Here is a 144,179-nt window from a genome sequence, read left to right as displayed (position 1 = left end):
GTCATAGTAATATTTTGAAGAGATTCGGTAGGGACTGGAGAGATAGCACAGCGGGTAGGGCATTTGCCTTGCACAGGGCTGCCCGAGTTGATTCTTCCGTCTCTCTTGGAGAGCCTGGCAACCTACTGAGAGTATCCCGCCCTCTCGGCAGAGCCTGGCAAGCTACCCGTGGTGTATTCAATATACCAAAAATAGTAACAACAAGTCTCACAATGGAGATGTTACTGGTGTTCACTTGAGCAAATCAATGAACAACGGGACAGATGACAGTGCTACAGTGATATGGTATTGAGTTCTTAAAACACATGAAGGTCTTGTAAACTAATAATATACCAATGAAAAAATTTGACAGTACATAGGTCTAAAATGGTGTTATCAATCGTTTCTGTCTCATGCCACTGGTGAAGAAAAAAAATCAATAACATATAAATAAATCACATATATTATTTCAGAATATGATACATGCTTTGGAAACAATGCATATGAGTGCAGGTAAACACAACAGAGAGAGAAGAGTATGAGTGGTAATTTGAATTATGAAGTAGATTAGCCAAGGTTGGTCATTGTGCAGGTGAACATAAACAGATTGAAGAACAAAGAAAGGCAAGCAATCTAGTAGCGGAAAGAGTACCACAGAAGAGAAAAGATAGAGACAATGGCCTATGCCTACACATTCTATGAACCGGCAAAGGTCACTGTGGCTGGGTAAGTAAGCAAGAAACACAGAGTAAGAAGTAGGATGGAGAGGCAAATGACAGGATTAGTGTTTATACAAGTATCACAAAGACTCCCACATTGCTCTGATAGAAATTCAACACTCTACAAGATTTAAGTAGATTGTAGGCAGATTTAAGTGATCATCGGTACTACTTCAGTTTTATGACTTTGTACCCTAAACTAGAAAGTAAATATGATGGAAGCTAAGGTTGGAGAATGATTTTTGTTGGGACTGAGGGAACTCTAAGTCTCTCTATACATCTCCACATTCGATTCTTTGGATCAAGAAAGTTTTATCTAGCCTATTTCCCAGAAATATAACTGCTCATTTCTTAGAAAACTCTGGGAAGAACTCTGTATTTTCATGGGAATATACTTTTACTGTAAGAAGATAAAAATGTTTTCTCCTTATCTTTATATGGCAAACTCAAATGTAAGAAGAGGTTGCATTATGATTTATTACCTCTCAGTCTGAGTAATCACAGGCCTACATTTTTAAAACATACACAGATATCTTTGCAAAATATATTCAGTAGCAAATTCCAGCATTCATAGTCTTCATATATGCAGATCACTTTATTTAATTTGCGGTTACTGGTGATAGTAAGAAATCAGAATTCATATTCCTGAGAAATTTCTTCCCTAAAGGCCAATTGATTTATAATGAAAACCACATTCTAAGTAGTAAAAGAGTCCAGCTGGCTATATTGTCAAGGCATTTTTATCTTTCAGAACTCATTTCATTTTCAGAAATATTGCATATTCATAACATGGAATGCTTTCTGAATTAAAGATTCATGAAACACATGAATTCAGAGATATGCAAACATCCTCTATTCTTCTGATGTTGAAGAAGTTGCTATCAAGAAGACTCTTCTACTTTTAAGAGAATTGATTAGATGCACTACGCAGATTTAACATTTCTCTGATCAACAGAAACCAATTAGGTAAAATAAAAATTCTAAAACTAATGACTTGGAAGAACTTAGGCAGGAAAATAGTGTTACAGGATTGAAGAATTGGTTCCCTCTGGCTCCTATGTTGAATTCAACCAGAAACTAGAAGGCAATGAAGACTTCATGTTTTTTTTTCTCTTTTTTTGAGGAGGGGGGCAGGATGGTTATTTATTTTGTTTAGTCATTTTTTGGATTATGCCCAGCACTGTTCAAAGACAATTCCTGTCTCTGAACTCAGGGACCACTCCTGGCAGTGCTCAGGGGTTTGGGGATTGAACCTGAGTAGGCCACAAGTAAGGCCAGGGCTGAACCTGCTGCACTATCTCAACATGCAAAGGAGACTTCTGACGCATTCTTCATAGCTTAGGTGCAAAGAACAGAGAAAAATGAAGAGGAAAGATGTGGCTCTCAAGAGGTTAACTGGCCAATTAAAGCATAGACTCCAAGTTGAGTTCATGATTCACTTGGATCATTGGCAATAGATTGAAGGTTAGCTTCATAGTCTGCCAAAGGTTAGCTGAAGGGGTTCTTGCTGAGATTTGTGTAGTAGCTAAATCTACTTAGGTTTCTTCATAAGGGCCTCTTGAGAGGCTTATGTAAGAATCATGGCATGTGTAATCAATTTCTTTAGTCTGCCTTGCCAAGATATCTGTGATTATCATGCTGTCAATGAAATCTTTTTAAGTGACTAATTGATGTCTATCCATAATTCAGTGGAACTATTAGAAACTGAGATTCACAGAGAGTCTCTTGCCTGCATGCCTGGCTATCTTCCCCGGGGCCCCTCAGAGGGGATAGGCTCTAGCTTCCCTCCCCACCCCGAGCAGAGCTTCCAGCGGCCGAAGACCACAGGAACCTAGCTATAGCCATGCCCGAGGCCCCTCTCCACACATTCAGACAGGCCTCACACATGAAGGTACCGGCAGAGGAACCCAGGTATGTGTAATTCTATCAATGGCCAATATCCAGAGACTTAAAGACTTAAAAGCAAGCTCCCAGAAGTGATATCTTGTAGCCTACTTCTCCCTCTGAGAGAAACTGGCAAGCTTCTGAGAGTTTCCTGCCCACATGGGACAGCCTTGCAAGCTTCCCATGGTGTATTCATATGCTAAATCCAGTAACAAGCTGGGTCTCATTTCCCTAACCCTGAAAGAGTCTCCAGTGCATCTTCATTGGGAGGGCCAAGTCGAGAGAGACTTCTAAGATCTCAGGGAAAGGACGAATGGAGAGGTTACTGAGCCCGCTCGAGAAATCGACGATTAACAGGGATTTCGTGATTCATGATTAGAAACTGAGACAAGTTCAACACAAGAATTTAAGGGAAAGCAATAAAAATAATGAAGTTTTAGGTAATTGCACTTCAGCTCAAACTTCATTATACTCAACGAAGAATAGATTTTAGAATGATTCTAGAACCAGAGAGATAGTACAGGGCTTGGGTTGCTTGCATTGCATGCCTTTGACCACAGGTTGATCCATGGCACGAGGTGACCCACACCACACATCAGCTATGGTCCAAAATCAAAAACAAATAAAGAAATTTTCAAATAACTTTGGGGTGCTTTTAAAAATTCTCTTTGCTAAAAATTCCTCAATTCATGCTTCCCAGAAATGAAATAGTCCAAGGATATCTTGAAGATCAGGTGGTTCTGTAGGTTATTAAAGAGGAGTCAATCTCCACATGGAAATTTAGTCAAGTGCCATTTGATTTGAACCAGTTAAGATTCTAGGAACAGGTAAAATCCTAGGCCCTCAGTCAGAGAGAGAGAGAGAGAGAGAGAGAGAGAGAGAGAGAGAGAGAGAGAGAGAGAGAGAGAGAGAGAGAGAGAGAGGCACTTGCTTTGAGGTTGAACAACTCCAGTTCAATCCTTGGCACCATATGTGGTCTCTCAAGTACCATGAGGAGTGATCCCTAAGTGATGAGTCAAGAGTAAGCCTGAGCACACCTGGGTGTTGCCTCTATTCTCCTCCACTTCATACCTAATCCCCAATGTCTTTCCAAGACAACCAATGTTCTCAAAATATAAAGTATAAAAATCTTATCCGGAAATTGCAAACATCTGATTTACTATGCAATTTACTATTTTCTACAGCTGATGTCATCTCTGAACAAGCAAGTTTAATCCTTTCTTTACAATCTGTATAAATGTTAATTAATTGCCTTTCATGCCTTATAGCGTTAGCTAGATTGTCACCACATATATAAAAAAGAAGTCTTCAATTTCTCATTCATATGAAGAAATAAAACATTTTTATTTGATCACTAGGCATTATGATGCTTGCAAGATTGTTCTATTTTGTTTTTTATGAAGTTGAGTATTTATTTATAACTTTAATGAATATTTAAAACACAGATGTTGGATAGTTTTTTGCTTTTATTAAGATGATTACACTGATTGACTTGATTTGTTTTGTTTGGAGGCCATACCTACTAGTAGTCAAAGGAAATTCCCAGCTTCGGCTGAGGGTCACTTACATGGGTGCTTAAGTGTCATGCTGTGCTAGACACTTATTGTGCTAGAGATTAAATCTTGACCTCCTACATCCAAAGGGTAGAAGTATAGAGCTAGATCTCTGGTAACATCTCCATAATATTGTAAGCGAATGTAAAATCAATAAAAATTAAAATTCAAAGTTTTATTTAATGAAATACTACTAAATAAATTACTAAATTATGATTAGCTATTTCACAAATTTATTCCAATAGAAATGTAACTTGCAGTTGATGTTTAGAACTATTCAAGGTATTTCTTAACACATTCACACATGCTGATTAGCAAGGCACAGTTGTTTCCAATCTAACTTAACGCGGATCAATTCACTTGCAGTAATCATATGAATCACAAATTTTGCTTCTTGATCTCAATGAGTCATGCCATTTATTATAAAGCAGTTCATGACTATTCTGCTAACCTGGGCCAAAGGCCCTTCAGATTAAAGCAAGTTTCTCTATCAAGTAAATAAATTTCATAAGAATGCCATGATCTGATATTAAGAGAGAGGGAGCTTCCAACAAAAACAATCTATTCAACTGTGTGAAAGAAAGGTACAGAAATATCTGTTGTGATGGATCATTCAAGTGAGATAAATGCTACACAATAGTGGACATGGAAAAGGAACTTGGCATAAAAAATTATCTTGCATTATAAGTTCTGTTTCTTCTAGGCGGGAATAGTGTGCCCTGATAGTCATTAATGTTTACCAGCTTGTTGCTATTTTGCATGGTTACTAACAATTCAGGCATTAGCAGTAATCACAAATTTCTATTCAGTATTCCGGCTGTTGTGCATTTATTTTTATTTTTTTGGCCTATGACAAACTTATCCATGCCTACACTTACATTCTTATATAAGATTATTTTCTATTCCAACAAATCTCCTCAATATGTGACACCGTAATTCATGTGATTAGCGTCTTTGAAATTGTGCCCCTGTTTATCTTCAGAAGTGCATTTGACATCACCGCAGTAAAAGCAAAAATCATGGCATGCAGATCCTATTCTTCTGGTAAGTCAGAGCAGCATGAAGGATGGCATATGTGGGGCAGCAGGGCAAGCGCCATCTGTTTGATGCACAATGAGTGGCCAAAATCGGGGTCACATGGTTTGAGCCCCTGTACCTTTGTCTTTCCTTCCTTTAATTAGTTAAGCCACTAGGAGTTAGCTGCATATATTTTCCTCTGATAAAGTGCGTGCTTTGAAGCACAGAAAATCAGGAAATAAAAATTCAGTATATGTCATTTCTTCCAGGCTAGAATGTAGCTGATAAAATTCTTGGTCAAAGCACTTGTCTTGAAAGTGGCTTTGGGAGTCTTAAATAGTTTAGTTTTAATCCCCGTATTTCCAACTAATCTCTGTTCTTATTTTTATTATGTACCTGTAGCACTGTAGCACTGTCATCCCCTTGTTCATTGATTGCTTGAGCGGGCCCCAGTAATGTCCCCATTGTGAGACTTGTTATTACTGTTTTTGGACTGTCGAATATACCACAGGTAGCTTGCCGGGCTCTCTGAGATGGACGGAGGAATCGAACCCGGGTCTGCCATGTTCAAGGCAAAGGTCCTACCTGCTGTGCTATTGCTCCAGACTACGTACCTATTATGTACCTATGTAATTTATTTAATTCTTTAAGCATAGCAGTGCCTAAAGTATCAGAAGTGATTTTGTATTTTTATTTCATTTGTTTGGGGGCCACACCTAGCTCTGGCTCTGCATTCAGGAATCATTCCTGGTTGTGATCAAGGTACTATACAGGATGCTGAGGATCAGATCTGCATGCAAAGCAAACACTTACCTGCTGAACAATCGCTTCAGCCCCAGGGATTTCAGAGATCTTAACATATAGTACATTGCTGACGAGCGTATTGGTACATACATTATACACACAGTCTTTACTTTGGGACTATGTATAATATTATGTTAAATATTTCTAGAAATTAGTATTTTTTCAATTTTTATTTTAAGATTTCATTCAGTGTATTAATAGGCTTATTTTTAAATCAGACAGAGTCCTCTAATCTGTTATATGAAAGAGTTCAGCAGTAATATCTATCACAAATCACTCTAAGTAACTCATCAAACTCAAATGAAACTCATCACATTTTTGACAACTATATGAATACCACATGTGCTTTAAGTAAGCATGATTTATGGCAGGAATGGGACCATGTCGAGAGAGAGTATTGACGTGCTGATATGAAGAACTATGGAAGGATTTCATAATCTTTAAGACTGAATTTAGTAGGTAGAGGCTTGTAAAATATTTCCTTACATGTATTAAAGAAAGATAATTCTTAGATATACAAAGAGTTATTGAGGAAAAGTAATTTCAAAAAGACTTGCAGGGATTCAGATATCAATGTAAGAGAGTAAGGATTGTAACACAAATCTTTTTGCCAAGAACTTATACATTTTTCTAAATCATATTTAAGTAATTAGGAAATGTTTTTATTATCAAGTTATAATTATATCTAATAGTATCCTCAATGGAAATATGAAACAGTATTATTACCTCTCTACTCTCACAATGCCCATAATTTATGATAAGATAAATACCGGTCTTGTCATAAATTTAATTAAAAGATACAAATGGAAGTTGGATTTGAAATTTCAATAGCTGAAGTTAATATGGCTGTTCTTTAAAAAATAAAAATAAAGTAATAATATCATATATTTGCCTCTACATACAAACCTTATATTGTTATATAATATGCATTAATATTCAGTGTAATGGTAAAATTCTATTACAGTTTAAGCTCAGACTTATTTTGATGTTTATTTGTAATTTATTTCTAACTTTTATGTAAGAATCTTTCACCCAACGGATCAGCAAAGAAAAAAACCTGTCTAAAATATATTTCTAAATATATTTAAGTAAGTTTCTTTAGATAAAACACTAGGTGAACTCAGAAGGTGCACTTTTGAAAAAATAGTTTACCAGTGGATCATGACATTGGAATATCTAGAGACATTGATGATGAACTTGCCTCCAGAATTTTTTATTTTGAGCCACACTGAACTATGTTTTAAGCTTATTCCTGGCTCTGCACTAAGTGATCATTCCTGGTGTTGCTCAGGGGATCATAAGCGTGTCAGGAATCAAACTTGGGTTAGTTCTATGCAAGACAATCACCTTATCCCTGCATTATCTCTCCAGCCTCAACACAGAAATTTTTCACAAGAAGCGTCCTCTTAGAATAAGCAAGAAATCATAATATTGTCACAAAGTCAGGAATGGATGACATCTAGATCAAAGAACTCCTTTCAGACCAACATACTGAAAGTCGTAGATTTTAATATAACTGGATGAATCAGCGTGACTGTGGTTTGTGTCAGAGTCACTGAGACCAGCGACTGACATGCCACTACTTCGTTATAAAATAACAGAGCTAAAGAAGCTATGTTTTGATTGCTGGTGGAAGAAAAAGAACCCAGGGAGGCCACTGTGCCTTAGGAGAATGGGAGCAGAGACTCTGCTTCTCCTAGGATGGTTTGGCTCTAGGAATTCCAGCATCAGAACCAAATTACCGTCGATTAATGTTCCCAAGCCATTGTAGCAAGAGGAACGGGAGAAGCTGCACCCCACAGAAGCACTAAAAACTATAGATAATGTAAAAGGATCCCAAAGAATAAAAAGAGTATGGAAAACATATAACAGCATCCATTTTGAAGTTTTACGGACACTCAAATGCAAGGGATATTATAGCAATCTCTCAATTTCAGGATGGCAGAATAATGAAAAGTCCAGAGGAATAAAAATGTTAATAAGCCACAAAATGTATTCTTATTCCATATACTTATATTTCACAAATATATTTACAGATACTATATGTCATGATCACATATTTGTCAGCTAAGTGGGGGCTAAATGGGAATAGCTGGCTTGGATTCTAGCTTTCCTTTTATTCTGTTCTTATGAGTCTTTTATTTGGGGAGATGGGGAGTGATTTCATTGGCAATGCTCAGAGGCTGCTTTTAGGTCCATGCTCTGGGGTGGCCGCTGCTGGTGCTGGGGGAACAACTGATACTAGTGCTTGAACCCAGGCCTCCTGCATCAAAGCATGTGATCTAACTATTGAATAATACCTTTGTTTCCTTTGTGTTTCTTTAATTGGCTGAATTCTAAGTTTAGGTCAGGCTTAGAGTAAGCAGAGATGTGGATTGAAGGATTTTTGAGTGATGAAAAAAGAGAGCTGAGAAGACAGGGATATCCAGGTCTCATAACCATGCAAGGCAGAAGGATTTAGACTGGACAGAAGGGAACAAGTCTAAAAATATCTTGGTCTCACTGATCGGGATGGAAGAGTAGGGGGAAATGTCTCTAACTACAGTTCTGAGGAGTTTACAATGTGTCAGTGACTATGTCTTGCTCATCACTTCATACCCTGTAAAGTGTACTCAGAACTTTCTACTTAATCCTCACATTGTCTAAGAAATGGAAAATTCATATTTAGAAGACCTAAGTTGGATATGTAAAATTCTACATTTCATAATTATAGATCTGGTACTCCTATTTTCTTGAATCTGAATCACATGATTCTCTGTACTCAGTTCTGTCCCTCAAGGACAAAACAAAGATGGGTATGAGAATTTTCAATCTTCATGCCAATTCCAACATGGTCTTAATAAGCTGCTATTAGAGTAAGAAAATCAGAAGGGAAGAAAGAAACTAAAGCTGGGGGGAAGGAAGGGACAATAATATGTGGGGGAAATAATTTAGAAGGGAAGAGGAAAATTTAGAGCAGCTACAATTCAAGGCAGAGCAATAAGACCTAATAAAGTTCTGCTAGGATTCTCACAATGAGAATATCCTTTCTTAACTTGGCAGATATTTATTATTGTGTGGGTACTTCATTGTAAATTAGCCATTGTTAAATGGTCAAATTTTCTTTAGCAATTGTTGATTGGAATACTGTAAGAAAATCCCTATCTTCTACTAATACTATGTCCCTATTCTGAAAAATTTATTTGAAATGCTCTGCAAACATTGTGGTCTCTTGTTTTGTTCAGTGAGCAGCAGGGCAAGTGTCACTTCAAGGCACCTGGCAACTGCCCACCCAGCAACCCTAGAAATTCATGGGTCTGACTCTAGAACGTTTCTGTCTTCAGAGGACAAACCAGAGAGTCGTAGGCATTTTTTTTCTAAATACATCTTAAGCTTTGTGACATTGCCAGATACACCGAATCCTTGGTTCAAATTCAGATCTGTAATTATGCATTAGGTAAAGGTTTGCAGAAGAGAGAGGTAAACAGAGATTTTAGTATTTTGTGTGACAATGAGCACCTTCAGGCTCAAAAAATACGCTTATGCCAAAGGATTCCATCACTTTGTTGATTTAGGAGAACTCCCCACCTAGCTAATTTTATTTTTCTCTCTTCCTCAGTCTAACCTTGAGAGCCACAAATTGCAACTAGTAATCAGATGTGATTGCTGAACCCTATGGGAGTCAACAATGTTCCAGGAATAGGAATCGAAATAGTAGAAAATAGCGACTGGCTGAAGAGTTCTTTCTGATGCATCAAGCAGCATGCTTGCTTGCTTGATTGTTGTCCTTAATCAGTGTTTCCACTTGGGGCAAAAGTAAATCAGTGTCGGAAACAGGCTTCTGAATTATTTGCCCAGGGTTGCTTGATTTCCAGCAGAATCAGTGTGCCCGTTGAAATTTCTCTTCCAGAAAACATGTCTCATGGAAATTTCTTTTTGCCAATTGAACTATTGCTGGGTGTGTAGTTGATAGCTTTTCTACTGAATAAGACAACATCCATGAACCATCTTAATTCTGAAACAGTTGTAAGTCAATCAGTCTTAGCCATCAGCCTTAAAGTATATAAAATTGGGTGCTGAAAGTGAACTACACTGATAAGGGTGATTACTTCACATTATATACATATCTCAAATGATTATGAGGTACGCACAAAAGTAATCCAATGTTGTATATCGATTTTATCTGAATTTAACTGAGAAAGTGCTTAATGAAACTTAAAAAGTTTCATTGAAATGATTTTTTGGGGTAAGGGGCATATGGAATAAGATTAAGCCGTGTTCAAGGTCTACTCTTGGCTCTGTGCTCAGAGACCACTCCTGGTACTCCCAGGCCCACATGCAGTGCCAGGAATTAAACCAAAAATTGACTACATGCAAGGCTAGTGCTTTACCAGCTGCATTATCTCTTGCCCTGGAATATCTACTCTTATACTTATATAAGCACACCCACTATGATTGTTTTGCCTTTTATGCTGTTTACGTGAAAATGTCATTACAATAAATGTATATATGCAATAAATTATATGTACTTATATACGTATATATACATTTATACATATAAATGTCTTCTTTCAACATGGGCCAAGCTTACATATACTTTCATCTTCCATGACATAAAGCCACTGCTTCAATATGTCAAAATAATGGCTAAACTCTATGAGTGTGGTATATTGTTTTTAAAGTTTTAGAACAGATTTTTATAAGATGTATGATATCCTGAGATTGTTTAGTCTTTATTTTTATCTATTCATTATTGATTTCAATAGATTATTATAGTTTATATTTCCATTACAGTTATCTTGTAGTTACAGGGCTACTACAACATTCTCTGTACTAATATTTCAAGATCTCTGTACTATTCCCCAAACCCGCCCCACAGCCTCAATTACTATTTCTATAGTTCATGTGCCAGAATTTACTTTCCTAAAAAAATGCACTTTATTTTCATTTTAGAAAAAAATTATAGTTCATTGCTAACTGTAAAATGACACATATTTGTTGAGAAATAGAAGTTACCATGAGCAATTTACAGTTAAATTTGGATGAAAGGGTTGGCTGTGTGAATCAGCTTTTATTTTCACTAACAATGAACTAGATTTAAAATATTCCATTATCATCATTTCACAAATTTTTCCAAACTGAATGTTATGCTGCCAGCAGTACCCTGTGGGTATTATTCAACATTTTTCCATTTGAGTGCACCCCTGTGATTCTTCAGTAAGCTTGAGATAAAACTCGCATTCCAGGGTCCATTCATTTCCAGTAGCTTCTTACAGAGAAAACTTCCAAATAAAAGAAAAATAAATCTGCCAAACACAGTGGTAGGTTTTGACATGCTAGTAATCAGCCAGTAGGGCGGTAGGGCGTTTGCCTTGCATACTGCTGATCCGGTTCGATTCTGCCGTCCCTCTCAGGAGAGCCTGACAAGCTACCCATGGCATATTTGATGTGCCAAAAACAGTAACAAGTTTCACAATGGAGACTTGTGCTGCTGGAACAAATCGATGAACAACAGGAAGACAGTGCCACAATGCAGTGTTACAGTAATAACTAGTTCCTGATTTTAGGGACACTCCAGTTTGGAGATGTGTATCTATTCAAATAAACTCCAGTTAAATTAGCATCCTCACTTTTATTAGGAACTGGGAGAGTTCCTGCAGTAAGAGGAGGAATACATGCGAGGCCTCATTAACTTTGCCTCTTGTGGTTTTTAGTTTCAGGACTTACTTTTATTGGGGATTGTCCAATACTTTAATCCCTTTCTTTCTGTTTTTTTCTTTTCTATGTTTTTTGGGGGGCACACCTGGTAATACTCAGGGGTTACTCTGAGGAATTACTCTTCTAGTTGTTCTGGAAACCATATGGGATGCCAGGGATTGAAACCAGGTGGCCATTTGCAAGGCAAGCACCTTACCCAATGAACTATCATTATTGTTCCTGGCCCAAAATACCTTTCTTTCTTCCTTTTATTACACATTTGTATGAAATTATTTGGTATTCGTCTTTTGACTTTAAAATGAGTCACCTCACCTAACACCTAACATGAACTCCTTCAATTCCATCCAATTTGCAACAAACTACAAAATTGCATTTTTTCTTATAGCTGAATAGTATTCCACTGTATATATAGACCACGTTTTTTTTTTTTTCCATCCACTCATCTGTTGTTTAGACACTTGGATTGTCTCCAGATCCTGACTAATGTAAATAGTGCCGCAATAAATATGTGCATATATCTTGGAGCTGATCCCAAGAGCATATTTATTCTAGCTGGGAGCATCTGTGTTTATTTGATCACCGAAGCAGTAAGAGAGTTCCAACCATGGGGATGGGGTGGAGGCAACTAGATTTGGGGGTCTTAGTACCGCATTTTTAAAAATGCTTTAAAAACTAATTCATTAAAGAGCCACATATTCTTCTGCTTTTCTTTTGGAATTCTATCACAATAAAAAAAAAATTATACATAAGATTCTTCAAAATTACTAATTTTCTCTCCAAACTTCTTATAACTTGTTTGCTTAAGCTTTGCATGCTAATGATTCAATGTGGATTTTTTCCCCTAAATTCATGTATATCAACTTTTCTCTCTTTTTTTTTTTTTAGCTTTTGGTAACCCTGCAGTGCTCAGGGTTTATTCCTGCCTCTGCCCTCAGGAGCCACTTCTGTCCTGGAAGGGCTCAAGGACCATATAGGGTGCTGGAAATGAACTCAGGTTGGCGATCGGCAGGACAAGTGCCCTGCCCACTGTACTATCTCTGGCCCCAGAACACTCATCATATTTCTTGATCTTTTATTCTGCTTCTCAGAAGCTTCTGAATCCCTTGGTCACATGGCCTTTTCTTAAATGGTGATGGTCAGTAAGCCATCACCATTGTGTCAAGTCTAAACAAACTTCCCAAAACTGTATTATCTAAATTCTGGTTTTAAACACAGATCCAGCATGATAGACCTTAACATAGATTAAAATCTAAATCAATCAACATTAAATAAAAATATTAAATTCAGTTCCTCAGTCACATTCCCACTGTCCACAAATCAGGTTGCAAATAGCTTCAATATTAAACGGTGCTTTTCCACAGTGATGGTGTATTCTGACTATTGTTATCCCTTCCCACTTAGGCTGGTTGGTTGCAGAAAGTAAATTTGCTATTCTGGAATGTGTTTGCTTGCTCTTGGAGCCACAGAATTCTTATTTCTTTTTGTTTTTCTTCAGTCTTGCCTAAGCATCTAGAAATAGCAGAACCCTTGTACTGCAAAAGATAATTGCTTGCCAATGACCCATGTGGGATTTGCAGATGAGTATATTACCACGCTTCAGGCATAACTTCTGCCATGTATTGTGTTGGAGCACCAGATGTCTTCATCTCAGCTTTGAATAACATTACTGAATACTATTCACCTTAGCAATACCACACCCATTCACAGTGAAAAGAAAACTCCATGACTTTGCACTACAGAGCAGTTTGAATTTGAATTGCCTTGGGCTATCAAAGTTAATAAATCCAGGTCTTCTTGTTTGGGATATAAAGAAACAAATCAAGGGGTCAGACAGAACCATTCCCAAACTCATCTTTGCATTAGGAAGACAGAAGTAAGGGAGAAGGTGGGGGAATACAAAGAGTAGAGGGTATTGAATAGACATCAGTGCAGGAATTTGGATACTTTAATGATGAATGTGTTGCAATAATTCCATTTTTAAATAATTTTTTTCTGAAAAGCAACCCTGAAACATACAGAGTGGTAAAAAACCCAGTTTAAAAACAAAACAAGCCAGAAATCTAGTGCTCTGCAGCAGAGATAAGTATGAGGCGGGATCATCAATTTATAATAAGTAACTCAGGCCATTATAATAGACTTGGTCTTCTGTAATAAGGGAAGAACGCCTACCTCTCACCATTGGGTAGTAGAAAAAAAATAACTAAACTGATTTAAATAATAGCAAGTCTATAACATAGGGAATAACATAATCCCTGAATCAGTAAAGAATCATGCTCCATCACTAATGATAGACAAATAGAATACAGGAGGCATAGAAACCAAGGATTCACTTTCTTGTGTATTAAGACCAATGGTAAGCAACCCAGGATGGGTTCAACTCCTCTATGAAAACCTCAGAGATGCACAATTGCTGTTCTCTGTACCTAACTCCACTCTTTAAGACCATAAGAAAGTTGAGGAACTAGTACCCATCACACATACTATCCCAGACAGAGATAAAGGTAAACCACTGTCTCTGTGTTCTGCTCTTCATGACCTGTGAAATCTCACCCCTTGAATATGACAGGAATTTTTCCCTAGGCAACAAAATGTGGTGAAGGAATGTCACTCTCATGATCATATTGCATGATACACTGCTCCAGCTGCATAGTGGATTGGAACCAGTATCATACACCCTCCGCTGCCTGAAAGAATCAAGAACCTTTGAAACTATATTAGCAGCAAATGTTAGAAGCCTGCACAAAAAGAAAATTAGAGTATCTTCTAGGATTTGAAGGTAGATTCCGACAGGGAACCAAAGCCACTGGACCTGTCATTACAAGTATGTGTGGAACTCTGTTGTCGAACACTTCATAAATCATGGTTTCTAAATAAAAATATATTTTAAAATTTTAAATTTAAAGAAAGGTTAGAAATGAAAGAAGAAAATTCTCCTCAGATTTCAGGTGAATGTCTAGACCCATAATCTTCAGGATTTCAAACCAAGAAACTCTGAAGATAAAAACCCTTCCAAGCTCCTCCTGACAGCTGACCCACAAAAGTTACAAAATGAAAGTACACATGTTGCTTTAAGTGCATCGTTTGGGATAATTAATTATTCACCATAAAAATAATGTTTGGGAAGAAAGTGAGCTAAAATATCAAATACCAGGAATTTCTGGAAGTTTTAAAGAGTTAGTCGTATTTATTGGATGTACTACTAGCACTTTTGCAGAGGTCTAATTAGCCATAATATGTTATATTATGTAACTCCTCTCCACCCCCTCTCTCACTCTTTATATATATACACACACATATATGCATATAAAATATCAATAGATATATCTAAAGAGCGAGAAAGAGGAGAGGAGTTATGTAATCTTACTAAGATGAAACCTTACTAAGATGCAATGCCTCAGTGAATAAATTCAGTACAATAAGAGAGTGAAAAAGTAATTTGGGACAACAAAGAAAGAAATGTCTTCACAAATATTTTTTTCCTTAGCTCCTAATTATGTTTTTTTCTTTATAATACTTGATCACCTTCTCCAAAATCTCCACACAGATATTTAAAGTGAAGGTATCTCTATCTGTGAAAACGATAATCGCTTTCATCATGACTTCTTGACCCCAAGAGGCAGGAAAATAATCATCATTATCAAATTGGTTTCACCCTCCTTCTGTTTCTACCTAGATTTCTCAACACACATTGTTGATAATAATAACTACCAGTAAATATATAAAACAAGTTAAGTTTTAAAACTAGTTTTAAAATATATAAAATTTTTTAAATATATAAAACTAGTAAGTTTATTAATTAATCTCCCAAAGAGTCTTTGTGACAGCAAACTAATCTGACATTATATTTACTACTTTATATTATTAATAGATTATTGTCAAATTGCAATATTAAGTATAATACTGATGTTTTATAATATTTTCAGATATTAAGAATAATTAAAAATGGCCATGTATATTTCTGAAGTCTATCTGAATTTTTCTTAGTTCTATGCAAAATTAAGAACTGAAATCAAAATCAGAAAACACTAATAGTTCACAGCATTTTATTAAGTATTTTTTGCTTAAAGTTTCCTTATTTGTAAAGTGAATTATAACAATGAATCTATAATGGGATATAGGTATTATGTGCTTGTGATAATTTTGATCTTATGAAAAACTTATCAGACCCTGTACTTTATTTCTGAGCTAGGATGATTACCACAAATGAAATGTAAGGTGTCAATTTTCTGTGGTAAGTTCTCAAAATGAACAGAAAAGACAAAGGAGAAAAAGATGAAACCCTACCAGTTAGAAATCAAATATTTTGGAAATAAAGTGTCTTTAGTTTTATATCTCTGCTTCTATAAATATATGGAAGAATGAGTGATAAAGTTACAAATAAAATCCATGTAGTGGGAGATATTGCTTGGTAACACAAATGAATACTTAGCAAAGCAGCTAAATACAATTTAAAGGAAAATAATTTTGAGAATATTTATGAATTTGGATTCATATCACATAGTTTGTGAAATACAAACAATAATCATTTAAGTACAAACTATTAATGGGCCCCATTCAACTCCTTTTAGGTGGGCTTATCTGCATTGTCTTGCCAAAGATTGATCATTATCCCAAAACTGTTTCAACAGCTGCTATAAGAAAAAAGAAATCAGCTTGCTTTTTCTTTTCTTTTTAAATATGCATTTCTTTTTCTCTTGTTTGTGATCAGTCCTGGTTTGATCCTTGGCACCACATTTGGTTCTACAAGCACTGCTAGGAGTGACCTCTTAAGCACAAAGCCAAGAGTAATATCTGAATATTGATCTGAGTACTGGGGCTGGAGCGATAGTACAGTGGATAGGGCATTTGCCTTGCATGAAGCCAACCCAGGTTCAATTCCTAGCATCCCATGTGATTGGTTCCCCAAGCACCGTCAGGAGTGATTTCTGAATGCAGAGCCACTATAACCCCTGTGCATCGCCAGGTGTGACCCAAAAAGCAAACAAACAAACAAATTTTAAAAATCTGAATACTGTCAAAATAGCCCTAAGCAAACATGAATATGTAGGTACATTTTGTTTCTGTTTCCTCAAACTTTCTTTAAAGTTATTATTTTTGAAAAGTCCGTGAGATGACTATAAGTATTTCTTTTTATTTATAATAATAATTCATACACACAGTTCTTGCTGATGTTTGTCAATGAAGTCAAACTGAAATTGAATATTATTTCTTTTTCCATTGCCAAAGTTCTGGGTTATAGATATGTGGTAACTGTTATGTTTTTGTGTGGGTTTTATTTTTTTTAATCACTGTGAAATACACAGTTACAAAGCTGTTCATGGTTGGGTTTCAGTCATAAATGCTCCAACATCCATCCCTCCACCAGTGTTCATTTCCCATGACCAATGTCCCCAGTTTCTCTCCCTCCACCACCATCCTCCCTGCCCCAGCCTCTCTTTATGGCAGGCACTTTTCTTCTTTCTATCTCCTTCTCTGTCCCGTTTGACTCCTTTTCATTGTTATCTTTAAAATTTTTTGAATTTACCTCAAGGAGAGCTGTAAAAAACTAAAGAGCGCCGAGGGGCGCGTGCACTCGCGGGCTCTCTAGGCGGCTCTGTCTCACCGCCCGCGTCCGGTGCCCCAGAACCGTTGTGTGTGCCGTCGGTCGAGGGCAGGTGACGGAAGGAAGAAGGAAGAAGGCCAAACTGGTTGCTCGATCCGTTTATTTCATTCTCTCCCTCCGCTTCTCTCCCGCTCTCCTGGGTCTCTCCCTGTGGATCTGCCCCGTGGATCTGGCTCGTGGATCTGGCTCGTGGATCTGGCCCATGGATCTGGCCCCCCAACCCACTCTCACAGCCTAGTTAAATCTCCACAGCATGAGGGGGTTGGGGCGTACACATAGGTGTGGTCACCATCAATAGGGTAAGGTCCTTTCCCTTAGGGGATGCTTCTCCTAGGACTTAATTCTCTTTCAGCAGGAGGATCCACCCAAGGGTGGAGTCCCATGAACGTGTTTCTCTTCTCCTCAGCCAGCAAACATATAAGAATTCATAATATTAATTATTTTGTATGGACACAATAAGAGATGCATTAAAGCTTATAGAATTGCTCTCCTGGGGCCATCTCAATCTCAGACTACAGTGCTCAGGCCAGATCAGTCTTTCCTATCCCTGCAGGGTCCCAGTCTCATAATTACTATTGGATCATGACAGCATTTGTCTATGATCAAGCTCTTAACTTATAGTTAAGAATTAGGCACTTTGGCCAGGCCCATCTCGATGCCAGGGTAGCACATAACTCACCGCTTGCCCTGGATCCTTCCTGTCCCACGTCGGGGACCCTACTTTGGGGTGCTAGGAACTGAGGGCAACTGAGGCTCAAGTGGAGAAAGCAGAGGCCCGGGAGGGAATATTTGAGGCCAATTAATTCCTAAGTTATAAAAACATAATATTGTCTTTTTGTGTCTATACAAAACAGTCATAGCTTTAAAGTAAATAATTCAAAAGGCACAAGAAGAGGAGAAAGGCAATATTAACTTATATAATATAAATTCAGTATCCTAGGAAGGTCTGACCTTGCAAATTAGCAGTCAGATTAAGGGAAAGCCTCGGATTAACTGTTTTGGGGAAGAGAACATGGAGAAGTGATTATAGCTATACAAAGGGATGGGAGAGATTCGGGAACATCTTGATGGGTGAGACTGGGGTAAGCCTAAACTCTGGGTAAAACCGGGACAAGCTACTTGTGGCAAGGAGGGAAAGGACAAAGTAATGTCATCCTACAGAGAGCCATATATAGCAGCTGAAAGGCATTTTCAGGAAGGTGCACAGATTCAGGAAATTATTAATTCCCCTCTGTGGATTAAAATTGACAAAGAATGGGTAGCAGGGAGACTCTTCATTTGAGGAAAAGGCTATGTTTTTCTTTCAACAGATAACCTCCCCAAGAAACTTTGGGTCCCATTTTGCATTTTGTCAGGAGTCGAATTCATCTGCCTGCTTTAATTTTCAGAACTTTGCAGTTTTACAACCCTCCAAATTCCAGCCCTAAGACACTGTCAAACTGACTTCAGCTGGAAGCCACAAGGAAACCAGAGGAGCTTGCATCAAAGGGCCTGCAGCAAAGGTCTCCAGCTCCTCTAACATATCATGAGGTCACATTAAGAGCATTCCTTATACCCTTCTTCTACAGGCTGTGGAATGGAAAATGACAGACCCCATATTTTGGATTAACAATTCCTTCCTTTTACCCTTTCCTTGGAATTCACAGATTCCTCAGTTTCCGAAGAAGGAAGTAATAACTTTTAATAGGAAAACCTTTTAATTTCTCTCTAGGATAACTGTTCATGTCAGAGTTCTCCATCTCTTTCTCTATCCCTAGGCATGGAGATCTCTGATAACTTTAAAAAAGTGTTTTTTCCAAACATAAGCTAGGTTGCACAGATATGACTGCCAGTGAGCCTGACCAGAGAATGGCTGCATTCCCCTGCTGAAGGACTCCTGACAAAAGTTGTGATGCTCCTGCTCCAGTGCTCCCTGCCTGATCCAGTGCTTCACGAAGTTCTTCAGACTTCTATAGCTGCTCCCTTGGGACTCATTGCTGTGACCACTACTGCTGCTGTTGCGGAAACAACTCTTCAATTTTGATCCAGGCACTTCATTTCTTCAGAATGGGACTAAATGATTCTCATCATTGGTGACTCTCATCACCCCTGGACAGTGCAGGACAACTGGACACTTTACTACAAGCACTGCTCTAGCCAAGGATCAGACTGAAATTTTACTACAACTTCTAAGACTGTATTGTGTTTGGAATTGTTCCTCTATTTCAAATTTTTGTGATTTTGTAAACAGAAAACGGGGAGATGTAGGATATCATTGGTTTGTCCTTTCTCCCTTGCCACAAAGAGTTTAGGCATATCTGGTAATAATCTCTAAACATTCTTAGACAACATTGGTATGTCCTGTTTCCTTGCCACAAGGAGCTTAGGTATATAGGGTCACACCCATAAAGGTGCTCCAAATCACTCCCATTCCTTTGTCTATCCATAACCACTTCTATGCTCCCTTCCCCAACCAGTTAATCAGCTTTTTCCCTAATCAGACTCTTAATTTGTAAGGTCAGACCTTGCTAGGAGAGTGAACTTGTATTGTAAGTTAATATTGCCTTGCTCATCTCCTCATGTCTTTTGAATTGTTTACTTTAAAACAATGTCCTTTTTGTATGGACAAAGAAAGACAGTCGTTAATATGTTTTGGTAACATGGGATTTAATTGGCTTCAAGTATTATTCACTCTCGGGCATCTGCTTTCTCGACTTAAGCCTCAGCTGCCCTTACTTCCTAGCACCTCCAAAAGCAGGGTCCCGACAAGGGACGGGATGGATCCAGGGTAAGCGGTGAGTTATGTGCTACCCTGGCATCGAGATGGGCTGGCCAAGGTGCCTAATGCTTAACTATATGTTAAGGGCTTGGTCATGGACATGTCATGTCATGATCCAAAAGCAACGATGAGACTAGGACCCTGCTAGGGATAGGAAAGACTAATCTGGCCTGAGCACTGTAGTCTGAGATCGAGATGACCCCAGGAGAGCAATTCTATAAGCTTAATGCATTTCTTGCTCTATCCATACAAAATGATTATCATTATGAATACTTACATGTTAGTTGAACAAGGAGAGGAGAAACACACCCATGGGATTCCACCCTTGGGTGGGTCATCCTATTGAAAGAGAATCTGTCCTGGAAGCAGCATGCCCTGAGGGAAAGAACTTTACCCCTGTTGATTGTGACCACACCTATGTGTAAGCCCCCACCCCTCATTCTTGGGGATTTAACTAGGCTGAAAGAGTGGGCTGGGGTGGTGTCCCAGTGTCAGATCTGGGGAAGCTAGATCCACATCCAGATCCAGAGGAAAAGGAGAATGAAGTAGCATGGGGGAGGAAGAAGCAGGAGGAGAAGTAGAGGAGAATGAAGATAGGAATGGAATAAACTACAACTGAGACCAACCAGGGGAAACAACTGGAGACCACCAAACGTGGGTGCGGGAGAGAGAGAGCGCCGCTGCCCTGTGCCCGGTGCGGTGTCCTCCTCTCCCCGCTTTTTCTTTTTTGTGTGTTTACACACTTCTCTCTCCTTTTGGCACTATGGTTTGCAATACAGATACTGAGACATTATTATTCTTGTTCCTTTACTTATTTTCATTATGCACTTCCTATCCAGAGTGAGGATTTCCAACTATTTCTGTCCCTTCTCTATCCCAACTTTGGCTAAGACTCTTTAAGATAAAGTCCTTCATACAAGATAGAGCTAAGTACCCAAACCACAAAGTAAGCAACACTGAAATCACAAGGCCTAAACTTTAATAACTAAACCTAAAAGGTGTCTATCAAGATGACAGTCTGGGGCTAGGAGGTGGGATCAGGAGACATCCTAGGAGTACTGGAGGAAAGTTGACACTGGTGGTGGGTTCACTGATGGAATACTGTATATCAAAAACCCAGCTATGAATAACTTTGTAATTTACAGTCCTTTAATAAAATAAAATTTGGAAAAATTAAATTAATTAGAACAATGTCATCCCATTGTTAATCGATTTTCTCGAGCAGGCACCAGTAACATCTCCATTGTAAGACTTGTTGTTACTGTTTTTGGCATATCAAATATGCCACGCATAGCTTGCCAGGCCAGGCTCTTTTGTGTGGGCGTGATACTCTCATAGCTTGCTAGGCTCTCAGAGAGGGATGGAGGAATTGAACCCAGGCCAGCTGTGTGCAAGGCAAACACCCTAGTTGCTGTGCTGTCACTCCAGTCCAAATTAATTAAATACAAAAAAAAAAGGAATGAAGACAACTTTCTGGTGATGATTTGGGATAAAATTTAAATGTTTTCCTACCTTTAGAAAGCCCACTTATTAACATTTCAATGCATATCAAGTGATACGTTATTGTTGAAACTCTGAGGATTATTAAACACGTTTGTTGCAAATCCTTTAAAAACAACTCTTATTACCCAAAGCCATCAGCAAAAGTTAATCGCTTTGGCTATTCATTTGCATTCTTTCCTTTCTCTACTTTATGAGAATACACCTTATGTGTAAGAAAGCAGAACCCAGGGGCTGGAGCAATAGCACAGCGGGTAGGCATTTGCCTTGCACGCAGCCGACCCTGGTTCGATTCCCAGCATCCCCTATGGTCCCCTGAGCACCGCTAGGAGTAATTCTGAGTGCAAAGCCAGGAGGTAACCCCTGTGCATCACCAGGTGTGACCAAAAAAGCAAAAACAAAAAAAAAACAAAAAAGAAAGCAGATCCCAATTCCCAAATCTCAACTCACAGCTCTCCTCGAGTCAGAACAAGTTTTCTTTCTGAGCAAAGGTTCTAACAGAACCATCATCTGTCAGTTGTACTGCTCAGCAGCACTGTATGTGAGTGTCCAGACCACAGTGCCCTGGGCAGACCCTCCTGGGATGCCTGTCCAGTCACAGACACCCATAGAGTTGATGCACTGGATGGATTCCCAACCTTCCTTCCTGCTAAGTCACTAAAGCAGCACCATCACCAATACGAAGAAAGCACAGTTTTTATTTCCCATGATAACTTCAGAAAGAAACATTCACATTCTCCCTCTTATAACCCCTTCTTATTTTCTTCACCCATTTTTTTTCTCCTTTCATGTTCTGCGTAATTTCTTCTTTCTTTGTTCTTGCTTTGATTTTACTAAAAATTACCCCTTTCCTTTTCTCCTTTTTTCTCACCATACATTTTCATTTTTCTTTTTCCACTCTTTGTCTTTTCTTTTTTTCCTTTTGTCTTTGTCTTTCCTTTTTTCTAAAAGCTCCTTGTATTAAAATTAGTCTTTCTTATTATTTCATTCCAGTTATTGTAGAATCTTAAGTATTAGCCAAGTATTCAGAAAATAAAGGGTTCTCTACACTTCTCTCATAAGAAACTCTATTTTGGGCTGGAGAGATAGTCGGGGAGTAGTAGCCCTTGTGCAACTGAACTGAACTGACCCAGTTCAATCCCCAGTGCCACATGTGGTGCCCTAGACACCCCTGCTGAAGAGGATGAAAATTACCAACAACTAAAACAATAAAACAATAGGAAAGCTATCTATTTCACCAAGAAGTAAAATTTTAAATGATATAAACTGTTTTCTTTTTATAGTCTACATACATTTTGTCTTCTGAGGTTTTCATTCCTAAATTGACTGAAGATTTTTATTATTGCAAAATTAAAAGCCTGGAGTTGATTAGCTTCTTAAAACGATTTCCAAAGGGGCTTTCCCAAGAGTGCTTAGGGTTACGGGTTCATGGTTCAGGCTGATGGTCTTGATGCTTGGTGGCATGGCTTGGTGTGAGGGAGGCACATATGGGACCTGGGAATAAAACTCAAGGGTATTGCACATGCTTGACAAGTGTCTCACCGCTTGGGGTTATCCTCCCAACTTTCTGTTAGCTCTTAAATTCTACATATGAAGTATTTAAAATGAATCATATAAAATAAATCACTGTATCACTGTCATCCCATTGTACATCAGTTTGCTCAGTCGGGCACCAGTAACATCTCCATTCATCCCAGCCCTGAGATTTTAGCAGCCTCTCCTTACTTGTCTTTCCCAAATGATTGGAGGCTCTTTCAGGGTCAAGGGAATGAGACCTGTTATTGTTACTGTACTTGACATATCGAATACACAACAGGGAGCTTTCCAGGCTCTTCCGTGCAGGCAGGATACTCTCGGTAGCTTGCCGGGCTCTCCAAGAGGGGTGGAGATGTATATCAGAGAATACAAACAAGTATGTTAAAACCAAACACATGTGTGCTGCTTTAGGCACATCAGTGGGCTAGACTTTATAAGAGGTCACCCACTGGTTCTCAGGAGACAATGCAGTGTTGAGGGTCAAACTCGGATGCACCAAATGTGATGAACATGCACTTAGCCCACTGAACTGTCACCGTGTCTCAACTAAAATTTAACTTTCTCCTGTTTCTCATAATTGATGTGATTTATTTTATCTTAAAGTTTTTTCTTACACATTCTTCAATGTTGAAATTTTATTATTCCAGCAAAGCTAACGCGTGTTAGAAAAGATTAGATCTTTATTCATCTTTTCCAGAACAATGGTGAATAAAGTATAAGAATTATATCAAAAGAATTTTTTTTAGTAAGAAACTATGTCTGAACTATTTGTTCTCATTAAACTGCTGGGTTAGGATCTGATCTGAATTCTCCACTTGCTATGTTTCCGTTTGCTGACTGCCAGATGACAAATAATAGCAGTCCTTATTCAGCAAGGAAATATAAAACATTGCCAATTATTTTCATACACTCATACACTGTCCCCAAATTTGTTAAGTAAGGTGAAAAATCTATGGGAGAAAATTATTAGCTCTGGGGTCTGCGTGACAGTATAGTGGGTGGGGCATTTGCCTTGCACGAGGCTGGCCCAGGTTCAGTCCTCAGTATCCTATAGGAGGTTTATGCACCACCAGGAATGATCCCTGAGCTCAGAGCCGGGAGTAAACCCTAGGCATAGGCAACTTTGGCTCCCCAAAAGGAAAGGAGAGGATTGTAGATGAGAGGGGGAGGGTAGGATTGGAGAGGACAGGATTGGAGAGAGGTGGAGGGGAGGGGAGGGGAGGATAGGAAAGGAGAGGAAAGGAGGGAAGAGGAGGGGAGGGAAGGAAAGGAGACTTATAAACTCTCGGTCCAAGGAAAATCCAAAACTTATTTTTAAAAGGGCATCCATAAGACACTGGGTTAAGAAAAGAAAAGGGAATATCTTGCTTTGTGTTTTAAGAGAATTTTGGAGATTCCTTTTGAGTCTAAAATCTACCACTAAAGGAACACAGAGCTTAACTAAAAATAATAGAACTATATGAGTCCTGGAAAAGAATCGAGACTTTTTTTCTTAAATAAGCAGAACATATGAGAGATCTACTATAGCAGCAACCCTATCTTATTTATTTTGCTATTGCAATATAAAAGATAATATAAACTGGATTAAAGTTCTTCTCAAATAAGGCAACATAGCACTTTGTTGACCACAGAAGAGTTTGACAGTGTAAACTTTCATTGATTTTAATACAAATATATTATCATCAAGCTAACATAATTTAAGAAGGAAGTATTCTTCCCACAGTTCAGGAGCTATAATTTAAATAACTAAGTAATCTCTTTTTGAGTTCAATTTCTTAATGCATACAAATGTCAAATTAATGCTTTTTCATATTTCCAACTAAGTAAAATATATAATTTTATATAAAAGTCCACTAAAAACCTAAAAAATCAATAAAATCATCATACTATATAAAACACATATAAAATGCATTGTGTTTAGTTTGTATAATGAACATACCACATTTCATATGCAAAATGTTATAAAACTGTGCTTACTCATATGCAGAAATATATTTACTCCATATTTACTTTTTAAATATATAAGCCATATTCAAGGAAACATAAGCTTCTTTAAAATTTGATAACTATATCAAAATCTTCAAATTAATGGAACAAAATAAGAAAAAGTATTTGAAACCATAAGTTATATTTAGGAATTTGTCAAGTCGCCAAATTCCAGGGTTTGGAATATCTGACCCTTTGGCATCTTCCCACATAATCAACCCTTTAACCCAGACTTGGAGTAAAGGGAATAACAGTATTTTTTCCCTTCTCTATTTAACTTGGCTTGACTTCCTGTAGAAACTCCTCTTTCCCACAGCCTAATTCCAAACAAATTGTAATGTTAACAATACCCTTACCATGTTTAATTCAATCACTTTGCCAGTTAACCTGATGAAAGACCAACATTAAATATGATTTCCTTTTTAGGTGAGAAAGCAATTAGGAATTTCAGCCTGAAATTGACTTGTATTATTCTTAGCGAAATGTCTTTGTCCCCTGTTTCTATTTGAACAAAACTTTCCAATAATGGATAAATTCTAACAAAATCATATCCAACAAGCTAGAAGAAAATCATCTTATATTTTCAGAATAATCATAAGTGTATAGATTATTTTTAAAAATCATAAACAAATTATTGAAATGCCAATTGTTTCAGTGAATTTGGAAGACTCAGGTCTTAACTAGTTTTGTGGTAGCCTCAGAAAAAATAATCATAAGAATTTATAAAATAATTACTTTTAATTATTCATAATTGTCAAGTTCATTATTATATAAATTAGCATGTAGAAGTTTAATTGTAACAAGTGATCATGGTCTATGCTGACTGGTGGAAAGATAAAGAAAAATAATTAATTTTTTCTGTATCCACAGCAGCTCATTATTATATAAATTAGCATGTAGAAGTTTAATTTTAACTATGCTGACTGGTGAGAAAATAAAGAAAAATAATTCATTTTTTTCTGTATCCAGAGCAGCTATTAGACGATCATGCTGAAGTTTGAGTAGTCAATGAGATGCTATTTAAAGACATTTCTTTCCCACAGAATATTAATTTTCTCAGTTTAGATGAGATCATCATAATGAAGCTTGACCCTACAGTTGTGAAAATACTTAAATGCAATTGATATGACTGACAATTTTGTTTCATAGCATTGTCACTGCACTGTTGTCCCATTGTTCATCGATTTTGCTCGAGTGGAAACCAGTAACATCTCCATTGTTGTATAAAAATAAAAAGAAAAGGCGCGGGCGAGGGAAGGGACGCCTCACCGCACCAAGCCAGGCACAGGGCCTAGGGCAGCAGCTGTCTCTCCCGCCACCTGAGTTCGGTAGCCTCCGGCCACTTCCCCCACCCCGGGGAGGTTGATGGCGAAGATGTGGCAGGCGAAGGAAGGAACGGAGCCAAGATGGTTGGTCTCACTTGCAGTTTATTCCAGTCTTCCCTCTATACACTCTCCATCCTCTATACACTTTCCGCCCTCTATACTTTCCACCTCTATACACTTTCCCGCCTCTATACACTTTCCACACCTATACACTTTCCCCCCCTCACCTTCTCTCCGAACCCCTTTTATTGATCATGGCCCTTCCAAAGTGCGCAATACATTGACGTCACCAAAGGCACCAAAAGATCTTACAGGAAGAACATTGAGGCAACATAATTCTCTTGTATCTGCAGGCCATTAATCTAGGCCCCCCGGAAAGAAGATACAAAACCAAAACGGAAGCCTTCTTTGGGCTGAAAGCACTCGGATTTACATCCCAAAGACCAGGCTGGGCTGCAGCCTGGAATCTACAATGTCAAATCAAGCCTGGCTAGCACCTTAGATCTGCGGGTCAAAGATCAGCTAGGTTTCTGTGACAAAAGGTTTCTGTGACAAAACTCCAGAAGGCAGCTGGAAAAGGGGAAATATTCCAACACATTGTTAGACTTGTTACTGTTTTTGGCATATCAAATACCCCACAGGTACCTTGCCAGGCTCTGCCATGTGGGTGGGATACTCTTGGTAGCTTGCCCGGCTCTCTGAGAGGGGCGGAGAAATCGAATCCGGGTCAGCCGTGTGCAAAGCAAATGCCTTACCCACTGTACTATCCATCAGCAATGAGGCATCTCACAGCAGAGAGATGTATGCCCATAAAAAAAATGTAGAAATAATCAATATTGGCGGGCTGTTGGAGAAAGGACCCTCATCCTCTGTTGGCAGGAAAGTCGTCTGATTCGGCTTCTCTGCAAAACAGTTCAGAGAGTTTTCAACAATCAAGACTTTGGCTTCCAAAAGATCCAGCATTTCCACTCCTTGGCATGTCCTTCCAAATTCCAAAAGCATTCCTTTTAAATATATTTGCACTCCTGTGTTCAGTGCAGTGCATACTGTTCATAATAGCCAATATCTGGAAACAACCCAAGCGCCAAGAACAGATGACTGGATAAAGAAACTGTGGTCTATATGCATAATGGGATACCATTCATCTCTAAGAAAAGGTGAGATTTGGCAGTTTGCTGCTATCTAAGTGGAATGGTGGGTTATTACGCTGAGTGCAAAGTCAGAAGCTGAGGGTCAAATGCAGACCTATCTCTCTCATGGTGGAGTTTAAAGAATCATAGTAAGGAGCTGAAATTCAACTAATAATAACAGATTCAGAGTCAGCTTATGGAACTGAGTCTGAAAAGAAGGGGATAGAGGTTCTGAGAGGGACTCATAGACAGAAGTAGAGGGATTCTGACGCTGGTAGGATGTCACTGTGTGCTGAAACTGTTATTGTTAACAGTATTGTAAATCATGGTGTCTGAATTTTTAAAAAATATCTGTCCATGGTTTAATGTATGACCCATGACCAGAATGACCACCAACTGGGAGCTCTTTGGCACTATTGCAGCAACATGGGAAGATGCCGTCCTTGTCAACATTGATGAGAAATACCATTGACTGGTTCAGCACCTCCATGACTGTGCGAAGAATGCTGAGAGTGAGAAAGCCACAAACAGACGCCTTTCTTCGGAAACTCTTGAGCTCATTCTTCAACGTGGTTGGGTGCGAGCCTCAGGCAACCACAAGCTAGTGTCCGAGCTCACAAAGCTGTGCAGAGATGCAATAAAGGAAGACCTTGAAGAGAGAAGAGCAGCAGTGTTGGCCAGTGCAGCAGAAGCTGAGAAAAGAATTCGCAATGCTCGCCTGTCCTTCGCCAACTACAGGACCAGGATGACTGCCCTCCAACATCCTGATGGATCTATCACATCTTCCAGAAAGGCAATGGAAAGGATTATTCACGACTTCTACTTGGATCTCTTTGACAGCCATGTCCACCTGCCCACATACCAAATTCCGCAGGATGGATATGTCGTTCCCAACATCTTCCCTTCTGAAACCCAACACGCCATTTTGTTTGTTTTTCTTTTTTTTTTTTTTGCTTTTTGGGTCACACCCAGCGATGCTCAGGGGTTACTCCTGGCTCTGCACTCAGGAACTACTCCTGGCGGTGCTTGGGGGACCATATGGGATGCCAGGGATCGAACCCGGGTCGCCGCGTGCAAGGCAAACGCCCTACCCGCTGTGCTATCGCTCCGGCCCCCAACACGCCATTTTGTTGGTAAAGACAAGAACAGCACCTGGTCTGGACAAGGTCAGACCCGAACACCTGAAGAATCTGCCACCAGTACTCATCAATACACTGGCTCGACTCTTCACACGCTATCTGTCTGAATGCAAGGTTTCGTCCCAGTGGAAAACCAGTAGGACCGTTCTGTTATACAAGAAGGGAGACATCCATGACATTGGCAAGTATCACCCAATCTGTCTGCTGTCTGTCTTCTACAAGTTGTTCACTCATGTCATCCTGAATAGAATAGGCAGAACACCAGAGGAAGGACAACCATGCGAGCAAGCTGGGTTCAAACTCAGTATATCAAAATCCTCCGAGAGCTGTATTGTGGATTCACCACCGGATCTCACCATTCTACAAGGAAGTGATCACTGATATAAAGAGAGAGGTGCGGCATGGTGATACCATTTCACCGAAACTCTTCAGTGCCACCTTCGAGAACATCATGCAATGACTGGAATGGGAAGGAATGGAAGTGAAGATAGACGGTCGGCAATTGCACCACCTCCGCTTCACTGATGACATCGTTCTCATAACACCAAACATTAACCAAGTGGCACAAATGCTGGCCGACTTCGACCACGAGTGTGGAAAGGTCAGATTGCAGCTAAATCTCAACAAGGCGATGCTCATGAAAAAAGCTCATGAAAAATGAACTAGTCCCTGAAGCTCCATTTGCTCTCAATGGAACAAACATCTCCAAATGCAGCAGCTATGTGTACCTAGGTCGAGAAATCAACATGAGGAACGACTTGGTGAGAGAACTGCGCAGGAGGAAGAGAGCAGCAGTGGAATGCCTTCAAGAGTGTCAAAGAAGTGGTTAAGAGAACGAAGAATATTCGACTCTGGGCACATCTTTTTGATTCCACTGTTCTTCCTGCACTAACATATGTCTCAGAGACCTGGGCCCTACTCGAACAGGATGAGAATGCTATTAGGGTATCCCAAAGAGGAATCGAAAGAGCTATGCTGGGAATATCATGTCTCACTCAAGTGAGAGAAGGAATCCGGAGTTCTGACCTCCTTTGATGGTCAAGAATCAGGGATGCTGTCTCTTTTGCCAAAGCATCAAAAATCAGATGGGCCGGTCATGTAATGCGATTCAGAGATGACCACTGGACTAGAGCTGTTATCAACTGGATTCCACGGGACATCAGGAGACCTGGTGGCCGCCCACCAACTAGATGGTCAGATTTCTTTGTCAAATCCCTGAATGAACAATTTGAGGCTCTTCCTGTTCCTGGAGCAAGCAAATATCATTGGGCTGCACTAGCACGCAACAGGGACAAATGGAGACGTTACTGGCTCCCTCTCGAGCAAATCGAAGATCAAGGGGATGACAAGTGATACAATTGAAGTGATCTGTTCATGAAAACTGGATATTCTGCTTATATTTTATGATAAAAAATATATGTTTAAGAGGGCAGATTTAGAAAAATATTAAAGTATGAGGAAATGTGTAACCCCTGAAACCTTTTGTAAGACACCTCTAGTTTTAGAAGTGAAGTATTTTTCTACCTTATCCTCCAGTTTTCAAAAGGCTTGTAAAATACTACAAGTTGTAAGATGTTAGTATGTCATTTAAATTTTTAAAAGTTTATACCAGAAAACTCACAATGTGACTGGGAAGCTGATAATTTTGATACTTATAATAAAAATAGCCACTTCTTATTGATGTCAGGGGAAACAAAAAAACACAAATTTTAAAAGTGTCTCTTTAACTTAATATCATGACTGTTTGTAGTACTCATTTAATGGTGCTGTCCAATTCCTCTCAAAATTAATAGTATCTTCATTCACGGGTCAAAGAGCAGGCTAAACACACGGGAATATTATTTGCAAACCCAGTTAAATTCCCAGCTTGGAGGGACCTCTGAGCATACGTGTATAAGCAACCTATGTACACTGTCAAGTCCCCAGATAAAAACAGACAATAAAAAACTCTTTGTTCTCATTACTCTCAGATATAGTAAGCCATAATGTTTAAATAAAGAAAAAGAAGAGAGGAAGAAAGAGAGAGAACAAAATATTCCTGTCTCATTAAAAAGAACTTCTAAAAGAAGTGAATGATTCACTCAGCTTTAAATCTTTCAATTATTACTATAATTATATTTACAATTAAATAACTGTGAAGTATGAAAATAATTGGCCATTATAAAAAAAAACTGTCCATTTCTAAGCTATACCCCCAAATGACTAGTTTTGTTAATTTTTGAAGGATCTAAAAGATAAATAATATTTGTTAAAATGAAGCACAGTTGCACTGTTGTTCATCAATTTTTCTTGAGCATGCACCAGTAACGTCTCCATTGTGAGACTTGTTGTTACTGTTTTTGGCATATCGAATATGCCACGGATAGTTTGCCTGGCTCTGCTTATGCGGGCACGATACTCTTGATAGCTTGCCAGGCTCTCTGAGAGGGCAGAGGAATCGAACCCAAGTCGGCCGCATACAAGGCAAACACCCTACCCACTGTGCTATCGCTCCAGTCTGTTAGAAGGAAATAAATTTAAAATTAATAAATGTTAAATTTCAAATTTCAAAATTTTGCAGATATACATAGATTAATAGTAATTTTATCTTTAAAATTTTTTGCAGTAAATGTAAATGTAATATTTTATATATATATATATATATATATATATAAGTCAGGTCATCCAGACTATTTAGACAGATCTGTCACTGTCACTATTACTGTCATCCTGTTGCTCAAGTGGGAACCAGTAACATCTCCATTGTGAGACTTGTTACTGTTTTTGGCATATTGAATACGTCACGGGTAGTTTGCCAGGCTCTGCTGTGCGGGGAGAGATACTCTCGGTACCTTGCTGGGCTCTCCGAGAAGGGTGGAGGACAGATAGTATTAATATTTTCATTCATTTTTATTCATTAACTTCCTAGTATTCATTAGTAATGTTGTCTAGTATGTTCCAGGCATCATGGCAGCTGCTTGGATTGGAATGACAACCTCATCAGACACACGAGTTGCTCTGTGAAGACAAAGCACCCACTCTGTCTATGTCCATAAATGTTGGTATTTTCTATCATGAAACTGAGTGAATATTTTCTTTTCATGCTTTCTTTTGTTTCCCTAATTTGATAACACCATTTTTCCCCTTGAACTTTACATTCTAGTTCTTAAGTAAAAAATACATTTGAAACATAAAAGCCAAAGTCTTTAGAAGTCTAAACTTAATATGTTTATATAATTGCTGAAAACAATGCTTTGTGAATTTGTTGACAACCTTTTAACTTGCTGAACATGCTATCCACTTAGTATAGTTGAGTTATATATAATAGCAAGCTAATTAAAACTATTATGGTCATTATGATATCATTCCAAAGCCTTCTGAATCCAAAGCACTATTTCTAGTGGAAAAATAAATAAAATCTGCTGAAACATGTCTAGTAAACGAAGTACATAATAATAATTTTCACACACTTGATGGGATGTTTTCCAAGTTCTAGGTCAAGAGTTTTTATATGTTCAAAAAGTGTTTCACAATTCAGGTATCTGGATGAACTGGAAAATTGTTCTCTTATACACTAAGCACGGGTTCACTGAATTCAATGTTTGGGTTTATATCAACAAAACAATTATCAAATAGTTTACTGGTAGAAGTGTGTTGAATAGTTTTGTTTGTTGTAATGTGATATCAAAATTCTGTTAATAGTTAAAAGGAGTGGGAAAGTCATAGTGAAATCTCATCTAATATTTGCAAGCCATTATGTTCTCTTCAGTGACATCACAGCTTTCTTTATCTACCCTCACCCTACTCATTCACACTCTTTGTTGCATATTTAGCTGATTCATTCCAATTCTGGTACATTCTATTGTTTCGTATTTAACATCATGCTAGTTGAGACCTCTCGTATGTGCATATCCTAGTCATAACCAAATGTAAAGATCCATATTACTTTTTGTTTGTTTTTATTTTAGGGTGACAGCTAGCGATGCTCAGGCCTTACTCCTGACTCTGCACTCAGGAATCACTCCTGGTGGTTCTTAGGGTACAATTTGGGTGGCAGAGATTGAACCCATGTCATCCAATGTGCAAGGCAAGCATCTTACCTGATGTATTCTCCCTGGCCTTAGATCTATAATACTTTTAAATTTCTCAAGCCTATAGCTCCTTTTACTAACAAGTTTCCAAATCTCTGACCCTCTAGAATATGAAGCCTAACCTTGCATAAGCTATTTTACTTGACTCTAAGGTTATGTGTGGAAAATATTCTCCTAACAAAAATCCCAAGGCAGGACAGTCCTCTGGGTAAGACAAGTTGACGTAGATGTAAGAAGGCTGCAGACTTAGAAGATAAGCTGGAAACAAACTAGAGCAGAACAGGAGAATATTGTAATATTCTTACCAAAAAATTCCATGCTAACTTCTTGTCATCCTATGGACACAGATCTGTAAATATTATAGCTATTGTCCTTAAAGCATATGTTAACTCAACGTGATGGGAGCCAAGAGGAAGGTGACACCATGCTAAACACAGTGTCCAGACATCCCGTTGGTAGGGGCAGCTGTTTAGGTGCCCCTACTGCTTGGACAGTCACTTTTTCACTTAGCCTCTAAGATTAACACAGCTGGACAGAGTTGAATGAATCAGTTCAATTGGTTTTATGACTGGGTCTTGCAGTTACTGATGACCTCTGCATTCTAAAAGGTGTTGTGAGGCCACCACCAAATGGAGCCCTAGTGACCTCCCAACACAACTACGTATTGTCCTTTTTTAGAGAATAAAACACCTTCCCTGTTTCTGTGAATCATCAGTTCCAAAGGGTCAAATCAATGACTCTATAGGTTCCCAGAAATAATATTAAGTTCAACAAGTGCTTTGCAGCAAGCTAACCCCCCACCCCAAAAAGTGATGTTAATATTAAATAAGAAAGAAACTTTAATAGAATGGAAGATACCTTCCTGGTCAATGGCATGCTGAGGGTCTGGTCAGAGAAATGAGTAAAAAGAAAGAGTTCGTAGAGGCTGAGATATGGTTCAGTGGGAAGCACACGCTTCACATGTGGATTCAATCTTGGTCACTGCAAAAAATTTTAAAAAGTTGGGAAGGGCGGGTTCTTCAGAGCAGTATCCTCATGATGCCAAATTTTTATAATTAAGAGCAGTCCGATGTTACCGTGCAGACAACTTGTTTATTTCAACCTCAAAGCTTCTTTTTTCCTAGGAGTCAGTCTTCCTTCTTTGATTCAAAATCTTAGAGTGCCTTTACAGATGATATCACGGCTCATGTTCTCTCCACCTGCGGTCCCGGCTGTTCCATAGACATTTTCCATTCCTGGCTTCCAGAAAACATATATCACCGTTATTTGAAGCACTTTCTGGCCTGTATCCTCTCTGATCCCTTGCTCTACAAATGTTCGTTGTGGGCTTGTTTCCTCTCTCTTGCCATTTCTCTTCAGAGTCACACTGAATACTTAAAGAAAGCTTCTCCCAGTGTCCATCATTCATCAAAGCTGACTTCCTGACTTTTGTTCTTTCTTTTTAAAATATCTCCACTAACTGCTGTATATTTCCACTTAGGGGAATTACTGGAATTACTGTCATTCTACATTCAGTGTATTTAAGCTTAAACGTACACTTTTCCTTTTCAATCCTTCTAATAACCTTAATGCAAAATTATCTCAAGTACATCCAAGCTGTCAACATTCTCTCTGGTGGAAAATCTTGAGATATATTTAACTCTCAATGTGCCAATTCTTTAGTTTCTATGTTCTCTTCCAACTAATTTATCTAGGATATTTAATTTATTTTTCATTAGTGTCCTTATTTTCAGAAGGCCTCGGCCACAAACAGACTTCATTTCAAATATCAATTATAAGTCCATTGAAGTTCATAAAATGCTTGAAAATGGGTACTGTTGAAAGAGGAAAGAATGGAAATAATGAAAGAAGGAAGGTAGGGAGGAAAGAAACACAAATTACTTGATTTTATCATTTCTTATAGAATTTTTTTTATTATATATATCTACCATAGTTTCTTTATCTAGTCATCTGTTCTTGGACATGTGGGTTGTTCTTAGATTTTGGCTATGGTGAATGGTGCTCTAATGGACATAGATGTGCAAATGTCTTTTCTGAATTGAGTTCTTGGGCCTTTGGGGTAAATGCCAAAATGTGGAATTGCTGAATCATATGGGAGATAGATTCCTAATTTTTTTGAGAAGTGCGTATATTGTTTTCCAAAAACAATATATGGACCAGCTGACATTTTCTCCAGCAGTGGATTTCTTTTTTCACCACATTTCCACCAACACTGTTTCTTTTTAAAATTGTTGTAGTGTGTGCCATTTCCACTGGTGTTAGGTGATTCTCATTGTTGTTTGATCTTCATTTCCCTGATAATGAGTGGCAGAGAATATTTTTTTTCAATACCCTTTCAGGAAGTTTCTGTCTATCTCTCTTCCCCCCACTCATTTTGATTGGGTTGCTTATTGTTGTTGTTGTTGTTATTGTTGTTTTCCCCTATAAAGTTCTATCACAGCCTTATATATCTTGGATGCAAAAACCCTTTGTCAGATGACTGGTGAGCAAATATTTTACCCCAATATCTGGTGTGACTCTTTGCTCTATTCATTGTTGATTTTGTAGTGAAGAAACTCTTAGTCTAATGTTATCCTGTTTGTTTATCTTCTCTTTTCTTGTTCAATGACATTGAATCACTCAAGTTGCTTCTACATCATGAAAGTTTCTATCTATGTTTCTATGAATGTAATTTATGGATTGTGGTCGAATGTGCTGGGAAAACAGGTTGGTCACATGCAAAAAAAAAAGAAAGAGAGAAAGAGAAAAGAAAAGAAAGGAAAGAAAAGGAAAAAGAAAAGAAGGGAAAAATAAACTCAGACTCTTTTCTAATACCATACATTAAAGTCCAATTGCATTTCAATTTAAAGTAACAGGATAAGGAGAAATTAGATTAGTGATATCAAATTGGAGTTATCATAAAGTGAGAAATGCCTGATATCATCCTTGGAAATAGTGTGAGAGGGAAAAAGGAAAAAGGATAAGAGGATAATGTAGGCTAGAGTGCTAGTTCAGGTGTTAAAGCGCTTCCCTTTCCCTGGTATACATCCCGCCCAGTCTGATGTCCAGCATCAGCAGGAGTGATCCCCGAGCAAAGAACCTTCAGTAAATCCTGAGAAGCATTGGACGTGGCCAACTGCCTCTCCCATGAAAATGCAGCACAACAGCATTTTTTCCTGTGGTCTTCTTAAAAGCCTGTCTCCCTATGACACTATTATCCTGTTCCTTACAATAATAGGCTGCTCTTACTCAGGATCTCTCTAGTCACTCAACACCAAGCGCTCAGAAGAACATTTAAGTAGTGAGTCAGATAATTCAGGATTCAGTTCCCAGCTTTTCTCAGAGTAACCATGTGTCCTTGGAAAATCCCTTCATAGGGCATTGGTTAATTTTCTCATTTATAAACAGGGTTGTTAACACCTCTGCTCTGTTGGAAGGGTGTTGTCCGGACTGGCAAAGCGTCATCGCAGAAGTGAAAATCTTTTGGAAACCAAAAACTATCATTTAAGTAAAGGTTAGCGTTACGATGTTTACTCTAAGAGGGGGAATTCCTAAATCTATTTTGAGGTCTCATAAAATATGAAGAAAATAGAAAACCCTTTGCCAAATGTTACCAAATGGATGTTTCTGGCATGACTCACTCTTCCTTTGAAAGCCAGTTATCAGAAAAGGGTCTACTCCTTTTAATCAAAACTTGACTGAGATAAAAAATTTTAAAGAGCTTTACAAAATAGGCCATCATTTTAAATGTTACTTGTTTTGAAGGTGTCCATAATGTATAATTTTCATACTTACCAATTTCCATCAATCATTTGAATGGAATTTACATTTGAATTGAATTTTCCAATTAGGTCAGCAAATCCTCAGTGATCTTCCTTGAGGAGTTTTCAGCATTAACCCAAAACACGGAGCATACTTAAGCTTAAAAATAAATTAGTTCCAGATATCTTTTCCAAAGACAAGACAATGGGAGTTAGAGTATTTACACTGTAATGACTAAGAAAATGTATCCTATAACATTATTAAACAATAATTATAATCTCCTCTTCAACAAGTTTTATTTTATTTAGCTTTTGGTCAATCTTCACTGCCTTGTTTAGTCCTTAGAATTTCAAAAAACTGTAACACCCACTATTGAAGCAGTTTAAAAGAAATGTAGGATTCTTGGTTACATGTCAAGGTAGTTTAAATATCCTGTTGAGAGTAGGATCTATGCCTTCAGTTTATTATAATATCCTTTTATTTTTCACAAAGAGTAAATGTCCCAAACATATAAAACATAATGAAAGTCACCACAGGCCACAGAAATATAATTGAAAAATAAAAACCTTAGTAGGCACTTAATTAATTTTTTAAAAATATTTCAGACTAAAATAGTACAGACAGTAAAATTGGTCTTGTTTGTTCAACAGTCCATTAAGTATTTGAGTTGTCATTTACCAAGACTGCATCAAACATCACTCTCCTAGATTAGGCAGCTATGTTTGTTCCCCTAAGAGTTGGCAAAGAAGATAAAACCAACTTGTCATTCTGAGGCCAATATTGTAGGTGATAAATAGCAATAATCAGTTGAATTTAATCTTACTTTAACTAAAATGAATTACTTTAACTTTGTGCAACCAGCACAAAATATACAGGCAACAGATACTTTACAGTATTAATACTATTTATTAACAAATGCATTATTACTGTTCCAGCAGTATTTTGTCATCTTTCACTATAATCTGAAAAAACAAGGAAATGTTTCCTGCTAATTGCTAAATCCTCATTTAGTAGTTATCACTGCACTCATTTCAAATAAACTTAATTTTAGGAGGGGAGGAGTATGTTGATTTTAAATCTTATACAAATATTATTTGAGCACTTCCTTGCTTATGGTCTAGTATATATATATGTATATATACATGTATTTCAGCTAATCTCTTCATTATAATTTTTGAAACAATAGTAAAATGGATATTTATTACACTAATGAAGAAAGTTGTAATTATTTTTATGAAACGTATCTTTTAGATTCTTACTGAAAGTTATTTTCCTTCTTTTTTTTTAAATCTTCTGGACTACACCAAATGAATTCCACTAATTGCATTATAAAATCACACCATGCCTTTGAGATCAAGCAGATGTGTGTTGACAAAATAGCTATTTCACATTTTGTACATGGCCTTGAAAATGTGTTTTAATGAGCAGGAAAGGAGATTTGTTAAAGAAAACCAGTTGATGGTAAGCAGCTGTTTCTGTTTTAAACATTCCATCTGTTGGGCCAGATTTTATATTTGGCCTTTTTCAAGTCAAATTTCTAGCAAATTTATCCTTGTCATTATTTATTTAATAGTAAATCCTGGTAAGTTAAGTTTTGATATTTGTAATAAACTTGTTGGTGGTGAGAATTATGTTTTATACCATGGGAAAGGATCTTGGCAACTTTATTGGAGTGCACATATCTCTATTGACTGCTCGCATAGATTTTTAACAACTGTGGAAAAGTGCAATATTATCTCATTTATATTTTATGCATTTTGTATGTGAGATCTTTAAAATGCAGTTTTTATAAAAATAGATTGAAAATATGAGTTTAGGAAATATTTTTATACCAGTAGTACATAATATCTCTTTGTGAAATACACACTTAAAAACTTACTTTGAACCAATTTTCTATGCCTTTCCTCTGATAACATTATATAACAACTTTTGAAGGGATCCTTATAATTTATAATATAGAAGTATCCATAATTAATAAGAATTGCTATTATTTTATCATGCATAGATTATAATTTGATATCAGAATAAAGTAGCACTGTCATCCCGTTGTTCATCAATTTGCTCGAGCGGGCACCAGTAATGTCTCCATTGTGAAACTTGTTATTACTGTTTTTAGCATATCCAATACGCCACGGGTAGCTTGCCAGGCTCTGCCATGTGGGCAGGATACTCTCTGTAGCTTGTCAGGCTCTCCGAGAGGCGTGGAGGAATTAAACTTGGGTCGGCCACATTCAAGGCAAATGCCCTGCCCTTTGTGCTATTGCTCCAGTCCATCAGAATAAAGTAGACTTATTAAATAAATAACTACTTTAAAATCTTGAATACTACTCTATACATTAATTTACTCATAACTGAATTCTATTACGATATATTCTTGTAAATAGAGATACTTTTTCTCACATATACCTAACATTTCGGTCACTTAACACATTTTTTCACCTGATTTGTAGATATAAATGCAGTGAGACAATTTCTGCTTGCATGGAATATCCATCATTCTGTGGAATATAGAGTTTAATTATAGGTCTGTGAAATTTTTTACTCTTGCTTAAATTCATTCATCTTTTTAATTTTGGGGAAAAGTAATAAAATGAGTCATCCTAATGCAGAGGAACTAAGCAGAGAAAACCTTATAGATTTTGGAAACTATTCTGCCAACCCAAACAGTCTCACAATTCATTTGGGGCCATGGCGTTTTCAAATACTCTTGACTAACCAAGTATCTTAAGTGAAAATTAAAATAATTTGTGCTTTGGGTGATGCGAAGGAACATCAGAGAAATTATTTCATGGCTGAAGCATATCACTCAGGAAATAGTATGATTTTCCTTTTAAATTAGAAATCAATGATCTGATTCTTCTATGTAAGGACATGATTTGTTAATAAGATTTTGTTTAATAATCATAGACTTGGCAAAATATCATTACATATCAATCATGTAAATGATAGCTATTAAAAGATTAAACTAAAAGTTTTAATATATTCAAGATATAGGAGTCTACCAGATTTGACGTTTTGATTTATTCTTAATGACAAAGTGAATGCAGTTTTTATAAAAGTGTTTAGAACTCTCTGGAGTTCTATATTGATAAGCCACACAAAGTAGAGATTAGATATAGCTATGATTTAAAATATAATTGAAAGATACATAAGATTGATATTTTTAGGACTTGGGTAGAAGTCAACATATTCAGTAACATACATAAAAATATCAAAGACTAATTATTTGATATAGAAATAGGATATTTGCTATATTAAGATTCTTACATTGATGTTGAACTCACCAAAAATTAAAATGTCTTTAAGTTTGATAGAAGAAAATATCATGTCTCATGCGTTAAATGATATGGCCCTTCTAAATTGCGATTTGTCAAGAAGATTGTAATAATGTGCTCAGAATTTTATCAATTTTGGTGAAACACTTATATTTGTGCCATGTTCCTTTGAGAATTTTAGTTTGTTTTCCCTCTAACGTAATTGTTTTTATTTGCATTTAAAAATATCTTCTTGAACAGAAAGGGAGAAGTGGCATCCTAGGACTATTTAGGACTCCACTGAAACCACACCCACTTTTGGGGTTTTTTTTTGGGGGGGATGCTTTTTTTTAGTTTAATTAATTAATTTATTTGTTTATCAGTGGAACAGATAGAACCTTAACTTTATTTCTAGACATGTTTTTCTTATTTGTTTCCTTGTTTGTTTATTTTTAATGCCCTCTTTAATCTAAACTACAGTTGAGATGGATCCTTGGGACTTGTGACGTAGTTGTGCATTATTTTCTGTGCTGGAACAATTAAAGGAATAGGACCTCTACTCTGAAGACTAGATATGACTCTCAACTGAAAATTAGTCAAGGGAGTTCAGTTTTGTTTTGAAATGCAGAATGGACCAAAACATAAGGCCCATAATCCATCCAGGACAACAGGTTTGTACTGGTAGTTATTTCTGGCCTGCCCCGTAACCCTTATAGTTACCTTTCCATGATTATCCCAAGGAGTGATGGCATATGTTGACTGGGCATTCACTTCACTGATAGCCTACAGGTCATAAATTTAACATCAAAACTATTACTTGATTTTTGTGGTTGTGGAGTAATCTGGAGCTGTGCAATGCCATAGAAATTGCCCAGGATCTCACAGTAGGAGGTACATTCTCTACCAATTTTAGTCACATCTTCATCTTTAAAGTGACTTCTTAAGCTTAAGTTTACTAACCCACTCAACAAATATTTATTTATTTCTAGTAACTAAGCAAGCCCTTATCATCAAGGAGCTCACATTTGGTTGATATAGAAGATAACATTAAAAAGTATTGAAATGAAGTGTTCTGAATCTTACATAGGTTTGTTCAACTTATGTTCAGGCTTTTGACATAGACAGGGGAGAACTCATAGTGAGAAAAGATAAAGCAGAGATAAAACAGAGATAGTAATATTTGGGGAGTGCCAATACCATGCTTGGTCTTTTAGTTTCCAAAGAACAAATCTTCACGGAAGGGGCTGCAAGGGACTGGAGCTGGAAATTTTTCACGCAAGGGCCAACTTAATCTAAAAGCTACTGGTGGGGATGCTTTCCAGGAAAAGCACATACATGCAAAGGTAGAGTCGACACCTACAGCCAGGGTCGAGAGTGAATAAGACCGATTCCTCCCTAGACCTCTGTGGGGTTTTGGGGTTTTGCTTTATAGGCCCCGACCAGCAGCACTGTATGTGGGCTTACTCCTGGTGCAGTGGTGCACAGGACTCACTTCTGTCTCTACTCAGGTAGTATTCTTGGCTGGACAAGAAGAACTGGTTGGGGTTCTGGGGGATCGAATCTGGGTCATCTGTGTGCAAGACAAGAGCTTTGCCCACTCTTCTATCCCCCTCTAGTGTGTTCATAGACTCTGATTAAGTTTCTTTTATTCTTCCCTCCAAACTTGCTAAATGAAACTCCTTTTATTTTCTAACATGTCTTTTTTTTTTTTTTTGCTGTCCTTGGAGTTTTCACACTTACTATTCTTCCTTCTTCCAGGAACACTCTTCCCAACATGCCACTCCATTGTCAAGCATTCTTCACATCTGTTTTATTCCTTCCGGAAGGTTCCCTTAACATATATTCAACTACCACATGCAAAGATGAAATTTCCCCTTATAAAATCTCATACTTCTTTGTAATTTCATTTCTTATGTGTTTGGTTTAATTAAATATAAATAGTGATTATATATTTTATATATAGCACTGTAACACTGTAGCGCTGTTGTCCCATTGTTCATCGATTTGCTTGACCAGGCACCAGTAACAACTCCATTGTGAGACTTATTGTTACTGTTTTTGACATATCAAATACATCATGGGTAGTCTGCCAGGCTCTGCCTGCGGGCGGGATACTTTTGGTAACTTGCCAGGCTCTCTGAGAGGGACAGAGGAATTGAACGTGGGTCGGCCAAGTGCAGGGTAAACGCCCTACCTGCTGTGCTATCGCTCCAGTCCATTTTGTATATATATATAATATATACAATATGTATTATTTCTTCTCCTTGTTTTAGTGAGAAATATTAAACTTCTTTGATATTACATAATTAGCTAATCTATATTTCATTTATACTCAGTAAAGTAAAATATAGTACTCAATAAATTTGAAACATTTTCTTTACTATACTCTATCCTTGTGCCTACTTTAGTGATGTCCTTTATTTCTAAACTGCTGCATGAAACACTCCAAACAGATGTTTTACTTCTTTTTCACTGAACTTTATTTTCTATAATCTCAAGTACCCAAAGGAAAGTAATCTTTGCTTTTTCAAGGAAAGCTTAGGGAAGAACTACATTTTTATCTCTTCTGTTCTTTTGATATATCCAGTTTGGCAGTTAAAAATTTTTTTCTTCTGAGAAAGAAAAGACCTCTAAGCCACAAGACCTTCTAATGTGGGACATAGGAAATTTCTGTTATAAACAGAGGAAGTCAGATGTTTCCTTTTCCATAACTTCTAAGAAATTATTATTGCTAACATCTATTCCCACCTAGGAATAAAAGTGCTTTAATACAAATCCTTGAAAATTTCTCATCACAGAAGTGGATTTATTCCATCTTGGGAAACAGGTCTTCAATAATATCATTAACAAATTAATGGGCATATTTGTTGGTTAACATAACATACATTCATAGTTTTTAGCTATCAAGGATTATATACCATTCGCTGCTAATGCAAGAACATAGTTTTGCATCTATTAAAATAATTGACTTGGAAATTTGTTTAAAGAAATTCTCTATGCAATATCTTACCTCCAAACCTCTAGGAGTTTTGTATAGCGATAGTGGGTTACAACTGCTATTGCTGTGAGAAGCAGACTTTTTCCAAGAAGGGTTACCTTGGGAAGCCCAGAGACAAGAGCAGAAATTAACATAGCAACAATAAGAATAAGGAAGAAATACTGATAGCTAAAGAAAACATCAAATATAACCCAATGACCACCATAATAGGAATCCTTGCAAATATCTATTTTCCTTAGTTCCTCTGACCCAATACAACCCATAAAGCTATACAGCTTAGATATAATAATTTGCATCAAGAGTAAGAAAATGATTAAAAATATAGTAGACTTTAAGAACTATGTGAACACTTAAAAATGATATAAAACACATATAACTGGAAGACCTTAGGGAAAAGAAAAGATAGTCAAAGAAATATTTGAATAAATGATTGAAAACTTTACGGAATTGTGACACTAAAACACTAATAGTGAATGTACAGAAACCCAAATCTGGGTAAATAGCAGAAATAATGATAGGTATATATCACTGTATCACTGTTATCCCATTGCTCATTGATTTGCTTGAGCGGGCACCAGTAACATCTCCATTGTGACACTTGTTACTGTTTTTCGCATATCCAATATGCCATGGGTAGCTTGCCAGGCTCTGCCGTCTGGGCATGATACTCGGTCGGTAGCTTGCCGGGCTTTCCGAGAGAGATGGAGGAATCAAACCTGGATCGGCTGTGTGCAAGGCAAACGCCCTACTGGCTGTGCTATTGCTCCAGCCCTTATATTCCTATATTTAATATTGTATTTACATTTGGTATTACATATTATTGCTGTTTAAATGTTTCTTATAGATCTCTGTTCTCAGAAAAAAATTAGCATACATAATTGCAATAAAAATATCATTCACTTAAAAATATTGTTCAAATCTGATGGAAAATTAAAACCAGTAAGACATTTCTGATCTACTTATAATATGTGTACAAATTATATTGTTGTGTTAATAGAATAGTGTATATTTAATGTTCTGGAGTTGTATCTAGATCAATTATGATAAACAGCCCACATTTCAATATCGTACAAAAAGTTGTAGAATTTTAAAGTGCTTAAACTTTTCATTCTTTCTGGCTTGAAAAATATTTTGCTCCATTCTCAAACATATCATCAGGAAGTTGTTACAGTATTTTTTCGATGTGAAACTCAAGGGAAGTGCTGCAATAGTTCTTTTTAAAAAAAAAACAGCCATTTAATTAATATCGTAAATTATCTAACAAAGCAGAACGCAGAATTTTCATGATGGTGATAGCATCTTGCATGATATTATCATGATGGATAAATGTATTTCTACATCTGTTTAGACCTGTAGACAGTATGGCCCAAGAGTAAGTCTTGCTGTGACCTATGGACCTTGTACCCAAGGTAATTTGCAGCCCTGTAATATACATTGACCAAGTGTAATAAATAACCATTCCAGAGCTGGACGGGGATAAATGGGTAAGGCTAGACACATATTGCGACAGAATATTGGTGAAATCTTTATAAATCCCCTTCAATTTTCTCAGTCTAAATTGTTCTAAAAATATGACCATAAAATTAGCTAAAATTAATCACGTCCAATCTCTTGAATAATAATATTTTCTTAACAGATCATAACTATTGGCTAAACAAGGATAGTTAGATCATTTTATTTTTCTGTTTTGTTTTGTCTTTTAGGCCAAACTGATATTGCTCAAAGGCTGATTCCTGGCACTGTGTTCAGGGGATCAACCCTGACCGGCTCTAGGGACCATATGGGACGCCAGGGATCAAAACCATGTCGGTCACATGTAAGGCAAGCGTTCTACCTGCTGTAGTATCGCTCCGGCCTCAGGTTAAATAACAAGGATAAATGTAAATCCTCTTTATAAACCACTAAATAAATTAAATATCTGAAATAAAGGTATTTCTTAATCTGACAACATAATTATGTACAGTTTACAACCTGAATTTCAGCAGCCCTATCAAAAACACGCTTTGGATCAAGTAATATATACATAATCTTAGAAAATACAAGTTGATTTCAGGTGTCCTCTACACATTCAAAATGTCACTTCTTACATATGAGCTTGACTACTCGTTCTTAAGGGATTTATCATAGAGCCATTTAAAATTCTTCTCATAGCATAAAACCAGACAACTTTAAATAATTTAAAGCAATCTTACCCATTTTGAATAAAGTTTATTTCAGGAAAAGTAAGTATTTTATGAGATTCTTCTTTTCCATCCAAATTTTAACTAACACTTCTTAGTATCATGAGAAAAATTGTATTTTAGCATTGCACATTTTTTTGTCCTCAGTTACACAATAGCAAGTATGTGAGGAAATGCATGCTGCATTTTATCCAGATAACAGACTATTACCATTCTTTTAGAGAAGTGTCACCCGTGGGAACTGTTTGGTAGAGTGCATTCCTTATTGAATTAAGAGTTCCAACATTCACAGGAATATATTTTGCAGGATTACTTGTTTTTCCCCTTTCAGAAAATTCTGGAGATGGGTGTGATCATCTCCTTGATGATCCAGTCAAGACCTTGACTGATTTATGGAGACACCGATGCTCACACGGTAATTAGTCCGAGGGAACTTCAGACTCTGGTGTTGAGTAGTGTAACTGCTGAACCTCAGTGCTTCTCCACGTGGCACTGCAACCCTAGAGTTTGGAATGAATATTCTCCCTGACTATCCCACAATCCCACCCTCTTCTCTCCCTAATTAGGATGCTTTTACTGGGGGGGGGGGGGCGGGTGGAGAGGCCACTAAGTAAAGAGAAATGATGTTGCTTTGATGAACATCAGTCTCTCAGTCAGTGTCCTCCCCGCAAAGTGCAGTTGTCAGTGATGCTGGCACAGTGACCCATTCTTTTCTGCTGGCTCCTGTTTCCATGCCTTACTCCTAGACCTTTACCTGAAGCACGTGGCTATGTGCATCCCACACACCAGCCTTACTCCACCTATGTTTTCTTTAAGATTTAATCCTGTTCTCTTCTGTTTATAGGTAGTATCATTTTAAGTAGACACAAAAGAAGATTTTTTTTAACAAACAATACATAATTCAGGATTTTGCAGATTAATTCTATCCAACACCAAATGGGAGGGGTTCCACCCTGTTCTTTTTGTTTGTTCTGTTTTGTTTGGGGGCCACACTTGGCACTGCTCAGGGTTTACTCCTAGATCTGAACTCAGGAATCACTTCTGGTGTGCTCTGGGGATCTTATCATGTACAAGGGATCAAATCTTGCCACACAAGGCAAGTGACCTATCCATTGTACTATCACTCTGGTCCCCTCTCTGTTCTTTTGGAGGTGGCATCAAGAAAACCTTGAACTTACCTTTTATTTTTTTTTCTTATGGTTGTGACAACCATTCCCTACTGAACTCTAACATGATGTTACATTGTGTAACCAACACATTTTTATTTCAAGTATAATTTCTTTCAAACTATGATTTTCTGTGCAGTCAGATTTCTTGGACTTTATTGGCCTTTTCAATAAAAACTGAGTTTATTAAAAAGAAAAGGATAAAAAACCAGGTTTTCTTTTCTCCTTTGTGTAGCACAAGAAGGAAATTTAATAAAACCATCAGTATTAAAAAGGTCATAATACTTTATGACTAGCTAACTCCTAAAGCTGTTGCCAAAAATTCATACAAAATAAAGATTACATTTTAAAGTCCTTAATTGGGCTGGAGAGCAATACTAGAAGTAAGGGGATGGCTTTGCATGCAGCTAACCATAGTTCAATCCCTGAAACCACGTATGGTCACCTGTGCATTGCCAGGAGTGATTCCTGAGCACAGCACCAGAAGTAATCTCTAAATACTGCTGGATATGGCTCCAATAGTAAACAAAAAAAAAAAGCAAAACAAAATAAACTTATTAATGGTTGACATCTATGGCATATGGATTATAATCTCTACAGATAGTTTTAACTGGAGTCTAAACATTCTTATTTAAAAATGAAGGTCAGGCTTTCAGAATACCGTGTGTACCCAAAACCCATTGGCAATCGCATTCTAAAAGTTATTAGAGGAGAAAATCTGATGACACCAAGGAGAAGACCAAATTGATGAAAATGTACCATTGCAGGCCTTAGAAATAAATACAGATGATAATTTTCAGTAGACAGATGGAAAAACAGGCCATGAATTTTAGATATATAGCGGTGATATTTGGGTTGCATGGAAGAAGATGAATAGCAACAAATAATAATTATCCAAGAAGCGGCCTACTGACAATTAACTTCTCTTTTTAAATATCTAAAATATGAGAATGTTCTAAAGATTTCTAATTATCTTAAGGCCAATGCTAGTTTTATTAAATTTACTTGACTAAGATGGATGTTGGGAATCTAAGTGAGTCAGTTCTGACCTCTGGCTAGCCTAAGCCGCTGGGTAACTGATATCTCCTCTCCTGTGCTATGTTGAGTAAGTTGCTGCTTAGACCAGTAAAATTAATGTCCTTTTACCAAAGAGTTAAAAAATTCTAACCATTGCTTTATAGCCACAAAACATGCTCAAATACCAAGGACAACCCAAAACTTTAAAGATATTTTTATATTTTCTCAACAAATTTATGGTTTTAGAAGAAGGAAATATGAGTGGAATCTAGACAAAGGAGAAATACTGAAAAAAAAAACTGAGCTGTGGCATTTAAAATAAAGTAACTAAAAACCTTCTTTCTTTCCTTACAGCAATTAAAATGAAGAGGAAAGATGACAGTGAGTGCTTTTCATGACTTCATTTTACTACGAATTTTCAATAATACTTAAGAAATTCAGCTGTATAATGACTAAGATTCTTGCCGCTTTGTGATTAAAGAAAAACAAAGTTAAATTAAGCAATTATTAAAATACTTTTTATTGACAAATGGGAAATAAAAATTAGACTGCACTAAAAATTCTATTTTAATATCTTGCAAATTCACATTGATTGGTCATTCCGGTTCTTTTACCAAAGTGTCAGGATTATATAGGAAATACAAAAGTGAACTTAACGTACATCTCTTTACGTCACTTAATGTTCATCATGACCGCTGTTTTTTAACTCTTCTTTAATCTCCTGAAATATAATCATTGGAAAGGAGCTGCCTTGCATTGGGCCAACCCGGGCTTGATCCTAAGGCACCACATATGGGCCCCCAAGGCCAGCAGGAGTGAACCCTGAGTTCAAAGCCATGAGTAAGAGACGAGTACTGCTGGGTGTGGCCCAAAAACAATGACAATAGAAGAATGGAAAAGCCAAAGGGGATGGAGACAAAATGGCTTAGCTAAGGAAAATTGAAATATAATCACTGGAGCACCTTTACAAATGTTAGCCTAGATTTTTCTTTCTTGCTAAAGAAAATCTCATCCTGTAGAAGAGAATTACCTTTCACCAAAAAAGATTTAATTGTAGAACAAGTTTGACTCTAGCAGTTTTAACATCTAAAAATAATAATTTCAAGCTATCACAGAAATTTGAGAACCCATACTATTATAATAGTCATCTCGTAGGGCGATATTTATTTTCTCATAAAATTCCCTTTAAACAAGGAGAATTACTGTTGAATATTTTTCTACTTTTAAATGCTGCAGTCTTCTTATGCTGGTCAAATTAACTTAATGGATATCTGTGTGTAAATAATTAGCATGTTGATTGTATTTTTCATGAAAAACATGGTTTATGACTATAAGTAACAAATTATGAACTATTCTACAAAAATTTGTATTCTCAAAATCCTGTCTCAATACCTTTTTAAATATTGTAACCAAAAAGCACATCATAAGAGTGCTCATTGATTCATGGAGCTATAGCACAGCGGGTAGAGCGTTTGCCTTGCACGCTGGCTGACCTGGGTTCAATTCCTCCACCCCTCTCGAAGAGCCCGGCAAGCTATCAGGAGTGTCTCACCCGCACAGCAGAGCCTAGCAAGCTACCCGTGGCTTATTTGATATGCCAAAAACAGTGACAACAAGTCTCACAATAGAGACTTTACTGGTGCCTGCTCAAGAAAATTGATGAGCAATGGGATGACAGTGACAGTGACAGTTAAAATAAAACATCTCTGGCCAAAAACATTATAAGTATAATTAAAATTAATATATGAGCTCATGTACACAAACATTTTCTTATCTTAAAAGTTCCATGTTTATCAGGTAATTTGCTTCACTTGTTTTCAAATAATTGCATCAAATACTGTTTTCTTCTGTTAAGGCATTTTTAAAAATTTACCCTTTCAACTCAATGCAATTTGAATCAATTTTTAATTATAAATATCATATTTATAATTGTTAATATCTACTTAGTAAAGGATTTCCCCCCTCAGGTATAAACCTGTTTCTATAGAAAGTCTAGAAGATATTTTCTTCTGTTCCTGAATTTTTTCCCACTTCTCTGAATACCCCACAATACTCACATGGTTAAAAGTAAGTAATTAAAAAGAACTATAGAGATGACTGACCTCACCATCACCTTATTTAGAAGGAAAGTTAGGGGCAAAAGAGATATTATAGAGGCTTACCTGTATGCCCCTAACCTGGGGGTGTAGTCAGGATTAAGCCATGAGCACTGATTATATGACCCCCCAAATCTAAACGTGATAATAATTTTAATCAATGTGTCAATTTGCTTTGATTGATGAAGACAAAATTAAGATGTAGTATTTTACTGCTATGTTTTACTAGCAACAATTATTCTTCCACATATCAAATTCCCAGTTACTTTACTTACTCAATGCCTAAAAAGAAGCACTCAGTATTTGTAGAAGAAAAACAGGGTATAAAAGAAAAATGCTCTTGCTGCTGCGCTATGATTAAAATAATTAATATTACATTACAGCTCTAGCCCACTGATAATACCTAAAGCAGCACACATGCGTTTGGTCTTGTCTTAACATTGTCTTGTATTCTCTTATATACATTCTCTGTCCCTCTCAGACAGCCTGGCAAGCTACCGAGAGTATCCTGCTGGAAAGGCAGAGCCTGGCAAGCTCCCTGTGGTGTATTCGATATGCCAAATACAGTAACAATAACGGATCTCATTCCCCTGACCCTGAAAGAGCCTCCAATATAGCACCATTTGGAAAGACATGTAAGGAGAGACTGCTAAAATCTCAGGGCTGGGACGAGTGGAGACATTACTGGCGCCCACTCAAGCAAATCCATGAAGAGTGGGATGACAGTGATACAGTGATACAGCTCATTAAAAGTGTCCATATTAACAGCTGCTCACTTTCCATAGCCTGTAGGCTAAAATTATTGTCCTGTCAAATCAATCTCAGTTCTTACATACTACTATCTCTACTTAAATTAACAATGGATTTTTAATAGACCATATAAAGTATTTTGAGGTTTTTAGAAAGATTTTTTGTTGAATAATGAAAGATATTGTAAAACTATTATTAAAATATACATTGTTGTAAATAGTCTTATAAGCTTTCCCTTGCCCTCTTGGTTTCTTTTGTTATTATTATCTAATTTAATAAGTGTGGTCCTTTAGGCAGTTTCTGTTTTTTTCATTGCTGGTATTATTTAGCTGATTATGAGAAGAATTTTACTTCCTTCTATGTAAAATTATGTCATTAGACCAATATAAATAAATAAGTAAAAGAAAAAGACACTAAACCAAACACTGAACTCTTTGCACTTTGAAATCTGAAAATTCAAGCCTTAAGAAGCTCAGTAAAACTAATAATATCCTCATGCCTCTTTCTCTGGATACCAAATGACCCCTCACCTTTCCATCCATTTATTAGCTATCATGAGGCAGTTAAGCACTTAGGCAGCAGCAGTGACCCCTTTACAACTTGAGAGTAGCTTGATCTCAGTAAACTTTAGTTCCCTAATGTCAAATTGAAAAAAAATTATTTGTGCATTCACTTAGAAAATTGCTATCAATGCTTTAAGCTGCTTTGAAATTATTCATTTCCCTTCTTGGCTTCCTAACACACCTACTGCTTATCTAACATGGCCTTGATATCACTGTGTTGCATTTATTTTCCAATTTTCTTTCCTTTTCTAAACTCTGTTTAGAAGTAGCTCCTGGAGGATCATGATTAGTCTTTCAAAATCCATGGTGATTAGGACGCTAAGCTAGTAATAGGATATTCGTGAGTCAAATGTGTTGATTAATTGAAACATTATCTTTAATGAATTGGTAGAATAAATATTTCAGTGTATAACATTAATGAATAACCATAAAATATGATAAGTTTGTGTTAACATGACTCTTGATAACTTCACAAAACAACCTTGAAAATAGGTCTCTTTCTTGAGGAACTCGGCTCTACCTCTTTTTTTAAATTTATTTTTATTTTTATTTTTATTTTATTTTATTAGTGAATCATGATGAGTTACAGTTACAAACTTATGAGCTTTCATGTTTGCATTTTGTTTACATCCCTCCACCAGTGCCCAGTCCCTTCCACCAGTGGTCCCAGGATCCCTCCCACCCTCCCACCCCATCCCCCCACCACACCCCACCTCTGTGGCAGGGCATTCCCTTTTGTTCTCTCTCTTATTTTGGACAATGTTATGCTCTCTGGGCTCTAAACTTCTGGCCAATTAACTTGAAACCAGTAACTTTATTTATAGCTTATGCGAGCAAATATAATATCACATAACAAATATATTGTAAGGGCTAGTTGGAAATAGACATACTTTGGCAGTATTTGTAATATGTCTTCAAGGGTTCCTGTTATACCAGATTGTCTTTAATCAATTGAGCATCAATTGATTGCTTCTTTCTAGAATTTCTCCTTTAATTTAAGTGAAGATCTTAGAAGTTACAGTTCCCAGAATATCTCACCAGGTGAATTTCTTTCAGATTCTAACTTCTTGGGAGATTTAGATAGAAAAGGTGATAAACATTCTTCCACTCGGGCAGCCTCAAATCCCTGCATAGACCGAGGGACTTCTAAGGTTTGTATCGTCTAGATTCTTACTGCAGACAGCTGAGCTCATCAAAGGAATCTTCCATCCGAACATCTCTAAGGTCTTCCAATAGTCCTATCATTATCTTTCTCTTTTGAAATGCACAAATTGATTTCTATTTTCCACATAAAGAAGTGATATATAAATGCCACTTAAAAAGTTGGGGGTGTGGGCAGGAAATTTATTAAAAAAAACTCTGAGGTGACAGCAGGGAGGATGCTTGCCTTGCACATAGCTCACCTGGGTTCAATTCCTGTCACCCCATATTGTCCAATGAGCCAATCAGGAGGTAAGCCTTGAGCACAACTGAATGTGACACTGAAACTAAGAACCAAACAAAAACAAGAACAATCAAATTTATTGAAATAAAATGTAAAACAAAATTAAGTATATTGTACTTGTAATTCTGATCCCTCTCATCATCCCTCTTTGCTCTCTTTTTCTTTAAAGTTGGGGATCAAAGTCAGGACTTTATATATTACAGGCAAATGCTCTACCCCTTAAGCTGTCTTCCCACACTAATGTTAATCTTTTTGGGGGAAGGGGGAACACTCAGCAGTCCTCAAGACTTAACCTTGGCTCTGTGCTCCGGATCCCTCCTGGCTGTGCTCTGGGGGACCCTATGTGGTGGCAGATGACAGACATATGCAAGGCAAGCAGCTTACCTGTGCTGTATTGCTTCAGGACCCTAACATTAGTCTTTTCATTTGACAATCAGAGTAGAGAAGTATAATGACAACAAGGAATTTTCAAAAATTTATATTGTGGCACTCACCATTTTCTAGAAAAGTGATGGATATTTGACTGTCAAGAAAAACATTTTAGATGCAAATAACACAGCTTTATGGGTGGGCAATCTTGGACTCCGGTTGTAATAAAGTGAAGTAACTAGAAAAATCAAGATCATAAGTGCCAACATCACTGTAAACACATTATCTTAACTATAATAAAGTTCATATATATAGATGCATATGTATATGTGTGTATATATATACATACATATATACATACTTTTTTTTTAATGAATCACCATGAGATACTGGAGCTATAGCACAGCAGGTAGGGCGTTTACCTTGCATGCAGCTGACCTGGGTTCGATTCTTCCATCCCTTTCAGAGAGCCCGGCAGGCTACCGGGAGTATCCCGCCCGCATAGCAGAGCCTGGCAAGCTACCCATGGCGTATTCGATATGCCAAAAACAGTAACAACAAGTCTCACAATGGAGACGTTACTGGTGCCTGCTTGAGCAAATCAATGAACAACAGGACAGCAGTGCTACAGTGCTACATACATACATATTTGAACAAGTGAATCAGAGGAAGTGTTATTGTTTAGGTTAGCATGGTTATAAGATTGCAGTTATAGTTTTCATGTACAGAATGAGTGCATCTTCACTACCACCAAAATGCCCAACCCCATTCAGTTCCTTTCAGGCTGCCTTTTCCTTCCTGTGCTGCTCTGTCTGCCCACTGCTTGGTAATCTTTGTTCTGTTTCAAGGGTCAGTCATCACTTGATATTGCCTGCCCCCTTGTCCTACAGTGAGCCTGTAGGAGTGGAGCAGAGGCTGCACCCCTGATGTCTAGGGCTGCCCTTGGGAATGCCTGCTCCCACCCTTATCCGGAAGCACAGCACACCGTGTTGACCCCTCCAGGACCTGAGCCCCCCTTTGTCTCGGCTGAGTGCTATTCCACAGCTGAAGTTCCGTGAATCCTTTACATTCCTCAACCTTCAGCCTTAGGTTGGCCTTTGAGGGCCAACAGTTGCCTCCTTTTTGTCTTTCAGATATCAGGTCCATTTGACTCTGCTCTCTCCTCCCCCACCCGGGAAACGCTCTTTAGCTCAGAATATACATTCAGTTCTGGATTCCACATTGTCGAATCTGCCCTAGGTGATGTCTGTATTCTCCAGTGATTTTCCCAGCAAGGATTCATTGGAATGCTGCCTTCAATTCTGTTTTTATGCTTTCTTTGTCTTGAAGCCATAGCAGTACTCACAGAATCCTTTCTTTTCAGCCATCTGTGCTCTGACCCCAGGAAGTGGGTTTTTCTTTTCTGTTTTTTTTCTTTAAAAATAAAAAATGTGGGGCTTCTGATTTTTATAGGAAAAAAACAAAGCCATGATTATTTAAATTTTTTAAATGCCTTTCATATTTGACAAGCACCAATTGTTGGTTTGGTTTTCTATCATGGCTACTATGAGAATAATCTTTAACTTTAAAGTGCCAATAATCAGTCCAACACTTGGTATTATTCTCTTTCAAGTTTTCTAATTACATTCTATTCTGATCTGTAATTTCTTATGATTTTAACAAAGGAGAATGCAAATTCCCTGTTGCAATTCTGATGTTTCAGGTGAATAAAATATCAGGTGTTATTTCACATACTTAGAAATAAATGTTAAAGCTTTATTCAAGGGCAAAGGACATAAATAGAAATTTAAAAAATAATGGTAATGGTTCTAATAATGACCAAATAAGTATAGCTTTTTAAAGTCGGTTGTGAATTTAACATAAATTGATATACCTTGCATGGATCAGCCTGTGCTCATTCTATGGTATTATGTATGATTCCCGTAGCGTGACCAGGTGTGTTCTCTAATTTCACAGAGCCTAAAGGAAACCAAGAGTGCCATTAAGAGTAAACCCTGAGCATCCCCAAAATGAACAAAGAAAAAGCAAGTAAATTAATATATTTTATATATAATAATTAAGAATAGAATTATAATAGCACAGAGCAGGTAGGGCATTTGCCTTGCACGCAGCCAACCCCGGTTTGATTCCCAGCATCCTACATGGTCCCCCGAGCACTACCAGGAGTAATTCCTGAGTGCATGAGCCAGGAGTAACCCCTGTGCATCGATGGGTGTGACCCAAAAAGCAAAAAAAATAAAAAGAATAGAATTATAAAAATTTGAAATTATCTAAACATGGTACAGGTAATCATAAAATAGCTCATCCTTGGGATGGAGAAATCGTACAAAATTACAGTGTTTGCCTCGCATGTTGCTGACTCTGATTTGGTCCCCAGCACTGCATATGGTCACCTGCACATGGCTGGGAGTTATATCTGAGCGCAGAGCCAGGACTAAGCTCTGACTGCTGTCAGGTATGGACCAAAAACTAACACAAAACAAAACAAAAAAGAAATAAAAAGTTTTTGGGCTTTTTTTTTTTTTGCCTTTTGGGATCACACCTGGAATTGCACAGGGGTTAGTCTTGGCTCATGCACTCAGGAATTACTCCTGGTGGTGCTCAGGGGACCATATGGGATGCTGGGAATTGAACCCAGGTTGGCCGCATGCAAGGCAAATGCCCTACCTGCTGTGCTATCACTCCAGCCCACCCCCAAAAGGTTTATTTTCTAAGACCTAAATTCCTGCAAATAAATAAAATGTAAGATATGTATACAAATTCATAAACCTGTTCATCTGCTTTTTAGTTATTTGTTTTAAATACATTTAGTTTGGTTTTGACTTGTTTCTTTATAGTTTCTGATAAACAAAAGTTTTAAAATAAAAAGTTTAGCATTCAGTGCCTTTTATATTTACAAGAAACATTTAAACATGCTTACTTTACTTATTCTTCCTTGACTTTCAGCTCATTTCATGGAAATAGTCTTTCCAAAATTCTTTATTCCAAATTATTATGAATAGTACATCGTTTAAAATTCTTTTATTGAGCATATATCAGTTACAAACTCTGAAATCACCCTACCTCAACCCACTTTTCAATTCTTGAATGGTTTTATTTATAATATAAATGTCTAAATTGGTGACTAGTGTTTTCTTGCATGTTTAGCAGTTTGAAGACAATGATCATTTTTCTTCTAACTTCAACTTTTCCTGTATAAAGGTCGGTAAAATTGATGATTTCATTATATCATTCTAGGTAAATTCATTTTTAAATCTCTTTTTGTTTGTTTATATATATCAAGGACTGGAGCGATAGCAGAGTGGGTAAGGTGTTTGCCTTGCACACAGCTGACCTGGGTTCAATTCCTCCATCCCTCTCGGAAAGCCCGGTAAGCTACTGAGAGTATCCTGCCTGAATGGCAGATCCTGGCAAGCTACCCATGGCATATTCGATATGCTAAAAACGGTAACAAGTCTCAAAATGGAGATGTTACTGGTGCCTGCTTGAACAATGGGACAACAGTGCTACAGTGCCATATAAGATTTATTAATAGTTTTAAGTTTCCATTTATATTTCTTGGAAAGTTTGGGTTAAGAAGAGGATAGGTGACTAAATTGCATTGTCAATTAAAAGCTTTAGCTGCTGTTACTTTTAGTATTATCTTTTCACTAAATCTCCACTCTGTTGATGATATTATTTATATATCTTAACTGATCCTTTCCATTTGTGTTTAACAATTTGTCTAAATTCTGGATATTTCTTTAGATCTATGTTCCAATTCAACAATTTTCTCTTTTGTTTTATCTGATCTGATATTTAACCATTGTAATTAATTTAGAGAGTCAATCTTCTATTTAGAGAGGTAATTGTCTATTTAGAGTTAATTTTCCACATTTATTTTTATTTATAAAAGTTATTTTTGGTTTCATTCTCAAAGTCATCATGTTTTATATTTATAATACATATTTTATAATGTTTGAATGATTACTACTTTGTAGTTCTTGAAATTTTTACTTGAAATTTATTAAGCTTATCTTTATATCATCTATGAAAGTATTTTTCTCATGCATTTGATGTCTTCCACATTACAGGCCTTTTTTGTTTTTCCTGGTTGTAATCTGTGGAAATTATTTGAATCCTTTCTTTAGACTCCCCAGCAAGGGTTTCTTTCTGATTTTTTCAGCCTTCTGTGGTTTTTCCAATAAACTACGTCTTAAAAAAATTCTTTCTGTTTATTTTCAAGCTACCGAGAGTATCTTGCCCGCACGGAAGAGCCTGTCAAGCTACCCGTGGCGTATTGGATATGCCAAAAATAGTAACAAGTCTTAAAATGGAGATATTACTGGTGCCCACTTGAGCAAATCAATGAACAATGGGAAGACAGTACTACAGTGCTACTGAATTTTTATGAGTTCCAACCCAAAGGAGGACTGGCATCAGACCACTAGGGAGAGATTTGTCGCCCTCTTTCTCCATTCCAAGCTTATCTGGGAAATGATAAGACATTTACAAATCTTGAAAGTAAAATATTATAACAATTAGGTATTTTCTTTCTGTATAATTAGTTTCATTTTCTGTCTCTTCTTCACTCTACTCAACAAACTTTCATTGACTACACTTAGTTATCAGTGAAATCCATCATTCTTACTTCTAATCTCAGCTCTTACCCTTTTAGGATTTTGATTTCGGTTGAGCCTTAAAATCATGTTTCAAAGTTTTATCTAGCATTGTCAGGCAGTTTGCACAGAAAAAGAAATTTCTCTGTACACCTTCCAGGATGAGGAAGAGGAATGCCCCTTTATTCACCTGCATTACTTTTATAATCAGACCAAAATAGCATACCCTTTTAAAAGTAAGAAGAAAGTGTTTCGGTGAGACATTATTTCTCTTAGGTAATATTGTCAACTGTTTAAACAAAGTATTTTATAAATATAAGATCAGAAGCCATAACTGTCATTTTCATAAAATGATATTTCAACAAGGCTGCCTCTGCATAATTTGCCTTTTCCTTATGTCAAAACAGTGTTCTCTTTACTTTGAAATTGGAATCCGTTTCCATTTTTAAACCGGGGCTCAGGATGTGCCTTTTGGCCTAGTCTGGTGAGCTCCCATCTCTGCTACTGTTCCCAGCTTTGCAATCTGGGTGCTTCGCTATTTCCAGAAACTTGCCTGAGCCACACGAGCAGGCGCCAATGAAACATCCTAAATTCAGAAGTTAAGTGTAAAGTGAAAGCAAAATTGATCGACATTTGCTAGTTGTTTCTGGCGCAGAATCATTGCTCATGAGTGGAACATGCCTCTCGCCTGGGAGTGTCTTATGTTGGCATCACAAAAAACCACCAGGTCTCGTTCCCATCAGCCTGCTTAGTGAGACGCCTTCTCTTGATCCACATCATATTCTGGAGTTTTAAACTATGTGAAGGCTAACATAATAAGCCAAAACTGCTTCATCTGTTGCAATGTTGTGCTGTAATTTTATTTTTGGCTTATGGACACTCCTGGTGACCCCTAGGAATTACATTTCACTCTGCACTCAGAAATTACTTCTGGTAGTGCTCATGGGATCAAACCCATGTCAACTTTGTGCAAGACACACAACCGATGCATTGAATCCACTGTACTATCTCACCATGCCCTGTTACTATATTTTAAAAAAGAATGGGTATTTTATTGAATAAAGAGTTTTCTTTTTTTCCCTATGTGAAGAAAAGTCACTATTTTAAAAGTTACAAGCATGCCTTTTCACAGGATTACTTTTTTAGATGAGTTAAGGACGCTGCCTTAGAATGTTCCTTTCTCCCTCCCTCCCTCCCTCCCTCCCTCCCTTCCTTCCTTCCTTCCTTCCTTCCTTCCTTCCTTCCTTCCTTCCTTCCTTCCTTCCTTCCTTCCTTCCTTCCTTCCTTCCTTCCTTCCTTCCTTCCTTCCTGCTGTCACTGCTAATTGATGATTCCATAAAGAGATCAAGTTATTTCATTGCCCATTTGGTAACTTCAATAGCAAACAAAGAAAAATAAGAAGCTATAACAGATTGAAGGGAAAGTACTAAGTTTCCAAAACTATTGTTAAGTGATACCACCAATTGAACCTTCCCCAAACTTATTTGTTTGGAGGACACACTCATTTGTGCTTAGGGCTTACTTCTGGCTCTGTGCTTGGAATCACTTCTGGTGGGGCTTTGGGAATCATATGAGTGCCAAGGTTGGAACTTGGGTCAGTCATACCACCTTCTCGTACAGCATTAACAACTTCTTTTAATCACAACTTCACTAGTTGGAGATAATGTTTCTGAGTGTCAGTCTCAACTTGACATCAGGATAATCTATAAATTCTTGTTAGAACGTATTTTTCTGGGAGCTGCAGTACCCAAAGCATCCCATTTAGTAAGTCTACATTGAGAATCTGTAGTTTGCATAATTGGTGAGCTCTTTTCGGATTTACCAGAGTGAATCATACTCTGAGATTATGAGCCAAAGAGCCTTAGTGTGTCCTGTGTATGCCACTTGCTGGCAGTGGCTTTTCTCATACACTAAGCAGATATAATAATAGTGCTTAATTTTCTCAGATGTTAAGCAGATATAATAATAGTGTTAAATTTTCTCAGCTGTTAAGCAGATATAATAATAGCACTAAATTTTCTCAATATCACCTCAATTTTCTCATATGTTAAGCAAATATAAGTGCTTACCTCAAAGTATCACTAAGGAAACAAATGACCTAATGCATAGAGCACTTGAACAGTTCATCTTAACTAGGATGCTTCTCTCTTGACAAGTAAAATGCTATGGCCCCAGAGAAGAGCTCATTTATCCTCCTTTTAATAGCTTTGGTTGTTTCTCTTATTTTAAGTTCAACTCCATTCAGATAGATAGAATGAATAATGTACAGCCATTTAACTTCACAGTTGAATAAATTCTGAGATATGTACATATCCTCATAAACACTACCAAAATTATACACAAAATAATTCCATCATCCAACATGTCCTTTATATCCTTTTGCTGCCAGTTCCCAGCTCAGACCTCAGGCAACCACTAACCTACCCTCTGTTACTATGGATTAGATTTTCTTTTTAAAAATTTTATATAAATGGAGTTTGTATATTGGCTATTTGTGTCTCTGTTTTTCCTTCTGAGTAATGCTTTTCAACACTTAAAAAATTGGGAGATGAATTCAAAACCATGAACATCAATCTATTAAAGTATTCTGCAATACTTACACAAAGAAGTGTGGTACATCAGACTTCCATTTTTTATTAAGTATGAGGTACCAGATTAATTGTCTGGTTGAAGAGATTTGGTGGTTTCTTTTGTTTGCTTGCTTGTTCATTTAATGATGCATAAAGTATGAAGTTTGTATGCACAATAATGTCCAATAAGAGACCAGTGGGTGATTCAGAGAGAAAATAAATAAATAAAATATTATACAATTCTACATATATTTTTCACTGTTACTGTCACTGTCATCTCATTGCTCATCGATTTGCTCATTTTTATTTATTTTTATTCATTTTATCTTTTTAAAATTTGGGGGGTAACATCCGGCAATGTTCAGGGGTTACTCAGGAATTACACTTGGTGGTGCATGGTGGACCATGTCAGATGCTGAGGATCGAATTGGGTGAGCTGCATCCATGGCGAACTCACTACCTACTGTGCTATCACTTTGGCCTTAATTCTATGCTTTTTTTTTTACATTCAGGAGGTTGCAGGTCCAGCACTGCTTTCTAGTACTGATCATTTCCTTTTTTAATATTATTTTTATTATTTCATGGTAACAAGACTTATGGACTGGGAGATAGCACAGCGGGTAGGGTGTTTGCCTTGCATGCAGCCAGCTCGGGTTTTATTCCTCCATCCCTCTCAGAGAGCCCGGCAAGCTACCAAGAGTATCCTGCCTGCACAGCAGAACCTGGCAAGCTACTGTGGTGTATTCGATATACCAAAAACAGTAGCAACAAGTCTCACAATGGAGACATTGCTGGTGCCTGCTAGAGCAAATCGATGAACAATGGGATAACAGTACTACAATGCAGTGCAACAAGACTTATATCAGTGTTTATGCTTATGCTTTTGCCATCCGATGTTTCTGCAATACTAAGGAGCAATACTAAGACACCAATAAGGAGCCGCAAACCTTCCATTTCTGCATCTTGATGTCTTTCGTTCAGCGCATGCTTTCCTTCCCCAAACTGCAACCCTCCCACCCTGCCTGCACAACTCAGCTGGAGCTTCCATTCTAATGTCAGAGTTCAAGGGCCTTTATTCACTGGGCAGTGTCAGTTCCCTTGCTTTGTTTCTTTATATTCCCACACACAACTCCGATTACCCAGGTGTTTGCCTGCCTTTCTCAACTTATTTTGCTTAACATAATCACCTTTATCTCCATCCATGTAACACAAACCAAGACTTCATCTTCTCTTATAACTCTAGTTAGTTTTTCCTTATGTACATACAACAGAATTTCTTTATTAACTCATCTGTTGTTGAGCACTTGGGTTGTTTCCATATCTTAGTTATAGTAAATATTGTTGCAATGTACATAGGTGGGCATATATTATAAATTAATGTTCTTGTGCTCTGTGGCAGATACATGAAGTAGAATCACTGTGCCATGAAAAATTTCTGTATTTTATTTTTTAAAGAAGTTTCCATACTGTTCTTCATAAGGACTAAACTATTTTACAATCTCACCAGGAGTGAATGAGGAGTCCTGCCTTACCACATCTTTATCAGTTCTGGTTTCGAGTTGTTCTTGATCAAGGCCATTCTCACTGGTATAAGGTTATAGTAAATTGCCATTTTAATTTAAATTTCCGTGTATTCAGTGCTGATGGACACATATACTGACTGTGAGTATCTTCATTGAAGAAGTGCCTGGAGGTTCCTTCTTCACATTTTTGGTGGGATTGTTTGGTTGTTGTTGAGTTGTGTAAGTACTTAGATATTAATGTTTATCAAGCGTGTAGTGTGTGAATATTTTCTTCTACCAAGTGGGTGTCTTTTCAGTTTAGTCACAGTTTCATTCACAGTGTATAGCTTTGTTTTTAATGTATTCCCATTTGATTTTTTACTTTTGCTTTCTTAGTTGATGGAATGAAGTTGTTGATGACTGTATCTAAATTCAATATGAAAGAGTTTTTGTGACTTCCTCCATAAATTTAATGGATTACAGTATTCCATCTATTGTTTGGTTTCATTTTATTTTGGGGGCCATATTTGTCTGTACTGTGTGTGTGTGTGTGTGTGTGTGTGTGTGGGTGTGTGTGGTGCAAGGAGGGGGTAACACCCAGTCTGTTTGAGAATTGCTTCATTTTCATCCCTACCTAGGAGACCATGAAGTGCCAGGATCTTTTGTTTACCTTTCTTTCTCTCTCTCTCTCTCTTTTCCTATCTTCCTCTTTCTCTATCTTTCTCTATCTTTCTCACTCTTTATTTCTCTCCTTCCTTCCTTCCTTCCTCCCTTCCTTCCTTCCTTCCTTCCTTCCTTCCTTCCTTCCTTCCTTCCTTCCTTCCTTCCTTCCTCCCTCCCTTCCTTCCTCCTTCCTTCCTTCCTTCCTTCCTTCCTTCCTTCCTTCCTTCCTTCCTTCCTTCCTTCCTTCCTTCCTCCTTCCTTCCTTCCTTCCTTCCTTCCTTCCTTCCTTCCTTCCTTCCTTCCTTCCTTCCTCCTTCCTTCCTCCTGCCTTCCTTCCTTCCTGTCTGTCTTTGTTCCTGTCCGTCTTTCTTTCTTTCTTTCTTTCTTTCTTTCTTTCTTTCTTTCTTTCTTTCTTTCTTTCTTTCTTTCTTTCTTTCTTTCTTTCTTTCTTTCTTTCTTTCTTTCTTCCTTCCTTCCTTCCTTCCTTCCTTCCTTCCTTCCTTCCTTCCTTCCTTCCTTCCTTCCTTCCTTCCTTCCTTCCTTCCTTCCTTCCTTCCTTCCTTCCTTCCTTCTTTCTTTCTTTCTTTCTTTCTTTCCTCCTTTTCTCTCTCTTTCTTTTCTCTCTTTCTCTCTCTCTCTTTCTTTCTTTTCCTTTTTTTCTTTCTTTTCTCTCTTTCTTTCTTAATTGTTTGCATGTTGTAAACTTATTTTTTTACACCATATATTGAAGAGAATTTCTGTTCTCCACCTTATATACTTAACTCCTTTGGCATAAAAATTAATGGACTCTGAATTATACTCCTTTTGTATGACAGTCATCTTTTGTTCCAATTCCATGGTATTTAATTAGTATAGCCTTATAGTACAATTTAAAGTCATGAAATCAGTGCCTTAGACTTTTTTTTTTATCAGAACTGTTTTAGTTATTAGAGAAGTTTTATGGTTCCACACAAATTTAGTATGATTTTCTCTATATACTTAAAGAATATCACTTTATTTTTTGTTAGGGATTTCATTGAACTTGTATGTTTTAGCTGAGATGATTTGTTAAAAATATTGTCTTAAAATTCATGAACAACAAATATTTTTCAATTTCCTTTCATCTAATTCTATTTTTGCAATGACTTTTTATAATCTTCAATGTGCAAGTCTTTCACCTCTTATTCAGTTGATGAAATAAATCTTTCACATCATTTGTTGAATCCTAGGCACATTATTTTGTTAATTGCAATTTTTTCCCTATTTTTTCTCATCTAATATATTGTTTACATATACAAAATAAAGCATATAATTGTGTGTTGATATTGTATCTGTCACTTGCTGTCCAGGTTTTTTCCCCCTTATGAGAGTCTGGGAGATTGTATGACTCTAAAAAATATTTGGGGGGTCAAGAGGGTTGGATCACTCTTTGTGGTGATCAGGCCCTACTCCTGGCTCCACTTCAGGGAATGTATGTGGTACTGGATATTGTACCTGGGTAAGCCACATCAAAGGCAAGTACCCTACCAAATGTACTCTCTCTTTGTTTCTGATTTTTAAATTTTATCTCTTTCTCTTCTAGATTTTCATTTTAAGTGGAACATAGGTATTCATAGTAATCTCTTGTGATCATTTGTATTTCTGTGTGTCTATTTTAACTTTTCCAGTTTCACATCTCATATCATTTATTAGATTCTCTCTTTACATCTTCATGAGTCTAGCTAAGAATTTGCTAATTTTCTTTGCAATTCCACAAAAGCAGTTTTTGTTTTCATTGACCTTTTGTATTCTTTTTTTATATGTCTTATTATTCCACTCTAACTTTATTACATCCTTCTTGCAATATATTTTGATTTTGCTTTTTTCTGTGAGGTTCTGTAAAGTTAAGCAATTTACTCGAGACTTTTTGTTTACTGGCATAATACTGTACCACTATGAAATTCCTTTCAGAATAATGTTTTGAGATATATTCACACTGCTATGTGTATAGCCCTTTATTTTCTACTATTGAATTACAATGCATTGTATGGGTATGCAATAATTTCCCCAAGTGACTTCTTTGTTGATAGCTAAAGGTTTTTTTTATTTAAATAAAATAGTACATTAAAAGGCTCAGATGGGGCTGGAGCGATAACACAGTGGGTAGGGCGTTTGCCTTGCACGTGGCCGACCCGGGTTCAATTCCCAGCATCCCATATGGTCCCCTGAGCACCGCCAGTAGTAATTTCTGAGTGCAGAGCCAGGAGTAACCCTTGTGCATCGCCAGGTGTGACCCAAAAAGCAAAAAAAAAAAAAAAAAATTTAAAAATTAAAAACTAAAAGACTCAGAAGACAGAGTTCTATAATTATTCCTGGTGGTACTCAGGGGACCATATGGGATGCTGGGAATTGAACCCAGGTCAGCTGCATGCAAGGCAAACGCCCTATCTACCCACTGTGCTATCACTCCAGTGCTCTGCTCTCCAATTCTTTTGGAAATCTGAGGAGTCTTCTAAAGCAGAGATATGCTATATGGCTATTATGCTGAATACACCAGATTCTCTCTTAAAACAGTTGGAGAAGAAAACGGCAATAAATCAAATGTGGTTTTGAATTGTCAGAATGAAAGTTTTACACTACCTATGGTCTTTTTCCTTTAACATGCATTTTTCTATTCTCTAAATTGTTCTTTGAAAACTTTTCATTTTAATTCAAGTGCAATATTTTCTTACTGAGTAGTTCCTAATTAAGTCCAGTAAGTATTTTTACTTATTAATACTAGAATATTTTAAATGAATTTCTCCAATTTCAATTTTGCCATCTTCATTAATCTATTTATTTTGAGAACTTTTTATGTCACTATTTTCACCCTATACTTTTCTGTCAATACTCCACTTGTCAGTTATTCCTGGTGGAGGGAAAGGATTTTAATTTTCTTAATTATTTATTTTTTAGGACTGGAGCGATTGCACAGTGGGTAGGGCGTTTGCCTTGCCTGAGGCAGACCCAGGTTCGATTCCTCCCAGAGAGCCCGGCAAGCTACGGAGAGTATCATACCCGCATGGCAGAGCCTGGCAAGCTACCGTGGCATATTCGATATGCCAAAAACAGTAACAGCAAGTCTCACAATGGAGTCTGCCCGAACAAATGGATGAACAATGGGGTAACAGTGCTGCAGTGCTACAGTGAGATACACAGAAAGTGGTTCATGGTTGGGTTTCAGTCATATAATGTTCCAACACCCATCCTTTCACCACCAGTGTACATTTCCCATCACCAATGCATATTCTGAGGGGAGAATTTTTAAAGCAGCAGTAAATAGGGCAAGGTGTAGAGTATGCCTTCTTGGTCCCTTTTTGAGATATAATTTATGGACTCCCTGTGCTTCGCAATGATGCAGAGCTAAAGGTGTTCATCCATGAATTTGAATTAAGGGCAATAAAATACAATAAAAGTAGAAAACTAAGTCATATCAACATGATTAGACTCTTTTCCCCAACTCTTATAATTAACAAAATTTAATGTCACCAAAGTGAATTGATTTTATTTTACTTGGAAAAGGATGGTGTGACATCTTTTGTAACTATGATAAACTGAGGATTTCCTTAATCATCAAGTCTTTGGTACTTTTTACTTAATAGTTCTTCCTGGTTAGGGGTGGAAGTGGTTGTAAGGCAACACTCTGTTTTGCTCCGGGCTTTTCTTCCTCTTTGTTCGTTGTTTAAGGATCATTCCTGGTAGTGCTAGGAGGATCATATACCATATGGTGCTGGAGATTGTACCAGGTTCAGCATAGGACAAGAGACTTAACTATTGTACTCTACCTCCAACCCCCTAATAATTCTTTCTTTAATCTATATTTCATCTCATCTTTATGATAAGTAGCAAGATAAATCAGTGTGAACCTTTAACATCTAGTTTTGAAATTTCCTCTGCCAATTATCCAAATTCTTGTTTGTCATACACTGCAGTTCAGTTATGCTTTCTCGCACTATTTTCTAAAGAATCTCCTTTCCTCAGGATTTCAGTATAGATCTTCCTCTATCACATAAGTGTAATTGTAGGTAGCACTTAGATCCATATTTCTAGCTGCAGTCACTCTTGCCATATTAGGTTTTCTCTAGAGGATATTGTTTCCATTCTCATGCTCTCCACTTAAAACACACACATACACACACACACACACACACACGCTCGTGCGCGCGCACACACACACAAGCACACACACACACACGCACACACACACGCTCGTACACGCACACACACACACACACGCTCGTGGGCGCACACACACACACGCGCACACACACGCTCGTGGGCGCACACACACACGCGCACACACACACACGCTCGTGCACACACGCACACACACACGCTCGTGCTCACACACACACGCGCGCACACACACACACACAATTGAATCCTCCATAGGGTTCATACCATAGTAACAAATAAGTCAAACCAACTTAGGGTTTTTTTTTTAGAGATCTGCTTCACAAAATTTAACCAACTTTTTCCGTAGCACCATTCTAAAACTGCTTTCATGTTTCCATTATTTATTATACTAGCACAGACTTCCAGAACCAAAATCACTGTCATCTGCCCATTGTCACCTTTACAATTTATTGCAAACCTGGTTTCATAAGATCTTCAAAAACCTTACATGTCTAGAGGGCAGAAGGGTGAAATGAGTCTGACTAATCTAAAATCAAAACTTGAACATAAATGCTTCTTTCCTGGTAGCCCTGAGATAAAATTGCTTTTCTAGATTTTTCCAGCTTCAGAAATGGCATATGTGCTAGAGTAATAATATCTTTCCATAAATCAGAAATTGGCACTCAGATATTTCTCACATTGCATCACTAGTCTGTCTTTCACTCCTCTGCCTCCATTATTCAGCTGCAAAGAAACTGTAGGTTACACTCGACCCACACAGAAAATTCCAATTAATTTCTCCATCTCAAGGTTATTTGATTAACCTAGCTGCAACCTGAATTTTTTCTTGCTTATGTGCTATATAACAATGCATTTACCGGTTAGTGAATTAGGGTGCAAACTTCTTTAGATGAGCATTATTCTGCCTGTTGTATTTACCACTAAGGAATGCCATATCTTTTGAGAAAATTAAGTGAACAGAATTTCTGTCACCATTAGAATCTACTATATTTTAACAGACTTGGTGAATCTCTTTACCATGAGTAGAAATTGAGAGAATTCAACTTCATATGATCTTTTTCCCCCATAATTAAACTTTGCATTCCAAAAGAGACACGTGTAATCCTAACATAGTCCTAATACAAATTACCAGTGTAAAATTTATCTTAGTAGAGGCAAAACAAATTGAAAGTGAACTATCATGAGAAGAACAAAATACAAAAGAAAAAGATAATGATGTTCATCTTAACATTGTTGCAATTATTAAGTTATCATGATTTGATGTATGTACAATAGAAGTTGGTTTGTTTGTTTAAAAGTATAAAGATGTGCCCCCCCATGCACACATATATTTGGTGTTTTGGGGTCACACCTGGTGATGTTCAGGGGTTACTCCTGGCTATGCATGCACTCAGAATCATTCCTGGAAGTACTCAGGGACCATATGGGATTTGGGGGATAGAACCCAGGTCATCCATATGCAAGGCAAATGCCCGATTTGCTGTGCCCCCTGCCCCTCACATTCCTTCCCAACTATTATGTTTGGATTTTTCCCAGTTTTTCTCCCAGTTCCCTTTAGCTTACCAGTTTATTATAATAGACAGTATAGCTGAATCCAGGCAACTCATGTTTTCATTTGGACCAATATAGCAGTAATATTCCAGGGGGAAAAGTGATGATGATGTCTCTCAAAATGCCCAGATTTGAACAGATTCACACAACTTCTGTTTGAGAATAACTCTATATACTTGGTTCCTTTAAAGGAATCTGCTGAAGTTTGTGTTGAGTGAGTATGCTGATTCACTAGGCTTGGGGTGACTCCAGATGGTCTAGTGGATCCTAGGGCCCCCTGATCCAACAGAAATTCAGGCCACACTCTGAGCAGCAGAGTTTGGTCACATCTCTGGTTTCCAAGGGCATTTACAAGTGTGGAAAGTCTGAAAAAACAATACACATTTGAGTGGTTTATTATTATTATTATTATTATTATTATTATCATCATCATCATCATCAACTCTGGATAGAAGAAAAGCAAAGGATTCTGAGAAGAAAAACTTGAAGTTTTCAGCCAAAGACAAGAAGTCCAAGAAGGATTAGTTTAATCTGGATACTTAATATTAATTTTATTAAGTTGTAGTTGTACTATTTTTATTCTCAACAAAATAGAAACAAGAGGTTAATCTACACATCACCCAGATGTGAACAAAGTAGACCTGAAAGATGACATGATATTTATATAGCCTCCAAGAGTAATTTTACTAAAAGTCTAAATGAATTATGTCCATATGAGCTATGTACACTGCTATGTACTTGAGCCACAAATTTAACTTCCCTAAGTGTAAAAGATCACGTCCCTAAGTGCAAAACACCCCATAGTACATTTTCTGAACCTATCAAACACCCAGATTAAGGAATATCTTTCACAACGACCTTTGATGTTCCCTTTTGGTGGTTCCTTTTGCTCAGTTCCCACAATCTGAAGCAGAGGAGAAAGAGAATTCAACACACCTACTAACCAAGAATCTACCATTGATAAAACTGGGTAGCTAAAGGTAGTAATTACTGAGGTAAAATGTGATACATAAGAATTAGTCTTCTGTGCTGTAGAAATTGTGAATATAAATGCAAACATAAATGGGTTAAGCAAGTCATGTTCTAAGATGAAAGAAATATTGCTAAGAATAAAGCCAGTGGTGACAAAGACAGTTTTTTATATCAGCTTATGACACATGGAAGAAAAGACATGCCAGAGAAGCCTTACACATACAACTGACCCTTCCACCTGATCTTCCTGGATATTTTAAAATGTGCTTTGCATACCAGCCAAATGGCCTCACTCCCAGTTGCTTGAGTATTGGTATCATGCCTTTATACTTCTGAACTTTTCGATCACAACTTTCTTCATGAAGAAAACAAACTGAAAACAAAATCTGCTTCTATTTCATATTTTTCCAACATAAACACCCTTTTCGGGTCCAACCCTACTGCTACTCCATAATAAAATGTTTCTTATGGATGGCAGCTTTTCCTTTTGTAAGCATTGTTAGCATTGTATGTCTCTTAAAAAAAAAAACTTGGTTGAGATTTAGATCAAGGATGTAGTTAAGTGGTAGATATTAGCTTCGATAAGTAAGGACCTGGGTTAGATCCCAAACACTGTACATATATGGATAGCTGTGATACATATGAGATCTGTATAGAGACATCTCTCTATATAACATGACAAATATAGATAGATATGAAAGAGAATATTAATTACCTGGTATGTGTTTCTTTTTATTTTTCTTTCTATGTATTAAAGTATTCTGAGAAAAATACAGACTGACCTAAAAAAATTCATCATAAGGGGGCCGGAGCGATAGCACATCGGGTAGGGCGTTTGCCTTGCACGCGGCCGACCCGGGTTCGATCCCCGGCATCCCATATGGTCCCCCATGCACCGCCAGGAGTAATTCCTGAGTGCAAAGCCAGGAGTAACCCCTGAGCATCGCTGGGTGTGACCCAAAAAGCAAAAAAAAAAAAAATTCATCATAAACTAAGAGTTGAAGTAGAGGTTTTAGAAATGGTAGAAACAAAAAGTGCAAATTTACTGCTCTGAACATTTGCCTGGTAGTGAGAGAATTTATTTAATTTTCTTATTCTGAGTAAACGCTGGCCTACTAAGTATTCTCAGTAATACTTAGTAGGCAAGACTGGAAGAAAACTGTGCAAATAATGGGGAAGCAAAAATACTACCAGATTCCGTGGTGGGTTTGAAGAGAAATGCAATTTGCAGGTAGCGTTTTGTCTCCATTCTTGAGTCTGATGAAAGATCGCAGAATAATTCTGATGAACTGTGAAATCACACGGAATGGGCATGGCGATACTTTTTGAGGTCAGAAAGACGGCGTCAAAAAGTTAACACCAGAATTCATTTCTCTGTGCTGTTCCCCATCTGCTCACACAAGACAAAGGAAACTGAAGACATGGAATAGAGCAGAATCAGGGTCTGACTAGTAAGATAAAAATCTTCTACCAACATAGTCTTACATTGGCAAAAATAGGTTGTTTTTAAACTTGAAAGCCAAAACATCCCTGAGAATATCAACTTCCCCAGAGTGAGGGAGTGGTTTTTAACTATGGAGAGCTGCAATTTTGCCAGGCACAGCATGGTGGAGATTTTTATTTCAATGGGTCAGATGAATGGGCCTGGAACCCTTCCCCCCTTTCAGGTCCTCTTCTCTGCACACCCCTTCTGGATCTCTGACCTCCAGGCAGTAATTCCTGGGAAGCTGTTGGGTGGCTATAGTTTTGGGACCCGAGGTTTGGCCTCTTCCGCGTGTAGTGGGTGGGACTCAGCACAGTGTTGGTTCTTCACAACCAGGTTTTTTTTTTTCTTTAGCTAGTTTTTTTTTTTTTTTTAATCAGTTTTCCTAGTTTCCTTGCTGGACCAAAACAGAAAAGCCGGGAGCAGCCTGGGAACGGCCCCAGGCGCTGGTCACCTGCGGGGTGGCAGTGCCAGAGCCAGCCCAGGTCCGACCTGGAGTGACCTGACCGGGGTGCGCGGAAGCCGCTCTTTTCTTTTAGTCTTCGGAGGCTCATAGGGGGAGCAATTCCGCAGCGAAGTCAAATTGCAAGAGGAAAAGGCTGTCAGAGGGATCCCGGGGGGGTCTCGGGAGCTCGGGAGACGCAGGGAGGGACTCGGACGAGCCCGACTGCGCCTTTCCCCGGCGCGCAGGGGACTCCGCGGACCCGGGCGCGTCTCTTCCCGCCCAGCCTGTTGAGTGGGTCGGAGGGAGCCCCAGCACAGGTGCCTCGCGGGGTCCCCCCCCTCCCGCCCCGACGCCCCTTTCTGCGTTGGCGGTGCGGCTCCCAGATGCAAGCCCCCAGCTGCGGTGGGAGACTCGGACACAGGAAGCCTCCGAAGTAAGTGGCTGCTGCCTCGCGGGCGGCTGGGCCGGGCACAGGCTGCGTCCCTCCCCGCGGCCGGAGCAGGGCTGGTCCCCCGCCACCTTCCCGGGCTCGGGACCCGGTTCCCACGCCGGGGGTGGGGGGAGGGGAGAAGGGAGGGGGAGGGGAACCCGGGAGCCGAGGAGCGGCGCCGGGGGCCCGGGGGAGGCGGGGCGGGCTGCGGTGGGCGCCGGCTGCTGCGCCCACCAGGCTGGGCCGTGAGAACGCGCGGGGCGCGCCGGGGCTGCGCTCTCCCACGGGCCACCCCGCCCCACGCAGCGCCAGCGACGCGGAGCCCGAGCCCGGAGCCGCCACGGGACGCGGGATCTTCAGGCGCCGCGCGGGTTCCAAGTGCTGGAGGCCGCCCCGGAGCTGGGAGGCGACGGCCAGCAGCTCGGGTGAGACGGTGGCCCTGCCTGCGGGAGAGGGAGCCGCGCGTGGGCTCAGTTGCACCAGAAAGCAAACTTCCAGGAAGGCTGCTGCGGGTTGGAGCAGAGTGAGTGTGCGTTTGTGTGTGTGTGTGCGTGCATGTGTGCATGTGTGTGCATGAGTGTGTGCATGTGTGTGTGCGTGCGTGCGTGTGTGTGTGTGTGTGTGTGTGTGTGTGTGAATTTCTGCTCTATTTTGTTTTCGTTGTAACAGCTGCACGTTAGGAAACCGCAGAGCGCCGTAGGGGATTTGCGGGGTCCCCACTGTTTCGGTTTGCGTACCCTCAGGGGTCTCAGCTCCCTGTCGGTGACATTTGTGTCGGGGACTGCCAGGCAATGCGGTCATGTGATTTCAGGCTGTGAGTTTCGTGGGTCTTTCTTTGCCTGTCTCGTTTTCACGGCTCTTTTCATTTTGCACGGGCAAAGCGTTTGCGACATCGGAAATAAACCGTAACGTTAGTTCTAAGGCTCGTGGAATGGTGACCGGTCAAAAGCAACGCGATTTCTATATGGTTGTGAATTTTTGATAGAATGGGATATCTATCTATCTATCTATCTATCTATCTGTCTGTCTGTCTGTCTGTCTGTCTGTCTATCTATCTATCTATCTATCTATCATCTATCTCTTAATTTGCAACACCGCACTGGGGACTGGTACTCACGGAGGTTGCATTGCATGTCCAATTACTAGACTTGGATGCGGGGACACCGCTTACCCTCAGGTTACATAGGGACATGTTGAAGCACTTAATGTTAGGTATAGATTCGTAGTATAGAAGTTGTTTTTTTCTTAAAATGGCTAATTTCTTTTCCTTGAGGAGTGGTCATTTTAAGTGATATAAAGAGTGATAGAAATCAATGATGACATAACAGCAATTTAACAATGCCTCAAATTTCAAAGCTGACATTGGTTGATAAAAACTCACTGAAACTTTTTATTCTTCCAGTGGAAGCTGTGTAGTCCTTGATCTGCTCAGTTGTTAAAAGCACGGGGCTGTGGGTCAACTTTTGTGGTCGTGAAGTTCCTGGTACTGCACTCAAACATTAGAGCTGCTGAAATTTGGGGGACATAGTCCTGAGATATTCAGTGTGTAGTGGAACTCAATTTAAAAATTAAGAATTACAGAGTTAAAATATAGGTCTTTATGTTATATAAGGACCCACTTTTTCTGGTCAAAACTGAATGTTTTTCATAAATATCGCAGATAGATTTTAAAGAATACGTAGGATAGTTAAACATCTCATGTGAAATATGTGACTTGTTTGTGTATCAAGGTACTTGAGGTAGAGTTTAAGTCATTGAAATTTGCAGTGAATACATGGGCACCTTTTGCTTATTTTTTGTACTATGAGATGTTTTTCTAATATGGCAGAAAAAATAAGATTTATACTTTTCTCTTTTTGAAACTTAACAAAAGTGTAGAGTACTCATGTGGGTACAGTGTTTGTTGTGCGTGAATGCTAATCATCCCATACTGTTTTTAGATGCTATGAGATAAGATATATAAGATTGTTTTCTGTCATTTAAAATATGAGAAAATAAAAGTTTATAGATATTTTATTTATACTAGACAGCACCAAAGGAAAAATAATATAGAAACATCACGATGATTAATACTTACATATTTATAATAAAATTTTGTTAATTATCTTTTTTAAAACATTTTGAAAACTTTTGACAACTTTTAAATATTACATTGTAGTAAAAATAAATGATAACCAAAATGAAATCACTGCTGTTCTAAATACATCAAAATATTTTGTGACAGAATGTCAACAGTTTGTCATAGTTCTCAAAAATTTAAATCTTTAGTTAACATTATTTGACGGTTCCCTATGTCACATGGCCTTGAATTTTGTTAGAAGTCCTACAGGAAAATTAAATCTTGACATTGCACTCGCAAATAAGATGAGTGTAGAAGAGAGAATTTAGGTAAAGGCAAAACCAAAATTGCCTTTTAGAATGTTGCTTCCTAAATAAAGAGTAATGAAAACATGAGAAGTATTTGGAACTTCCCCCCTCGTTCTGGGGCTCCAACCAGCAGTGCTCAGGCTACTCTTGGCTCTGGAGTTGTCCCCGTTAGTGTGTAGGACCCTTGGGGAGCCAGGGCTAGAACCCTGCGTGCAAAGCCTGCCTTCCGCTCATTGAGTTAGCTCTTCCGCCTCATTAGCGGTATCAGTGTAAACCAAACCAAAAGTGTTACTGATGCGGAAAAAACTTCGGAGAAAAGTAGCTATTCAGATACTCTAATATAAGTATGTGAGGGAATAGTTTGGCAACTGTAAATCAGATTTGCCAGGAAATTGCTGAGGTTTTCCATTCTTATGTGAGAATAGATTTTTTTTTCAGATACAAAATACTGATTTTATATCATTTCAGTATAAATGCTTACTCAACAATTTATAAACGTTACTATTTGCATCATTTATGAATATTCATGAAAATAATTTCTTTCTAACTTAGCATTTGGAAGAAGTCATGATTTCAATGACTTTTACTCTATAGGCATATAGATTTATCAATGAATATTTATTAGGTGCCAGAGCACTAGTTATGTTTTGCATACCTCTATTTCAATGAAATACAGGGAGATCTCTGAGCAATTTTTAAGTCTGAGTAAATTTAGTTGTCCATAGATTATTTGGTGTATATGGGGTTAGAGTAATTGTCCATCATGAATGATAGATACATCTTTTATTTCTCCCAGAGAGTCATAAGTGTTTCATTTGATTCATATTTGTTTCTTTCTAAGGGTTTCAGGCTAGTAAACTTTTGCTTCCCGAAGCCCTGAAGTTTATGGAACGTGAATAAAATTATTTCCTAGGGCTGAAGAGCATAGGCCCACTCCTTTGCTCCCTCAGCCCCTTAGATGCAAAAATAACTGCATCATGAAAGTTGTACAGCTCTGGGCTCGGTCCCTTTTGCCACAATACAACATGCGATTCTCACTGCTTGTCGTTAATTATTTGGAATACTTTCTGGCCATTCATAGTCATTTATTGTGATGAGCCCTTTCTCTTAGAAAATAGAAGACAACTCAAGTAGAATATCTCAGCTCTGCCATGGTGAACATTGTGGGAATTTATTGGAGAGAACAGTGGATTGTGCCTTTGGGAGTGAGCACCTTGGATAAAATTAGCTGTGCAAACCAAGGATAGCTTGCTCTAAGTTTTGTGCAGGACTTGACCCTTGCTTATCTTCTTGCCACGTGCTACATTATGTGCAAAGTACCTTGGAGACCCCTTTACCTCCTCCCAACTTGAATCGCCGTCAGGATATATATCCTCAGATTTACAGTGCTTAGCACTTAGTATCTGATAAACATATTTTGTTTGTTTGTTTGTTTGTTTGGGGACCACACCCAGCAATATTCAGGAGTTACTTCTGGCTCTGCACTCAGGACTTACTCCTGGTGGAGCCCAAAGGACCATATTGGATGCCGGATATTGAACCAGGTTTTGGTCATGCACACTGCACTATCTCTCAGCCACAAATTATGCCCACTTTTAATTATCAAATTAAGAGGGGGGGAATAATAGTACAGGGAGTAAAGGTACTTTCCTTGTATCCTCCCATACAGTTTGAATCTCAGCATCACGTAGGGTTGATCAAGTGACAGGGGTCACTCCTGGGCCAGGAATAACCACTAAGCACAGTGGATTATGGCCCCAATTGCCCCCTACTCCCAAAATATAAATTGTTTGTGTTAGTGTGTAATGCCTTCATAGCATGAATTTGTCTATTAAAAATACAATGTAAGGAATGATATTTGGGGGCAGTGAGCTTGCATGAATGCTTCTCTCAGGGAGATGGAGAAATGGCCTGTGCTCTTCTCATGTATGACTTGAAGCTTTTTCGAAACCGCAAGTGTAAACTCTCTTAACCTCTTGCCCAGTTGTCTTTCTACATCCTTCCCTAGGGATACCCTCTTCCCATTACTAATGCTCTTGATCTCCTTAACATTCTATTCCCTCCGGAATACAAAATACCAAGAGTATTCTTTCCAGAGTTGACTCCGCTGTCACTTTTCAGACTCTGCCTTCAACACCGCAAACATCCATAGGTCTTACTGGGCTGGGCAGTCACTTCTGAGAATCCACTGAGATTCACCCACCTGGGTCTTCTCAGCCCTCAACTGCCCAAATTCAGAAAGTTGAGAATTTTGTGTTCTTTCAGGCTCCTCCGATTTCAGTAATTCCATTCATTCATACCACCTACTTCCTCGTCTCTTGCCTTCCTTCCTTCAACACTCAGTTCTCTCAGTTTTTCTTCTCTTTACTTACCACTCACTGGGACATCACTGTCAACTCTTCTCCCACCACCAAATGTCTCCCCTCCAGACCTTTCTGAGCCTACCTTGCTGCTTCACTTTTAGTGGCTCTTACTTTCCTTAATGTGATGGAGCTAAGTCAAGTGATCTAACTATCTTTGAATCAACTACAAATGGATTTATTTTAATTTAGGCTCTAGGAATAGTTGATGGTATTTCATTAGTTAATCATTAATTACTTGGTGAATTGTCTTACCTTACTTGGTGAATTGTCCATAGGACTAGTTGTGGATTTTTCTTGGTCTACCCATCTACTTCCATTATCCCCACTCTTTTCACTCTAGGAAGATGACCTTATTTCCAAATTTGTCAACTATAGTAACATCAATTTAGGGGACTGTTTATGTTGAATCTACAAGGGATTTCTTTTACTTCACCTGTCATTGGCATAACAGATCAAACTGAACTAAGCTATTTGACTTGTAATAATTATAGCTATTTTAGAGTATTTATACCAATTTTTAAAATGTGTATTAGTCCTTTAGCTCTCTGGTTGTATTCTGTAATTTTCAGCCCATTCTTAGTACATAATGTTTGAGAGTCTCATTTCATCAAAGAACTTCTATTTTTCTTAAAGTATGCTTTCCAGAGCTTAATAGAAAGTAGTTCGTTGAGAGAATTTAATATATTGTATTAAATATATTGGGTTCTCCTCTACATACCATATATATAGAATTTGGTATGGATGCTATATGTAGCATTCATACCACACATAGCATACATACCACACGGTTTACTTATGTTCTATTTTTGCACATTCTTCTGCAGTAATATATCTGATCAATTCTATGTCAACCATTTAGATATATTTATGGAGGTAGTACAGATTAAGAAGCTAGGGTTTTACTTGGCTGCTGATGGTTCAATTCTTGTTATTGCATATGGTCCCCCAGAAGCTTTGGGAATGATACCTGAGCACAGGCAGGAATTAACCCTAAGTGTTCCTGGGTGTGGCCCAACATTTCCCTCACAAACACAGCAATTAATTATAATTGATGCTGCTAGTATATTATCCCAGAATATTGGTCTCTTCTTTGATTTAGATTTCACGTCTAGATTAACAATTCTTCCCAATTTAAAGCATTAAATAATTAGGTTTAATTAATATTTTCGTCCAAGGAACTATAAAATGATGAACAGGAAGAACATTTGCCATAATAAAGGATATTTCCTCTTGTTATGTATGAGTGCATGAATTAGTACTAGTTCTCCAAGCAGTAAAAGTAATTCTAGTTTCTTGGGAATTCATATTTCTTTTTTTTTTCTCTTTTTGGGTCACACCCAGCGATGCACAGGGGTTACTCCTGGCTCTGCACTTAGGAATTACTCCTGGCGGTGCTCAGGGGACCACATGGGATCCTGGGATTTGAACCCGGGTCGGCCGCATGCAAGGCTAACGCCCTACTCGCTATGCTATCACTCCAGCCTCGGGAATTCATATTTCTATGTGTGGTCTTGGTATGTGACAGATTTAGTCCAATTCCTTATTGAATTGTATTTCACCTTCTGCATAATGGATGACACTTTGTTAAAGGTCACTAGTTTCGTTTATGATGGTATCTTCCTTGTGACTTTGACTGACTTATAGGTAAGGATGCTTCACACACTGAGTGCTCATATTCCAGTGATTTACATTTCTCATAGGTGAGGGCATGGCGTTAACATTGAGGCCATTAGCTCTTTAGCCTAACTTGATAAATTCACCCTTCCGATTTTGGACATTGAGATAATTTGTTCTCTACCAACATTTCTCTTCATCATAATGTATTAAAATTACTTTTATTATTTCCTGTTCCTTCTGCCAATGCCTTCATTCTTGGCAATGTAATTTCTCCAAGTGAATGTCCTTAAACTTATTTGAAGTAATAATATCAGGCTATATTTTGAACCTTAACGGTATTATCTTACTATTTGTCTTTCTTTTGCCAGTGTGATTGTTCTTTGCTTGAGAAATGGAGAGGAAACAAAGAAAGGATGCGAGTCATCATATAGTCTCATTTGAAATCTCCCAGGCTTTTTCTAGAGCTTATAAAAACACCACCACTACCACTACATCTGGAAGTAATCCCCACACTTACAGTGGTTTCAGTTTTGTGATTTTTTAAAGTTTACTTCATGCTTTACCTTAACAATACTCTCCACAGATGTCACACTTTGGGTTCTTCTGTCAATACAGTTTATCGTGGGTTATGCTTGTCATGGAAGGAAATGGGAACAAACCTTATGACAGTGCTTGGCTGGGATAAATTTAAAATTCTGCATGTGTAGAAAACAGAGCCCAGAAATAGCTTCAGAACTATACCTGTTAGTAATCAACAGTGTACTTAATATGTGTCCTGCAATTCTTAATACATCCTCTGGGACTTCAAAGGAGGGAACAAGTTCTATAGGAAGGAAATACTGAAGGAAACTTTTTAGAGAAGATCCTGGACTTAGCGGAGATTTGAAAGCCAACTCAGATGTTTCATTTCACAGGACCTGTGGTATTTAAATAGAGGGAACAAAGGAAAGGGTTGTCAAGGCAGAGAAAAAGTGGCTCTGTGTGTGGGAGTGTGGGTGTGGATGTGGGTGTGTGCGTGTTTGTGCAACAGAGACTTAGATGGAGAAAAGAACAACATAAGTTCATCTTAAGGCACAATTTTATGCTTATACTGTAGTGGAAAATACAAGGACCTCTGCATCCTTTTCTATATTTCCTTTGTCGTATCTTTGTGAGTCCTCTGACTAATTACACTGCCCCCCCCCCCACCATCTCAAATTCCACTCCTAAACTACTTGCTCTTATTTCCAATTATAAATCGAGGGCTGTATGCTTTCCTGAATTTCTCTGTATTTTTCCTGTCATATTATTACACTATAATCACTTGCTGCGTCTCTATTTCCCATTAGACTAAAGCTCTGTATGAGGAAATGCCAACTCCCTTTAGTTCATGTTCTATTCACAGATACCTAACAGACATATTCCACGGGCAGGAAAGTTTCAGTAAACTGTCTGATGTAATATAGGACTCCTCTAACCCTAAGGTTCTGTTAGGGACTATTCATAAAAACAATTTAAAAAAAAAGGAGGTTTGATTACAATAGGCCAATAGGTCCGACTCTCTTAGCTCTATTAGGTAATGTGGAGCCATTTATTTATTGGATTTAGGGAAAGAGTTTGTAGTTTTAAATTAGAACTTCATAAATTATTTCAACTTATTTTGTATAATATATATTTCTAGACTTAGCTAGAAAATTACTTGGTTCTTAACCTTGCATCAGATGTTTTCATTGGTGAGATTAAGAAATCCCCTAATTTTACTACTTTCTGTTTTTATTAGAGAATTTTTGTTATTAGGCTAATCTACTTTCATGTGTATGCTCTGACATAAGCTAATTATGCTCACATTTTTAAAATCATTTTTCAACTTTAGATATGCCCTACATAGCAAATTTTGTGTGATTTATATTAAGTTAATTAGAGCACAAGGAATTCCTATGTTACATTATTATATTATGAAGTTTAAGCTATTTTTAAGCATAAAGTTTAATTAAGATAGCTCGTGTATTAGGTACTCAGAGGGCTATAAAAGCAAAATGGAAGAAATTTGTGTAATCATAATATTATCAGTATTTGGTATGTCAAGCAAAGTATTATTTTACTGGGGATCATCACTCTCCATTTTGTCAGTTTAATTTGTAAAAGTTAGTCTTCCCAATTAAATCCTTTTGGATAAAATTCCATTTATTAAATGTTTTGAAATAGTTGCAGTCACTCGATATAATTAACATTCCTCATTTTCCACTTCTGCCACAATATGAATTTACTATGCCACTGCGTACATCAACTTCAGGTTCATTTGTGTGACAATTGCAGAACTATTCCTAAGACCTTGCATAGTCCTTTGCTCAAAAGAAAATAAACAGTAGTTCAAAGAGAGCTGTAAATACGTATATAGTCTTTTTTTTTCCCGGGTTGCCTGGCTGTGCTCAGGACTTATTTCTGGCTCTGCATCATGGGTCATTGCTGGCTGGGCTTGGGGAACCATACATGGTGGTAGCGACTGAACCCAAATAGAAAGCTTCTCGATAGAGTCTGCACCTTGGTTGGATAGCAAATCATTTGACTTAAATTTCTGCCTTTGCTTTCTCTTTTTTTCCATATTTCTTTGAAGCTGGGATGGCACTGACTTAGGCTGGGTTGCTTATCATCTACAACTTCCCTTCTGGCTTGGCCGTGAGGAGGAAGTTCATCTATTAAGACTCACACTCTCATAAAAACTTTCTCTGTAAGATGTCCTGTCCCATGGCTAAAGCTCCTATGAATTTATGCAAACCTTTGGATGGTATCCCTAGGATGCTCAGAATAGACATTTATATATAAGAGCAGAATCTTATTTTCTCAATAGCAAGAGAGATGTAAAGCATGTGGAATATAGATAAGAAAAGGCAGATAGGCAGAGTGCATCGAGAACCAATAGCATCTCCAATTGAAAGAGACTAAAAGAAAAATGTGACAATCCTGAAACTGGCTAATTTTTCACTATTCATTTTCTTCTTTATTGGGGGTAGTTTAGAACATTTTTCCTCACCAACATGTTATGGCCTTTATTTATTAAGCCAACTGAACCAGAGGTCAATTGGATCAATATTTTAGCAAAAACATGTCGGGAATTTCCATCTTAATCTTGGGTCTCCTTCAGTACATAGGGGAAATTGGTAACTGCATGTTACCAGAGGCTTACAATAACACAAGAGTAGTTGGCATGGTTTCTTAATTTTTTCTGTCTATAATAAATAATCCTTGATGACTGTATGAATTTAAGAAATTTTGCTGCATGTGACGTACCGAAAAAACATTTTAAGTGGTATAGGAATTATTCAGTAATTATAGATTTAAGTGAATCGTCCAACAGCCAAATTTTAGCCTCTGAGTGTGCCGCCCCCAGTCTTGTAGATGCACAGTATTACAGCCATATTGCCTTCACTGTAATTTGTTTGCATGTTCATTTTTGTCTCTGCCTTTTGCACATACATCTCTTTCCCTTGAAATGCCTTGTCTTGTTTTCTTGCTGTTTCTTATTCTAGAAGATTCTTCTGAAGTCCTTTTTCCTAGGAACTATTTGCCAAATACCTCACTTAGGGGTTAAGTAAAGATTCTATCTCTTCCTGTCACAATCTGCCATGATAGCTCACACCAAACTTAATGTGTAGGTTTTGATTCTGTCCACCCCCATCCCTCCTGGAGATTCTTGTGAAAGGTTTAGTTTTAGCTCTTCAAAAAGTTTGCTCAGAGAATCTGTAGTTTATGTGAGTGTCATCTTGCAGTATGTTTACTTGGATGTTTGGTCTCATTCACTCAGCGTCACAATTTTGAGATTTATCTTTATTGCATATACTTGCTGAGTAGCTGAGTAGCAGTTCTTTGTATTAATAGCTGTACATCTTCTCATCCACATGATGAAAGATATTTAAATAGCTTCCAGGTTTTTTTGCTGTTACAGATAAGACTATAAATATTTGCACGTATGTCTTTTAATATGCATTTACATATTTTTTTGGATAAAAACCTAGTAATGGAATAGCTAAATGATATAATAAAACATATTTAACATTTTAAGAAGCTGACATATAGGACCAGAGAGAAAGTGCATTAGATGTTTCTTTTTCATGCAGCCAACCTGGGTTCAATTCCCAGCATTACATATGGCTCCCCAACCCCTTCAAGGAGTGATCGATGAGCATAGAAACAAGAGTTATGCCCTGAGTACCACTAAATGTGTGATTCAAAGCAGAAGAAGAAAAAATGAAAGGTAGGAAGGAAGAAAGGAAGGAAAGAAGGAAGAGGGAAAGAAGAAAAAAGAAACTGATATACTTAAAAATATAACAAATTAGATTTATATCAACTAAATATGAGAATTTTAGTTATTCCTCGTTTTTATAATTCTTGGCATTTTCAAACATTTCAATTTAGACATTGTAATCATGTTTTTTCTTCACAACTCATAGAAAATATGTATCACTGCATATATGTATACATACATACATACATATATATAGAGAGAAGAATGATACAGCTTCTTGGTAAGGTGTCTTCCAATCTTGATTACTGTCACTTTATATTAGAGTTATAAGTTCTATGGTATTATCTTCTTTAATATTGACTTAATTATTGTCTTTTATTAAATATTATGCTTAATTTTCAATGTCTGCTAGACAGTTGGCTGAATTTCAGTATTGGATTTGCATTGAATCTATAAACTATTTAGAAAAAAATTGATACCTAACCAATAGAAAGTACATCTCTATATTTATTTATGCCTTTCGATCAATATTTATGGTTTCCAGCTTAGATGTTTTACAACATCTAAACTATATTTATTCTAAGTATTTTATATTTGTTTCCATTATTACTATATCAGAAATGGATGTTAAAAGTATCATCTCTCATTTCTTTACCGTTAGCACAGAAGCTGCCATGTATGTTTGTATACTAGTCGTGTACCTTGCCTGCAGCCTTTCTGAAATGACTTCTTACTTCACTTTGTTAATTAGAAAGCCCTGTGGAAATTTCTACATGGAAATTTATGGCTACACATAACAAATAAGAGCAGTTTTATTTTCCCCTTTCCAGTCTTTCTGCTTTTTGCATCTTTTCCTTTATTTATTGGAAAGCCTAAAACCTAGGCACAGTATGGTGTTGATCAAAATCGGTGAGCGGAGACATTCTTGCCTTATTCCTAGTCATAGTGGGATAATGTTACTCTTGCACCTTAATTTAACCACTCTAAAAGTTTTAATATGTGCCATGTGTAGATTAGTGCAAACTCTATATCTCATCAAGCTTGTTCTCATTCTTAGGATTGAAATTAGTCTCAGGATTTTTCTGCAACCCAAGCAGAAGTGGAAGTCTCTGCTCTTTGGCTCTGTATGGGTTAACCCTGTTTACTGTGTGGCTTCTGTTTGCCAAAAAATACCAATGTGCATAAGCAACATGATACTTTCTATTTTTCAAAATCTTACTACCTAATTTGCTATTCCCCAATCTGTTGGTCTTGATGTAATCAATGTTCAGTTACACTATGATATTTCTTCACTGTGTATTTCTACTTCTGTTCACTGTTTCTCCATTCTCATAATAAGAATATTAGAATTGGCCCAATAAAAATTGCACATGTATTTTTAATCTAAAAGTCAGTAACATTTTTTCAGTTGTCCTACTACGGACTGAATTGTATCTTTTACTAAATTTGTGAAATTTGTAGTGTGAAGCTTTAGCCACTATGGGATGACATTCTGAATTGGGATTTTTGGGAGACATATAGGTTTACATTTGATCATGAAGAAGACACCCTTGGATGGATGGGTATGGTGATCTTCTAAAAAGAGGCATCAGAGTAATCCCATTCCCATCCCTCCCCACCAACCCCCTTCCATGTTAGGACACAGCCAGAATATGCTCATCAGTATGATGAGAAAGGACTCCTCACATGAAACTCACCTGACACTAGCCTGAGCATCTGGACCTGAGCAAGTGAATTTTTGTGCTTTCAACTATCCAGTCTCTCGAATGATATTTTTAGTTGATGGCAGTGCAGATAAACCAACTAAACCAACGTCTTCCTCTTACTACTTGCCAAATATCCTGCTTTTTGAAACTCTTTTTTCAAAAATTATTTGCTTTCACATAATTTTGCATTTTTGTTTCTTTTCTGGAAAATTTTTACTGATATTCTGTGGTTTACAATGCTATTAGTAATGTTTCTCATGCACATAATACCCACCCCTCACCCATTGCCTGTGTATGATTTCTCCTGTTCTTAAATATGAAGATTTTTCCATAGTATTGAATCCAGTCACCCTTTCCTCTGCATGCTGTCACCGGAAGGATTAAACTGAATCTCTGACTTGAGTGGCTTCCTGCATGCAGAGGACTCTAAGCAACTGTCTTGATCTGTTAAATGCTCCTTAATTAGAGACTCCAGTATTCAAATACGTGTCTATGCACTCATAGTCGATGGTCCAAATACACAGAGGAAAGTTCAGAACACCCTTCTCAAACCCACTTCTATGGCGTGTGGCCCCATTATCTTTCCACAGAAAAACTCAGAGTCATCTTCTTCCTCAGACCTAGTCAGTTGCAAAGCATAGCAGTTTAATTTTACAATATCTCCAGAACCCATTCTTTCCTGCCCTTCACCACAACGTCCTTTGCTGCATTCACTGTTTTCCTTCCATGGCATGCCTTTTCAGTAATGTTGTTAGCAATATTGTTTGGTTCAGACCCTAATCCTTTGAAGTACAAATAAATGTTTCTTGTTTAGAAGGTCAGCAAATTATAAATATATCAATGACATTAAATTTTGTTGCAGCAGAAAAACATTCTCTGTAGGCTTGTTTTAGCCTCCTTTGACTTTTATAAGTTTACTTATTTTTTTTGCCCGTGTCTTGCCTTAACTACTGGTTATAAGCTTCTATTAATATATTTTATTGAAATTACTCAATTTTGTTGTACCTAATGATACATAGCGCTAAACTAAGTGCTCTTAATAAAGCAATGGACTCTGAGTAGCATGTACACCTTTTCATTTAGCTCACTTTACAGTGAGATAAAAAGGGAGATTGGGAATTGTATGAGCATTTTTGGTTTCTGGGCAGAACTTAATGAATTTAATAAACTGCAATGTATAGTGATATTTTTTCCCTTGTAGGAAAGTTAAAACTAATAATAAAGTAGAGAAAACAGAACAAAAAAATCATAAGATAAGCACTGTAGCACTGTTGTCCCATTGTTCGTCGATTTGCTCGAGCAGGCACCAGTAACGTCTGCATTGTGAGACTTGATAAGGTAACTAATAAAAATAATAAAACAAAAAATATAAGTGGGACAACTCAACTTTTTTGGAGTTTTATGTCATCTCCGTATGGTGTATTTTTGTTTGTATGTTCAAACATTTCAGGGAATATAAAGAGAAATTATTGAATTGATCTGATCACAAAAACTTAAACTCACATAATGTTCATGTATCATGAATTTTTCTGTTAGTTTGATTCAATTCTTCAACAACCTCAAGAGCATTCTTGGGGTGCTCTCCTTGGCCTGACCCCAGGTCAGCAGAGAGCAGGTTGGATTTGCCAATTCCTGCCTGAAGGTCCTGAGAGTTTGGTATTCTCGGTGGTGGCCTAACTTTGTCTGCCCCTCTATTCCTGCCTTCCCAAGTTGAAATTTCCTTAAGTCCCCACCATCACCATTCACATATTTGTTTCTAGTCCTTTTCATTCACATGGCCAGTTCTACACTGCCAGTTTGATCTAGATTAGGTTGGGTAAGAGCTTGTCTCCAGCAATGCTTACAGAGACCTTTTGTTTTCTTTTCTTTCTTTTTTTTTTTTGCTTTTTGGGTCACACCCAGCAATGCACAGGGGTCACTCCTGGCTCATGCACTCAGGAATCACTCCTGGTGGTGCTCAGGGGACCATATGGGATGCTGGGATTTGAACCTGGGTCGGCCATGTGCAAGGCAAACGCCCTACCCACTGTGCTATCACTCCAGCCCCTCTTTTGTTTTCTTGATTATGCTATTTCCAATGACCACATCAGAAGAACTAAGAGATCCCTATCATGTCTTTTTTTCTAACATTTTTTTCAAGTGTGACAGTTGCGAACCTAGACCATTTGAACCTCGTTACTTAGTGGTTAGTTCTGTGTTTGAGGGATTATTTCTTAGTGCTACAAAAGAAAAACTGCTTTTTAGAGGGCAAGAATTATTTCTCTCAGAGGCCTTCTTTCATTGCGAGAAATTTTTCCTAGACCTATAAAAGAACAAAAAATTTGAAAGTCAATTTATAATTCCTGCTACTTATTTTTAGATGCACTCTGTAACAAGTATCTCCAGAACCTCACATTCCTTAATGTACTTTATAAATATAAAAATTTTAACATCACGGATGTCTTTTAACCATTCCTTGAGTCCACCCTGCCTATTATCCCTTAAGTGTAAAGGCAATATTTAAACAATGAAGATGTTGGTATTATCAGGACATCACAAAAAGACAAATGTTTTGTCTCTTCTTAATTAATTTCGAATGCAAATATCTTCTGTATTGAAGATACCTATTTTGTCAAAACTAAAAAAAATATAGAAAAAAATCCCTGAAATCTCCACTCAAATAGTAAAGTTTAATTCTAACTTTTTCCTCAACTCATTCTAAAATTCTGAAATAATTAAAAATATTTCTTGTTTTTGGTTTTGGTTTTGGAGACATACTCAGTTTTGCTCAGGGCTTGCTCTTGTCTCTGTGCTCAGGGATCACTCCTGGTGGTGTTTGGGGAAGGGATTGAACCTTGGTGGCAGCATGCAAGGCAAGTGATTTCCCCACTCTACTATCTCTCTGGCCCCACTGACATGTTTTTTATTATATGTACCTTTTTTTGCTGTAGTTAATATTTCAATTGTGTGTGTTCTAGTTTTTCGTAGTAGAGTAATATAGTTTTATTTAAAGAAAGTGATTTAGACTAATATTAGTGTGTGTGTTTGTGTGTGTGTCTGTGTGTGTTACATGCTCAAGAAAAGAAGATGAATTTCTTCAGAGGGGTATGAAGTGGAGAGCACATATTTCAGGTTGAGATGTAGGACAAATGTCACGGTAGGGGATGAGCCTGTATTCTAATATTTTACTAAGAATTTTGGCATGAACCTTATTTGATGATGAAATTACATAAGGCAAAACCAAAATAGAAGCTGTAAGCTTCTATTATTTTGAATGTTATTTATTTTGTGATCCAATAAAAAGAATGCAAAATAAAATAGTTTTTATTTTTTAGTATGAATAGTTTTCTTCGTAGGGAGAATGTTTTCTGTATTTTTAGGGCACTATAGACCTGTAGATCAGAGTTTTCCTGAATAGGCTTTGGAAAATGATAATGTGATCTTTCTGAGAAAATGAATGTGTCAGTCCTCTATCACTTTTCCTATGCATGTATTTCCTCTTAGCTTTCAAACACCTCCTTATGTCATTGTGACAAAGTTTCATGGTTGAGCTTCCAGAAGCTCAGTGAGGTTAAGAAAAGTGTCCAATGCCACATGACTCCTCGGAAGTTAGAGTGACAGTCAGCATTTACTATCATACACTTGGGGTCAAGTACATTTCTAAGTGCTTTAGATTGATCGATTTGTTGACTCAGAATATATTTAGGAGATCACTGTTGAAAGTTTCCCTGTTTGCAAGAGAAAGTAGAAGTGAAATTAAGAACTAAGCTCACAGAGCTTTGTGAGGTCACAGAGCTGGTCAATGGTAGGAGGAAGAAGCAAAAATGCACCACTTGATCAGAGAACTTGAACTCTTGATGGCTCCACTAACTTTTCCACCTCAGGCACCATTGTGTCTCGCACCTCTGCTGAGGTGAAATCATGCCTCCATCAAGAAGCTGTCCTCGTGTTATTATCATTCCTCTTCATATATATATATATATATATATATATACATATACATATGTGCATACACATGTATCTATCACTGTCATCATATCTATACATATGTCAATATATAGACATAATGTAATATGTATTTATATATGATCTAAGACACACCAAAAGTTATTACAGAGCAGGTAAAATAGCAGATTAGTGTATCCATGAACTATATGATGCCAACGATGTGCTTTCGGGCCATCCCGACTGGATAAACTAAAAAGAGAAAGTGAAATTTTATGAGATAACTCAAAGTTCAAGTATAGATGCAAGGAATGTACTAGGCCCTTAATTTTCTCTATGTGGTCCTACTAGCCACATGGTGCTACAAGCACCACAGGATGTACCTCTGGAGGTCCCCAAGCACTGGCTGGTAACTGAGAGTAACTGGAAATGGTCCCCCGTGGAATGGGTGAGGTGCTAGCATGGGCTGTAACTGTATATGGATATTAGTCTCTCACTTATAATTGTGTATGGACCAGTTACATTACAGCAGCCACCTGAAAAGAGATGGAGCTGGATAAAATAAAAAGGAATTGTATCTCTCCCTGGACTCCTTTTGTAATAACTATTATATTTTTAGTAAATATATTTTTAAATATATTGACTGGAGCAATAGCACAGTGGGGAGGGCATTTGCCTTGCACGCACCCAACCCGGGTTTGATTCCTCCGTCCTTCTTGGAGAGCCCGGCCAGCTACCGAGAGTATCCCACCCACATGGCAAGCTACCCGTGGCATATTCGGTATGCCAAAAACAGTAACCAACAAGTCTCACAATGGAGATGTTACTGGTGCCCGATAGAGCAAACTGATGAACAACGGGACGACAGTGCAGCAGTGCATATTTTTAAATGACTAAGTATCTGTAAGGAAAGATTTTAGGAATAAGACTATCACAAGAATGATAGGAAGAGCTTAGGGAATTGTTTTATAGTCTTCAAGATCAAAATATTAAAACTTTTGTCTGATCTTCGTGATCTGTATATCCTATCATAATAGGAATGCTATTAGATTTGAAACAGCATTAAACACATTAATTCATTTCAATTTGGGGTAATTATCACACTAAATAAATTTTAACACATAAATATTTAATGTCTATAATCCAAAAGGTTTTGATCTTTACTTAGTTAAAATTATTCTATAATTTTATAAATATTTTATGTAAAAATGAGAGTGAGTATACTAAATTATACTGTGTTCTTCAAAGATGTCACACAATTACCTCCTAAATTAAATCTAAAATGTTATTGACAATGTATGTCATATTTTTCACAAAAATAATAATTTATTGAACCTCCATCTAATTAAATATAAAACTGCTTTAAAGATGATTAAACGTAATTGTGCTTCCTAATATAGTTCTAGGAGGCAATTGCTATCAAACGAGAGGCAGACTCAGCATTTTTCAGTTGCCAGCAATGAGACGACTGCTGCTTATAAAGTTGTTCTCTTTGCTTGGGAGAGTTACCAGTACCTTTGTAGTGAGAAATAAATTGAGATACGTACCTTCTATTCTTTTTAAAGATTGCTGGAGACACAATTTTCAGATTTGAGTTTTTGAGAGGACATTGAAGTCAATTCTCGGGTGTCTGGGTTCTTGAAGGGGATTTTTCTCGTACCAGGTACTGGCATTTCTGAGACTACACATGAGCGGGGAAGACCAGCTGACCAAACCGTTTCTGAAATTACATGAGTATTGTACAGAAGAGTCATCATGAATGTGGTTGAAAAATATATTCTGTATTTCTGGCAGACAACTGCAAAGTAAACATAGGTTTCCAAGGTACATTTGTTTCATAATACAATTTCATCAGTTGAACAGATGACAAATGCTATCTAATATATATATGTGATATATATATCACATACATATATCAGAAATACATGTATGAGCCAATGAAATTAACCACTTAAATGATCTTCAAAAGTAAGCACAACTTGTTTTCTGTGGTTGTATTTCCTCCAATGAAAGACATATTGGCACATTTGGGGAGTGTGTATGCTATACCTGACAGTGCTGGGGGGTTTCTCCTTGGTCCATCCTCTATGGTGCTCCAGGAACAATTGTGCTTAGGGTTTTTTTGAGGTACATAGCATGGCATCCAGGCCCCCATATGTGAAGGATGCACTCAGTCCCATGGAGCTATCTCTCTGGCCTGACACATTAGGCACATTTTGTGAAGTTCTACTATGTAATACAGGAGAAGAAAGTTTGATAAATAACTTGTATCATGCTGCAGGGAGACTGAAGTGGGAAGATAAACAGAAAATTAAAGTGTTTGCAAACAAGAGTTTAAGTGTAGTGATAATAAAAGAATATGATCTGAGACATTTTTGTCTTATAATCTTACAAACTGGGCTGCAGCAATAGCGCAGCAGGTAGGGTGTTTGCCTTGCACGCGGCCGACCCGGATTTGATTCCTCTGCCCCTCTCGGAGAGCCCGGCAAGCTACCCAGAGTATCCCGCCTGCACGGCAGAGCCTGGCAAGCTACCCGTGGCATATTCGATATGCCAAAAACAGTAACAAGTCTCACAATGGAGATGTTACTGGTACCCACTCAAGCAAATCGATGAGCAAAGGGATGACAACGACAGTTGACAGTGAAACTTACAAACTAAAAGTTTATTTTGCCAAACTGAAGTCTAATACTAAGATTCTAAAAAGTATCAGAAATTTAGGATGCAATTCTATACCTTCATAAAATCCAACCTAATTTCTCTTTCTGTTCTGGGGCCACTCCTAGAAGTACTCAAGAGTAACTCCTGGTTCTGTGCTCGGGGATTACTCCTGGTATTGCTCAGAGGATGACATGTGGTGCTGGGCATTGAACCAGGGTGAGCTGCATGCAATACAAGTGCGTTAACCCTTGTAATATCACTCTAGTGCCCAACCTATGTAATATTTAATGATATTCCTTTTCTTTTAGCATCCTATTCTATTTATTATAGTTATTTTTATATAACTGAAATAATGGTATTTAGATAGGATGTATTCCTGAAAAATAATACAACCTAATAATTTTAGAGTTATTTACTGTTATCTACTGTACTCCTTCATCATATTCCAATTGTACAAAACTGGGTCTGCACAGGTTGCTGTATTTTGGAGGCATAGTGGATAGAGGAGATGTAGATGTTACTCTAGATTTGAAGTCAAAATTACATTTGGGGGCCGGAGCGATAGCACAGCGGGTAGGGCGTTTGCCTTGCATGCGGCCGACCCAGGTTCGATCCCCGGCATCCCATATGGTCCCCCAAGCACCGCCAGGAGTAATTCCTGAGTGCAAAGCCAGGAGTAACCCCTGAGCATCGCTGGGTGTGACCCAAAAAGCAAAAAAAAAAATTACATTTGGGTTAGGACTGGAGAGATAATACGGGGGTAAGGAACTTGCCTTGCACATTGTTGATCTGGATCATTCCTTGTCTCTATATATGATTCCCTTGGCACTGCCAGTAGTTTTCCCCATCACAGGGCCAAGGAAGTCTAATCACAGAGTCACATGTAAACCTTGAGTGCTCCCCAGTGTAAACCAGGTGTGCTCCCCCATACCCATATCCTGTTTTAATAAATAATGTTGGATTGGACACATCCAGGCCTGTTCCCTTGTTTCTGAGCTGTGGCTACTTACACGCTGCAGTGGCAGAGCTGAGTGGTTGATGGGGATCCAGAAAGCTGAAGGCATCAGCTCTCTAGCCCTTAGTAAGAAGGTTTACTCACCACTCAACCGAGAATTATATTGAGATATATTTAAGACTGAGAAACACATGTTTGTCGAATTAAGATTCCACAGACATGTAGGTGAAAGTCTCAGGGTTTGGGGACTTTTAAAAGCCAAATGACCATTTCCTCTATTGAACCCAGGTCAGCTATGTGCAAGGCAAACGCCCTACCCTCTATGCTATCACTCCAGCCCATTTTTTTTTCAGTAATCATTTCAATTTTCAGTAATCATTTCAATTAAACTTTATTTTTACATTTGAAAGCATTTTAGGTCTGAAAACATACTTGGATCTTGTATATGTATATATGTATGTTTGCATATATGTCTATGTATATATGTATTTTGTTTCAGTATGTTTAGGAGATTTGGGTCTGTGCTATTTTGCTTTTTTGGAAGGGATAATATAGTGAGAATGTAGTCATACTATAACTAATGAAACAATGATTTGACCTTGGCTTTGGTCATAAAACCATAGTGGTCTCAGATAAATTAAATGAAAACAAATAGGCTTGTAAGTTACAAAAATGAAAATGTATTAGTAATTGGAGAACATTTTTAGGAAGAACTATGTTCCATTAAAATATTAAAAGAGTGTACTTAACTAATATATTAAACTGTATACATGGGGCCTGAGAGATAGACAGCAGATAAAGGGCTTACCCAATTTCAGTCCCCAACACTGCGGATGGTCCCTTGAATAATCAAGGAATGATCCCTGACTGAGCACAGAGCCGGGAGTCAGCCTTGAGCACTGTGGTTTGGTACCTAAACCAGAAAAATGAATGTATATGTTGTATATACTTTGACCAAATGTACTATCATTTTAAAATGGACCTTTTCACCCAAATTTTTTTTTCTTCTCTGAAAATCACCAGTTCTCTTTGCTTTTTTAGGCCTGTCTTTCTTTTCCTTTCTTTTTTTTTAATTGATTTTTTATTTTATAAGCTAGTTTACAATATTTGATTACATTTAATACTCAAACACCAATTCCACCACCATTACACCTTTCTACCACCATATTTGGGATGTTTCCAACCCAAACACCAATCCCTGTCCCAAAGCACAACCAAAATAATATATTTTGTATTGTTTGTTATGAAAAACTGCTGAAAATGCTACAAAAAAGTATCCATAGAGGAAACAGTGTAAAGATTGTTCTATTTTAGCAAGGGCCATTAAGACCTTCTTTAGGATATCACTAACATGTTGTTAAAGGTTGAGTGATGGGAACTTTCATATATATGAATATATATGCATATGTATATATATTTCCCTCTATAATTGGTTGCCTACTATTGAACCCCATCAAATGTGGTGTGCTATTCTTGGAGAATGGGTAGGCATTGTCTTATGATGTATTGCGCAGCCACAAATGTGGCCGTACAGACCATGAATAGGTTGATTTGTGTGTGAGGCTTAGCCAAGCGTGTAAGGAGTGACCTTGAACATGGCAGTGGTTGGGTTGTGGAGGTTTTCAGCTACCGGGGCTGAGAGTTCCTTGGAGTGTGGAGGGAGCTCACTCGCCCCTCCAAGGTGCCCCGAGTGAAACTGCCTGGTGCAGGGTCCCAGGGCATGGATATGGTGGGTGTCACGTTGCTTCCTTCCGGGAAAGAAAGACTTTCGATCTGGATGGTGGCCGATGACGAGATTATCTGGCCAAAGGTCTGTCTTTCTTGATTTGCTATGATGTATTAAAGTCACTCCTCTTTTTTGTTTTCCTCCCCCAAAATACTCCAGGCACCACAGTGCTTGACAAAATAAGTGACCTGTACTTGCAGAAGAAGCAGAGCTAATCAGAATATATCTACTTTGGGGGAGAAACCAACAACACCATGTTTTGCACCAAGTTGAAGGATCTCAAGATTACTGGGGAGTGTCCTTTCTCCTTGCTGGCACCTGGACAGGGTCCCAAAGAGTCATCCCAGGAGGTAGCAGGAAGCTCCGAGAGCTGCAAATTAACTCCTACTGGCTCTGGGGAAGTTCCAGAGAAGAATGCAGGAGGAAGCATTCCTCAAAGGAAGACCAGTCGAAGTCGAGTTTATCTTCACACCTTGGCTGAGAGTATTTGCAAATTGATATTCCCAGAGGTGAGTGCTTGCCCTTTTTAGTTTATTGATACTTTGAAAATGGTAAAGATATTTTCTAGGAAAAGATCCTTGCTTTCTCACTTCGAAGCTGATAGTAAATGTAGAATATTTCCTGGAAACCCATAAAAATATCCCTTTCAAGCAGTGAGACTATTAAATTTTGCTTTATCTTAAAATTTTTTAAGACCTGGCCTTCTTTCTCAAGGGAATCCTACATTCTGATGGACTTTGTGACTTTGAGCAGTGCTTACCCTCAGCTTCTTTGTCTGTTAATTGGAAATATGAATAGTGCATAAGCCCTAGAATATTAATGTGCATTAAGTGAAGCCATACAAAGAATCCTTTGTATATCTTAAGTGCTTGGTTGTTGTTAGAAATTATTTTAAAATAAAATTTCTGGACAAATATTTATTTCCACCCGGTTTCCACCTCTAATTCACTTTTTGATGTGGAAAAATCTCCCTGTTTTCTGCTTCTAAATCAGAATTCTCTGTTCTAGCCAGGCACAGGTCAGAGCCGTGGGCTTGGCCTTGTCAATATGCCGGTAGCTTGGACACCTCTTGATGTTATTCTTTGAGATGTCAATCCTAATGCTATTTTGTTACCTATAGCACCTTCTGTTAATGTACTTTTTTTTTCAGGTTATTAAAATATAACCTTTTGGGGTTGGTTAACATGTGCATAGTAGGAAATGGAAAAAAAGGAGAATTAACGAACATATTAAATAATTATACGCGGTGATGTCTGACATGTACTTCTAGATCTTGTTTACCTACACAACATAGCATCTTTATTTTATTTATTTATTTATTTATTTGCTTTTTGGGTCACACCCGGCAATGCACAGGGGTCACTCCTGGCTCTGCACTCAGGAATCACCCCTGGCGGTGCTCAGGGGACCATATGGGATGCTGGGAATCGAACCCGGGTCAGCCGTGTGCAAGGCAAACGCCCTACCCGCTCTGCTATCACTCCAACCCCAACATAGCATCTTTTATAATAATAAAATCTGTGGTTATGTATCAGGCCTCTTTATACACCATAAATATTTATCATTTACAAGTCCCCAAATGAGTTTCTGATAACCAAGAATCCACAACACTACTCAATTTGGAAGGAAAAAATTTATTCTAGCCAATCAACTCTTAGATGTTCCAAGGTTGACATCGTATAATTAAAAAAAGTAGAATTTGTGAATTAACCCAGTTTGTAATAACTGATAGAAAGGAAACATCTTAGATATAGACTCCTTAAACTATCTCTGAGTAATAAAACATCAGGACTTGGTCGTACAATAGGCAGCAGAGGGAGAGAAGAACTTGCAGGGCAAGACTTCCTGGTCTCATTTGATGACGCCTGCTGATGCGTGGCCGTAGGAAGGAACACAGTGTCAGCGTTTCAATTAGGGCTCAGCTTCCTTGCTAAAATTTTCTAATATGGGTTGGATAATACATTCTATGAGAAGCTTATATTCTCTTAGCTGGTTGCTTTGTCTCATTTACTTATTTTTAATTTTTTTAAACAAATTTCTATGATATGCCAGTTACAAAGATTTCGTGATCGGGTTTCTGTCAAACAATGTTCCAACACTCGTCCCTCCACCAGTGTACATTTCCCACCACCAGTGTCCTTCCGATATCCCTCTGCCACCAATGGCCCCAGCCTGCCTCTGTGGAAGGAAGGCACTTCTCTCTCTCTTTCTCTCTCTCTTTCTCTCTCTCTCTCTATCTATCTATCATCTATCTCTTTCTCTATCTCTCTCTCTGTATGTGTGTCTCTCTCTCCCTCTCTCTGTCTCTCTCTGTGTATGTGTGTCTCTCTCTCCCTCTCTCTGTCTCTCTCTGTGTCTCTATGTTTCTCTCTCTGTCTCTCTCTACTTTTTGACTTTGCAGTACAGATACTCAGAGGCCATCATGTTTGGTCCTTTACCCTTTCAGCACACATCTCCCATCCAGAGCTATCCCTCCAAACCATCATTGTCATGATGGTTCTTTTTCCATCCCAACTGCCCTCTCCCTTAGCTCTTGAGTCAGGCTTCCAATAAGGGACCAATCTCTCTTGGCCTTTGTTTATACTGTTCTTGGGTGGTAGTCTAATGCTATATATTTTTTATACACCACAAATGACTACAGTCATTATTTATAGATCCCTCTTCTGACTTATTTCACCAAGCATACTCCGTGTCCATCCTTTTATAAGCGAATTTCATGACTTCAGTTTTTCTAAGAACTGTATAGTATTCCATTATATAGATGTATGATAGCTTCTTTAACCAGTCATCTGTTCTGAGGCACTTGGGTTTTTTAAGATTCTGCCTATTGTGAACAGTGCTGCAATGAACCATACAAGTACAGGTGTCATCTGTTGCGTGTTATTGCATCCCAGAGGTATATTACCAGAAGTGGTGTTGCTGGGTCATATGGAAGTTCACTTTCTAGTTTTTAATTTTTTTCCAAGAAGGCTGACCAGTCAACATTCCCACCAACAATGAATGAGAGTCCTTTTTTTCCACGCATTCATGCCAGCACTGGTTGTTCTTATTCTCTTTGGTATGTACCAGTCTCTGTGGTGTAAAGTGATACCTCATTGTTGTTTTGATTTGCATCTCCCTGATGATTAGCGATGTAGAGCAACTTTTTCATTTTTACTTGAACCTTAAGAGTATGCAGTCTTTTTATTGTAACTATGCCAATATCTTTATCTGAAGGCCTGTTGCTATTTCTGCTTATTACTGCGCTTTTAAGAAGACTCTGGGGGTAGGCCAAATTCTTTTGTTTTATAACAGCTTTAGAAATTCTTTTGTTTTCATTTTCGTTTTTGGGCCACACCTGGCTGTGTTCAGAGCTCACTCCTGACTGTGCTGAGGAATCTCTTCTGACAGGCAAGGGACCTTATTTGGGGGCCTGGGATTAAACCCAAGTCAGATACATGCAAGGCAAGCACTTTGCTCCCTTTTTTACCTCTAGGGCCCAGAGCACATTCTTAATTAGGTTAAGTATTTTAAGAATAGAAGAGACATGTAGAGTGCTTCTCTACACATTGGGCTAAAAATAAAGCAATTGAGTATCTCCATGATACCTTTCTTTCTTTGTTAGTGCTCACAGATTTTTTTAATAAACCCACAACATGGGAGATTGACAGTGACATAGGACCATAGAATGAGACTAGGGAATGAAGCTGTAGGAAACAGACAGGAGGGTCCCAGGAAGGAACCAAGTTTGGAAGGAAACCACAGTTCGAGAAAGTTTAAGAAGCCTTGATCTGGAATAGCGTATCAGTTGTTTAAACATTATATCTTTAAGCCCGAGAGATAGTACAGGGGTTAAGGTGTTTTGCCTTACATGAAGCTGACCTGGTTGGTTCAATGTCTATCATTGCATAGGGCCCCCAAACCATAATAATAATAACAACAAACATAAGTATTTTTCTTTAATAAGAACAATATCTTGTTCTTTTATTGTAACTATGCCAATAGTTTCTTCTTCAAATTCTTTTTATACTGTTCAGAATTATCCTTTGCATACTTCATTTTAGTGGTTGTAGGGGACAATTTATTAAATTATATACCTAAAATATCTAGTGTCCCTTAGTGTATATTTATTATACCCCAATAAGACTAATTTTAAAATAACAGCTTTTAAAACATCCCATTCACCAGCTCCAGGAAATAAGGGGATCCATTAACTTTATCATGCAAATCAAACCACATTCCAATCATAGCAAAGGATCCCTACATAGCTTGAGATTCTCATACTTACTGAGTAATTTCTAGAAATCTATGTAATATTTACATGGAAGACAAAAGCAATGCCTATCTGTTGCTGACTCACTGTCACCTTCCAAGGGGATTTTAAGAGTGATAATACTAAAAGTGACCACGTGACTAGAGCCCTTTCTTCACAGTCTTTGCCAGAGCATAGCAGCTTTGCATACTTTAATTTAATTGATATTCACAGTCCAGTGGGATCATCTCAAATACCATTTCGCCACAAAATAGTTCTTACTCTAGATAATCGGATTAAATTCACTGTTCAATCAAGTTTTTATGGGGACAAACATTAAGATTGAGTAACCTCAGTTAATTTAAAGTGAGGGCTATCAACCTAGAATACTGGATTCATAGCATTTAGTCCAATCTTACTGGCCATCTACCTCACATTTTTCTGTTCTGCTTGGAGAAATTGGGCACATAACATTAAGGCACTTACATTGTGAACAAACAATAGCTAGAGAAGTGAAAGAGTCTCTGTGTCTATTTCATAGTTTATTGCTCTTTCTACTACAATATTATTTGCTTATTTTTCATGGATATTGATCTCTGATAATCTCCAAGCGTAGTATTTTTAAGGAGTTTGCAGTGGAATACTAGCCACAGTTGTAGCAAAGTAGAATCCACTAACTGAGCTGTCTATCAAGTTGATTTGATTGTAAACATTACATCAAGTCAAAGACTTAGTGTTAATAGGAGAATCTTAAAGTAATCACGAAGTCTACATGTGCTCTAAATACTAAATTGTAAGGAGAGGGGGGAAAGAAGGGAAAAAAGGGAAGGTATTTCAAATTCATAAGAAAAATTATAATATTTCTTGTCTATAAGTAAAGTAAGATAGGTTTTAAAGTTAATCATTATCTGGACTAGAAGCCCAGGAGATACTATGAAGCCTTAGCACTGTTGCACTGTCCTCCCGCGTCTCGTTGTTTGATGATTTGCTCTAGCGGGCACCAGTAAGGTCTTCATTGTGAGACTTGTTGTTACTGTTTTTGGCATATTGAATGAATATGCCACGGGTAGCTTGCCAGGCTGTGCCGTGTGGGTGGGATACTCTCCGTAGCTTGCCGGGCTATCTGAGAGAGACGGAGGAATGGAACCTGGGTCAGCCATATGCAAGGCAAATGCCTTAAGAAAGAAAAATATCCTGCAATTTGCAGCAAGTTGGATGCAAGTAGAAGGTATCATGTTGAGTGAGGTTGGTCAGATAGAAAGGAAAGTGATCTCTCTTATAGGTGGGACTTAAAAATACACAGCAAGGTGGCAACAAAGGGCCAAGGCAGCACTATGGGAGAACTGATTCACATAACTGAGTTGGGACTGCAAGGGTTTTAAATGGATTGGTGTGGGGGGAAGAGGCAGGTATAAGGTGGTGGGTGTGAAGCAGGAGAAAACATCACTCACAGTATTGCAAGTCAGAGAAGTGCAATCAATTACAAATTATTTTTTTTTTCAAGTTAGATTTGCTAAAATCTGAGTGCTCATTCATTCCGGCAGCCCCTTACCTTAGTTACGAACCCTTTCCCTGTAGAAATATCTTTTGCAGGAAGAGGTCAGAGGGTCCCTGGTATCATGGACTCTAGTCCACACTAATATGTCACTTCCAGTGGTGTCAGAGACATTTCAAGTACCTTGGTTTGGAAATGGGCTGGAGCGATAGTACAGTGGTAGGGCGTTCGCCTTTCAGGCAGCCGACCCATGTTTGATTCCTCCGCCGCTACCGGAGAGCCCGGCAAGCTACCGAGAGTAATTGAGCCTGCACAGCAGAGCCTGGCAAGCTACCCGTGGCATATTAGATATGTCAAAGAGAGTAACAATAAGTCTCACAATGAGAGACGTTACTGGTGCCCACTCGAATGAATCGATGAGCAACGGGATGACAGTGAGTGGTTTGGAAATGCACCTTATTTCAGTCTCACCAATTTAAGATTCACTCCCTTTTCCCTAGGTATAAAATACTGCTGAGAAACATGCCCGTACTTTCCTTCCTGAACTTGTGTGTACATCTTGCTCTTTGCTATCAGAACTGATCTCAGGTTTGACCATTAGCTAAGTCTTTGTGGCTTGCTTCCTTCTGAGAGAGACATGTTCATGTGTCAGTACATAGTAAGGAAATTTCCTCCTTATATAATGGAGGAAATATATATATATATATGTATAAATTTCTATATGTAATTTCTATATAAATATATAATTCCTCCTTATGTAATAGACTCATTTCTTCTGAGTCTAATTTCTAATAAATTTTAAGTTTCTTTCCTAAGCTCTGTAAGCACTTTAAAAAGGACAATGCTTTTCATAATCCTTTTCATAAGCGCCAAAGCTTGCTCTATTTTGCATACCCTAACTACTTCACTTGGCCAGTGGAAAAACTGAGGGTGATATAAATAGTTCTTAAGAAAAAAGGAATTTCCCAACTTGAAACATAGCCAGAAAATACTTAACTTTCTTCTGGGTAAAGTGCAGAAAGAATCCGTGGTTATGATAAACACGCTCTTTATGTGGAATGCACAATCAGAGGGCAGCTCTAATTACCAATTGCTCTATTTTCTAGTTAACTAGATATATTGAATAACCAGATAGACTGTTATAAGAAATGAAATAGGCAATAAATTATTTATTAAATAAAGATGTATGTGTATAGCACATGCATCTTATTTAATGTCTTTTAAATATAGTTTATGAAATCGAATATTCACAAAGTGCACATAGAACAACAAAAGAGAAAAAGACTCTATTTGATGAGGGTCATTAGACCAAAGAGAGAAAAATCAGTAAAAGTGTAGATAAATCTAAGACTTGTTTTGTGTTAGTCATCAATTAACCTTGATGACGGATTGGAATGGGGGGGGGGGTGGGAGATGGGCTCGGGAATAGGCAGGAATGGCCACAGCCCAGAAGTTTCTAGATCTGGGGAAAAGATACTGAAAAGTATCTTTGAAAGTAAATATGTACTTGTAGTTAAGGGGAAAGAGTCACTGACGTGCTGGATGTAGTTTGTGAGAATAACAAGAATTTACTTGGCTTGAGCCATGCTGAGATTGAAGTATTGGCAGCAGTTGTAAAGGGATTTCCTGCCTCCGAGGAAGCAATGCCCCCCAGTGCCTTCTTCGAGGGCCTGACCTTACCCAACTGGACTCTTCTATTGGGATTCTGCCTCCGCTCAACTGGACCTTGCTCTGTGGCTTCCGTGAGACCACCCACAGAGAAAACAGGCTCTTTGGACCCAAAGATCCAAACTCAAACACATCAGAGCTTATTGTTTCCCACGTTTGAAAAACCGCACATAAAACTGTTTCCTGTTTTCTAAAGTGTCAGTTTTCCACATTTTACCATCCAGTTGTGATGTTTATTCTACACTACGGTGATGATTTTCAAAAACTATTCCCCTTTAAATAAATTATTATTTAACCAAGTGGTTAAAACTTTCATTTTTAAATTTTCAGTTCGAGAGGCTGAACCTTGCTCTTCAGAGGACTCTGGCAAAACACAAGATCAAGGAAAGCAGGTAAATTCAACCCCTTTAACTGTGTCACCCTCTTAACACCCCTACCAGCTGCCAACTCATCTGGAATGTGCCACCATTCCTTTAACGTCCGTGGTATGCCAGCCTCTGGACATAGTGCTTAGCTGTTGTTACTCATTGGAAAGTAAACATGCTTTCTCTTCCCACCTTTCCTATTTGGATTAATCGAAAACATCTTTTCCTTACAGAAGTTTAGAAGTCTAGGAAAAGACAGACTGAGTTTTTAATCTGGGTTTTTCAGAGTTTGTGATTTTAATATGTTGGCATATATATATATATATATATATATATATACACACACACCCACATATATGTAGCTTTTCACAAGCATCCATGAGGATCATTCTTTTCTAATAAAGGGTAATATTTAGTAGAATACATATAAATAATATGTATTATTTAATATATATTAATATTTATCACTGTATCACTGACACTGTCATCCCATTGCTCATCGATTTGTTTGAGCAGGCACCAGTAACATCTTCATTGTGAGACTTGTCACTGTTTTTGGCATATTGAAATATGCCGTGGGTGACTTGCCAAGCTCTGCCGTGCAGGCAGGATACTCTCAGTAGCTTGCCGGGCTCTCTGAGAGGGATGGAGGAATTGAACCTGGGTCGGCCGAGTGCAAGGCAAATGTCATACCTGCTGTGTTATCGCACCAGCCCTATATATAAACATTTATAGGGTTGGGAGCAATAACACAGCAGGGTAGGACATTGACCTTGCATATGTGTCTGATGTAGGTTTGATCCCTGGCATACCATATGATCCCCTGAGCACCATCAGGAGTAATTCCTGAGTGCAGAGCCGGGAGTAACCCCTGAGAATCCCTAAATATAATATATATTTAGAGCAGACAAATAAGTGGTGGATAGCAAAGAATTAGAATAGACTCCTGGCCTGGGCACTGCATGGAAGCAGGACTGTGATAACTCCTCTCACCCCACCCCCTCCCACCCCACATTGCACTCCAGCACACACACACACAGAGTTAGAGGTCAGTTAAACTTTTCTCTATATAAGTAGTAGATGGAAGAATCAAGTGGGTTAGATGGAGGGGATTCTAGAGACCTTAAGCAATAATTGTTGACCAAGATGTAAGCGCATGCTTTGATGTTTTGGATAGCCTGTTTGGTTATAAAACATTCTACACTCCCTGAGTATCAGTTTCTCTTACACTTTTTTGATCATACTGGGGTGAGGGAGGAGGTTCCCAAGAATTTCTCAGTTGGTTCAGGGACCACGCCTGGCTATTCTTGTCCAACTAGGGTGATGGCTGAATTGAAAGTGCGGAGAGTACTTTTCTGCTCAGACCTGCCTTGCAGGCCCTTTAGTGTCACTCTAGCAGTGCTTGGGGGCCCTCCAGGACTCCACCCAGCTGGTGATGCTGATGGTGGTACCAAGACAGGATTGGCACAGCCCATGGTTCTGGGCACTAAATCAGTGCTGGCCATGGCCTTTATGTCCCCAGTGCCTAAGCATTTTTTCCTTGTATTATTATTTTTTAAAGGTTTTCTTTGAAAAATATTTCAGGAGATGCTTAATATTCAAGGTGATTTTTTTATCATTTACATAGTTCATTTTTCAAATACATTTTGGTATATTTACTGTTGGCAGAAGAAAACTTGCTGATTCTTTCAAAGCCCAAGGATTATTTCACTTATACATAAGACACTACTTGAGATCCAGTGTGAAGACTTGAACACAGAAGTTGGCACATCAGTGACACCATAGTCAGGGATATTTGATCAATTCATTCATCTACTCATAAGGGGATAATCTGCTCTATGGATCATCTGCGCTTTATTTTCCTTGCAGACTAACTGCTCCCAGCTTTGCAGACAGCTGGCCAGCCAAGAAGGGGTCATTGATAGATCCCAAAGTAGAAAGTGTGAATCTATGTGTCTGACAGAAGCTGTGTTTACAGCAGTGATAGGAAAAGCATTCCAGAATGCCTCTGACCTGAATTCTCAGTCTCCTGATAAGATAGCCACTAGCCTTGTTGCTGTGCTACTGGGGCCGTCTGCCTCAATCCTTGGCAGTCAGTTTACTCAAAATTTATTCTCAGGCCTTTGTGTTCTGAACGTTCCTAAACTACACACAGACGTTTCGTTAGGATGCCTTCCAGGCAGTGGAGTGCTTTTAAAAATTTCAAAACTTTGCTGAGATTATTTTCTTTGGAAATCTTGCAAACCCTTTCCTGATTTCTTCAAGAGCTGGTGATCACAATTTGAAATTGCTCTAATGATAATAATCATTCAGTTGTTGAAAGAAGATAAGGAATTTTTGTTCTCAGAAGACTGCCTGCTGATAGGGTAAATGACTTTCCTCTTCTTGTTTCTGTTTTTGTTTGTTTTTTCTTTTTCTTTTTTTTTTTCTGTCTGCCTCCATCCCCCATCTTCTATTTTTGGCAAGTGAGCTGCAACTTTTACTCTTCTCAGTTTGCCAGCCACTAAATACCACTATCGTGACTTGAAAAGCAAAATCCTAACATATTAAACAATTAATTGTCCTTAAATAAAAGACTAAACACCCTACTCAAAGTAAATGAATGAGTTATAATGCAGTTGTGAATAATAGTACTTGTAATAAACCACTTAATTTGGTTGTAAGAAGAACTTTCACTTTTCTTCTTTTTCTGGGACCATATGGTACATCATAACATTAATCAGCTCATGAGTGTATATGTGTGTGTGTGTATGTGTGTATACACCTGTAGTTACAACTGTTTTCATTGGAGAAAAAGATAGAGAATTTATTTTGAATTGCACTTAGTACTATTTGGGCTAGTAAATTTTCTCACATCTCAGAGTTTTCTGAGCAGTTTTGCTCTTATTATTTGTGAGCAAAAGTATAAATTACTCAACATGAGAAAAAGAGGTGACTCTAAAGGATGATTACTATAAAACAAAATATGTCACATAAAGTAATATATGACAGAGAGTTGGGGAACTCTGTACTTAAATTGTGATATAGTGAGTGTTGACCAATGTATAAAAAATATTTACACTCTAACACAAAGCAGTTTAGCTTTATGTAGAAAAATTATGGAATGAACAACTTCTTCTTTTGCAAATATTTCCTTTCAAAACTTCTTCACACAAAACTTTACTAGTGAAAATTATTCAAAAGTTTATATTTGTGCTTATTTGTAAATGTCACTTGTGTAATAACAAGTTGGACAAAACTAACAAATAATTTTGATTGTTTTTAAACCTGCTTTAGTGGTTTGGCAAATTTGTTCACAGTGGTGATTTATTAGAAATCATCAAAAATAACTAAGAAACCATAAATCAACATATTGTTGAGTTGAAATTATCTAAACCTTCTAACAATAGGAATGAATGCTACTATATCATCTACGACTTCAATACTATAGAAACCAGAAACAAAATTAGATAAGTAATAGATTTCCCTAGATACATATTCTTATACAAGAAAACAAAACTCTAGTACAATATCTGAAGGTATATATGAATACATAAATGAAAACCACCAAACAAATTATTTGATGTATTTTCTTTAGAAAATGTATAATATTTATAAGGAAAATCTAACAAAACATAGATTATTTTTTATGTTGGTTTGATTACAGAAAAAACCTGGACTGCTTTATTTATGTTCCCTCCTGGGAGTTTTTATATATACTAGTTTTCTCTCAGTATAGAACTCTATAATATTAACCTAATAATTTTAACAGAAAAGTAAATATGGTTTTTTTCATTAAAAAAATTTTTTATTAGTGAATCACCATGGGGTATAGTTACAAACTTACAAACTTTCGTGTTTGCATTTCAGTCACACAATGATCATTTACCCATCCCTCCACCAGTGCCCATTCTCTGCCACCAATGTTCCCAATATCCCTCCCACCACCCCCACCCCACCCTCCACCTCCCCACCTTACTTCTGCATCAGGGCATTCCCTTTTGTTCTCTCTCATTTTGGGTGTTGTAGTTTGCAATAAAGATATTGAGTGGCCATCGTGTTCGGTCTATAGTCTACTTTCAGCATGCTTCTTTCAACCCTGCTCACTCTTACAGTCTTAGTTATATCCCAAAGCATGAGGGATTAGGGATTACACATAGGTGTGGTCATACAATCAACAGAGGTAAAATTCTTCCTTCAGGGGATGCTTATTCTAGGACAACTCTCATTCAGCAGGACAACCTGCTGGAGAGTGAAATTCCATCTATGGGCATGTTACTCCTTTCCTTAGTCCAACAAACATATAAACATTCACAATATTAGTCATTTTGTATGGACACAGAGATAAATTAAGTTTATAGGGTGGCTCTCTTGGGCATATCTTGCTATAGATCTCAGACTAAAGTTCTCAGGCCAGATTAGTCTTTCCTAATCCTAGCAGGGTCCTAATCTAGTTGTTACTTTTTGGATGACAGAACTTGTCCATGATCATGCTCTTAACTTACGGTTAAGTAACATGGCACTTTGGCCTTGCCCACTTCGATGCCAGGTAGCTCATAGCTTGCCCTGGGTCCATCCAGTCCCTCGTTGGGACCCTGCTTTTTGGGTACTAGGAACTAAGAGCGACTGAGGCTTATGTTGAGAAAGCAGATACCCAGGAGTGAATACTATTCAGAGTCGATTAGCTCCCAAGTTACAAAAGCATAATATTAACTATCTTGCTGTGACTATACAAAAGGGACATTGCTTTATTTTTTTTTTATTACTGAGAATTTAAAAGTGTTTATTTGGAGATTGTCCAGGTCATTTGGAGTCGGCATCTTCTTTTTTTTATATATATATATATTTTTAATTTATTTATTTTTAATTAGTGAATCACCGTGAGGGTACAGTTACAGATTTATACACTTTTGTGCTTATGCTTCCCTCATACAAAGTTCGGGAACCCATCCCTTCACCAGTGCCCATTCTCCACCACCAGTAAACCCAGCCTTCCTCCCACCCTCCCCAATCCCATCTCCCCCCACCCCTACCCTGCCACTGTGGCAGGGCATTCCCTTCTGTTCTCTCTCTCTAATTAGCTGTTGTGGTTTGCAATAAAGGTGTTGAGTGGCCACTGTGCTCAGTCTCTAGCCCTCATTCAGCCCGCAACTCCCTTCCCCCACATGGTCTTCGACTACATTATAGTTGGTGATGCCTTCTTTTGAGTTGCCCTTTCCCCAGAATGTGAGGCCAGCCTCCAAGCCATGGAGTCAACCTCCTGGTACTTATTTCTACAATTCTTGGGTGTTAGTCTCCCACTCTGTTATTCTATATTCCACAGATGAGTGCAATCAGAAAGGTAAATATGTTTTATTAAAATGATTAAATAATCGATAATGGGTATGCCATAAACACTTCCAAAATTTTTTTCTGAGTTAAAAATGTCACTGTTTCTTTCCTTTTAATGTTATAGTCCAAGTTCTCCACTGAAAAATGCATTTGAACTTGATTTCTTTCCTTATTTCTGTATGTTGTAGTCTCATATTTTAACCATTTTTTCCAGTTTGTAACTTAAGCTATTGAACTATTTTCAGAAAATCTTTGGAAAAAGAAGACTTTGAAAAAATAATTGCAGACCAAGCAACTTCGGCAGGTAATAAAGTTATTTGAATATATGTCATTGTGAAATAATTACACTTGTAGAACTAATATTTGTTCTGTAATCTACTATTTTCCATTGTTGGAAAATGTGTATGGAACTAATATTTCTCCTGAAATACACATGTATATTTACGGGTAAATTCCCATGAAAATTGTTCATTATTATGTTTTGTTACCATAAAGAATAAATCTATTTTTATTCTATTCATTTGTTTGATTTAAAAGATTTCCTCCTTTTATGTTATTTATTTGTGGAGACATCGAAGGCTTCCTGGGAACCCTACCCATACGGGTTTTTATATTGTAATCATATATTGAAGTGTTCTTCATTTATGCATGAACACAATAAATTATATTTTCATAAAGGTTGGAGGCAATAATGGGGAAAAGGTTAAGAGCTTTCATATTAATTATGCTGTTTTTTTAAAAAAATAGATGAATAACTTTGTTACTTCTGTTCAATGTTTATGTTGCCCAGTAGGCTGTCTTTCTAGATGTACAAGATAATGAAAATTTAATAATGGGGCCAGGGAGAAAGCTCAGAGTTTAGGGCACATAATTTGCATGGACCAGGTTTTAAGTTGGCGTCTCTAGTAGCCCCCAGTGCATGGCACACCGGCCCAGGTGACCCTAAGCTTCATTCAACTCAAGCAGTGCTATATAGCTGTGTTCCAGCTTTGAGACAAGTGGCCCATTGTCTAGATTGACCCTTGCATTTCTGGAGAATTGCGTGAGAATCTCCACCACTCAACCCCCAAATTTAAAAACCTTCACTCCTTCCTAGGACCTAGGTACTAGCCTAAATATCATCTTTAAAAAGCCACTGTTGTTTACCTGAAGTCACAAACAAGAGAAACGTGTTTCACGGCATGTAAGGAATAGAGGTAATGGAAGGAAATGACATGTAAAGGATAAAGGCAGTAAAAAAATGTATTCCAAGTTAATACTCATTCTGGTGACTTTCTACACAAGAATGTTATCTTCCTCTGGAAAACAGAAAAGGTGCTTTGTATCATCTATAGAAAGAAGTGATAAAATAGAGTTTCAAGACCAGTGATTTAAAATTCACCTAGGCTAGAGAGACAGTAAAACAGGTAGAGAACTTGAATATAGCTGTCCCAGGTTTGATCCCTGGCACCATAGATCGTTCCTGGGGTACCTCCACGAGTTACCATGACTTCAGAGCCAGATGTAAACCCTGGGCATTTGTATGAGTGGTCCAAGGCCCGAACATGCCACATCCCCTAAAAAAAATTTACCCTGTGTCCGATTCTTACCTGCTAGAGGTCTCCCAAAAGGAAAACGTCTTCTTTTTTGTAGATATATGTCCAGTAGTTAATGGAAAGCATGAAGATCTTTTTTTCTGAAGTGAATATAAGCTCAGAAATTTAATCACTCTTTTATACTTGTTTAAGGGTGGTGTGCATAAAAGTTGTCATTATATTAAATTGGTTTTTTAAAAAAAACTTAGCAGAGTTGGACTTTTTGTTGCTGTTGTTTTGTTTTGGGGCCACACTTGGTGGTGCTCAGGGTTTACTCCTGATTCTGTGCTCAGGGATCATTTCTGGTGGGTGCAGGGACCATATGGGCTATTGTGAAGTAATGGCTAAACCCTCCTTGAATGACTTGATCTAGAAGAAAACATCCTAGTCTGTGCTTCCAGGGGTCCCGGTGGAGATCGTCAAAGAATCTCTCGGCGAAGAGCTTTTCAACATTTGTTACGAAGAAGATGAACACATCCTCAGAGTGGTCGGAGGAACCCTCAAAGATTTCTTAAACAGCTTCAGCACTCTTCTGAAACAGAGCAGCCACTGCCAAGAGGCAGAGAAGAGAGGCCGGCTGGAGGAGGCCTCCATTCTGTGCCTGGATAAGGACGACGACTTCCTCAACGTTTACTACTTCTTCCCGAAGAAAATCACATCGTTGCTTCTGCCGGGCATCATTAAGGCCGCAGCGCACACCTTGTACGACACGGAAGTGGCTGTGACTCTGCTGCCACCCTGCTTCCACAACGACTGCTCGGAGTTTGTTAATGAGCCCTACTTGCTCTACTCGGTCCAAGTCAAGAGCTCCAAGGCCTCCCTGTCCCCGGGCAAGCCCCAGTCATCCCTGGTCATCCCCACTTCTCTCTTCTGTAAGACGTTTCCTTTCCATTTCATGTTTGACAAAGACATGACAATCCTGCAATTTGGCAATGGCATCCGGCGGCTGATGAACAGGAGAGACTTCCAAGGGAAACCTCACTTTGAAGAGTACTTTGAAATTCTCACTCCCAAAATCACCCAGACGTTTAGTGGAGTCATGACTATGTTAAACATGCAGTTTGTTGTTCGAGTGCGGAGATGGGACAATTCTGTGAAGAAATCATCCAGGGTAAGGAAATTAATAGTGTTTTCTTTCCCTAGTGTTTTGATTTGTTTGTATGCTTACTTGGGGACCACACCCGGCTTGGGGGCTTACTCCTGGCTCTGTGCTCAGGGATCACTCTTGGTAGGCTCAAGGGACAAGATATACTAAGGATTGAATCTTGGTTGGCTGTGTGCAAGGCTAGCACTGTGCCCGCTATACTATTTCTCCAGTCCAATATGTCAGTATTTTGATTAAGAAATTAGTTACAGCATATTTAAATGTGCAACACCAAAAGACAAAATTGTATGTCTCACTACAAATGTTTTAATAAAACATTTATGTCTAAAACAACTCTCATATAATTGGAAGACCTGATTCGATTCTTTAAATTATTTTTTAAAAATAATTTAAAGATTTTTTTTCTGCAAAATCCTCTTATTGGCTTTCTTTCTTTTGACTACACAGATATCCATTGAATGTGTGCATCTTTGAAAATCATTTTTCACTATTTTAGAGCTGAATTAGATAAATTATACAAAATCTAATTATCATCACATAACTGACTTAATTGATAACAATATGAGGTATGTTTTATAAAATACAACTAAAATATTTGTTTTTTATTGGGGTTAAAATGGACTTTTAACCAATAATAGGCATGGAAAATCAATGACTTGATAAATTGTTAGAGAATGTGGCAACGAGATGCTCTCTCGTCAATTTAGCTAATAATTCAGTTTTAGCAAAGGAATTTTGCTTAATCATAGCTGATAATATAAACAAAGCTGTCAGGCTTGTGATAAACATAAACTTTGCATAATTGTGAGACAAGAGGCTCCTCCAAATGAAAACAACTTAATTGTCTTTTATCATAAAGGTGTATGCTTTTTAAAAAAAATGGATATTTGATTTTCTTTAAGTGGATGACATTTAAGATTTCACTGTAGAAAAAAACTAGCTAATATACTTTTTTCCTAAGGACAAATATTGCTATTTAATCATTTGTAATTCACTAAGCATATTTTGGCCTTCTTTGAGGATTTGCTACAGTGAACCACAAATTAACTTCTCTTTCTACGTCCATACATGTTAACTCTGGTTACCCAAAATGGCCCACGGGAGCCACATCTCTCCCAAGTGTCTCTTGGACCAACTTTTTCTGCTAACTGCTATTGTCAAAGGTGTCGCAGGGACCAGCCAGCCTTATTTTTGACATATTATTGAAGTCAGAATTTGGGACATTGTTCACTGAAAAGCAAGGTTTCTGTGTAGAGTACAAGCCGAAAGAGTCCTCAGATGTCACCACACGTTTGAGAGCTTCAAGAACAGTAGAGAGCAGACTGTTCTTTGTCCAATAGAAAAAAAAATAAGGTGAAATGCGAAAGAATGACCACTGTATCTCTTTTTTTTTTCTCCTTTCGTCTCTCAAAACACTATTGAGAATCTTGGCTAACCCATAGTCGATTGCCTTTGCTTCACAGGTTATGGACCTCAAAGGCCAAATGCTCTACATTGTTGAATCCAGCGCCATCCTGTTCCTGGGGTCCCCTTGCGTGGACAGGTTGGAAGATTTCACAGGGCGGGGGCTCTACCTGTCCGACATCCCCATCCACAATGCGCTGCGGGATGTGGTCTTGATAGGGGAGCAAGCCAGAGCTCAAGATGGCCTGAAGAAGAGGATGGGGAAGCTGAAGGCGACGCTGGAGCAGGCCCACCTGGCCCTGGAGGAAGAGAAGAAAAAGACGGTTGACCTCCTGTGCTCTATCTTTCCCTCTGAGGTCGCGCAGCAGCTGTGGCAGGGGCAGGTCGTGCAAGCCAAGAAGTTCAGCAACGTCACCATGCTTTTCTCGGACATCGTGGGCTTCACGGCCATCTGCTCACAGTGCTCGCCCCTCCAGGTCATCACCATGCTGAATGCCCTGTACACGCGCTTCGACCAGCAGTGCGGAGAGCTGGATGTGTACAAGGTAAGCCTGGAGCGGGACAGGGTTCCTTGCACCAGCCCAATGGACTGCTGGGGGGGTGGGGGTGGGGGAAAGCCCTGCCACTTGGACCTGAGTCTGAATGCAAATGAAAGCGTTTCTCCGCAGGGTCGGGCAGGCCCCATCCTGGGAGCAGGCATTGTGCGCTAATCATGTGGGTGTTCTCCAGCCAGAAATAGCTCTGCGACTGCTCAGAAGCAGAGATAATTATTCCATAAAAGAACTCCCGCATTGTTTTCTCTCTCTCTCTCTCTCTCCCCGTCTCTCTCTCTCCCTCTCTCTCTCTCTCTCTCCCCCCCCCTCTCTCTCTCTCTCTCTCTCTCTCTCTCTCTCTCTCTCTCTCTCTCTCTCTCTCTCTCTCTCCCAAAGAATAAACACCAAATGGAGGGGTGATCAATTACACAGAGGGCAGGGCTGGGACTGGCGATGGGGCGAGGCTGGCCCCAGGAAAAGATAAATCCAAAAGTCAACACACCTGACATTTGATTGTGAAAACCAAGTGGAGTTATGAAGCATAAAAGAATTCAAAGTGGGCCTCTACGGGGAAAATGTACACTTTATATGAGTAAACATAAACTTGAGTACTATGCAGCTCATCGTAAAGCAGATATATTTAATACAGCCTGACACTGTACTTTTCACTGCTGTGAACTGTAACCCAAATCACCTTGGGAAGACATTGTTGTAGAGAGGATGAGGGTTGACATCTGAAGAAGGATTGCATTTGAGCCTTTTCTCTACCTTACTTGGTAAACTGAGGAAGGTAGACTCTTTCACTTCCAAAACAGAAAATGAGACCTAGTTTCAGTGCTGACATGCATGAATAATATGCATTCCGCCCCTAATTCCTCGTGAGAAGAATCTAGAAAGAGTATGAAAAATAATGTCTAGTACTTATCAGGAGCAGGATTTATTGAGTTCCTCTTTCATTTAGAGTGTTATTTGAGGTACTGGAATGACTTTTCCTCAACCACAATAATTATAAAAAAATGAAACTTATGCTAGCTAATGTAGAGCTTTTACATTCTGTCCATTCTGTCATTCATTTAGAATTAATACATATTTTTGCTGATTGAAATTAGTTCTAATTTTTTGCCGTATTATCAATAAGAAGAAAACATGCATCTAATCTGCTGTGACTTGAACCATCTCTTCATTTGCCAGCGCACTCTGGTATTTCAGAGCTTCCCCTAATGTGGAGTACATTTTTTGAGGAGGAAATAATCATTACCATGAGAATACATAACCTCTGCTTTGTTCCAGTCTAGATGCCAGAAGTGTAAAACCTTCCTTCCTACAACTTCTAACAGGAAATTCCAGGCAAAGCTATGATTCCCTTGGGAAAAAAAGAGTTTCGTGTATAATTACAGATAAATGAATAGGCTTGTTAGGTTAAGCTTGATGGCCTCTTGTGGAATTCGTTATATTTATTTGGAGTTATTTTCTATCTTGAGAATGTTCCTCTTCTCAGAATTGAGAGAACATTTACTTTCCTTTGGAAATGGTTGTGATTGATTTGCAGAAGCAATTGCTATCAAATATTTAGACTAAACTCATCTTACTAAGGATGGTAGCCAGAGTATCCGCACTAATACAAGAGCAGCTTAAGCTAGATAAGAATTGCCATTTCTGTTATCTCTTGACTTGGAATACTTAGAGACTGCTCTTACAATTGGGGTCTTATCCATGTATACATGTGATACATGAATACATGTAAAACATATAGGATGCATAATGATAAACTGATTGATAAGTAGATGCCTGCCTGCCAATGAATTGTTAGTTTAGCAATTCTATGACCTCATTGAACTGAAACCTTATTTACTTTTTCCTTTCTATTCATTCTTCTTCTTGTTGATTTAAATATTCATTTATTACTTGGGCAAATATTTATGACTCATCAATTACTTGCAAGCATAGATGGGCACAATTCCTACAAGAGTTTTTATTTGAGGGAAAATTGTTGTATTGAAAAACATGAGATTCTCATCTCACCTGAGGGATGCCTGATTCCTTTCCAGACTGTACCAGGTACCATAGCAACAGGGGAGAAAGACCAAGTACGGTTGCCACTTCCCTCAACTCAGCATTTATTGAAGCCTTTGATTTGTTAGACTTGATGATAAGCAGTTATTATGTCATCACTGCTGAGGAAAATCTTCAGTACTGTCTGGTTTGTTCATTAGCAAAAGCACTGATTATAAATCGGTTCATATAAAAGACTAACTTAGAGAATTTGCATTATACTCTGTCAAAATAGGCCACAAATGAGTGAATTTTATTGTATTCCAGTAGATCTAATATCCTGGTAGAAAGAAAATATGGCTGCTTTAAGGGAGGGAAGATAGAGGGTTAACACAGTATTGCTTAAACTTGTAAATGTTTACACCCATGTTTTACAAGAAGAGAGATGGTAAAGCTTGATCATTGTATTGCAGAGGGTTAGAACAGAATTTCTTAAGTTTTAGCAGGAAATAAAGGAAACACAGATACACCAAGTCATTATTTGCAGAATTATTGCTTCAGACAAAGGAATAGCAAGTGGGAACATATTTGGTATGTTTGAGGTATGTTGGGAGGTCAGTGGAATTGGAACAAAGTATGCAAGATGGAGAATAAGGACTAAGGGGAGTAACGTTAGGGATTAGTTGACAAACAAGTCAGGAACCAAGGAATATTTGTAAGATTTCTGTATTTGCTCAGAGAGTTCATTCTTTCTCATCTCTATTATTCCACATTGGAGGCTCTGGGAAAGAAGAGTAAAGTGGCCTAATAAATTACAGTTAGTATTTAGAAGAGAGTAAAAATGCAACTACTAGAGTTAGCAAATTACCTGTAGATTTAAATGAATAGATTATTATAGTCAGAATCACAGATAAAAATGCCTGTCATAACAGTGATAAATAAAACACTTGGAATTTGTTTGATTTTCAATAGCCTTCCAAGCATTATTGTTTCTCATTTATGAAATGACACCTGGGTTTCTCTACTCAGTGACTAATATTAATGAAAACACTTTCTCAGAAAATTCCCAAAATCCCTTTTGAAAACAAAGGACTATTTTTAGGCGTTGGGCAGGCATGCTCAGCTTGTTCAGGGTTTACTCCTGGCTCTGTACACAGGGATCACTCCTGGCAGAGCTTGGGGTAACCTATGTGGTGCAGGGGATATAGTCTGAGTCAGTAGCATGCAAGGCAAGTGCCTTAACCCAGTAGTATGGTATAAAGTACTTTTAAACACATCATTCACCAAACTGTGTGTGTGACTATGTGCAAAACACTGTATTGAGAGAGTGCAAAATCTGTAGGTGATTCCAATATTTTGAATCAATTCTTTATAAATTCAAAACTGATCATTTGTTTAAAAAATTGACTTGGCTAAGTGAAAAGGCAAAATGATAAGATGAGATGGGAAAAATCTGGGAACAAGTATGAGGTGGAAACTTCTCTGATCCTGGCCTCACAGGATTGTTCTGCCTTTCAGTACCATTCACTGGTGTCTAATGATAATTGAGTCCATTTCCTGAAGGTGAAAAAAGGCATTTGAGACCATCTGCTTTATTCTCACTTCCTACAGGGTGTGCCATGGTTCTTATCTTCTACTGTATGTATATGCTGTGCTTCTTCCAGAACTTGTATTTAAAATATCAAACTTTTGCTGTGTGTAGGTGGAGACCATTGGAGATGCATATTGTGTGGCCGGTGGACTGCACAAAGAAAGTGATACCCATGCCGTGCAGATAGCGCTGATGGCCCTAAAGATGATGGAGCTCTCTGATGAGGTCATGTCTCCCCATGGGGAACCTATCAAGGTAAGGAGGGTCAGATGTTCTCCAGACCACATCAGGGGAACAGATGCTTCATTGTTGTTAAAAGAATGATGTATCTGTCAGAGTTTTGCTATAGAGAGAAGGATCTCTGATTCATTTAAGCAGAAAGAATTACTAGGGGGTACAAAATCACGTCCAGGATCATTGATAAGGCCAATATCATCTATATTCAGTCTTCAAAAATAGTTTTTAAGCTGAATGTTAAGTGTGGTAATGTACATTTGAATTTAATGTGTTGTAAAACATATATAGTGAGGTAAACTGGTAACTCTTAATGCTTTTTTTTTCACTTATGACCTCTTTTCACCCAAGAAATGCAAAACTGCTGCCAGAAATACTCCAGATTCATTATGCATTTGATTTTTAATTGATTTCTTGTCATTGAACATTCAGAAACCTTTTACTGCTGGCATAGTTTTCATGACCTCTCTCCCCCATCACACTCCACATTTAGTTCCATGACCCATATAGCATTATCAGCCATGATTTAAGAAGCTAGGATATAAGCTAATGTTCCTGTAATAAAAAAAAATTTCAATTCCCAAAGCTGCCCTGGAGAACCAATGCTCTTTCTATGATGCTAAAATTGGCTCCAGAACTATGTTTCCCTGATCAGTCAGGAAACATGTTCAGAAAGCTGCTGTCTCTATGACTGATTATAGAACAGAACTGTATCAACTCTGATTTGAGTCAGAAACACAGAGCTCCTGTATAGGGACATCATCAAATGAGTGATTGAAACTGGGCTTTACACAGCAAGCTGTGGAGCACCCAAGACTTATACAGTTGTGCTTGGCCTTGGACCCACAGAAGTACAGTTAGAGCAGGAAGCCCGGCTTCCAAATCTCAGCGAGTATATACCTCATTGAGTAAACCAAAGTAGATCTAGACACTGAAAGTATGAAAAACATGGTTTTTAATTTTTTTCTGTCCCTAGTGGGGATGGCATTACACAAGAATGAATACTGAGTGCTAATGCATCAATATTTTTTAAGGTACATGATATCCAACATTTCTAGATAAGCCCCATTCTAGAATAACCTCATAGTGCAGTTGCTAAAATGAAATGATTGTGGGTGACATTGGTTTAAAAGACTGATGCTGAATAGATTATCATTCATTATCCTACTTATTGTAAATCTGCTATTTAATTTTTATGAACCAGTCCTCAGTAGATCATCTTCAGAAGTGTACTTTGAAGTAATATCAGATCCTATCTGATATGCTATAAACTATGTAGTGGGAGTTGACGGGGTGGGAAACTGGGGACATTGGTGCTAAGAAATTACACTGGTGAAGAGATGGGTGTTGGAACATTGTATGACCGAAACCCAATCATGAACTGCTTTGTAATGTTCTAGCTCACCGTGATTTCACTGTATCACTGTCATCCCGTTGTTCATCAATTTACTTGAGCAGGCAAGAGTAATGTCTTCATTCCTCCTAGCCCTGAGATTTTAGCGAACTCTCCTTACTTGTCTTTTCCAACATGATTTAATAAAAAAAATATATATATAAAATTTACAAAAAATTAAAATATAAAAAAGTTAAAAGTTCTAACAAAAACAAACAGAAAAACTGACTTCTTACATATAAGCCCACGTAGCAGCGGTCAAGGTGCTGCGAACTGTGTGACCTTTTTGATCCCATTTTAGTAGCCCTACAGTGACACTTTCATTATTTTCTACATATGAACCCAAACAATTTTTGGTTCATTGCACAGACGGGAGGATTCTTTGATGCCCTGTGTCAGGAGGAGAGCCTGAAATCAGAATATTCATGTATTTCCTGTTTGTGGAGGGAAATGCTAGAGCCTGGTAGTGTTAGGGGCCACAAGGGTAATTTCTAGTAGTATATGTGGGGTTTGGGGGCTTGAATTCAATCTCTCACTCCCAAATCACTACCCCTACTACTTAAGCCACATACCTGGCCTCATTATCAGATTGTAAAAGCACCAGGAGGTCAGAGAGATCGTTTGGAGGGTGAGGTGCTTCCCTTGCATGCCTGATCTGTGCTCAGTCCCCAGAACCGCATCTGTCCCCAGGCACTGCCAGGAGTGATCCCTGAGCACAGAGCCAGGAGTAAACCTTGAGTACTGCTGGATGTCCCCACTCCTCAACACCCCCCTCATTTTTTTTAAAGTACCATAATATCTAGGTTTTCCACATTTAATTTTCATAATTAAAATTTAAAATTTTTTAATCCTTGTGAGGTTTTTGGTGGGTGGCTCCCATCTGGCAGTGTTTTGGGATTACTCCTGGATTTGTGCTCATGTTTCATTCCTGGCAGGCCTGAGAGATTGTAGTTGTAAAAACTTGGCTATGATGATCTGGGTCTAAGCAACTCTAACTCTTTCTCTGTACCTTTTGTCTTAAAAGTTACAGTGCTATTCTCATAATGTTTGGCATTTAAAAGAAAAGTGCTTAAAACCCTCCACTTCGTATCCTGAGAGGTGTCTTGTTTTGCCTCCACTGACGGTGTTGTCGGAAACAGCTCCTGAGTGTTTTTCTGGCCCGCTAGATAGAATACGTTCCCAAGAAAAACCCATAGACACTTAGTCTTGTCACTGCAGTGAATGTGATGGGCTAAGTGTGGAAGGTAGCATCAGATATTGAAGACAAATGAAATTAAAATGATTGACATGTTAAATGGGAGAGAAGAGAAGGGGAAATTTCCCTTTACCTTGATGGTTATTTCTCTGATTGCTCAAATCGTCAAGATAACTTCAGATAGATTTGTGCAAACCCCCAATTTAAATTTGTAGAGACCATGGTCCCCCAGTGACAAGAATTCAAGGAGGAAGGATTAAGTTACACATCTATCCTGAGCCATGAAATGGATGAGGGCAGTAGACTTCACACAGAGAGGACGGGAGGTCACGGGAGAGAGGGTGACCCAGGAGACAACGCACAGATGTCCTGTAAGCGATGATTCCGCTTGCCCTGCCTCTCCAGAGGTTATTCAGATAGAAAGGGCACGGCTACTGCTGACCCAACTCTGGGAAGGGGCCCTTCCCTGCTTTCCATTCTTCTAGGTAATTTAAGAAGTGGAAAATGTTCCTTGACCCTACAGGACCTCCTCTTATTTTGACTCAAAATAATCTGCATGCCCAGATGCATTTAGGAGACACATGATCTGAATATACTAGGGGGAGGGTGAGAAGGTGAGGAGCAAGGGGGCGAGGGGGTGGCCTTCTAAACCTCAGAAGGGGCGGGTAGAGACGTGACTGATTCTACACAGGAAATTTTAGTTGTTTGTAAGGAGAACAGGGAACGGAGCTGGAGTTTTCGAGAAAGGGAGGAGCACTGTTAGGAGAATGATTACTGGAATAATTTAGACAGCATTCAGAGGACACGGACACGTGAGGATTGTTTTGCCAGCAACCAAGAACACCATGTTATGTTGTGCATTTTTAGATGCGGATTGGTCTGCATTCTGGGTCCGTTTTTGCTGGCGTTGTTGGAGTGAAGATGCCCCGATACTGCCTTTTTGGGAACAATGTCACCTTGGCGAACAAATTTGAGTCGTGCAGTGTACCACGGAAAATCAACGTCAGCCCAACGACATACAGGTACTGATTGCACGGAGCGCCTGACTTGAGAGTACACATTTGCTATTGCCCGCCATTTGTTTTGTACTTAATGCTTCTTTTTGCTTAAGGGATCTTAAAGGAAACAGAAAAGCGATAACTTTTATCTTCGTCAACTTAACCTATGAAGACTACTCTGTAACCTCACAAGAATATCTTTCCCGAGATAGCTGTCACCCAACTGTCATCTTTGATGCCTGCCCCATTTGCTCCCATTTTTCTTCTCTTCTGGCGTGCATGAGCACTCTCCACTCTTTGACAGGTTTCTCACACCGAACTGGAGTCCTGCCAGTCAGATCTGAAAAGTTTCCTGAAGTTAGCACTGGCCCCACAAAGTTGGGGGCCTGGTTTGCCAAGAAGGCTGCCCTTATTACAGCTGCCATTTATGTCTAAATGTTTTTTTTCAGTTTTTACATTTCAGTTTCGGGACACATGCAGTTGTGCTCAGGGCTTTCTCCTGGCAGGGTTTGGGGGATCATATGGGATGCCAGGGATTAATCCCAGGTCTGCTGCATGCCAGGCCAGCCCCCTACTGTACTTTTTCTTCAGCCCCATCTCTCTAACTGTACTAACTTCTTATCTCATTTTGAAAATCCCATTCATAATAAAAACCTAAAATAATAAGACATTTTCCCATGGCAGTAATGGTGGCCATCTTAAACTAAGCCAATGAGCCAGTTCATTGTTCATTGAGAAGCTATTTCATAGTGCTTTTTCCTCCTGAAAGCGCCCAAACCTTTTCTTCCTGAACCTGACTCAAATTGGTAAGTTTTCTTCAAATTTCACAGCGAAGAGAGATGAGTCTGTTACAAGGACACCCTCTTCTGGCAGAGCTCTGGCAGCGGTACCCCACCCCCACAAAGCGCCCCGGTCCCCAACTTCTTCTAGACAGAGACCAGCCTCCATGCTCCTATTTGAGCCCATCCTCTCTGGTTTTGCTATTTCTTTTAGCTTAAAATTTCTCCTGAAAAGGAATACTTTCTCTCATCCCTTGCTTGAATGGAATCCTTCCCACCCAAATTGCAAACTTATCTCACGATTAAACCTCTTAAAAATAATGCCTTCCGTTTTCAAGACTTTCTCACCTTGCTGCTCTTTCCTCAGCTCTTGTTTCTAGAGAAACTTCTTACAAGTCTATTTTCTCTGTCGCTCCTTCTTATGCCTCAATTTTTTCCAATTTATGGACTGGAGCTATGACACAGCGGGTAGGGTGTTTGCCTTGCACACGGCCAACCCAGGTTCAATTCCTCTGTCCCACTCAGAGAGCCAGCAAGCTACCGAGAGTATCCCTCCCGCACGGTAGAGCCTGGCAAGCTATCTGTGGCGTACACCATATGCCAAAAACAGTAACAAGTCTCACAATGGAGACGTGACTGGTGCCTGCTTGAGCAAACCGATGAGCAATGGGACGACAGTGCTACATGTTCCTTGTACTCCATAGGAACCCCTTTATTGTTGTTACTGTTGCTCAGGGGTTATTCCTGACTCTGTACTGAGGAATTACTCCTAGTAGTGCTCGGGGACCTTGGGGGGAGCTGGGGATCGAACCTGGGTTGACCGAGTACAAAGCAAACTCCCCACCCTCTGTACTATTGCTCTGGCCCCACCCATGGGAATCTTTTGAATCCGGATGGTGAGTGTAAAGTAGCACGTGAGTAGCGTGCACACATTTTCCTTTTCACAATTTCTTCTTTAGACTGTCTTGACACCAGCACACGTGCCTGGTTTCCTCATTATGCATCTCCAGCTCATCCCATAATTCTTCACCCATATCCTCTCTTCTGTATTTCTACTTACAGGACCATATATCATATTCAAGTTAAATGAGCCCCTTCGAGCAAGTGATTTCACATACACACCTGACGAAATCTGGTGAAATCCACTTCTCACATAGAACAATTGCATTGATCTCTCACAAATTGACTGCACCGTTCTCCAGACTATTCAGATCAGGAAACTCAGAGGGAGGGATCACTCCTTTCTCCACTCTCCACCACCCCCCAACCACCCCATGTCACACAGAAACTATAAATTATTTGCTGATGACACCTTCCTTTTCTCTTCTTTATTTCAACTCATGCCAAGCCATTCTTCAGCCTCCCTTTCCGAAACATCTCAGCACGATCTTCATTCTTCTCCTATGTCCTTTCTTACTGCTCTCTTCTGCACAGTTCCTCCTCCACATATGACCTAGGTTGTCTGGGCTGGAGAGACCGCCCCATGCCCTGAGCACATGTGCTGCATATGGGATCTCAGGCTCCAGCTCTGAAACCATAGGGGCTTCCAAGAACCGCCAGGGAGCCACTGAGAATCACTGGGAATTCCCTCCCACTCAATTCCAAAAGAAAAATATCCGATTTTCTTGTGAAAGTATAAATCAGAGTATGTTCCCTCTATTTTAAGACCCTCCAGTGACTTCTTATCACAATCAAAAGAGAAGTTAAACTTATTCCCATAATCTAAAATGCTCTCTGTAGTCAAACCAAGGTCTTGCTGGCCTCGGATGCCTTATTTTCATCCACTTCCTCTTTTCTTTACTGACTTTCTGCCACCCTGGCCTTGTTGTTATTCAACAGACTTGCTAACCTGATTCTTGCATCAAAGATGCTTCTGTTCTTTGATTTTATGCTTCTTTTTGGAGCATCTTGCCCCACCGCCCATCTCCCCTGAATGAGACCTTAAGACAAATATGCTTCTATTAATAGATTCTCCTCTGCTTCCAAGCTCAAGTATTAGCCTCCCCTTCACACTATGGTGTCATCTTCTAGGCAAGTGACTGTTGTTGGAAATGGTCTCTTACTTGTGTGTTTGCTTCCATTTGTAGAGTGTCTCCCTTTGGAGAATATCGTCCTCTGAGGTTGCATGGAAAATGTCTTTTGAGGATCATAGTCATATATGTGCCCCTTCCTTTACCAGAAAATGCCATGATGTTTGTCTTCAATATAAGATTATGGCAGGAAGTCAGCAGGGAGAAATAAATATTACCTAACTAATCTTGATTGTAGTATGAGAATAACTCATAATGGCAGGAGAATTGGAAAAGTTTCTGGGGGCAAAATGGTACCTAGTTGTCTGTAAATAATTTCATGCAGATAAGTCCCAGCTAGAGATAAGAGTCAGTCTCAGAGAGTATTATTTTGCTCTCTTTGGAAAATTTGCCAGGAAGTCTCCTTTACTACAGAAGAGTCAACCACCAGTTCTTCCCGGGACACCTTGTGTTGCTTTTCTAGGATTAAGTAAGAAACTGTGTGTCTCTATGGATTCTGAGGTATCCTGGCCTGTATTTGTATCTGCAAAACAAAATCTCTGCATATAAAAATTGTATTTTTTAAGTTATCCTCTTTTTTTTTTTGAGCTACACCCAGTAGCCCCAAGGGACTGCTCCCAGCAGAAGGGTCACTTTGAAGGTGCAGAGGAACCAGGTGGTGACAGGTAGCATATCTGGGCTTCCTGAATGCTAATCATACACTCTGCTCATTGAGCTATCTCTCTGGCCCCTTTAGTCATTTCTTTAAGCAATATGAAACTAAATGCTCAAATATTTTTCTCATATCTCAAATCCTGGTGGTCTCGAAGTATGATAGGAGACATTGGTATTAGTTACTTGTTTTTACTCCCAAAATATAACTCAGGGTCTTCATCTTCCCAGCAGACATTTTCCTTAAGGGACATTTTAATCAACAATATAAGGTTAAAACTTATATCCTCTTTAGATAACTACATTTCACTGTTACCAGAAGTAATCGTACATATCTTTACTCCACCTATAGTGTGAATGTGTGTGTGTGTGTGTGTGTGTGTGTGTGTGTGTGTGTGAAGTAAGAAAGTTCTTATTGAAACTTCTTTAGAAAGAAGTGAGGGAAGAGGATGAAAAAAGTATATGTTCTAGACAGAACACAGTCTTTTTGGCAGTGGAAATAAGCAAAGAAACAAAGAGAAAAGCAAGTGAGTTTACTTTCAGCACGCATCTCCCTTCCCTCACGGGATCTCCAATCACATTTTACTTGGTGTTCCCTCTTCTATCTGGGCTGCCTTTCCCACAGCGTGTGAGGCCAGCTTCCAAGCCATGGAGCCAACCTCCTAGTATTATATGCTACTATTCTTGGGTGTTAGTCTCCTACTCTGCTATTTTATATTCCACAGATGAGAGCAATCTTTCTGTCTGTCCCTCTCTTTCTGACTCATTTCACTTAGCATGATGCTTTCCATGTTGATCCACTTATATGCAAAGTTCGTGAATTCATTTTCTCTAATAACTGCATAGTATTCCATTGAAAGTAGACTAGAGACTGAACACGGTGGCCACTCAATACCCCTAATGCAGACCATAACACCCAAAGGAGAGAAAGAACAAAATGGAATACCCTGCCACAGAGGTGGGGTGGGGTGGGGGAGGGTGGGACTGGGGGGTGAGAGGGATACTGGGTCCATTGATGGTAGAGAATGGACACTGGTGGAGGGATGGGCTCTTGAATATTGTATGAGGGAAACACAAGCACAAAAATGTGTAAATCTGTAACTGTACCCTCACGGTGACTTACTAATTAAAAAATAAAGACAATTTTAAAAAAAGTAAGTCACAAAAAAAGAGTGAGTTATGTGTTTAAGGGAGATCATGGGCTTTAAGAGCAAACTCACCTATAGTATCCTTAATAAAATATTTTGTATTTTATTATGTGTATATTTTAGAAGCAGTAGAAATGTAGAAAATGAATAAAAGTACCTCATACCCTCACTATCCAGAGACTAATACTTCACATTTTTGTCTATTTTTTTGTTATTTCTTAGTATGTATATATATTCACAGAGGTGACAGTAAAAAAAATTTATATTGAAGCTCAATGATGCCCACTTGAGCAAATCAATGAGCAATGGGATGACAGTGCTACAGTGCATATGAAATACTTTAAAGATTAAATATTGAAACAAAAAGGAAAATAAAGAATGTGAAATAAACTGTAAGAATGAAATTTACAGGGCAAATACTAATCAAATACAGTGCTTTTTAACAACATTGTTAAACGTTTTCCATAAAAATTCTATATTTGGGGGGCTCGAGCAATAGTACCGAAGGTATATTTGTGCACAGCCAACCTATGTTTGGTCACCAGCACCACATAGGGTTCCCAAGCCAAATCAGATGTGATCCTTGAGCACTGAGCCAGGAGTAAACCCGAGCACTGCTCAGTGTGATCTGAAGACAAAGGGAAACATCTTTATTCTTCCTATACCATATTAAAAAACTTTAAAAAGCATATATAATTTTTATTTTAATCAGAAGTTTCTGCTTTCAAAAGTTGAATTAATAATTGAATTATAAAGAAAATAATTCTATTTTTACTCATTCAAGACAAACAGTAATTTGTTGGAGGTTATATAAGAAGTCGTATAAGTAAAAATGGTAATTATTTCTTTGGAGAGCTTTATTTACAGTACATGGAATTCCGGGATGACAATTCTGACATTAAAAAAAGCAAGCTTAGATTTCTTGCTACATTAATTAATATGTGTGTTTAGGACACACCCACATGCACAGAATTCTTACCTTCAAGCTTCCACTTCACGTTCTAATCAGCAATTTCAAATCTTGCCATCCAATAATAATTATAGCCTCCTGTATTTTAAACAGAAGATGTTTTTCTTCTATGTTAGGGGGCAATTTTCTGCACTTGTTTTGGTTTTTACTATAAGCAGAGAACTAGCCAGCTAGATTAGATATTGTATGAAAGGCAGCTGGTCAGTGGAGGGACTATAGAGATTTATGTCATGATGATGGATTACTAAAAATAAAAATGGCACTTGAAGGTTAAGATAGATACTACCTAAGGTGGGAGGTAAATAGATCAGGGAACTCCTATTTACAGGGAAAATCTGAGAACAAAGCCACAGTGTCTGCCATGGGGGCAGGCTAGGGTGGTGGGGGGTTGGGAGTGAAATCGGGGACATTAGTGGTGGGAAATATACACTGGTGAAGGGATGGGTGCTGGAACATTGTATGACAAACTCAATCATGAACAACTTTGTAACTGTGTATCTCACAGTGATTCAAAAATTCAAAAATTAAACTAAAAAAATGTATACCCTAGTGTGGTGTAAGGTTGGTGTACAAACCTTAGCTCTGGGGAATGAGTGAAGAATTCCTCTTCTGGAGCATTTGCTGATTTCTCAGATGTAAATATTTCTTTCACAACTGACTTCAGACTAGTAATGGTTTAATGGGCTTGTAAAATTCCTCACTCTGACAGTCACCTCTCACAAGACCTACGTGTCACTCTCTGTGCCTGCGACACGTGTTCTACAGTTAGGATTAGAATCTGTTTTCATCTCAAGATCAATTAGAATGTATTCAGTTTTTCATTTCTAAACAATGATTTTATAAGTAGTCATTACATCAATCTTTTAGGTGACATACTTAGAAACATAGACTGTTCCCAGCTTCAACTCTTCTAAGCATCCATTTTCTGTGCTAATTGATTTTACCAATATAAGTTCTGCCCACAATGTGTGAAGACTTCTCTTCCTCCAAACCTGAGTTTATCAGAGTTTATAATTTTTAACCAATATGGTAGGTGGTATGTAATATCCAGATAATGTTGATCATCTTATTTAATTAATCTGTTTTATCTTAACATTGGTTCTAAAAAATACACCATTATCCCCACTTCTCAGAGATTATAAAACTAATATAATTTTTCCTATCCAAACCTACATCTACCAGGTTTCAAAGATCACTGTATTACTGTATCACTGTCATCTCGTTGTTCATAGATTTGCTCAAATGGGCACCAGTAATGTCTTAATTTGTCCCTGTCATGTGCTAGTGTAGCCCATTGGTGTCAGCTTGCTCTAGGAACACGAAGAAGAGCACGTTGTTGTAACTGTTAGGCTTCGAAGATAACACTTTTAGTACTATGTAATTCTGTAATGTTTCATTATGTATTATAAAATACTATGATTTATAAATGATAGGCATTTAAAATACTTTGATTCATACTAAATCATCGTTCCATTTATGCTATTATTTTGCACATCATGTAGTTATTGATGCACTGCTAAAAATTAATAATGGAACCAGAGTGACAGTACAAGCGTTAAGGCACAAACACACATCAAGCACTCTGAATCCCAGTAATACAGCACTGCAGGGACATTCACGTCTTTGCTATTTCTAGACCTTTTGATTATTTTGGATTTGTTTCCCCATCACTCTGCATATACACTTACTCTTAGGATTATAGCTTATATTTTTGTAAAAATATTTCATTATTATTTTTATTAGCATGGGTAAATATGCTGTTTGCCAGATCTTTTTGTCATTGTGAATTAATTTTTCATTGTGTTTCTGTGAAGATATTAAGATTATTAATTTTGAAGAGTCATTGATATAAATGTTAAAACCCAATATTAATTTTAATTTTTCCAGGTTACTCCAAGACTGTCCTGGTTTTGTGTTTACTCCTCGATCAAGAGAAGATCTTCCACCGAACTTCCCCAGTGAGATTCCTGGAGTCTGTCATTTTCTGGAATCCTATCAGCAAAGAACAGATTCAAAACTAATGTTCCAAAAGAAAGAGGTTTCAGATGGCAATGCCAATTTTCTGGGCAAAGCATCAGGAATCGATTAGCTAAATCTCTAGCTAGTGATTAGTCTTTGGGGTTTGTCCCCTCTGAGCTGATGTAGAACCACTGAAAGCACTTTAGGATTGCGGATGGCCAAAGAGCAGTATTAAATATCAGGAGTTAAGTCATGACCTACTTTTTCCTCTACTTAATATGACAAAACTACATTCACATCCAAACTTCCAATTTCTCAGCGAGGGGAAAAAATGCCTCAAAAAGTGACTTTTAGCAGATATTTCTATTATATAATAATCACTTATATGTACTCAAACATCAATGCATTGTGTATATATCATTAATTTTAATCTGTGCAGTCTGATAACATCACCTGAAGTCTTGTGCCCTGGTGGTAATGCTCTGGTCCCTAAAGTGTATTTGTGATAGTGTTGCCTTAAACAAAGCATTTTGATAAGCGTTTATAGCCATTGATACCATAAGTTCTTCTGAACTTTTATTATTTCAACTTTGCTTTGTTTTACATTTTTCTCATGTAATGTTAGCAGAATATAACTCAATGCATTATAACCTTTTTGGTTACCCTTTTTCTTTTCTTTCTTTTAAGAAAACAAGCGATTATGGATTAGATGAAATATGAATATCAATAGTTCTGTAAATCAATTATCATTTTATAAAAAATTATCCAAGACATAATGTGCCATAACTATAAATATTTCCTTTTGTTTGGTAAAGTTATTCTATGCATGATAAAGGCTACTTACTTCTTATTAGCAATGTAACTACTAATTCATTTAGTGTAGAAATAGTCACAGAGACTTATTGCTTATATTAAAATGCAATAATACTATTTTAATTTAACTTAAGCTGAAACAACCTAGAAATAATTAAGTATCCAGTGAACCCACTGTAAAGGACCAAGGTAAAATATTTATACTAAGTGCGCACACACACACATGTACACACACATACATGTACACACATACATGTACACACACACTGAATAATTCAATTTATTTCAGCAGACATCCTCCATTGCCATGCTGAGCCATAGTAAAAAACAATCCAATAAAAAATTAAGTACACTGTGGTAAATGAAACATTTTCTTTTATAGATAGCTTTTGGGTTTTAAATGTATTTGTGTTGAAAACTGGTGTGTGAATATGTCTTAAGGGTCATCAAATTTTTTTTGTCTTTTCAAGTACACTTCTGTGAATATTTTATTTCAGTTGAAATATCTAAATTTAAAGTCTTTTCAAAGAGAATATTACTGTTGAAGAATACCATGCTGTGATTTCCTCATTAATATTTCTAAACATTTTTCTAAAATTATAAAGTTGAATTTTAATAATGTTAGATCAAGGTATCTTGCAAACTAAATAATTTACAGCGTTTGGATTGGATTGAGGATTTTATTTTAAAAAGAACTCAGTGTCAAAGCAGGGGCAGTATAGTTTTTAGTATATAGTTTTAAGATATTCTTTAATAGACCCATGCGTACACCAGATTTTTATTTGAAAATCTTAGAAGTAAATCAGATTATAAGTTTGTTAATTATCTCCACTAAGCTCCATAGTGAAATCAGGAATAGGAAACCGTTACTCTAGATATTGCAATGATTAATAATTACTATTACATGATATCACAATGTCTTGAAGGACCAAATGTTTTGTTAAATGTCACTTAAGGTTTTGGAGAGCACTAGTTACTGGGAAAATATAGTTAAGAGTTTCACAATTATATAAAGTTAAAAAGTATTTAAAAACAAATAAACATTAAATAGATTTTTCTTTCTGGGACAGAACCACTATTATTTAGAAAATAATATTAATTTTAAGAGCAATGTTAATTTTAAGCACATGATAAAATGTCTTCATCAAAAATTTAAGCAGACACCAGTTCAGTAAAAATGTCATGTGCGAAAAATTGTAAAGTAACTAGAATTCAACATGCATGTTTACACACACACAGATGGAAATAAATGTAAACAATCCCAGTTAACGCTACATGGAAATACCTTGTATAATTTTCTTGACATGTTCAAGAAAGTCACCCCAAATTTATCTGCCTAGAGAAATTAAATTGTCTATGAAGATTTCCCAGACAAGCCTATAAGTTTAAAATTATGGTATAGGAGCTGGAGCAATAGTATAACAGATAAGGTACTTGCTTAACACACAGCCAAATGGGTTTGAGTTCCAGATACTCCAAATGAACCCCAAGCATTGCCAGGAGTTATATCTTAGTTCAGAGCCAGGATTAAGCCCTGAGTGTCACATATGTGATATTTTCATAATGGAAAGTGTTCAAGGGGCTGGAGACATAGCTCAACAATGTGGAGCACATATTTGTCTAAAATAGGCCCTGGTTAGATCCGTAACATCATATGGTCCATAGAGCACTGAATCAGTAGCAATCCCCAAGTACTAAGCAGGATACAGTCCAAAAACAAAGAGCAAAAGACATTCACGTTAATAAATTAAAGGCATTCCTTCTTTTTCTCTATTTATCCAATTTGGAAGGTAAAGATTGTGGAACATTTTCAGATCCAAATCAACCAGCCAGTATCAGACAACTTAGAAGGTAAGTTCTGAAAGGAATGAAATGATTAAAATGGTAAAAAGACCAAAGTAAGTGGGAAGGAACTCTGAGAGTAGGAGTGGAATTGAACTAGGAGAAAATAATAAACAAAGATGGCCTAAGATGCAGTCAGTGGCTAAAAATATTAAATCTTCTTGTTCATTTAACTTCCCTAATTCATAACTTGAGTTTACAAATGCTTGTTTATTATCCTGTTCTCTTGAGAACCATAGGAGTGCTTCCTTTCATTTTTCTGTTATTGTTTCCTTCTCTAGCCCCTTGTTTCATGTTTTCTTTTTTTGGTTTTGGTCAAAAAACCAAGTTAATTTCTTTTTATACTTATTTCTTAAGCAAGCAGAGTTCTATTGATGTTCTCTGAAAATGTTTTCTCATTTTTACCTTGTTTTCTATTTTTATCAAGATTTTGTGCAAAAAACACAATTTCAACTTAAGCACTAATATACCTAGACATTTTAATTTATATATTCAAGCAATTATTATGCGATGACAATTAAAACTATATTTTTATGAAAAGAAAAGAAAAGAAAAGGTGGACATAAGATAAATAATTTCAAAATTCTGTGAAAGCACAAAGTGAAATACGCATTACTTAGCGGTTCCTATAATCTTGGGGAGTCTTCGAGGAATTCATGAAGCGGAGAGTGGGAAAATACATAGTCCAAGCAAGTAAACTGACTTACTCCAAGAAATGGAGTCTTGAAAGTTCAGTGTGTATAATGGGCAGTGAATTGCCTGGAATGAGTTGGGAGTGAGAAGATAAATATTTGAATACAAATCATGAAGGGAGCTAATTACAGGTTAAGGAGTATAATAATGATGATGATGATAATGATGATTAATATTTTTAATTTCTCCGGAGTGCTTCGCTTAAAATAAATCAAGTAAAAGAAAATAAGCAAACAAATATAAAACAAATATGCCCACCCATTGACTTCTCCTCCATCTTCAGTAGTTTTAAAACAACTGGCAAGTGAGGAACTGATTTTTGTAATAACATTACAAACAGAATTGCTGTTTCCAAAGGCAGCGTCAGAAAGAACACAGATCAGGATTAATGTTTTCTTGCACAGATCATGAAATGAAAATTGTTCCTGTATATGCAAAGGAAGTGATTCCTAATTCATCCTGACCACTTCACAACAAGGATGAAAGTACAATATGGGTGCCCGATTTGGGAATTTCACATTACTCACGGCCCCATTGGTTGCACTATCACAGGCCTCAGAGGAAGGAAGAATTGATTCATCTGACTAAATCTTCCTCCATATTATTTCTCCAAGAGAATGTCAGGGACACAAAGGCAGATCCACTCCAGGCTCATCTTATGGAAAGGTTAAAAGCAGTGGTATGAAAGAACAAGGTGTTCTTTGGACAGCCTAGAAAATATAAGATAAATGAAGGGGAGTGTTCATTTCACACGTGGTCTAGGAGGTAGACATGAACCCCCAAGTTTATACAACTGGGAATATGCCAAAATTGAGATTTACCTGCACAGTCCAAATGAAATCTAAGGTTACATAATGTTTCAAAATTGATAGTCAATTTCGTGTAAAAGCAATAGCCCATAGTTCCAAAGAGAATTGGTTAGTGGATTATTGCAGTCGTTTTGCATATTAGAATTAATCCAGGTTAGCCATTATTATTAAGGAAAAAGAAATATCTCTGGTACATATGTGTAAAGATAGTTTATAGATTGTGATCATTTCCTGAGTAATAGTTTGTTTTGCCTAATTGGGCATTCTTTAAATAGTTGTACTTGGGAAGTTAAATAAAGGCATATCTAATGGGTCAAAAGATGGGTCGGGGCAGGCCAACTGTCGGGAGAAAACCTTTGTTAGAACAGGAGGAGGCAGAGGGGTTGCAGTTCCTGTAAAGGACCTACTAGCTCTTCTAAAACATTTAGTGTGACAGAAATGATAAAGTGAAATCTCCTTATTCTGAACAAATACAGAACAGCAACTTTATCATTAAGTAGAGGACACCATAGTGTCATTTTAAACCAAGGCCCACAGGGTTACCTTGCACATTTTTGCTGTGATTCTGGCCAGTCTATCTTTGCTAATAAGAATGGAAGAGTCATTTTTTTTCTGTAGAAGTCAGAAGCTGATGGAAATAGTCCTTTGTAGTTTTTATTGTGCTGAATTCCCTTTTGCTCTTCAAGAGTTCATTTTAGATTTGAGGTAAAGCCTGACTCTCTTTCAGAGACTTCTTTTATGATCATGATAATGTGCATTCATTTAGCAGTCTTACTGTAAGCAACCTCAGACATTTTACATTTAATTACCCTTTGCATTTCTCTCGAGACAGCTTTTTCTTAACCTATCACACCTACACTTTTCACTGGCTCACAGGAGCCATGTGCTGGTTCATAGGATAGTATTCCCTTACCTTCTCAGGAATGCTAACTTCTTCCCATGCTCAGTGCTCTGGAAAAGGGGGGAAGGAGTCATGGATGGAGAAATGCAGACTCATAAATGCATACATTTCAATTTTTAAAACCAAAAGAAAATATTTACATTCTAACACTAAGGCTTTTAAAAGCCATCTGTACAGATTCCATCACAATAAAATTAATTTTGGAAAACTACTAAAAGATTTCAACATAGAGACTTAAAAAAAAATCAGAAAAAATAATGGAAAATCTATAGTAATCACAGATTCTGGTGGGGTTAAGGATAATGTTGTGCTGCCTTTCAATATTTATATATATATTTAACATCAAAGTAGTAAATTGAACATTTATATTGCACCATAAAGTTTATGAAGAATTGTTTAATAGATAAAATGACTTTGCATAAATCCCTGGTCCTAACATATCTGCTAAGATGTTTAATTTGTCTGAAATGTTTCCAAACCCATCTGTAGATACAAAAGAAAGATCTAAGAAAAATTAAAAAACTAAAACAAAGCTAAAGCAAATGAGCAAACGCTATTAAAGAAGTTGGACAGCTTACTGTATTATAGACATCTGCAATGATACAGACAGAACCATATAGTCTTTGGCGAGGTATAGTGGTTACAGAATTTTGTGCCTTTAGGACAGTGACGCCCATCAATGTCCTATCCAGACACTGTTCAATCCCAAGGAGCTATCCTTTTCTTCACATAACTAATACCTTGCAAAATCTAAGTGAATAAAAATATATTTGTGTTTGAGTATTTACTGTTCTTTCACCTCCTCCCACATGGAAATTAAAGATGACTTGCAAATTTATATGACAGAACTTGATATTCACTCATCTGGAGAATTTATCCAACCTCTTGGATTCCTGCACACAATTAGAAAAAAAAACATTTTAGTATGCCAACAATAATTATAAGTAATAAAATATGTTTATAATATAAATATTCATATCTAAAGTTAATAAAATGCTCTTTTCGAGATCACAGAGAAATTCATTGTATTTTTTTGAATGAGCAAGACTATAAATTGAAAATCTCATTTATTCTTTCTCCCCCCAAGTGAATCATCATTTTGCCATCTAAACAGTTGCCATGAGCCAGTGGTACTTTTACTAGGTCACTTTGAGACAGTTTTAAAGACTGTATGTGGTGTGAGTGTGTGTGTGTGTATGTGTGTGTGCTCATATAGTTCTTAAGGTAGGGGATTTTCTTGAACCTAAAATTTTTCTTGAAGTTCCGTTGAGGTATTTCAAACCCCTGAATGAAGAACTTATTATCTAGGAGCAAAATAGTAAGATGCAATGCTTGATATGAGAAGAGAATGAATAACTGGAAGAAATTTGTCGCCTTTAGCTACAATGATTTTTGATGAACAAAAGATATAAACCTTTTTCCCCCTATTGTTTAGAAGTGTTCATGGGTCTCACACAAAGGCAACTAAAGTTTTCTGCAAACCTTTAGCATATTTCTGAAATTATCTTTAGCTTTTACTGATTGTGGGTTTCTGTAGGTATCTCAATATTTTAATTTTATTTTTTTTATAATTTAAGTGCTCTTTTTCACTCTTTGTCTCTATAAAAGGGAATAGTCACTGAATATTGTATTGAAAGTCTTGTAGTAGCAGCACTCCTTTCATTATTACCTTTATAGTTGCTTTAAATAACATGTTTGTCTTGAATTCTGTTTCTGGCAGACTTGCAAATCCTATCAAAAAACTCTCCTGTGTCTCAGAAGTTTGTTAAAAATTACTGCCCCATAAATATTGTAATAAAATGTTAAAAAATTCTTAAAACTTAAAATGAGTTGTATAAAAACAAAAATGAACGGTTGAATCAAATAAACAAAAATTTCTAAGTCATGGAAATACATTTGTTCTGCTGCAATAGATAAAGAGCAACTGGATAAACAGGACCAGCAACTACCATTCAGCCTTTTGCAGTATTCAGGTCAAGGGATTCAAAAAGTCATTGTTAATAAGTTCACAAAAAGTCATTGTTAATAAGTTACCTGTGCACAAGCAAAATTTATTTCTTTAGATATACTCAACTCTTTCTTCAACAAAATTCATCTTAAATTATCTTCAAAAAACTCATAAAATTGATTCTGCAAAGAAACTTGCTCACAAAGTACTTTCTGTCTATGCCAATGCCTGTCCTACTGGTTGGCTTCCTCCCTCCATCCCCTCCCACCAATCCCTGTTTAAGAGATTTTTACCTGTGAGCTATCATTTGTATATGCAGGGGTCTGTGAACCTCTTCACAGTGGAGATTTGCATACAAGGGTACACATGCTGAGATTCAGGTGATACATAGACAAGGAATAAATCAGGACTTTCAAGAAACAAGCCCCTATCTAATACAATCATTGACTAATATTTGAGTCTTTAATGGCTTGAAATTAAGGAGAAGATGAGTGGCTTGTTGAAGAATGAGAACCTAGAGATCAACTACTGAAGCCACAATCCTAGAAAGTCTTTTATTTCAATTAAGCAAGAACTAATTTCCTTGTAAAAGAACCTACAACAATTTTATGCCTCTGCCACATATAAGCCATCCTCTTAACAGATCTCTTGGTGGGATGGGCCACATAGATTCAAATTCATGGGAACTGGGCAGAGATCACGGCAGGAAAAGGAAGTAAATGTAACCTTGTACTTGGAGTTGTTAGGGATAATTCCATGTACTATCAGCGCATCTATAGCTCATCATCTATAGCTATAGATGAGTGTTTTAAGAACTGAATGTTCTATACTCCTACTGCCTTTTCCCATAAATTTTAAAGAAGATTCTCCCCATGGTTATGAGTAGCACATGGATAAATCATAGGATTTCCAAATCCTAAAAACATCTTTGTGGGACAGTTTGCTGATAGAATTCCTTGTAAAGAGATCAGTCTTAGCAGAGAAGTCCTCCCCTAAGGTTGAGATTAGTCATCTTCTCTATGCATCAACTAGATAAGCCATTTTAAGACTATTATGAATTTCATACTACATTCTTATCAAATGGAATGCCTAACCCATGAAGGCCTTTTGACTCTTCTGTCTGGTATTCACATTTTTTTTAATTGAAAGGCAAACTGTCACACACAACGCCTCATTTGGAGATGTTTGGAATCTTGGAAGCCTGACCACCCTATGTTCTTTTGCAAACAGTCTTTAAGAACTTGCAAGTTCTATTAAGAACTATTAAGTTCTAGCAGAGCAGTCCAGCTATTCTTGATTCCATGGAGTCTGCCTCGCCTGTGCCAAATTGGGGCTGGCAATACATGGGGGTGACATGTCACAGCCAGATCATGCTCACCTCCTGGTATTTACATTTCAGGATGAGTTCATTAGCTCAATAATAAGCAAGGTGCGGGTGCATTACCAGTCATGCTAGTCGAGGGAAATGGCACATTCAAGATGCTAGCCAACCCTAGCATCTCAGCTTGACGGCCACCCAAAGCCTGCATCCACAGAGCTCTTTCAACATCACTTGGGGAACTCATTAGGCAGAAGGGTAGGATGCGAGCAGTGGCGCTGTTCAGGCCTGGAGCTAACGCACATCCTTTCCGTTCCCATTCTTAAATAAAATGACATGGACAGTTTCCTGAAAAAAAAAAAAAACGTAGAACAAGAGTGAGAATCCTTGGATGATCACTGTGATCCCTGGCACAGACAGTGGTGGTAGACTTGGGCCAGACAATGCAGAGTTCCGTAGGTTCTGCCAAGTATGATCTGAGAGGTTTACATAATTAGGAGATTGAACATTTGGGGCTCAGTGAGTCCTGTGCCTGGAAGTGATGTACTGAGAATAAGTAACAATGAAAGAAAATTTTTTATTGTCATAAGCACTAGAATTTTCTTATCATTTGGAGATTTGAGAGACAATGGACAAGATGCTAGCCATATTGGTTGCATTGGGAAGAATCTTTATTTTTAAGTTTAATTTTAGTTTTGTATTGAAGCATTTACATATACTGTATTATGATTGCCTCTGTATTTTTAGTTTCAATCTACCAACATACAAATGACCCATTTTGTTGTTTTCCCACCCTGTCTGAAGGAGAATATTAATATAACAACCTAGCCAAGACTCCAAGAAAATAAGTATCTTCTTTTAAATTTTCCAAGTCAGAGAAGTGGCTATGAATGCTCTTTGGATTGTGTCAATCATTTGTTGTGTCTCCTACAATGAGTATACAACCTTATGCAAAATGATTAAGAGGAAAACATGTTCTCCTCGTATATACCATGATAGTTCCCAGATTAGGCACATAAGACATTCCTGAAACGTTTCATTCAAACAAGACATTTTATTACCTGTCAAAGGCAGAGAAGATTCTTTTTTTTTTTATTTTTAATTAGAGAATCACCGTGAGGGTACAGTTACAGATTTATACACTTTTGTGCTTATACTTCCCTCATACAAAGTTTGGGAACCCATCCCTTCACCAGTGCCCATTCTCCACCACCAGTAAACCCAGCATCCCTCCCACCCTCCCCAATCCCATCTCCCCCCCACCCCACCCTGCCACTGTGGCAAGGCATTCCCTTCTGTTTTCTCTCTCTAATTAGCTGTTGTGGTTTGCAATAAAGGTGTTGAGTGGCCACTGTGCTCAGTCTCTAGCCCTCATTCAGCCCGCAACTCCCTTCCCCCACATGGCCTTCGACTACAATGTAGTTGGTGATCGCTTCTCTGAGTTGACCTTTCCCCGGAACGTGAGGCCAGCCTCGAAGCCATGGAGTCAACCTCCTGGTACTTATTTCTACAGTTCTTGGGTGTTAGTCTCCCACTCTGTTATTCTATATACCATAGATGAGTGCAATCTTTCTATGTCTGTCTCTCTCTTTCTGACTCATTTCACTCAGCATGAAACTTTTCATGCCCATCCACTTAACTACAAAATTCTTGACCTCCTTTTTTCTAACAGCTGCATAGTATTCCATTGTATAGAAGTACCAAAGTTTCCTCAACCAGTCATCCGTTCTGGGGCATTCGGGTTTTTTCCAGATTCTGGCTATTGTAAACAGTGCTGCGATGAACATACATGTGCAGATGTTGTTTCGATTGTACTTTTTTGCCTCTCTGGGATATATTCCCAGCAGTGGTATTGCTGGGTCAAATGAGAATTCAATATCTAATTTTTTGAGAGTCGTCCAAATTGTTTTCCAGAAGGGCTGAACCAGTCGGCATTCCCACCAGCAGTGAAGAAGGGTCCCTTTCTCCCCACATCCTCTCCAACAGCGGTTGCTTTTGTTCTTTTGGATGTGTGCTAGTCTCTGTGGTGTGAGGTGGTATCTCAAAGTTGTTTTGATCTGCATCTCTCTGATGATTAGTGATGCAGAGCACTTTTTCATGTGCCTTTTGGCCATTCGTATTTCTTCCTTGGTAAAGTTTCTGTTCATTTTGAAGACAAATTTTTAAAAGCATCAAAGCACAAGGTATATTTGATGCGTTTGCCTTTCATGAGCACCACTGATTATAAAGTAAAATGAAAGGCTAGCATTATTTTGTACATATCTATTTTTTTCCCATACACCATATTGCTGGTAATTGTGCCAATTGTAGCCCTCTTTGAGCTTCTGTGGGTGGGATGATGTACTTAGACTGTCACCTGACTTGTTTCGGGTAGGGTAATGCCCTACAGAAAAATTAGGAAGAAAGAAGTAATACTGCTGAGCTCATTCGCTTCTAGTTTATAAAGGCACAGAACGTCAGATGGAGCCTGATTTAGTGGCATGCTCTGGAGCCAGACAGACTGGGGGCCCATCCTGACTTGACTTACAGGCTGGAAAGACCTTGGACAAAGTGTTTGGCCTTTTAAATTTTGATGTTCTCATCTGTAAAATCAGAAATAAGCTTAGGTCTCATTCATTGGGAGAACTGACACGCATAATCTATGTAAGGTAGTTGACACATAGTAGGACCTCAGCTAAGGAACAAAGACTCCTGTAACCTTAGAGCACTATGGAGATCAGGGATTTCTTGCCCCACCACTCTTGTGACCTTAGCTGACTTCCTGTTAGTGGTTTTTCTGGGCATGTATCTTATTGGCATGTTTGTGTTCTGAAATATGTTGTTTCACTTCGGATCTGAGAGTTTTTCATTCTTTTTTGCACCATAACAGTTGCCTTTTTTCTTTCCTGTTAATTCATTGAGTGTCTGTATTTCTTTGCAACGTTTTTGTCCTAAATTCTGTTGAGTGCATGTAATTAAAGTCAGTCAGGAGCTAAGAAACTGAATAGTGTACTTACCCTAATACAGGGTAAATCAGACAAAATACTAAGTTTCCTTTTAAGAAATTCCCATTCCCATTCCCATTCCCATCTTCCCAAAAAGATGGTAAACTGAGCACCATTTGCAGAACTTTCTGGAAATTCCAATGGAGAAAGTCTCTATACTTTGGTCAGAAACAAGTGTTTGTTGGGCTTCTAGTAAATTTATAACCTTGTACATATGTTGCTTAAACAAGCTACAGTTGTCTTATAAATCACAATCATTCTCCAATTATAAGACCCAGACAAACACTTACATTTTCCAAAAATAACTTTTTTTTTTTTGCTTTTTGGGTCACACCTGGCGATGCACAGGGGTTACTCCTGGCTCTGCACTCAGGAATTACCCCTGGCAGTACTTAGGGGACCATATGGGATGCTGGGGATTGAACCCGGGTCGGCCGCGTGCAAGACAAATGCCCTACCCGCTGTGCTATCGCTCCAGCCCCTAAAAATAACTGTTTATTTAATCAAAGAACCATAGTTTACTAAGTTATTGATAGCTGAGTTTTAGGCATAATATTTCAACACCAAGCCCACCACCAGTGTCACCTTCCTTCCTACAGTGTTCCCATATTTCATCTCCACTCCCCTACCCCAGCTTTCACCTTAACAGGCTCATTATAAAGCTCTGGTGGTTGAAGTTTGGGTCTCATGTTTTCAGTGTTATTGAGTCTATGTTTTGGATATGTAGCATGTCATTCTCCCACATCACCAGGATCACTGAAGTCCCGACCCGTGTTTGCCCATTACTTCCCCTTCTCTTGTTCTTCCTTCCCCTTGATTTATCTACTTCTCTGTCCTACCTCTCTAAACACTGGGGTCAGGGTGATCTAGTCATATACCCTTACTACAACACATTTCCTCATCCAGTTATTCTTTATACCACATAAATGAGACTGTCCTATGTTTGTCTTTCTTCTTCTTGCTTACTTCACTCAGCATATCTTCCAGTTCCAACTAGGTTGTAGCAAATTGCATAATTTCATTGTTCCTTACAGCTGCATAGTCTTCCATCACACACTCAAATCTTTTTTTTTTAATAAATTTATTTATTTTTAATTAATGAATCACCATGAGGGTACAGTTACGGATTTATACACATCTGTGCTTATGCTTCCCCCATACAAAGTTCGGGAACCCATCCCTTCACCAGTGCCCATACTCCACCACCAGTAAACCCAGCATCCCTCCCATCCTCCCCAATCCCATCTCCCCCCACCCCACCCTGTCATTGTGGCAGGGCATTCCCTTCTGTTCTCTCCCTCTAATTAGCTATTGTGGTTTGCAATAAAGGTGTTGAGTGGCCACTGTGCTCAGTCTCTAGCCCTCATTCAGCCCGCAACTCCCTTCTCCCACATGGCCTTCGACTACATTATAGTTGGTGATCCCTTCTCTGAGTTGCCCTTTCCCCAGAATGTGAGGCCAGCCTCGAAGCCATGGAGTCAACCTCCTGGTACTTATTTCTACAGTTCTTGGGTGTTAGTCTCCCACTCTGTTATTCTATATACCATAGATGAGTGCAATCTTTCTATGTCTGTCTCTCTCTTTCTGACTCATTTCACTCAGCATGAAACTTTTCATGCCCATCCACTTAACTACAAAATTCTTGACCTCCTTTTTTCTAACAGCTGCATAGTATTCCATTGTATAGAAGTACCAAAGTTTCCTCAACCAGTCATCCGTTCTGGGGCATTCGGGTTTTTTCCAGATTCTGGCTATTGTAAACAGTGCTGCGATGAACATACATGTGCAGATGTTGTTTCGGTTGTACTTTTTTAAGGCAGAGAAGATTCTTAAAGGCAGGTTGTTGAGTGATCAGAGGATGCTAGTTTGCTCTGACTGCAGTAGCAGCAGAGACTGAACACTGGATGGACTCATTTTTCCATAGAGAATATGACAATCAGTTCTTGTCCCCTGACTTTTGCGCACTTAAAGCATGATGAGCTCTGTGTTTACAGCAGAAGCCTACCATTCAAATTCGAACAAAAGCTCCTTATTGCCACAATTGGAAATAGTCTATTCATAACTTTCTTGCAGCTACTGCTATTTGTATATTTTTCTTTTCAATTGTACATTCAGGTATATTAGACCAGAATTCGAGAGTAGACTTCACGTGGGGAATCAGACAATGGGTGTCTAAGTGTGAATCTGGGAATTTTGGAGGGAAAATTGTGGTTAAAACTGTAGAGCCAACACTACTTCAAACGTGGAATCTAAATATTAAACTTAAAAGTGTGTCTGTTACTGATATGGGTTAGGGGTGGGGGAGGGGTGTTTTGGGGGTTATTGGTGGAAGGCAATGGACCCTGGCAGTAGCATTGGAGTTGGAACACTGTACACCAGAAACCCAACTATCAACAACTTTGTAAATGACAGTGCCTAACTACAGAATTTTTAAAAGCAGTGGATTTGTGAGGTGGAGAAGGTGCAGAGGGTGATAAAGAACCATGGAACAACTATAATCACAGAATTGCATTTTAAAAGAATTTTCTAAGATTTTTTCTCTTCTTTTATTATTATGTTATTATTATTATTTGATCAGCGCTTTCATACCCAATAGCCTACTCACTTTTTGGGTATACCCCAATGGATGGAAATAATTGTTCATAGCTAAGAGTTCTCCTCAGTACTAAGCATTTCAACTTGCAATATTCCTACCAATTAAGCAGTAGCCATATTTGGAAAGGCAGAGGAACATTTAGCTTCTTTGGATTCTTTCCATCTTGCTTAGTCCCAGTCCTATTGCTTCAGGTTTGGGCAATGATAATAAATATGTTCCAGCACACTGAGTTTAGAGAAGTGATGGGAAGATCATAAAATACAGAAGAAAATATGATCATATTAAGAGTAAACTTATGAGACAGACACTAACATAATCTGCTAATGAGTAATGGGTAAATCATAGAAAATAAAGCAATAGAATTTGGATCTGAAAACATTTGCTCAACTGGCCTAACTGATTTTACTACATTGTTTTGTTAATTGTATAATGCAAATCATGATAAAGAGCAGTTTCGGTTTTGGTGGGGTTTTTTGGTGTTTTTGGTGGTGTGGTGGTGTGGGGTCATACCCAGTGATGCTGAGGACTTACTCTCTACTCTGAGCTCAGGGATAACTCCTGTCAGGGTTTAGGGGACCATATGGGGTGCCTAGGATTAAATCCAGGTCATCTGCTGTACTTTCACTCTGGTACCAAAGCACTTTAGGTTTTTATTCATAGCCTTGTGAAATGTGACTAATTTTAATTTTCTCTCCTAAACATTTTCCTCTTACCCAGGATAATGAGTTTTCTGTTCTCCATTTTTCATTCCCCAGTCATAGTTTCTCTTTTGTCATTTTTGTTTTTCCAAACTCTGCTCCTCATCACTCAGAATGAATTACCTATCCTCATATTCCTGATGTTAAATGCAATATCTTATGAGAAAATAATTACTGTTGGGAAACTGATCATGGATTTTGCTATTGGTGGAAGCAGTGTTTTTAGCTGTGAGAAGAGAAGCAGAGGAGGAAAAAAACCCTCTGTAATTCACCTACACTCAAATAGAGAAAAGAATGGGCTAGAAAAGAAGCGGATAGGGCATTTGCCTTGCACATGGTAGACGCGGGTTCAATTCCCAGCATCCCATATGGTTCCCCGAGCACCAGCAGGAGTAATTCCTGAGTGCAGAGCCAGGAGTAACCCCTGAGTATTGCCAGGTGTGATCCCAAAAGCAAAAATAAAAGGGAAAAGAAATTATTCTCTATCTCCTAAAATAGATTGCTAATGAGAAGTATCCTGAAGTCAACTCCTGAAATAAAGACATTTTGTGAGAAGTTACTCCCCCCACTCAAATGTACTCATTTACATCACATGCAATGCAACTGACCCAAATCAATAATTTGTCATGAATGAATAGAGCTACATATACATTTTACTACCTCTATTTGTCCAATCTTCGTGGGTCTGTGTGCTGCCTAATATTCTATGTGGTTTTTTCTGTTTAAGTAAACTACAGTTAGTTTTTGTTGTTTACAAAATGAAACTTTGATGGAGAGATCAAAAATTTTTGTGACCAACCCTGAAGAACAATTACCATCTTAAGGAAGATTATAGTTCTCTGGTGGAGGGAAGGGGAATCCTACAATAAATGTAAGCTACATCAGTGTCATCACACTGATGACAGTGATGATGTGTCATCAGTGTGGTGACACATCACACTGATGTGTCCACCAAACACAACCTGGCCAATGGAAAATGAGCAATTGCTACATACTGGAACAGGATTTGTGTGGAATGGACACTGAGTTCTCTACAAGATTAATACTCAAGACTGGGTACTTAAACATAAACTTTTTCTTCCAAGTTTTGGAGGCCCAAAAGGCTGAGATCGAGGTTCTGGCAGATTTCTGTCAAGGTGAAGACCCTCTTCCTGACTTATAGATTCACCCTGACCCCATTTATCACTGTGTTCTAACATAGTAAGCTCCCTCTTCTTATAAGGACATGGGTTCCGTTCCATTCATGAGAGGGACCCTAAGCTCATGAATTCACCTCAACCATTTACCTTTCCCAAGTCCTATTCCCTAATACCACCACACTGGAGATTTGGTAAGGTTTCATTCAACACAACACATTACTGGCCACAAAACTCAGTCCCTAAGTTGTCTTTGAGAGAGCTCAAAACTTGTTTTTTGTTTTGTTTTGTTTTGTTTTTTGCTTTTTGGGTCACACAGCAATGCTCAGGGGTTACTCCTGGCTTTGCACTCAGGAATTACTCCTGGAAGTGCTTGGGGGACCATATGGGATGCCAGGGATAGAACCCGGGTTGGCCGCGTGCAAGGCAAACACCCTACCCACTGTGCTATCACTCCGACCCCTCAAAACTTGGTTTAATAAAGATGCTCAGCATGTTATACTGATGTTCTATTGCTATTACAACAAATTGCCAGAAACTTAGTGAGATACCACAGTACCTTCTCTGTCTGTCTGCTTGTCTGTCTGTCTGTCTCTCTCAGAGACAGACTCTATCTGTCTGTCTCTCTCTCTCTCTGTGCACAAGTCCTAAAGTCAAGGGTAAGCCCAAGGATATGGAGGCTCTAGAGAAGAATGCATGCTCTTCTTTAATGCAGCATCTAAAAAATACCTGCATTCTTTGGCTTGTGGCGCCTACAAAGAGCCTGTTGCTTTCTCACCACTTCTCTCTTTTTCTGACATTCTTGCCTCTCTCTTACACAAGGTTCTTTATGATTACATTGGACTTACACTAAGAATACAAAAACCACTAACCAGATCATAATCTTTCACTTTATCCTGTGTTCAGAGTCTCTTTGGGGTAGAAAGGTAACATATCCACAGGCTTGGGGGTTCAGGAGTGGATGTCTGGGATGAGAAAGGGAGGGCAGTATTCTGCTTCTCACAGCAAACCTAATGTTCCATGGTACAATTCAGATCACAGGTCAGGATTCTTAGGTTAGTTCACAGTTTACTGTAACTTTGTTATGTATGGAAAAAATGTTTAGCTCCATAAAAATCTCCTTTACTTAAGTTATATTTTTTTAAAAAATCAACACAGATTTTCATAACAGGAAAAAGGCTGAATAGTGGTCATTAGAAATAATGACCACTTACTTATAGATATTTATATTTTATATTGGTTTCCTGGAAGGGAACCAATAAAAAATAGGGCATAAATAAGAAAGAAATAAAAGTTGTTCAATAAAGTAAACGCACAATATTTTAGTAGATAGGGCAAAAAAGTTGTACCACAGGAGTTTTGATTATCACTTTAGTATACTAAATTTAAATATGTTTCAGGTGATATTATTCTTCTAACCTTGCTCCTATCTTTGGAGCTAGGGTGATAAAGGAAAAGATCAGGAAACCTTGGCTTCTATCTATAATGCCAGAGTGGAGATTGTCGAGTTATCTTAACTCAGAAACACCACATGCAAAAACAAAATGTGTACATTTTTATGAACATATTTCTTAAGGGCATCAGAATGTTCCTACTTAATGAATATTTACTCTGTGTCAGCACTGCTATATGTCAATTTTTGTTTTCTTGGTTTTTATTTTATTTTATTTTATTTTTTGTTCTACACTGTAAGTGTTACTTCTAGCTCAGGCTTAGAATAACTTCTGGTGCTGCTGGATGACCAGATGGTGCCAGAGGTTGAAACACTGCATTGAAATATATCTCCAGACTTGTATTAAATTATATCTATATGCCCATGTATGTGGAACACATATATATTTATACACACATATATAAAATATTATCTCAATGTTTGTCTTACTTTCAGCAGTTAGAAAGTTCAGTGGCATTCACAATATAGACAAAGACTGAAGTCCTATGAATTCTAGTTTTAACTTCTTTATGTCATTTCTCACGTAGAAAGTGTTCATAATGTGTCTAACTTAGAAAGGGATAGAAAGTTCAGTGTACATTAAATTATCACTTGTATCACTTGTCATCCCATTGATCTTCGATTTGCTTGAGTGGGCAACAGTAACGTCTCCATTTGTCCCTGTCACATGCTAGTGTAGCCCAATGGTATCTGCTCACTCCAGGAACACGAAGACCCTCCAGCCATTGTTCAGGGTTTTGCCTAAGAAGTCTGACCATCTAGTAGGTGGGTGGCCACGCAGTCTTTTGACGTCCCATGGAATACAGTCAGTAGCAGCTCTAGTCCAGAGGTCATCTCTAAATCGCATTACATGTCTGGCCCATCTGATTTTTTATGCCTTGGCAAATGGGACAGCGTTCCTGATTCTTGATCGTTGATGTAGGTCGGAACTCCAGATTCCTTCTCTCACTTGAGTGAAACGTGATACTCCAAGCATAGCTCTTTTGATTCTTCCTTGGGATACCCGAATAGTGTTCTCATCCTGTTTGTGTAAGGCCCAGGTCTCTGAGGCATATGTTAGTGCAGGAAGAATGGTGGAGTCGAAAAGATGTGCCCGGAGCTGGAGGTTCTTCATCCTCTTAACCACTTTTTCGATGTTCTTGAAGGCGTTCCACACTGCTCTCTTCCTCCTGCGCATTCTGGTGCCAAGTCATTCCTCATGTTGAGTTCTCGATCCAGGTACACATAGCTGCTGCTTTTGGAGATGTTCATTTCACTGAGAGCAAATGGAACATCAGGGACTAGTTCATTTTTCATGAACATTGTTTTGGTGAGATTCAGCTGCATTATATTATATTATAATTATATAATATAATTATTATATAAATTATATTATATTATATAACATTAAATTATACCATGTATTAAATCATAAAGATATGTGAAGCTATTTAATCCTTCCTTAATATACTACAGAAAATATTTAGTTAATACTTGTGTCTTTGTTTTATACACAAGTAAACTAAAATTTAAGGTTATCAGCTTCCTCTCCTGCATTTACATAGTTCTTAAGTTGGAGATATAACTTCACTATTGATTTCTTTCCACTTTATTAGGCATTAAACAAACACCAGTTGGTGGTTCTCCACACACACAAAGGAACAAGTGACATTATAAGGAAGAGATAAGCATGGTGAATTTTCCAGTCTTTGCATGGCTAGAGACTTCATGCAGTTTACATGATTTTGTTCCCATAATTATCGTTGTTCTTTGCTTTTTCAGTCAAGTGAAGATTTTAAAAAATGTAACTAGAAATTTGACCTTGGTCATATTCTCTCTATATTCTTTTGTAACAGTATGTCTTTGAACAAAAACTAGAGCAGAACAATATTTATAATCCATTAAGATCTCAAGTATTTTCAAAATAGACAATATTTAGTTGAAGTGTTACATGATAACTGCTACCGTACGAAAATATAGGAGAGTATATTTAGCTCTAAATCCATGGGAGTCTTAAAATTTTCCATGGCTTTAGAGGCCAATAATTTACTACTTTACTAATTACTGCATTTTGGCTAAGATTTTAGTATTTATTGTCCCAACAAAATAAAATGCATAAGTAGTTTTCTGAGAGAAAAAAACTACTAAATGACTTCTAACTTCCCTTATTGCTTAATCTAGATGAATCTGACATAACTGCTTTTACTCACTATATCAT

General features: G+C 38.0%; 1 protein-coding gene across 3 annotated transcripts; it reads left to right on the top strand.

The window, feature by feature from the left end:
• The first annotated feature begins 70,244 nt into the window (after positions 1-70,244).
• On the top strand, positions 70,245-131,740 carry GUCY1A1 (guanylate cyclase 1 soluble subunit alpha 1). Of its 3 annotated transcripts, none has more exons than XM_055144556.1 (9): positions 70,245-70,628; positions 92,326-92,675; positions 99,891-99,952; positions 105,481-105,539; positions 107,211-107,920; positions 109,378-109,863; positions 113,546-113,689; positions 117,124-117,278; positions 124,720-131,740. In XM_055144556.1, exons 2-9 carry the CDS (start codon positions 92,421-92,423, stop codon positions 124,919-124,921), a joined length of 2,073 nt encoding a protein of 690 aa, XP_055000531.1. In that variant the 5' UTR covers positions 70,245-70,628; positions 92,326-92,420; the 3' UTR covers positions 124,922-131,740. The 3 variants fall into 3 exon arrangements, with proteins under 3 accessions (XP_055000531.1, XP_055000530.1, XP_055000532.1); XM_055144555.1 differs by lacking the exon at positions 70,245-70,628 and adding an exon at positions 70,832-71,050; XM_055144557.1 differs by lacking the exon at positions 70,245-70,628 and adding an exon at positions 70,832-71,148.
• Positions 131,741-144,179: the final 12,439 nt, after the last annotated feature.

This window comes from Sorex araneus, chromosome 7 (genome assembly GCF_027595985.1).
Source record: "Sorex araneus isolate mSorAra2 chromosome 7, mSorAra2.pri, whole genome shotgun sequence".
In the NCBI taxonomy this organism is placed as follows: domain Eukaryota; kingdom Metazoa; phylum Chordata; class Mammalia; order Eulipotyphla; family Soricidae; genus Sorex; species Sorex araneus.
This window is presented reverse-complemented; position numbering and strand designations above follow the sequence as displayed.

What these genes read in the sequence shown, in the direction of transcription:
- GUCY1A1 (XM_055144556.1), top strand. Translation starts at nt 92,421, where the DNA reads ATGTTTTGCACCAAGTTGAAGGATCTCAAGATTACTGGGGAGTGTCCT. An exon ending in AGACCAAGCAACTTCGGCAG is followed by an intron (nt 105,540 to 107,210) that starts GTAATAAAGTTA and finishes CTGTGCTTCCAG; the next exon opens with GGGTCCCGGTGGAGATCGTC. An exon ending in GAGAGCTGGATGTGTACAAG is followed by an intron (nt 109,864 to 113,545) that starts GTAAGCCTGGAG and finishes TGCTGTGTGTAG; the next exon opens with GTGGAGACCATTGGAGATGC.